The sequence below is a fragment of the Hypanus sabinus genome, chromosome 7 (assembly GCF_030144855.1).
Source record: "Hypanus sabinus isolate sHypSab1 chromosome 7, sHypSab1.hap1, whole genome shotgun sequence".
Classification (NCBI taxonomy): Eukaryota; Metazoa; Chordata; class Chondrichthyes; order Myliobatiformes; family Dasyatidae; genus Hypanus; species Hypanus sabinus.
Genome location: NC_082712.1, coordinates 95,429,900 through 95,574,078, shown reverse-complemented (window position 1 = coordinate 95,574,078; position 144,179 = coordinate 95,429,900). Strand labels below are relative to the sequence as shown.

Below are 144,179 nucleotides of genomic sequence, written 5' to 3'. Positions count from 1 at the left end.
GCATCCTTTCTATGGTTTCCACATCCTTCTTGTACTGAGGCAACCAGAATTGAGCACAGTACTCCAAGTGGGGTCTGACCAGGTCCTATATAGCTGCAAAGTTACCTCTCGGCTCTTAAACACAATCCCACAACGATGATGGCTAATGCTCCATATGCCTTCTCAACCACGGGCATCATGACCCAGAGAGTGAACCCAACCAGTCTCATACAGACAGGGGAGGTGACAATCACACACCTTGGTTACAGTTAGGGTGACCGACAAATACAGAAGCAAATAACCGTACAACCCAAACAAAAATGTAACAATAAATGAACTGGAATTTCCCACCATAATCCCACAAAAGCATTTTAACACAAGAAGAATAAAGAGTAAACACAAGGAAATCTGCAGATGCTGGAAATTCAAACAACACACACAAAATGCTGGTGGAACACAGCAGGCCAGGCAGCATCGATAGGGAGAAGCGCTGTCGACGTTTCGGGCCGAGACCCTTCGTCAGGACTAACCGAAAGAAAGATAGTAAGAAATTTGAAAGTAGTGGGGGGAGGGGGAAATGCGAAATGATAGGAGAAGACCAGAGGAGGTGGGATGAAGCTAAGAGCTGGAAAGGTGATTGGCGAAAGGGATACAGAGCTGGAGAAGGGAAAGGATCATGGGACGGGAGGCCTCAGGAGAAAGAAAGGAGGGGGGGAGCACCAGAGGGAGATGGAGAACAGGCAAACAACTAAATATGTCAGGGATGGGGTAAGAAGGGGAGGAGGGGCATTAACAGAAGTTAGAGAAGTCAATGTTCATGCCATCAGGTTGGAGGCTATCCAGCTGGTATATAAGGTGTTGTTCCTCCAACCTGAGTTTGGATTCATTTTGACAATAGAGGAGGCCATGGATAGACATATCAGAATGGGAATGGGACGTGGAATTAAAATGTGTGGCCACTGGGAGACCCTGCTTTTTCTGGCGGACCGAGCATAGGTGTTCAGCGAAACGGTGTCCCAGTCTGCGTCGGGTCTCACCAATATATAAAAGGCCACACCGGGAGCACCGGACGCAGTATACCACACCAGCCAACTCACAGGTGAAGTGTCACCTCACCTGGAAGGACTGTCTGGGGCCCTGAATGGTGGTGAGGGAGGAAGTGTAAGGGCAGGTGTAGCACTTGTTCCGTTTACAAGGGTAAGTGCCAGGAGGAAGATCGATGGGAAGGGATGGGGGGGACGAGTGGACAAGGGAGTCATGTAGGGAGTGATCCCTGTGAAAAGCAGAAAGGGGGGAAAGGAAAAATGTGCTTGGTAGTGGGATCCCATTGGAGGTGGCGGAAGTTACGGAGAATTATACGTTGGACCTGGAGGTTGTTGGGGTCGTAGGTAAGGACAAGGGGAACCCTATCCCGAGGGGGGTGGCGGGAGGATGGGGTGAGGGCAGATGTGCGGGAAATGGGAGAGATGCGTTTGAGAGCAGAGTTGATGGTGGACGAAGGGAAGCCCCTTTGTTTTAAAAAGGAAGACATTCCAATCCTGGAATGAAAAGCCTCATCCTGAGAGCAGATGCGGCGGAGACGGAGGAATTGTGAGAAGGGGATAGCCTTTTTGCAAGGGACAGGGTGGGAAGAGGAATAGTCCAGGTAGCTGTGAGAGTCTGTAGGCTTATAGCAGATATCAGTAGATAGGCCGTCTCCAGAGATGGAGACAGAAAGATCAAGAAAGGGGAGGAAGGTGTCGGAAATGGACCAGGTAAATTTGAGGGCAGGGTGAAAGTTGGAGGCAAAGTTAATGAAGCCAACGAGCTCAGCATGCGTGCAAGAGGCAGCGCCAATGCAGTTGTCGATGTAGCGAAGGAAAAGGGGGGATGGATACCGGTATAGACTTGGAACATGGACTGTTCCACACAGCCAACAAACAGGCAGGCATAACTGGGACCCATACGGGTGCCCATGGCTACACCCTTGGTTTGGAGGAAGTGGGAGGAGCCAAAGGAGAAATTATTGAGGGTAAGAACTAATTCCGCTAGACAGAGGACAGTGGTGGTAGAGGGGAATTGGTTAGGTCTGGAATCCAAAAAAAAAGCGAAGAGCTTCGAGACCATTTCGGAGGGGGATGGAGGTATATAGGGATTGGATGTCCAGAATAAAGAGTACTGGTCATTAGAAATGCAGGGGTGGGCTGTCGGCCATGCCCTCTCCCCCCCAGAGCATCACACTGCCCCCCGCCAGAGGGGTCATCCATCCCCAGCAACCCCAGAATCCATAACAAAGTCCAATAACAAATCCAAAAGCTCTGGTGGGTGTGGACACTGATGCCTGTTTGTGTGAGGCAAGAGGCAGGGTATCCATGAGTCACTTCCTTCCTTCAGCCTCACTGGGTTAGTGATGGCCAAGAGCTGACAAGGTGCCAGCCGCTCCTGGTGTAGCACGACTGCCTTCCACCACTCAGGCAACCGCATCAGAGATGAGGTTGAGCACCTCTCCCTTCCAGTGCTTCCAAGCCTGGGAGATAGTCCCTCCTTCCATTAGATTAGATACAACTTTTTTATCATTATGCCAAGTACAGATACAAAGCCAAATGAAATGCAGTTAGCATCTAACAAGAAAGCAAAGAATGGTGTTATTTACAAAATTACTGTGAATAAAAAGTAACTGCTACAGCACACAAATATAAAAGTACTGAGACAGTACAATATGGGTGCAATACTGCTTAGCGCTGTGATGTGAGGTTCAGCAGGGTCACAGCCTCAGGGAAGAAGCTCTTCCTGTGCCTGCTGGTGTGGGAGCGGAGGCTCCTGTAGCGCCCACCGGATGGGAGGAGAGTAAAAAGTCCATGGTTAGGGTGAGATGTATCCTTGATAATGAATGGCAGTGCTGCATACCAGGCAGCGGCCCAACGCAACACAGCTGAACCAGGGGGCAAGCGACGGTGACGGCCCTTCAGGTGACAGCCAGTGACCACCTCCCCACCATGGACCAGCAACTGCACAGCGAACAGGTGAGTGATCCCGGGCTGGCCCGGGTGAGGGAATGGCAGTATACCCATACTGGGGCCGCCACCATGTACTGCTGCGTTGGCACCCTAGGCTGGCGGCCTGGCCCCTTCTGGGACGTGCAAGCGTCGCAACAGTGCACGGACAGCTCCATGTCCTGCCTGCACCCAGGCCAGTGGAAATATGCACGCAGCTTGCCCAATGTCTTTGCAACTCTGAAACGGCCGGCCCCCACCTGTCCGTGCACCAACCACAGTACTGTGGCTTGAAGCCCCTGAAGGACCACTAGCTGTAAGAGATGTCTGCCATCATCGGACAACTGCCAAGGCCAGAACGCCAAGCCATCACGCACCACCAGCAATCCCTACTGAGAGTATAGGGCAAACACGAGGAAATCTGCAGATGCTGGAAATTCAAACAACAACACACACAAAATGCTGGTGGAACACAGCAGGCCAGGCAGCATCGATAAGGAGAAGCGCTGTCGACATTTCAGGCCGAGACCCTTCGTCAGGACGTTGAGAGTATAGGGCTTTGGTCTCTGGGACCAGGGTGGAGACTTAAGCACAATGCTGGCTGTCGTCCCACACTCAGCCATTCCCCCACCCGGGCCAGCACAGGATCGCTCACCTGTTCGCTGCACAGTGGTCGCTGGCTGTCACCTGAAGCCCAGTCACACTCACTTGTCCTTGGTTCAGCTGGGTTGAGTTGGGCTGCTGTCTGGTTTGCTGCACTGCCGCTGTGAAACCAGTGGAGGTTGTTGCCCCTGCTGGGTCCACTTCCTGGACCTGCCCTGCTGAAGAGCCATGGCTTTGGCACCGAGGTGTAGTGTTGCCCCTGACACATCCACACAGGCCCTCCAGCTGGACAGCAGGTCCAGGCCGAAAGTGCAGGACTCTCGGATGTTGGCGAGCCACGCCTCATGGTCCACTGAGTTTTTCCTCACTGCAGTGTGAGGGGCTGCACATCACTGCACAGTCACCTGCGACCATAGCCAGCTGGACCACTGTCGTTGTCCATTGAGGTGGGGATGGCTGGTCCATGTTGGGTAATAGTGATGGTTGACCCTGTGTCCACCAATGCATGGCAGCTGATGCCCTCTACTACGCATTCCTCTATGCTCTTCACCCAGTCGGCCCACCCGGAGGGGCAGCAATAGAGGGACTCTGCTGGAAGATTCGGACAGCACTCCCCACAAGGCATTTCCCAATGGCTGCTCTGAGCTATGGCGTGGTACTGATGCGGGGCAGTCCCGAGCCAAATGACCTGCCTCACTGCACTGGCAGCGGAGATCGTTTCATTGCCTGTGGCAGGGTTGGCGCAGAGCTGCTTGGACCTGCCTCACCCTCAGTGACACAAGCCTGGGCTCGCTGCATGTGGGGCAATGCTGGATCACTTTGGGGAGCTAAAATTGCTTATGCCCTCTCCAGCTTGTCCAGCAATGATGGCAACATTAGCTGAACATCCTGCCAAGGGTGCTACGACATCATCGCCTTTACAAAGGCGTGGAGGGCAAGCTCTTCCTGGGCTGCAAGAGGGAACTCAGAGTAGCCATGACAAGCACAGTAGTGGAGATCTGCTGCAGGTATCCCCAGGTTTTCTGCCATACGGCGCTGTTTGCTGCACAGCTCTTCCCTCATTGCTTCAGCCAACGGCCTCTGCTTGAAATGCCGCTCAAGCACCACTATGAGAGCCCTGTAGTCACACTGCTTCACTGGCGTTAGGTTGAGGAGGGCCCGCAGGGCATCTTCCTGCAGTAACAAGGCAAGGTGTATTGCCATCTCAGTGGGGTTTGGCATTGTGCCAAGTGACAAGTTTGACGTGCCAGGAAAAGCTCCAGGCAGTTGGTGCCATTGTATCTGGGGAGCTTCAGGGTAGAAATCATCAAGGCCCTTTGATCCTCCTCTTGCTCCACTGTCGTCAGCCATGGTGCCTATCCTCCCATGTCTACAGTGTTCTCTGGTTCTCTGGTGTGGTTTGCTATGGAAGGGAGTGATGCGCTCCGCTCTATCCCTCGGGTTGGGGTGCCTGGGTATGCTTGTTCCATCAAGGCTCCCTGGGAAGGCACAATGCTCAGTTCCCAGGTTCTCCCTCCAAGTCTCATCTTCATGAACCCTGCCCATGGGTGTGGGGGAGGCATACTGCTCAGTCCCTCGTTTTATTCCCTGGGCCTTCAAGTAGTCTATCCAACGTCATAGTTCTTCAATCTCATCGTCAATCTCGCATCCCACTCCTGACACCAAAGTGGCGAACATTTAGTCCATAATGACAGACAAGGATGCTCTTTAATTCAACAACCGTTTTTTTTTTGTGAGTGTAGTTTAATGTGGATAAATGTGAGGTTATCCACCTTGGTGACAAGAACAGGAAGGCAGATTACTATCTGAATGGTGTCAAGTCAGGAAAAGGGGAAGTACAACGAGATCTAGGTGTTCTTGTACATCAGTCACTGAAAGTAAGCATGCAGGTACAGCAGGCACTGAAGAAAGCTAATGGGCATGTTGGCCTTCATAACAAGGGGAGTTGAGTATAGGAGCAAAGAAGTCCTTCTGCAGTTGTACAGGGCCCTGGTGAGACCACACCTGGAGTATTGTGTTCAGTTTTGGTCTCCAAATTTGAGGAAGGCATTCTTGCTACTGAGGGAGTGCAGCGTAGGTTCACAAGGTTAATTCCTGGGATGACGAGACTGTCATATGTTGAAAGATTGGAGCGACTGGGCTTGTATACACTGGAATTTAGAAGGAGAGGGGATCTGATTGAAGCGTAAGATTATTAAGGGATTGGACACGCTAGAGGCAGGAAACATGTTCCCGATGTTGGGGGAGTCCAGAACCAAAGGCCACAGTTTAAGAATAAGGAGTAGGCCATTTAGAACGGAGTTCAGCAAAAACTTTTTCACCCAGAGAGTTGTGGATCTAAGGAATACTGAGGCAGAAGGCAGTGGAGACCAATTCTCCGCATGCTTTCAAGAAAAGAGTTAGATGGAGCTCTTAAAGATAGCGGAGTCAAGGGATATGGGGAGAAGGCAGAAATAGGGTAGTGATTGTGATCAGCCATGATCACATTGATTATTGTTGCTGGCTTAAAGGGCCAAATAGCCTACTCCTGCACCTATTGTCTATTATTTTATCTGACCCCTTTCCTAACAAAGAGGAGTGAATGTTTGTCATGAGACTTCCGTTATTCAGTAACAAGAGTAAAGAAGATGAACGAATATCGGGGATTCCTGATCTCCTATTTAATGTCAAGTAGGCGCCAGTCCAAAATGACAATTTAAGGGCAGACACAGATCAGGTCTAGTTCCTGTTATGTGCCTTTTCTATCTCAGTGCTCTTGATCTAGTTTCAAGGTACCCTTCTTTGCTCATCTGTAATTCTTCTCAATGCTTCTCTTCGCCCTTTACATTTTTGTCTGCCTTTCACATTGCAACTCATCCTGCTGACTGAAATTTTTCCCTATCAACAGCCTCTCCTCACTACACATTGCCTCTGTTTGTAAACCATCTACCTTTTATTCAGCTCTATTATCCAACTTTCCTCCATGCTGCATTAACAAACTTTCCTGCTAGGTTATCAGTCCCCCTCCAGTTCAGGTGCAAACCGTTCCTTCCGAAAAGGTCCCTCCTTCCTTGGAAGAGAGCCCAATGATCCAAAAATCTTACGTCCTCTCTCCTACACCCTCTCCTTTGCCACGTATTAAACTGTAGTTCTAGTTTCACTAGCATGTAGCATGGGTAGCAATCCAGAGATCACAACCCTGGAGGTCCTGCCCTTTAACTTAGCACCTGACTCCCTGAACTGCCTATGCAGAAACTTTTCATTCATTCTACCCATGTCATTGGTACCACACTCTTTCATTCTTGAATGTAAAGCCTCATCCTGAGAGCAGATGCAGCGGAGACAATGGAAATGAGAGAAAGGGATGGCATTTTTACAAGTAATGGTGGGAAGAGGTAATATCCAGGTAGCTGTGAGAGTCTGTGGGTTTATAATAAACATCAGTAGATAAGATGTCCCGAGAGACAGAGACAGTGAGTTCGAGAAAGGAGTGGTAGGTGTCAGAAATGGACTAGGTAAATTTGAGGGCTGGGTAGAAGTTGGAGGCAAAGTTGATGAAGCAATGAGTAGCACCAATGCAGTGGTCAATGTAGCATAGGAAAAGTGGGAGATGGAGACCAGTGTAGGCTTGGAATATAGACAGTTTCATACAGCCAACAAAAAGGCAAGCATAGCTGGGACCCACATGAGTGCCAGTGGGACAGCAGTATTTTCCGCCAAGGGGGCAGTTATGTAGCAGTCAGTAAACTAATGCTTGATATTGTAGCTGATTTTAATTTGACACAAATAGTTAGACATCCTACTAGAGGAAGTAACAGACTGGACTTATGCTTTGTGTCAAATCCAGCTTTAATTGTAAATCACCATGTCACCGCAGGGATTAGCGATCATGATGTTGTTGTGAATGCAAAGTTTACTGTGAAATTAATTAACCCCCCCCCCCAAAAGGAAAATATTTTTGTGCAGGAAAGCAGATTTTAATGGAATTGCAGAACTTGTTAGTGATTTTGTCCAATCACTAGTTAAGGGATATCTAACTTCCAAGAGGTCCGACGTAGCGCCTGAGGAACAGGGCGTGAGGTCTACTGTTTGGGGAGCAGTGTCACTGTTTGTACCTGGATTGGGTTCTTGTTTCTGCAGGAAGAGTTGGCTAGTTATTTAGCAGTCATGAGGACGTGACTTTTGTTGGTGGGGGAAGAGTGTAAGGGACTTCTTCTTTATGTTACTGCGTATGTTAATCAAAATGGCTTCTTTGTTTTGTTAAAAGTAAGAATGCTTCTTTGTTATGATAACTGGAGAGAGAATGCTTTCCCTTGCAGCTTGTTTGGGTTAAAATTACTGATAATGGGTATTGTATTCCTCTGTTGACCAACTGGGATAGATGTTATTTTCTCTTCTGGGTCTGTAAGTTATTGTTGGCGGGCTTTTGGGGAGTCAGCGCGAGGGGGTGAGAAAGAGAGAATGCGATGCTGTAAGCTGGGTGATGGAACGGACCCCGAGCGGGGGTCCGAGGCCAGGGTTTTCGGCAAGGGGAGGAGACGATGACAGGCGTGCCAGGGGTGCTTGGTTGATCACTTCAGGTGGTCCTGAGTTATGAGTCGAGGAGGTCTGAGGGGATCGAATGGTAGCCAGAAGACTTTGTTAATTGAGCTCCAACGGTTGTGCACAAAGTGGTTTGGACTTTGATAAGTTTGACGCCTTTTACCTTTCCTTTTATATTGTATCTCTGTAAAGTGAACTCATTTAATCACATGTGGTGTACTGTCTGTTATTTGACGTGGCAGGGACATCATATAGCATCTACACAAGCTGATTACCCAGTTTGGCAGGGCCAAAGGCTGCTCCCCCTAGATGGAAGTGAGTTGAGTGAGCCTGAGGCTTACCGGGGGTTACAATTATGCTATGCATGTCAGTCACAAAGTTAAATCAATCAACACGACACATAACTTGAAAGGAAAGATTCTTGAACCAGTCACCCACCACCCATATCTTGGTGTTGAAATCAACAAGGATCTTAACTGGGCATGCCACATCAGATTACAGCCAAGGCAAACAAAATGCTGGGTATCCTGTGAAGAAACCTCCACTCATGTAGTAAATCCATCAAGATCGTGGCATACAAGACACTCATCTGTCCAAAGCTTGAGTATTGTACGGCCATAAGGGATCCCCATCAAGCTAACAGTAAGAAGTCCATCGAAAAAATCCAATGCCATGCTGCTCATTTTGTGCTAAACAATTACAGCAGGAAATCCAGTGTCACCAACATACTCTCTAACCTTCAATGGGAACCACTTGAAAACTGATGTACTAAGCTACAGTTAATCTCCATTTTCAGAGAAGTTCACAACATCATTCCATTAAACATCCAAATTTGTCACAGGGTCAGTTCAACTTGACAGCAAACTGGACCTTACATACTGGGAACCCCTTCGGTCAGCAAGATTTGCTACCAGTACTCCCTCTACCCAAGATCAACAAGAGAGTGGAATCTTCTGCCACCAGACCTGCGCAGTATTTCTGACATTAATATTTTTAAAGATAGACTCAATCAAATCACTTAGGGGATCTAGTCAAAAAAGCTCACTTTACAATTTAACACTCACGTTGTTCACACCAACTGCGTGTTATAACAGCCGTCCAGCAGTACCAAGCAGAAGCCCATGCCTTCCCCTTTCATTTGAAGGAAGTGAGAGGAGCAAAAAGAAAAATTATTAAGAGTGAGGACAAGATTCACTAGACAGAGGAGAGTGGTGTGGAGGGTAACTGGTTGGGTCTGGTATCGAGAAAGAAATTAATTGCTTTGAGGACTTCTTGGTGGGGGATGGACGTGTTTAGGAACTGGACATCCATAGTGAAAATAATATGATAGAGGCCAGGGAATTTGAAATTACTGAAAGAATCCAGAGTGTGTGAAGTGTCATGGATGTAGGTAGGAAGGGACTAAACTATGGGAGATAAGACAGAGTTGTGGTATGCAGATATGAGATCAGTGGGGCAGGAACAAACTGAAAATATGGGTCTACTGGACAAGTGATTTGTGGATCTTAGGTAGGAGGTAGAACCAGGAGGTGTGGGGTACGGGAATTTTGAGGTTGGTGGCAGTGCATAGGAGATCCCCAGAGCTAATAAGGTCAGTGATTATGTAGAAGACAGTAGCCTAGTGTTCTTTCAATCAGGTCACGGTTTATTTTTTTTAATCATGGTGTCACTTTTTAAACTACATGGATAATGTATCTTCTTGAATTAACACCATATGTCAAAAGAACCAGCCAATAATATAACATCAGACAAATATTAAAGGTATCTCCTCTAACCATTGTATTGCAACTAATTTATTTTGCTCTTCTTCTTCTCCTCCAGCCATTTCTTTCTTGCCTCAGTCAATTTCTTCATACTGTTTAATCCAAACTGGGAGAGTCGGTAACAATCTGGAAACAATCTTTCAATTAACCAATGCTGGAGAAACAGATGGGAGAAAAAGATTTGTCAAAATAATTCAGCACCTAATTCATTTTAACTATTGCATGTACTCTCAATGGCTACTTTATTAGGTACACCTGTACACCTGCTTGTTAATAGAAATAACTAATCAGCCACTCATGTGGCAGCAATTCAGTGCTTAAAAGCACATAGACATAGTCAAGAGGTTCGGCTGTTGTTCAGACCAAACATGAAAATATTGGTCTAAGTGACTTTGACTGTGGAATGATTGGACAGAGTGATTGGGTACCTCAGAAACTGCTGATCTGGAATTTCCATTGTCGAGAGTTTATATAGAATGGTGCAATATAGAATGGAGTGGATGGGCTACAACAGAAGACCATACTGGGCTCCACTCCTGTACCTCATAAAATGCCCCCGAGTGCATTACTCTGACCAGCAGCAAATCTTCTCCGCCAAACAACACAGACTGTTGTTCTTAATGTGCTCTTGCCTGTGGCTTTAGCTTTCTTTAAACTTGCTTATGTTTGTATACTTAACTGTTTTGTGAAGTTTTATTAACATTTGGTCTTATAGTTCTGCAGTTTCTTTGCAAAGTTGAAGTGTGATACAGTCAATGAGAATTCAGAAGGATGAGGAGGTAATTTCACTGAAACCTACAAAATAGTTTCAGGGCTAGATAGAATTTTGAAAGGTCTAGTCACTTTTAAGGAAGACAAATGCAATTTTGGGAGGACTAGAATGTAATGCTCAGGCTTTATAAGGCATTGGTCAGAGTGCACTCGGAGTGCCCTCTTGATCTCTTTATCCAAGAAAGGATGTGCTGGCATTGGAAAAGGCCAGAGAAATTCATGAGAATGATCCCAGGAATGAGAGGGTTAACATGAGCAGTGTTTGATGGCTCTGGGACTGTACTTGGTGAAGTTTAGAAGAATGAGAGGGATCTCATTGAAACCTATAGAATATTAAAGGTGAGCGGAATAGGTTCAAAGAGGATGTAAGGGGTAAGTTTTTTTTAAACTCAAAGGGTGGTTGATGCCTACAATGTGCTTCCTGGTATGGTGGTAGAGGCAAATACATTAGCAGCTTTTAAAAGACATTTCAATATGCATATGAATAATAACATAGAGACATTGAAACATTAAAAAAAAACCACAGCACAATACAGGCCCTTCGTCTCACAATGCTGTGCCAAACATTTATTTACTTTAAAAATTACCTACAGTTACCCATAGCCCTCTATTTTTCTAAGCTCCATATACCTATCCAAGAGTCTGTTAAAATACCCTATCATATCCACCTCCACTGCCATTGCTGCAAGCCCTTTCCACACACTCACCACTCTCTGCGTAATGAACTTACCCCTGACATCTCCCCTGTACCTACTTCCAAGCACCTTAAAACTGTGCCCTCTCGTGCTAGCCACTTCAGCCCTGGGGAAATGCCTCTGACTATCCACATGCCTCTCATCATCTTATACACCTCTATCAGATCACCTCTCATTCTCCGTTGAGTTCACTCAACCTATTCTCATAAGGCATGCTCCCCAATCAAGGCAACATCCTTGTAAATCTCCTCTACACCCTTTCTATAGTTTCCACATCCTTCCTGTAGTGAGGTGACTAGAACTGAGCACAGTACTCCAAGTGGGGTCTGACCAGGGTCATATATAGTTGTAACATTACCTCTGAGCTCTTAAACTCAATCCCAGGGTTGATGAAGGCCAGTATACTGTATACCTTCTTAAACACACAGTCAACCTGCATAGCAGCTTTGAGTTTCCTATGGACTCAGATCCCAAGATCCTTCTGATCCTCTACATTGCCAGGAGTCTTACCATTAATACTATATTATGCCATCAGTTTTGCATCCTATTGATGTCCCATTGTAAACGCTGACAATCCTCACTATCCACAACACCCCCAACCTTTGTGTCATTGGCAAATTTACTAACCCATCCCTCCACTTCCTCATCCAGGCCATTTATAAAAATCATGAAGAGAAGAGGTCCCAGAATAGATCCCTGAAACACACCACTGGTCACCGACCTCCATGCAGAATATGTCCGGACTACAACCACTCTTTGCCTTCTGTGGTCAAGCCAATTCTGGATACAGAATGCAAAGTCCCCTTGGATTCCGTGCCTCCTTACTTTCTCAATAAGTCTTGCATGGGGTACCTTATCAGATGCCTTGCTGAAATCCATATACACTACATCGACTATTCTACCTTCATCAGTGTGTTTAGTCACATCCTCAAAAAATTCAATCAGGCTTGTAAGGCACAACCTGCCTTTGACAAAGCCATGCTGACTATTCCTAATCATATAATGCCTCTCCAAATGTTCATAAATCCTGCATCTCAGGATCTTCCCTATTCCCTCAGCCACTCATTCATCTGTACTATCATCCTATTCCTGCCTTAACTAGCATGTGGTACTGGGAGTAAACCACAGATTACTACCTTGAGGGTCCTGCTCTACAGCTTCTTCCTCAGCTTCCTATACTCATTGTGCACAGTACCATGGTGAATTGTGTCTGTGCATGGATGGCTGGGAGGGAGGAAGGGGGCTTGTTCTATTGTTGTTATTGTTGTTGCTTGTGGTGTTCTGCAGAACATTGTGGGTATGCTGTGTTGGCACTGGAATGTCTGGTAACACATTTCGTGCTAACACAAACAACACATTTCACTGAATGTTCTGTTATATGTGATAAATAAGTGAATGTAAATATGAATCTCAACACAGTGAAGTATAATCACAAACAAGAGAAAATCTGCAAATGCTGGAAATCCAAGCTGCTTCTTCTTCTTCTTCTTCATGTGCCTTGCGTGTTACACGCTTGGGCGACCCTGGTTCTCCACATCAAACGATCCCTTGCAGCATCAATCATATCTCGCACATTTAGATCTGTTAGTTCTCTCACAGTGTCCATATATTTTCTTCTTTGCCTTCCTCTTCCACGTTTCCCAGGGATACAGCCTTGTACTGTAAGGCATTCTATTTCTCCCTTTCTGATGACTTGGCCCAGGAAATTAAGTTTCCTCTCATTTAATGTTCTCATTAAAAATCTTTCTGTATGGGCACGTTGGGAATACTGTCTCATTAGTTACCCTATCTCTATATGGTATTTTCAGCATTCTTCTAAGAAACCACATTTCTGTTGCTTCCAAGTTTCCTTGTTCTGGTGTTACAGTCCATGTTTCGGAAGCATACAGCAAGATTGACCAGATGTAACATTTTAGGATCCTGAGCCTTGTTGTCATAGAAATATGTCTATCGGTTAAAATGGGTATCATTTTTTAGAAGTTGGTTTTGTCAATGGCAATTCTTCTTTTTACTTCTACTTCTAGCATCTTGTGATATAAAGCTACCATAGTAATTAAAGCTAGTCTTTTGTTCAATCCCATGGTTACCGATGTACAATTGGTAGTTGGGCGTATCCTGCTGTTTTGATGTTACCATACATTTCGTATTTTTTACAGTTGATGCTCAGACCAAAATCTGCACTTGTTTGTACTACTTTGTCTAGGAGGATTTATAGGTCTTCTACAGCCTTGCTATTAGGGTGGTATCGTCTGCATATCTTACATTATTAATGTTAACACCTCCAATTTTTATCCCATCTAGGTCTTCTATTTCTCTAAGAATCATTTCACTATACATATTAAATAATTCCAGTGAGGCAACGCATCCCTGTCTCCTCTTGGAATTTTAGTCCAAATACTTATATTATCATCAATTTTTACCGCTGCCGTTTCACTCCAATACAAATTTTGAAGCAGTTGTTGGTCCCTTCCGTCAATGTTTAGTTTAGCAAGAATTTAAAATAATTTTTCATGGTGCACTTTGTCGAATGCTTTAGTGAAATCAATAGAACATAAAAACACATCATTTTTGACATTCAATTGCCCTTTCTCAAGGCATTCGTAGTATGGAACTTGCCTTATTAGTTCCTCTATCCTCAATAAACTCATAATGCAGTTTAGAAGTTAGAAATCCAAGCAACACACGCAAAATGCTGGAGGAACTCAGCAGGCCAGGTGGCATCTATGGAAAAGAGTAAACAGACGATGTTTCAGGCCGAGAAGGGACTCTGCCTGGCCTTCTGAGTTCCTCCAGCTTTGTGTGTGCATTACAGTGAAGTACATGTGACTACAGTTTACGTGACCCAAGTCTAATCCTTTATTCACTGGGTGTTCACCTTTCACATGAAGTGTCCAAACGTAGGCTGAAAAGATGTGTGTTGTGTTCATTCCCCACATAGAGTTTGCACACTCAACTGGGGGTGAAGGGTTGTGAGGGTGGTCACTGAGCACCTTAACAATTATTCCAGTTAATACAGAAGATAGTTCATTTGCCACGTTCAGCTTGACCCCAAGCCATAGTAATGGTGCAGCATTCCACCACACTCTTTGACCACTTACCTGAAGTGCATGGGAAATGCATCCTCTTGTCTGCTCTGTTATTCCAACAGTGTTCAATGCTTCTCGGACGTAGTCATCTGCCCGCTTCACCAGCAGACCAGTATCCACGTTGTTTGTTAAATTGGTGGAAACAAGTAGAGGCATTACACACTGGAAAACAAAATTTATTTCAGTGGTGGTGCATGATTTTTAAATTGCTAATGTATGTTTCTTATATAGTTGAAACTAACAATAGATTAACATTATTTGTCACATGTACATTGAAACTTACAGTAAAATGCATCACTTGTGTCAAATCAAATTGTTGAGTGGTATGCTGCAGTTGTCACCCTGCTTCACAATGTTACTAACCTGAACCTGGAAGTGTTTTAGAATATGGATGGAAAGTGGAGCACCTGGATATTAAGTATATCAGAGAACATATGGTCTAATGTTCTTGGTCACGGGCAAGGAAGAACAAATAACTTCTGGAGAGTAGTCCTTGTTGAATGACAATAGATGAGCCAAGTCCCACAATACAGCCCGTTAATCTGCTTCCCATATGGAGATTTCAAATACTGAAAGACCTAGATAGAGTTCAAGGTTCAAAGCAAAGTACTCAAATCTCACCCTATACAACACTGTGTTTGATTTTCTTGCAGGCATACACAGGAGGTCAGAGAAACAGAATAGAATCAATAAAAGACTGCACCCAACAGGATGGACAAACAACCAGTCTAAAAAAGGAAACAAACTGTGCAAATATAAAAGAAAAATATGATAATAATAATAATAATAATAATAATAATAATAATAATAATAATAATAATAATAATAATAATAATAAAAAATAAAAAAGGAATCAATACTGAGAACATGAGATGAAGAATCCTTCAAAGTGAGCCCATAGGTTGTGGGAACAGTTCAGTGATGGGCAAGTGAAGTCATCCCCTCCGTTCAAGAGCCTGATGATTGAGGGGTAATAACTATTGCTGTACCTGGTGGTATGAGGCCTGAGTCTCCTGTACCTTCTTCCTAATGGTAGCAGGGAGAAGAGAGCATGGCCTGGGTGGTGGGGGCCCCTGATGATGGATGATGTCTTCCTGTGACAATGCTCCGTGTAGATGCACTCAATAGTGGGGAGGGCTATAACCGTGATGTACTGGGCCGTATCCATTATTGTCTGTGCAAGGCCATTGGTGTTCCACACCAGACCATGATGCAGCCAGTCAATATACTCTCCACTGCACATCTACAGATGTTTATCAAAGATTTAAATGACGTGCTGAATCTTCACAAACTTCTAGTAATGCAGAGGTACTGCCGAGCTTACATGTAATGGCACTTAAATTCTGGAGCCAGGACAGAACCTCTGAAATGATAACACTGAGGAATTTCAAGTTGCTGACCCTCTCCACCTCTAATCCCCCAATAAGAAATGGCTCATGGCCCTCCGGTTTCCTCTTTCTGAAGTCAATTATCAACTCCTTGGTCTGGCTGACATTGAGTGATAGGTTATTATCGTGGTACTACGCAGTCAGATTTTCAGCCAGGTGATTCATCACCACCTTTGATTCAGCCGGTGACAGTGATGTCATCAGCAAAGTTAAAAATGGCATTGGAGCTGTGCTTAGTCACTCAGTCATAAATAGAAAGCAAACAGAGCAGGGGCTAAGCACACAGACGTGTGGTACACCTGAGCTCATGGAAATTGTGGAGGAGATGTTTTTGCCAATCCAAACTGACTGGGGTTTTCAAGTGAGGAAATCAAGTTTTCAGTTGCACAAAGTTATTGAGGCCAAGGTCTTGAAGCTTTTTGATTAGTTTTGAGAGGATGATACTATTGAATGCTGAGCTCTAATCAATGACAAGCATCTTTGTTATCCAGGTATTCCAGGGTTGAATGAAGAGCCGATGAAATGAGTGGACATGGAAGGTACGTTTCCAATAGTGGGGGAGTCCAAGACCAGAGGACATGGCTCAGAATTGAAGAACATCCCTTTAGAGCAGAGGTGATGAGGGTTTTCTATAGCTAGAGGGTGGTAAATCTGTGGGACTCATTGCCACATACGGCTGTGAGGGCCAAGTCATTGGGTATATTTAAAGTGGAGGTTGATAGGTTCTTGATATTGTAAGGATGTCAAAAGTAATAGGGAGAATGCAGGAAAATTGGTTTGAGAAGGATTATAAATCAGCATGATGAAATAGTACAACAGATTCGATGGGATGAATGGCCTAATTCTACTCTTATGTCTTATGATCTCATGGTCTTTCCAAAAATCAAAGAGGAACAGCTATAAGAAATCTGAAATAAAAACAGAAGAACTGGAAATACTGAGCTGGTCAACCAGAAACAGTCTGCCCAGCGGTGAAAATTGCTCTAAAGCAGGGGTTCCAAATCTTTTTTATGCCATGAACCCCTATCATTAACCAAGGGCTCCATGGACCCCAGGTTGGAACCCCTGCTTTAAAGTTTCATTGGTAAGATGGCACCAATCAGGGTATGGCATGGGGATTGAAAGCCACAAACTAACCTAACACTTCAATATTACAAAGATGTTGATGGGATTTATGGACCTGAGTTATAGGGTGGGGTTGAATAGGAGTGAGGGGAGATTTGGTAGAGGTGTACAAAAATACAAGGAGTATAAATACGGCAAATATCATGGGAAGTGTGAAAAATTTGTTTTGCTTTATGTCTTGTGAGATCGAATTAGAACGAATTTGGGTTGAGTTCAAAAGCAGGAAACAGCACAATGACTTGGTAAGAGTGATTTATAAGAACATTAATAATAGTTGGAAGTGTATAGTGTGAACAATTCCAGTCCCAGGAATGATCTTCCTTTGTCTAGGCCACTGATAGGAAGTTCAACAACACTCCTTAAACTCTGGGAATCATGGTAATAAACATTCCTGCCCCAGTTTTGCAGCTCTACTGGCTGATGAAAGTCGGGGGGGGGGGGGGTTATGCTTATATACTCTTCCTTCCCTAGCACCTCATCATGAATGTATTGCTGAGTTTCTTCCAAAACTCTGGAATGTAAATCCTATACCTAATAAAGTGGCTAATGTTTGTGGTCTTCTGCTACTGTAGCCCATCCACTTCAAGGTCCATTCAGAGATGTCTTCTGCACGCCAGAATTACTCTTGCCTTCCTGTCAACATGAACCAGTCTGGCCATTTACCTCTGACCTCTTTCATTAACAAGCTGTTTATGCCCACAGATTGGCCACTTATTAGATGATTTTTGTTCTTTGCACCATTCTCTGTAAACTCTAGAGACTTGTGCATGAAAATCCCATGAGATCAGCAATTTCTGAGATACTCAAACTACCCTATCTGGCACCAACAACCATTAAAGATTGTCACTTAGATCACATTTCTTCCCCATTCTGATGTTTTGGTCCAAACAACAACTGAACCTCTTGACCATGTCTGCATGCTTTTATGCACCAAGTTTCTGCCACATGATTGGCTGATTAGATATCTGCATTAACAAACTGGTGTACATTAACAAAGTGGTTCCTGAGTTTAAATAAAAATAATATATGTACTTAAGAAAGAAGGAACAATGTTATTCATTTGTTTTTCCATACCTGTGTGATAATTCCCTGTGATTTGTACTCCACATTCAGTGCTCGGGAGAAGAAGTCAATGAAGACCTGTGAAAGGTAAAGATCCTTAATTGAAGAACACTAACAACATTCAAAAAGTTCAAACTCATTCACTGGTTGATACCCAAGCCCCAGTTTGGAGTCATCAAGTATTAGGAATGAGTCATTGCAGGTATGCGATAGTGAGACGGGTTACAGTTGGTGAGGGCAGGGATGAAAGATCAGTGTGCTGAGGGGTCAGAATATGTGATGTGGGGTGCTGAAGACAAGACCAGTTATTTGCAGCTGGGCGGAGTTTGTTGAGTACATGTGTAAGGAGTTGGGATTTATCATTATTCAACCATCCACATGTATACAGATAAATGAAACAATATTCCACTGGGACATAGGTGGAATAAGCAGAACATGCATCAGATGAAGCACATAAAATAATACTAACACAATAATATGAACAGGTAAGTTTTTTAAAAATTGTAGCTGTACAACCAGCTAAGGGTGAGAGCATTGGGCTTGATATGTTCAAAGTTCAAAGTAAATTTATTATCGAAGTACATATATATCACCTGACACAACTCTGACATTCATTTTCTTGTGGACCCATGATTGCCCGTGTCATGCGGCATCGCACATTAATATTATGATGATACTCAATAAATTGATAATTGGGTAATAACCATAACAGAATCAATGAAAACCACACCAGTGTGCAAAGGGCAACAAATTGTGCAAATGCAAAGAGAAAAAAATAATATTAATAAATAAATAAGCAATAAATATCAAGAACATGAGAAGAAGAGTCCATTGGTTGTGGGAACATTTCAGTGAAGGGGCAAGTGAAATTGAGTGAAGTTATTCCCTTTGGTTCAACAGCCTGATGGTTGAGGAGAAATAACTGTTCCTGAACCTGGTGGTGTGAGTCCTGAGGCTCCTTTAGGTCCTTTCAATGGCAGTAAGAGAAGAAAGTGTGACCTGAGTGATGGGGATGCTTGATCATGGATGCTGCTTTCCTGTGACAGTGTTTTATGTACATGTGCTCAGTGGTGGGGAGGGTTTTGCCCATGATGGACTGGACCACAATTATGTAATATGGTACAGCTTCATCTGCAGACCTTTGGATTGCTTTGTAAATCTCAGTATCGAGCAGATAACAAAGAAATCCATTAGAATGATATTGGTGATGATGGACTGCAGGAATCTGAAGGAGTCGGGGTTTCTGTGCCTTGTACAGAGAACGGCATCCTGAATACTCCTATTTAATATATGAGTATTCAAAAACTGTCCAAAATAAGATGTGCCCTTTTAAGAAATCAGTGAGGCAAAAGAAAGTTCTCTCCAGAAATCAAGTGTTGGAAATCTCTTCCTCAAAGGACAGTGTAAACAAATACAATGGGAAAGCATGTGTGAGAGGATGGCGACAGATTACCATGCCTAGGAAGGAAAGACGAGTTGCAGGTACAGGTAGCTTGGCCACGATCTTCTTGGATGATGGAACAGATGATTGGTGGCATAATGCTTTACACTGCCAGTGATGGATTCAATCCCTGCCTATGTCTGTAAGGAGTTTCTACATTCACCCTGTAACTGTATCGGTTTTCTCCAGGTGCTCCAGTTTCCTCCCTTATCGTAAAGACATACAGGTTAAGGTCTGTAAGCTGTGAGCGTGCTATGTTGGCATTGGAAGGAAGCATGGTAATGCCTCTGCACATCCCCCAGCACACCCTCAGACTGTGTTGGTTGTTGATGCAAACTACTCATTTCACTGTATATTTTGATGAACGTAACAAATAAAGCTAATCTTCCTAAATCTTTCAGACTTGTGCAGCTGAATGTCCTGCTCCTTATTCATGTCTTCATATAATTAGTGGTTTATCTTAATGAAGGCATTTTTCAGGTGTAAGGATGGGGTAGCCATAACTGTTCTTCCCATTCCACAGAAGAAATGAAAGCTCCACAGCTCGTACCACCAGGCTCAAGAACAGTTTTTACCTCCCTGTTATTAAACGACTGAATGGTCTCCTAGTACCATAAGACTAGGATTTAAGACTCTTGATCTCACAGTCTACCTTGTTAAGTCTTATTGTCTGTCTCTAGTGCACTTTTCTCTGTAACTGTAACACATTATTCTATATAGTTTAACCTTGTACTGCCTCAATGATCTATTTATTCACTGTATATATTCAGATACCGGATACAATAGGCCCTTCTAGCCCTTTGAGCCACACCACCCAGCAAACACCAAATTTAACACTAGCCTGATCACGAGACAATTTACAATGACCAATTAACCTACTAACCAGTATGTTTTTGGACTGTAGGAGGAAACCCATGCACTCATGGGAAAATGTACAAAGGCCTTACAAGAAACGGCAGAAAATGAACCCAGGTTACCTGTACTGTAAAGGATTGTGCTGACTACGATGCTACCATGCTACCCAATGTATATGGATGGCATTCAAAACGAAGCCTTTCACTGCACCTCAGTGTATATGGCAGTGGTAAATCAACTTACCGGCTCATGAAGTTATTGGCCAAAGAAGAACTAATAGTTATGCTCTGGAATGCTCTGCCTGAAAGAGTGCGGAACATACAATCATGGTTTTCAGAAGGGAACTGGATGCAGGAGAGAATACTACAAGACTGTTGGAACATGCAAGAGGGATTATTTGAAAGCAATCTTAGGACTGGAAAAGGTGAGCTGAAAGAGCAGGAATCAATCCTCAAACTGTATATTAAGGATCAGTGATGTAGGACTTAGGAACCAAGGATCAGACAGGGCTCTTCATAGTAACAGGGGAACCAGGAAGGAGCTGACGTTTAAATTCTGGAGAGACAGAAGAGGACATAAAACTTTGCTTCGGAATTCAGCAGTGAATTCTTAACAACCTTGACGTTTGTGGTTGCCTCATTATAGGAAGGTGACATGAGCCTATGGGCCAGGTTGTGCACCTGTATTTGATCATTGTTGCTGAACCCTTGTACTTTCTGCTTTCTCTTATAGAGTTTATTTTGACTAGCTCAGGTTTTATGCGTACTGTTCATTTAACTTCTGATTGGTGTTTTTCACAGTGTCCTTGTGTTTTGAGAATGATTTATCTCGCAGTGTCACTTGGCTGAGCCACCAATGTTCTGTTAATGAATTAATTCCTATGAATGAACTGTTTTTGTCTCTACGTGGGAGTCTAGTGTTCCACCACACCAGGGATCAATCATTTGTTAACGCACACTGTGACAGACAGGATGTACCATCAAATGTTTAGAGAAGGTGCAGAGATTTACCAGGATACTGCCTGGGTGAGGGAGCACACCTCATGAGGGCAGATGAGCAGGCTTTCTGGTAGAGCGAAGGAGGATGAGTGGTGACTGGATAGGGATCTACAAGGTAATAAGAGGCATAGATCAAGTAGATAGTCAGTGACTTTTTCCCCAGCTGGAAATACCTAATACCAGGGGCATAATTTTTAGGCAACTGGAGGAATGTACAAGTGGGGGATGTCAGAGGTAGTTTTTTATGTGCGCAGAGAGTGCTGGGTGTGTGGATCACCCTGCCAGGGGTGCTGGTAGAGGCAGGTACATTAGGGACTTTGAAGAGACTCTTAGATTGTCACAAGGGCAATGGAAATATGGAGGGTAATATGGGAGGGAAGGGATAGATTGATCATACAATAGGTTCAAAGCTGCCTGTAGTGTGTTGCAGTGTTCAATGCTTTATGTTCTTTCATACTATAACAAGGGTTCCCATCTTTTTTATGCCATGAGCCAATACCATTAAGCAAGCAGTCTGTGAACCCCAGGTTGGGAACACCTGCACTGTGATGTTGTGTCAAAGCTTCAGAGGTGAGAGCACTACTTATACAGTCAGCTAGCCTATGATAAGTGCTTACCTTAGTCGCTGAATACATGGCAAGCATTGGGTGTGGAAAAGTTCCAGCTTCTGAAGACATGTTGATAATGACACCTTTCTTCCTGGCAAGTTTCAAAACAAAACACCAAACATCAGAACAGGGAGAATTACTGTGATCATTTTACTTCCAAGGCAGAGATCACCAAGAAAGTAAAGATTTGGGGAAAAACAGCTCAAGGTAAAATATGATTTAGGACACAGATGTGAGTTTAACATGTAATGGTGATATTTTTGATGTGTGCTGTTCTGCTATAACTAGTCAAAACATATACAGTGAAATGAGTCATCTTTCATCAAATCAAATCGAGGAGGTGCTGTAGCTGTGGTAAGTATCACCACACTTCCTGCGCCGATGTAACACGCCCACAATTTACTAATCCTAATCCCTACATGTTTGGAATGTGGTAGGAAACCAGAGCACTTAGAAGAAACCCACATAATCGTGGGGAGAGTGTACAAACTCCTTCCAGACAGTGGCAGGAACCGAACCCTGATCATACATCCAGCGCTGTAAAGCAATTTCGCTAAGCGCTATGTAATAATAAGACGTCAAATAAAATCTCTTTTACCATCTCAACCTCTGCCACTCCTGCTCTCTCCAAAGTTACACTTGATTATAATTAACTCAAACCTCCCAAATTACAAGCTGCGACAGTACCTGTCAACCATTTGCGGCAGGACAACAGCAGTCATCTATCAAAGAGGAAAGAGGGACGTGTTAGGCACAATACATTTACTAAAGGGAAAATATTTCTGGACCATATGGGGTCGATTGTGAGAACGTGATGGTCATGAATGTGGCTGTTTGAACATGCAGTTAATTGATTAAACCTCTTAAGTGTGGAGAGCTCTCTCTTTTCACGCGTGCTTTTGAGTGCAAATGTTTCTACATCTCAGCAGGTCTGGTTCATAACTACCACACTGCAGGTTTCCCAGTGTGTACCAGTGCTCAGGCTGCCCAGTGTGTACAATTACTCTGGCTGCCCAGTGTGTACCAGTGTTCAGGCTGCCCAGAGTGTACAGTTACTCTGGCTGCCCAGAGTGTACAATTACTCTGGCTGCCCAGAGTGTACAATCACTCAGGCTGCCCAGAGTGTACAATCACTCAGGCTGCCCAGAGTGTACAATTACTCAGGCTGCCCAGAGTGTACAATCACTCAGGCTGCCCAGAGTGTACAATTACTCAGGCTGCCCAGAGTGTACAATTACTCAGGCTGCCCAGAGAGTACAATTACTCAGGCTGCCCTGTGTGTATAGATGTCTCATTGCCTGTTTCATAGCTCCCACACTGTAGGTTGCCCAGTGTATAACAATACTAACATGACACAGTAAAATGTTTAATCATCTGCTTCCTTGTCATTCTTGTCGCACAGAAACATAACTCATATCACCTACTTCACAGATTCATTTGATGAACTTTCCAGACTGAAACAATTGAAAGGATTTCCAACCTCATCTGGCAACACAGCAAGTGAATTCATACAAACGAATGTAAATACAACGCTAGTTTTCATTTGCAGAAATGTGATGCTGATGCTTTATAAAGCATTTGTCAGACCACTGACTAACGTGAGCAGCTTTGCCCCATATCGAAGAAAAAGATGTGCTGACATCGGACAGGGTTCAGTGTTAGTTCGCGAGAATTATCCCAGGAATGGAAGGGTTAATATATGAGGAGCCTTCGGGCCTGTACTCACTAGAGTTTAGACGAATGAGTGGGATTCTCACTGAAAACTTCTGAATATGGAACAGCCTATATACAGTCCTTATAAAAATTATGCACCCTTCTTGGAAGTCTTCATGTTTTATTGTTTTACAATGTTGAATTACTGTGGTCTAAATTTATTACATTTATTAAATACCAATTAATTAATTGATTGCAGAATTACTCACCCTCTTCAAGTCAGTATTTAGTCGATGCACCTTTGGCATCAATTACAGCTTTGATTCTGCGTGGTTAGGTCTCTATCAGCTTTCTACATCTGGACACTGCAATTTTTCCCCATTCTTCTTGACAAAACTGCTCAAATTCTGTCAGATTGCATGGGGATTGTGAATAAACAGACCTTTTCAAGTCCAGCCACAGGTTCTCAATTGAATTGAGGTCTGGACTCTGACTTGGCCACTCCAAGGCATTAACGTTGTTGTTTTTAAGCCTTTCCTGTGTAGCTTTGGCTTTATGCTTAGGGTCATTGTCTTGCTGGAAAACAAATTGTCTCCAAGTCACAGTTCTCTTGCATCAGGATGTCCCTTTATTTTGTTGCATTCAATTTACTTTCTATCTTCATAAGCCTTCCAGGGCCTGCTGCAGTGAAGCATCCCCACAGCGTGATGCAGCCACCACCATGTTTCATGGTATGGATGGTATGTTTTTGATCATCTCCAGTGTTTAGCTTATGGCAAACACAGCATTTAGTCTGATGGGCAAAAAGCTCAATTTTGGTTTCAGTAGACTATAGAACCTCCTTTCAGCTGACTTATGACTAAACTGAGCTGAGATTTTATGTGAGTTTTTTTCCAACAGTGGCTTTCTCTTTGCCACTCTCCCATAAAGCTGTGACCGGTGAAGCACCCGGGCAACAGCTGTTGCAAGTGCAGTCTCTCCCATCTCAGCCGAGGCTTGTAACTCCTCCAGAGTGGTCATAGGTCTCTTGGTGGCCTCCCTCACAGGTCCCCTTCTTGCACAGTCACTCAGTTTTTGAGGACAGCCTGCTCCAGGCAGATTTACAGCTGTGCCATATTCTTTCCATTTCTTCATGATTGACTTAACTGTGATATTCAGTGACTTGGAAACTTTCTTGTATCCATTGCCTGACTTTAACTTTTTTACAGAACTGCTTGGAGTATTCTTTTGTCTTCATGGTGTAGCTTTTGCCAGTATACTGACTCATCAGTAGTTGGACCTTCCAGATACAGGGGTATTTTACTTCAGTTGAAACATCTTGACTGCTCATAGGTCTCCAAAATCAGATCTCTATTTGAATAATTATGTAATTTGTAAAACCAATTGACTGCACCAGTGATGATTTGGTATGTTGTATTAAAGGGAGAGAATACTTCTGCAGTCGATTATGTTGTATTTTATATTTGTAATTAATTTAGATCACTTTGTAGAAATCTGTTTTCACTTGGACACAAAAGAGTCCTTTTCTGTTAATCAGTAGCAAAAAAAGCCAAAGTAAATCCACTGAGATTCAATGCTGTAAAACAATAAAACATGAAAACTTATTGGGGGGGGGGAGTTAGTGAATACTTTTTACAGGCACTGTAGAATGGATGTGTAGAGAATGTTTCTTTCAGTGACAAAGTTTAGCACCATTGCCTCAGAATAGAAGGACATCTCTTTAGAACAGAGGCAAGGAGGAATTTCTTTAGCCAGAGTATGGTGACTCTATGGAATTCATTGCCACATTTAGCTACATCTTGGGTATTTCTGAGGTGGAGCCTGATGGGTTCTCAATTACAGTCGGACCTCCTTATTCGTGAATTCCGCATCCGCAAATTCAACCAACCGTGAATCACGAAAACCCGGAAGTGCTCTTCCAGCACTTTTTGTTCCAACATGGACTGACTTCTTGTCATTATTCCCTAAACAACGCAGTATAACAACTATTTTACATAGCATTTACATTGTATTAGCTGTTATAAGTAATCTAGAGATGATTTAAAGTATACGGGAGGATATGCGTGGGTTATTGTGGATTGGGATCGAAAAAATCGGAAGTAAGTAAGTCGGAACAGGTACATCCGGTATTATTTAGCGTCACTTAGTCAAACGTTTGCATTCGTATATAGTATATATCTTACCTTTGTATGCATATTAAACACTTAAGACCGTATGTTTCAGCGCCAGACTCAGGAAGTTCCCGAGTTCACTCTAGTGACAGATCGCTATCGAGCCGTGCCAGGTTGATGTGGAGGATCAAAAACCCAAAACCCCAAAACCCAATAATTATACCATTGCGTTACTTAGTAATAATCGTAGCTGTCATCGGGGCAGGGCCTTTGACATGCTCCTTTAAAATTGTTCCGATCATTGACCGACTGTAGCCTTATGTTTTTCCAATGACTGATGGCATTTCACCTCTTTCCGTTTGCTTTATTATTTCCACCTTATTTTCGATCGCAATCATGATTATTTTCGTGAACAGAAACACTGTGGATTCAGAGCTACGACGGGTCCTAATGCCCACCACTCTGAACATGTTAAATAAAGTTCGGGGTTCTGCTGGATCCTAAAAACCACCACACTGATTCAGGTTAAATAAGGGACTTGAGCATCCGTGATTTTTGGTATCCGCAGAGGTTCTCTGAACCAATCCCCTGCAGATAAGAAGGGCCAACTGTAGTAAGGGCACTGACAGTTACAGGGAGAAGGCAGGAGAATGGGGTTGAGAGGAATAATAAATCAGCCATGATGGAAAGACACAGCAGACTCGATTGGCCAGGTAAACTATATCTGCTCCTATGACTTATGGTCTAAGTACTTCGTAAAACCCTCTTTAATCAAATACATTGTTCTTCAGTATGGGGATACTCACCATTGACACAGAAAGGGCATTGCAGAAGACAATATCAGTAACTGCCTGAAATATTAAAAAATTCATTTTAGAAAATAGAACATCGAGCATTACAGCACAGTACAGGCCCTTCAGTCCATGATGTTGTGCCGACCTTTTAACCTACACCAAGATCAATCTAATCCTTCCCTCACACAGAGCTCTCCAATTTTCTTTCAAGCATGTGCCTGAGTAGAGTTTAATTCAAGATTCATTTTCTAATTTTTCCTCTCTCCACTCCGCCTTAAAGTCACCGACTCCTATTGGGGTGTTGTTAAATAAGGGTACTCTTCCCAGAGTACTTATTTTTCAGATTTCTCTTGAGACTAAGGTGTGAGCATTGGCAGTTCAATTCATGATCTTTCCATGTATTACATCCATCAGTATTTTCATAAGACACTGATCTGGGGTGGGAAACCTGGTCAATATCTAAAGACTAGCCCAGCCAAGTGAACGCAGACAGGATTTACCAGTGGCCACCCATTTTAGAATGGCATTTCAATTCCACCCCATTTCCATTCTGATGTCTGTTCATGGTCCTCCACTACTGCCACAATGAGGTCCTTTCCCTCCCCTCCACACCGTCTTCTTACTCTGGCTTCTGCCCCTTCCTTTCCAGTCTTGATGAAGAACTCAGCCTGAAATGTTGACTGTTTATTGTCCTCCATAGATGTTACCTGACCTGCTCAGTTCCTCCAGCATTTAGTGTGTGTTGCAGGGGTGTGAATTTGAAAGTCTCATGCATGGCAGGAACACCTGTTTAGTAGGCTGTACTATACTTGAACAATCTGACCCACTTTTCTCTTCTATAAGCCATGCTTTTAATATAAGCTTTCCATTTGACAGTGTAGTTCCCACCAGGAGCTCCAGTGTCCTCCTATATTCCACAGATATGTGGAATGTACTTATTTATTGAGATAACAGTGCAAATAGGCCCTTTCAGCCCTTCAAACGGAGCTACTCGGCAACCCACAATTTAACCCTTGCCTAATCATGGCACAGTTTACAATAGAACACATAGATCATAGAATGGTGCAGCACAGGAACAGCCATTTGGCCCACAATGTTATGCCAGGCCAGCTAAAAACCAAATTATAAAACACTAATCCCTCCTAACTACACAATGTCCATGTCCCTCCATCTTCCTCACATTCATGTGCCTATTATCCTACCAACCAGTACTTCTTTGGACGATGGGAGAAGACCCACATGGCCACAAAGAAAAGGTATAAACTGCTTGAAGGCAGCAGTGGGAGTTGAACCTGGGTCACTGGTACTGTAAAGCATTGTGCTAGCTGCTATGCTATCTTGCCACCTATTATCCATGCTCCAGTATAAGCTATTTTATGTACCTATATTTATTGTGTTCTTTATCTTACAGTGTTTTTTTATTGCCCTGTATTAGATCTGCAGTAACAATTATTTTGTTCTCCCTTATAATTGTGTGCTGGGAATGACATTAAACAATCTTGAATGTACTATACCTTTTTGACATCTGGCACATCCAGAAAGTAACATGGAAGTATATTATAGGTTTTCCCAACATTGTTCACTGAAAAAAGGAAGATTAGAATTAGAACTTCTGACAAATATAACGTTAATTGCCTTCTAAAAGTAGTACAGTGTAAAGTATTAAACAAATATCATGATTAATTTAAATAAATCAGATTCATAAATAATACACAAATAAACAATAAACAGATAAATTAAAAACAGATAAACAGATATTTTAATTTTTCAAAATATTTCCTATGTTTTTTTTCCACATTTCTTTATCTTGCTTTATCACACAATACGGACAAATCAGGAAAAGAGTTGTTCTGTGGTTTATTGCTGTGAGGATTGATTTTCTCTGCCATCTGTAGAAATGAAAAAGTTGGCTTAGAGTCTAGAGAATTACCAAGGACTCCAATGTTCATGCCATTCAGTACTTCCTGAATAGGCCCATAGATGTCAGTTCCAGCGGTGAAGTCAGCCTGAATAATCTTGGTCTTCTTGCCGTGTTTTTGTTCTGTAATTACCCACAAAAAAAGCAAGCATCAATCCAGAGTTCCACCCCATGCACTTCCATCTTCCTGTACAATCATACAATGTAGGGGGGGGACGTCACGTAATGACATAGGATCGAGACGTGGAAATCCAACTCTCCCGTAAAAAACCAGTAAAATAATGTTTAAGTGAAGAAAAGTTAGTAAATACTTTTTAAAAATTACTTATGATCTACTCAGGATTGTCTTAAGATATGTCTCCTAAACAGAAACAGAAGAAAACTACTACTTTGAAGACAACATAAGTTGGAAAAGAATCAAGGCCGGCCGCCACGAAAGGGCCACGGGCTCAAGTGCATTTTACCTCCGGTGATACAGAACAGGAAACTGCGGCAACATCAACTGTTTCCAAAATAAAAGAGCAACAGGAATTGCGCATGCATGAAGGAAGGGGCATGTGCAAACACGAGCAACCCAAACTACAAATCCCAGCTATGATTGGAACTGAAAGTGAAAGTGAATATGAAGTGGAAACAGATTCTCTGGATAAATCAGACAAAGATGAAGAGACAAACAAAGAAGAGCAACAGGAAGAGGTTGGAGGTGATATTGGAGACACAAAACAAGTCTTTGGTGCAAATAATGCATGAATTAAAAGCATTAAAAGTAATAAAAAAAGATATTAAAAATATGAAGATTATGTTTGATAAAATGATAAAAAGACAGGACAAAATGGACAAGAAAATTAAAAACTTAGAAGAAACAACAGGAGACACCATTAATAGAGTGAATAAAATGGAAGATAATATTTCTGCCTGGACATCAGAAAGAAAATGATTGTTGGAAAAAGTGGATGTACTTGAAAATTTTAGTCGACGAAATAATATTAAGATTGTTGGACTTAAAGAAGGTATCGAGGGAGAGGATCCAATAAATTTTTTTCAAAAATGGATTCTGGAAATTTTGGAATTGGAAGGAACCCAGTTAATTGAAATTGAAAGGGCTCACTGAGCCTTAAGATCAAGACCTCAAGTTGATTAAAACCCATGATCAATCTTGATAAAATGCTTAAGATATCAAGATAAAGAAAACATCCTGAAGGCAGCTGCCCAATGTGCCAGAAAGAGAAACGGGCCATTGATGATAGAAGGGAAAACAGTTCTTTTCTATCCTGATATAAGTGATGACCTTTTGAAGAGAAAGAAGGAATTTAACTCAGTGAAAAAAGTTTTATGGGAAAAGGGTTATAAATTTATATTGCGCCACTCGGCAACCCTGATAATTTTTTTGGATGACAGAAAAAGAAGATCTTTTACTGATTATTGGGATGCGGAAGAATTTGCACAAGAACTCCCAAGTATTCGCTAACCACAACCAAAGATTTAAAAGTGAAACGGATTAAAGATGAAGACAGGGACAGTGAATTGAGTTGATGGATGGTTAAGGACAGAAGAATATTTAAATATATTCTTAATTATATGATACAGGGGGAGAAAGGTAAAAATTTGAGAAATATTAATCAAGAGTAGTGATATTATTTTTTCTTATATATACTTTTTTATGTTACGGGGGAGCTGGGGGAACTTCAGATCAATTGCTATGGGATTCACGTGTGTAATCATGGCGATTCCATGACCCACACAACGGAGGGGAGTAATGTTGTGTTTTCTTTTTATTCACAACATTAGTAGGGGGTATTTTGTTATTTTTTTCTTTATAATCTACTTTTCTTTAATCTTTCTTTCTTTGCCTGGACAGTTGGGGGGGAGACACATAGCAACACAGAGAATTTTTAAAAGATTCCCCAAGGTACTACAAAAATTGAAAAGTTAGGTTTTACTATAGACTGGAATAACCCCATTAAAAATAATGACTAATTTACTGAATTTTTTAAGTTTTAATGTTAATGGGCTTAATGACTGTTGAAAAGAAAAATTTTAACATACATTAAGAAAATTAAAATAGATATAGCTTTTAGCTGCATTCCATTTGAAAAAATTATTTATAATTTAAGAGATAAATGTGAAATATTTCTGAAAATTTGGCACCCTTATTTACAAAAGATAGGATTAAATATATAGGTGCTCTGAAGATAATATTATTGGTTATTTGGGGAAAGAAATAAATATATATACTAAAGCTATTATGAACTCCATGGAGCATGTGGGGATCTTTCGATACCCAGGCATTCTTTCTTTCTTTTTTTTTCCTCTTTTTTTTCTCTTTCTACAGGGATATGTTAGGGGGGAGGAGTTAAGGGGAGTAGGGAAGGGTTGATAATTTTTTTCCCTTCTGTAACCATTTGAAAATTCAATAAAAAAATTTATTTAAAAAAAAATAATAAATTATACAACGTAGAAGGAGGTTGTTTTTTTCTACACAGCATCTTTGAAAGTGTAGTTCCGCCAGTTTAGTCTCACTCTTCTCATCTTCCCCTGAAAAGATGTCTCTTCAATCATTTATCCAACTCATTTCTGGTTTATTGCCTCCTTGGGGTAGAATCTACCCCATGGGTTCCCAAACTTGGGTCCACAGGCCCCTTGCTTAATGGCAATACTCCGCGGCATAAAAAACCCCAGGGTAGACTATCACTCATTATGTAAAATACATTCTGCTTATACTTACCTAGTTCTTTTGTTATTGCCTCTCATTATATTAATATTGATTAACATTATCTTTTCAGAACCCTTTACAATTCATTAAATCTGCCCTAATTTTCCCCTAGTCCATGGTGAACTTCCCTGGCTTATCTCACCTTGTAGCAAAGTCCACTTTTGGATCATAAGACATTTGAATTTGATTATTCAATCATACCTGATTTATTATCCCTGTCAACCCCATTCTCCTGTCTTCTACCATAATCATACTAATCAAGAGCCTATTAACCTCCAGTTTAGATATACCAAATGGCTTAGCCTCCAGAGCCATTTGTGGCATTGAATTCCATCAATGTACCATCCTCTGGTTAAAGCAAGGGTTCCCAACCTGGGGTCCATGGCAGGCTGGGAAAGGTTGGGAACCCCTGTGCTAAAGAAATTCCCCTTCATCTCTATTCTAGAGGGACCCACTTCTATTCTGAAGTTGTGCCTTCAGATCCGAGACTTTTTCACAACTGGAAACATTCTCTCTCCACATCTACTCTATCTAGGACTTTCTAAGCAACAGTCCCGGAAATTATTATTTTCTAAACTAAATATGTGGAGTGGATACATTGTCTTATAAAGCAGGATTATCCATTGGAGATTAGTAGAGTGAGGAGGGACTTCATCAGATTCTGGGGGTTCTTGTCAGAGTGGAAGTGGAGAGGATACCTCCTGTAGGGGAACCTGGAAACAGGGTCATTTCTAAATAAAAAGGGGGTGGTCTCAAGATGAGAGAGGACTTTTTTCTCTCAAAGAGGATCATGAGCATTTGGAATTCAATCAAGGGTGGTGGAAACAGGATGCTTGAATATTTTTAAGGCAGAGATAGATAGATGCTAGATAAAAAGGGATTAAAATATTACTACAGGAGTGGGGAATTTGTTGGTTGAAGGAAGTCATGTTCTCAGTATATTTTTATTCGCAGAATTTGATTTCTTCTGTACAGTGATGGTTTATCAGTCTTTGTTCATGTACATTTTCTGTAAATACAATTGTATTTCTTTATTTTTTCTCGGAAAGCCTGCAAGGAAATGAATCTCAAGGTAGTGTATGTTAACATATATGTACATTGATAATACATTTTGCTTTGACTTTGAGATGAGGATATAATCAGTTCAATCATGATATTAATGGTGCAGTAGGCTTAATTGACCTAGTTGCCTATTCACCCCCACCCCATACATATGTTTGTAAAAATCCTCTATTCCTCTGTAAATATCCTAAAGCACTGCACTCATAATTAGTCACAATCCCCCAGCAAAGGTTTATGCATCTATGTCATTTAGCCCAATTTATGAGGTATTTGGGGTATGTGGGGCATCTGGGGAGGGGTATAAGCAGCTTGTCATGTCCATTCTAGGACAGCTCACTCATATTTGGACCCCACTGGACTCTCAGCCCTAACCTGCAGCGCCAAGAAACTGCCTGCATACGACAGCGGTCACACCGATACACCACTTCATCAGGAAAGCTAAACCAGGTGAGGTAGGGACATGCCTGTTGTAGCATGTGAAGGAAGATGAGATCTATATTGAGATCCAGCAGCCAGGAAGGAAGTTCTGTAGCATACCATGGAGAGCAAAGGGCATGACAAGACACAGAGAACTTCATGGTCATCCACTGCAGCCAAGGTAGACCCCAGCTTGTGACACTCGTTCAAACCACTGGACCCACCCTCTGAGGTCCAGAGAGTGGAATAGCTCCAATGCAACAGCTTTTCCACTTTAAAAACTCTCCCTCACAGATTTCCTGTCATCATCAGACACGACGGACTAGCACTATCCCAACTTCTTACACCCCTCCCACTCACTCTGTCCAAACCTGTCATTCATAAAAACACACACTGGCACCAATCACTGAACACCCAGATACAATTTTCAACAGTGCACAAGGTACAGAAGACAAAAGAAAACTTCCGTTTTCCCTGTGTCAGTAAAGTGACCTGTGCTCATCAACACATAACTGTTGATTGCACTACTGTCTCTTGTGAAACAGGAGGAATAATTTCTAAAGACCATATTATGTTAAGTAGTGAGGCATGGATTACTGGCCCACTGCATCTTAAATTTTGATAGGTTTGATCCAGACAATTAGTTTTAAGGTTTAGAGTAAATTCATTATCAAAATACATACATGCCACCATATACAAACCTGAGATACATTCCACCGTGGGGATACTCAACAAATTTATGTAACAGTAACTATAACAGCATCAACGAAAGACCACCCAGAGACCACCCAGCTAGGGTGCTCAACTAGAGCGTAGAAAACAACAAACTCGGTAATTGCAAATGTAAGTAAATAGCAAAAATAACAAAAACATAAGATAAAAAGTCCTTGAAAGTGAGTTCATTGGTCATTGGAACTTTCCAGTGATTGGGGCAAGTGAAGTTGAGTGTAGTTATCCCCTTTTCAAGAGGCTGATGGTTGACGGGTAATGACTGTTCTTGAACCTAGTGATGAGAGTCCTGAGGCTGTTGAAAAGAGAGCATGACTGGGGCGGTGGGGACCCAGTTAATGGATGCTGCTTTAATATGACAGCATTTCATATATATGGGCTCAATGCTTCAGAGGTGAATGGACTGGACTGTATCCACTACTTTTTTTTAATAGGATTCTCTCTTCAAGGGCATTGGTGTTTCCATACCAGGCTGTGCTGCAGCCAGACAATATACTCTCTACTCACATCTATAGAGGTTTTTCCAAAGTTTTAGCTGTCATGCTGAATTTTAAGAGCAAATATCTATCACAGACATGAAGGGCCGAATGACCTACCTCTTTGGAAATCTTTTTCTTCCTTACCTATCTCTTCTGCTGTGGTTTTCAGCTTCTCCAGTGACCGGCTGATCAGCACAATATTAAGGCCTCTTCTTGCCAGCTGGTAATCAGGAAAAGAAAAAACTGTACTAATCCAATGTTGTGCTAAAGACCAAATGCCCAAGCCATTAATCACTGCTCTGAAAACATGCCAAAAAGTACGAGGAGCAATGTATTTAAATTGTTGGATTAGTATCCAGGAATCCAGTTGATTGACCAAGAGTCATGAATTGGAATCACAACAATAGCGACAAGCAGGAATTCAACTACCTAACTAGATAAACACAAGATTTCACCAACACTATAACACCACAAGATATAAGAGCAGAATTAAGCCATTTGGCCCTTTGAGTCTACTCCACCATCATGGCCCCCTCAACCTCATTCTCCTTCCTTCTCTGTAACCTTTGACACCCTTACTAATCAAGAACTAATCAACCTCTTCTTTAAATATACCCAATGAGTCATCAGTGGCACTGCATTCCACAGATTCACCACCATCTGGCTAAATAAATTCCTCCTTATCACTGTTCTAATGGGAAATTTTTCTATTTAGAGGCTGGTTCTAGACTCTTCCGCTATTGGAAACATCCACTCTACATTCACTGGGCCTTTCAATATTCAGTGGGCTTTATAAAAAGAATCCTCTTCATCCTTCTAAACTCCAGCATATGCTCTTGTGTTAACTTTTACATTCCCAGGATCTCCTCTGGACCTTCTCCAATGCTGCCACATCCTTTCTTAGATAAGGAGCCCAAAACTGCTCATGATACTCAAAGGCCTCAGCATCCTTAACAGAAAGCCATGAAACTAACTAACCTTAACATCATGAAAATGCATCTAATGCCCATAAAGGGGACAAAACCCTGGGATACATACATGATTCCAGACCCACTAATCCTAGGGATAGACCATAAATAATTGCTAAGGCCATCCACATCCCTTCAAACTCTAAACAGAGAAAAGAACTCAAAGATACTGGAGTAAAGTAAATAGACATTACAATACATTGAAGAATTAACATCACTGCATTTGCCAATGAATCAAAGACAGGCCATGCTAAATAGTATGTGGTACAACAAACATTTAATCAGAAAGTGAAGAGCAGAGCAGAGGAAGCAGAGACTTTAGCAACTTTTCTCATTAAAGACGGGACAATGTGTCTGGTAAAAAAGCACAGCAAAGAGAAAATAGTTATAGAACATAGAACATCACGGCTCACAATACAGCATAGTACAGGCTCATAGTGTTGTGATGACCCCTTAACCTACTCCAAGATCAATCTAACCCTTCCCTCCTATATAACCCTCTACTTTTCTACCTTCCATGTGTCTGCCTAAGAGTTTCTTAAATGCCTCTATGTATCTGCTTCTACCACCACCCTGGCAGGGTATTTCACCAGTATCTGTGTAGAGAACTTAAACTGACATCCCCCATATGCTTTCCTCAAAAATCACTTAAATCTCTGCCCCCTAAATATTATTAGCCATTTCTGCCCTGGGGAAAAGTCTCTGGCTGTCCACTCAATATATACCATCTATCATCTTGTACATCTCTATTAAGTCACCTCTTATCCTAGCCCTTTCCTCCCACGAAGCTTTCGATTTTTCTTTCATCCATGCCCCTATCTAAAGAATCTCTTAAATTTCCCCAAATTATACAGAACGTAAATTATACAAATCAAATACTTGCAGCAGCGTTTTAACAAATCTTGATTGGCAAGAAAGATACTTCAGTTTCTGATCATATTTTCCTGAGATGGACCAGCAGTAACCAACTCACTCTTCTGCTGCTTAACTGATCTCAGGACATTACTTGGGTCACCATCATTGTCTACTTGTGGGAAAGAAAGGGAGCTGAGCTTGGCTTTCCTCTTCCAGCCACAAGACTAGTATTTAAAGGTACAGCAGCTTTCTAAGTCAAAGTGATATGTGATTTGAAGGGGAAGCAGCAGGTATTAATCCCATGTCCTAACTGATAAGACCCAGATTTAAGGGGGTTACTGGTGAATATGGTGTGGGGATTTGTCTCTACCAAAGGAGGTGTAAGGTGCTCCTTCCTCCACTAGCGTGCACGTCATTCTTGGGTGAAGTGTAGTACCTCCTGACCCCCTCCCATCAGGGTCATGTGAAGCCAAGGGAGCAGGTGTGACACCAGGCAGTCAGTCTCTGGAGTGTTCATAATGGCTGGGGTCATTAGAAGAAGACAATGTCATGGTCCCTTCCTCAGGAATTGGGCCTTAATTACCTCATTTAGTTCCTATTCATTCCCAGGTTCCAATAACTACAAACACCTGATTTCCATCAGCCAATGCGGTATAAGAATCCTGTGACCACAACTAGAAGGTGCCAGTTCGTTGGTCGACTCGTGTGCAAGTAACCTCATTCCATGGTTTTTAGGACTATCAGTTCTAAGTTTAGCATCATTCCTGAATTCTGTACGAAGACCAAGACTCCAGGTAAAGACTCCCTTGGCACCAATTCTATGCTTGCTACGACCATAATGCCTCCCGACTCGGCCTCCATGCCCATGTTCAGCACATGGGTTCATTCCACTGCCACGTCCTTGCAACAGACAATGGGAAGCTACTTCTGTAGAAAAATTTGCCAAGAACAATCATGGCCACAGACCATCATATGACACAGTACATAATGAACTGATGAATTGTCATAGTGGACTTTGTAGTTGATGTATATTGTGACCATGGTATGGCCACGAAGGAGGAACAAAAATATGTACTGAAATTATAGGAAAAATAATTTAAGATGGGTCACCAAAAGCTGGGTAAAACAAGTATGTTTTAAGGACAAGCCTAAAGGAACAAGCCTAGAAATGCTTACAATTGGGTTCCAGACTAAAGGTTTGGTAAAACTGGAAAGGTGGTGGAATTCAGGGAGACATACAACAGTGTAGGTTACAGAAATACAATAGGTGAGGCTTGGAAGGATTTGAAAATAAGGATGAGAATCTTAAAATAGTTGTGTTGCCTAAGTGAGCCGGTACAAGTCTAAAAGTACAGGAGCAGTACTTGAAATGGATAGGATGCTTCCATCAAACACTGGGCTACTCTCTACAGTTATATGGTGAGCTAAAAGTGGCTAAGTCTCCAGGTCCTGACAGGATATTCCCTAGGACTTTGAGGGAAGTTAGTGTTGAAATAGCAGGGGTTCTGACAGAAATATTTCAAATGTCATTAGAAATGGGGATGGTGCCAGAGGATTGGCATATTGTTCATGTGGTTCCATTGTTTAAAAAGGGTTCTAAGAGTAAACCTAGTAATTATCGGCCTGTAAGTTTGACGTCAGTGGTGGGTAAATTAATGGAAAGTATTCTTAGAGATAGTATACATAATTATCTGGATAGACAGGGTCTGATTAGGAACAGACAACATGGATTTATGCATGGAAAGTCATGTTTGACAAATCTTATTGTATTTTATGAAGAGGTTACTAGGAAAGTTGACGCGGGTAAAGCAATGGATGTTGTCTATATGGACTTCAGTAAAGCCTTTGACAAGGTTTCACACGGAAAGTTAGTTAGGAGGGTTCAATCATTGGGTATTAATATTGAAGTAGTAAAATGGATTCAACAGTGGCTGGATGGGAGATGCCAGAGAGTAGTGGTGGATAATTGTTTGTCAGGTTGGAGGCCGGTGACTAGTGGTGTGCCTCAGGGATCTGTACTGGGTCCAATATTGTTTGTCATATACATTAATGATCTGGATGATGGGGTGGTAAATTGGATTAGTAAGTATGCAGATGATACTAAGATAAGTGGCGTTGTGGATAATGAAGTAGGTTTTCAAAGCTTGCAGAGAGATTTAGGCCAGTTAGAAGAGTGGGCTGTAAGATGGCAGATCAAATTTAGTGCTGATAAGTGTGAGATGCTACACTTTGGTAGGACTAATCAAAATATGACATGCGTGGTAAATGGCAGGGCATTGAGAAATGCAGTAGAACAGTGATCTAGGAATAATGGTGCTTAGTTCCCTGAAGGTGGAATTTCATGTGGATAGGGTGGTATACTGGCCTTTATAAATCAGAGCATTGAGTATAGGAGTTGGGATGTAATGTTAAAATTGTACAAGGCATTGGTGAGGCCAAATTTGGAGTATTGTGTACAGTTCTGGCCACCAAATTATGGGAAAAATGTCAACAAAATAGAGAGTACAGAGGAGATATACTAGAATGTTAAGTACTTGAGTTTCAGCACCTAAGTTACAGAGAAAGGTTGAACAAGTTAGGTCTTTATTCTTTGGAGCATAGAAGGTTGAGGGGGGACTTGATAGAGGTATTTAAAATTATGAGGGGGATAGATAGAGTTGACATAAATAGGCTTTTTCCATTGAGAGCAGGGGAGATTCAAACAAGAGGACATGAGTTGTGAGAGGGGCAAAAGTTTAAGGGCAACACAGGGGGGAACTTCTTTACTCCAAGTGGTAGCTGTGTGGAACGAGCTTCCAGTAGAAGTGGTAGAGGCAGGTTCAATTTTGTCATTTAAAAAAAAATTGGATAGGTATATGGACAGGAAAGGAGTGGAGGATTATGGGCTGAGTGCAGGTCAGTAGGACTAGGTGAGGGTAAGCGTTCGGCATGGTCTAGAAGGGCTGAGATGGCCTGTTTCTGTGCTGTAATTGTTATATGGTTATATAACCATGGCCTTTGGAGTTTGATAAAGTTGAATCAGAAGAAGAGAGAGTACTAGTCTGCAGTGAACAAAAGCACACATGTAAATATAGATCAAACCGCATTTCTGTAGTGGTTCAATTATAAGGAGTGCTATTGAGATTTGTTTGCTTGTTCTGCCAGAGATCTAAGATGGTCCCAAGAAAGTTGAAGCCACCTCCTTCGCAGAATCATTTTTTGAAGACAGAGTCGGAGATCGACATTACCTCGTGAGCATAGGCTTTCCCAATCCCATTGGTCGCACCTGTAACAACTAGGAAAAAAGATTTAAGATGTAGTTTACTGAAAACAGCACATTTTAAAAAATGCTTTTTCAAAGCACTCTGATAAAAACGAGATAAAAATAGAACATTGGAGATTACACCGCATGATGCACTTCTAAATAGCTGAGTTCTAAGTCACAGGCAGCTTTATCACAAAACCAGCAAAGACAAGCAACAAAGATGAAAGATTAGAAAAGCAATAAAAAAAACAATGAAAATCAAAACCAACTGCTGGATGAACTTGGCAGATCAAGCAGCTTCTGTAGAGGCAAAAGGATAGTCAACATTCTCAAGACTGCATCAGGACTGAGTGTTCAGAGAGAATATGGGCAATATAAGGAGGTGAGAGGGACGGGTCAGTAATCAGTGGATGCCTTCCCCATCATTTTGAGAAATTTCAACCAAGCCAGCTTGAAAACATCCCTAAATAACTATCGCCAACATATCACCTGTAGGACCAGAGCAGCCAACACACTGGACTACAGTCATACTACCATCAAGAATACTTACTGTACCTCTACTTCCTGAGTATAGGCAGAGACTGAAGACTGCTGCACTGGTAGACAGAACCAAGAAGGTAGGGACAAAGGAGGTGGAAGAACCGTTACAGGACTGCTTTGAGGCAGTATTCAGGGATTCATTTTGCAATGAATGAATAAGTCACACTTCATTCAAACCTGTATGGATGGCTGTATGCCCACAAGGATATACTGCACATATCCAAATCAAAATCCATAAGTGAACCAAGAGATCCATGGTCTCCTGAAACCTAGATCAGTGGCATTCAGTCTGATGATGCTGGACTTATGGAGGGGTATCTCAAGAGTAAAAGTACAATTCTGATTGAGGTTGGAGATGGAAGCAGATTCACGTCAACCCTGGCAGGCTTTGCTGGCCATTCCTTCCTACAAAGCAAAACCTAACATCATGAATGGCAGAGGTGATTCACTACCACATGAGCTCAATGCCTTCTATGTCCACTTTGAAAGGGAGAATAAAGCTGCAGCTATGAGGATCCCTTCAGCACCCAGTGACCCTGTGATCCCTGTCTCAGAGGCTGTCTTTCAAGAGGGTGAACCCCAACAAGGCGACAGTCTCCAATGGAATATCTGCTAAGGCTCTCAAAACCTGTGCTGACCAAATGGTGGACATGTTCAAAGATTTTTCCAATCTTTCATTGCCAAAGTTGGAAGCTCCCACCTGCTTCACATTACCAGAGCCCAAGAAAAGCAGGGTGAACTGTCTTAATGACTATCATCCAGTAACACTCACATCCATGGTGATGAAGATTCAGAGGATGATTATGACTGGAATCAGCTCCTGCCTAGGCAAGGACCTGGATCCACTTAAATTTACATGTGGCCACAAAAGGTCTACAGGGATTGTGATCTCATTGGCTCTTCACACAGCCTTCGATCACCTGGATAATTACTAATGCTCACGTCAGGGTGCTGTTTACTGATTTCAGCTCAGCGCTTAACACCATAATTCCTACAGTTCTAATCAAAAAGGTCCAAAACCCGAGCCTTTGTAACTGGATCTTTGGCTTCCTCACCAGAAGCCCATAGTCTGTGCGGATCGGAAATAACATCCCCACCTCGATGATAACCTCAGTGTGCTTAGCCCACTGTTCTGCTCCGTCTATAACGTCCTTGTCGCGCCTCTGGACCTTTAGAGTGGCACCTGGTTTGGATTTTTGCAGCAATCAGGGTCACTTTGTGTAGTTCACATTCTAACCTTCTTTTCAGGAGTACTGCTGCAGACTCGTACAATACTGCGATGGACAATCTCCATTCTAAGATTGGAGCTCTTCCACACCGTAGCCTCGTTTGAGTGCTTTGACTGTACATTCTTCCACCCAGTAAACTAAGTGTAGAGGCGTTCATTTGCTCCTGCACGTTGATCGTGTTACAATACAGTACAACTCTCTCGACCCAGTATATGACTCCCAGCCTTCATTAGTGCTATCAAATTCATCAACTTACCGACTGAAGACATCGGCACATTATTTTCACTTTAAATTCAGCACATCTTTCGCTGTATTCGTGTGTTTGTTAGCATCCGTGACAGGCTGTTTAACTCTTGCTGTTTTGTGCCTTAACTGTTGATGCAGTGGGTGATATTTTCTCACATTCAGGTTCGAACTCGTCACCAATTTGTTGTGTCTGTGCACAACTGCATTTCAATTAAATAAAAGCACGCACGTGGGAGATGGCTTTAACTGGTGTATTCACATTGCAGCAAGGGAGGGAGGACAATGTACTTGCATAGTGGAAGGGGGGTCATTGCTCTAAAAGAAATAGATTTATACGTTACATCAACATTTAATACCATCATTCCAAATAAACTGATTCCTAAGCTTGGACCCTGGGTCTTAGCACTCAGATTAGCAGCTGGATCTTCAATTTCCTCACAGACTGTAAAAATATGGGACAAACTCTCCTCTACAATCACTCTGAGCACCGGTGCCCCACAAGGCTGTGTACTCAGCTCCTTGCTGTACTCACTGTACACCCATGATTGTGTAGCCAAGTTTCCATCAAACTCAATATATCTTTGCTGATGACACCACAATTGTAGGCCGTATTTTGGGTAATGATGAGCTTGAGTACAGAGGGGAAATTAAGAACCTGGTGCAAAAACAATAACCTATCCCCAACATCAGCAAGATGAAGGAATTGGTTGTTGACTTCAGAAGGAGTAGCAGACAGCATGGCCCCATCTACATTGGTGGTGCGCAGGTGGAACTGGTCAAAAGCTTGAAGTTCCTCAGGGTGAATATCACAAATGACCTGACTTGGTCTAACCAAGCAGAGTCCACTGCCAAGAAGGCCCACCAGCATCTTTACTTCCTGAGAAAGCTGAAGAAATTTGTCCTGTCCACTGAAACCCTCACTAATTTTTATAGGTGCACCATAGAAAGCATTCTTCTAGGGTGCATCACAACCTGGTATGGAAGTTGTCCTATCCAAGACCGGAAGAAGCTGCAGAAGATCATGAACACAGCCCAGCACATCACACAAACCAATCTTCCGTACTTGGACTCACTTTACACCGCATGCTGTCAGAGCAGTGCTGCCAGAATAATCAAGGATATGACCCACCCAGCCAACACACTTTTTGTCCCTTTTCCCTCCGGGAGAAGGTTCAGGAGTGTGAAGACTCATACGACCAGATTTGGGAACAGCTTCTTTCCAACTGTGATAAGACTGTTGAGCAGATCCTAACCCGGATCTGGGCTGTACCTTCCAAATATCTGGACCTGACTTGTACTACCTTACTTTCCCTTTTCTTTTTCCTATTTTATGATTTATAATTTAAAGTTTTATTATATTTATTATCAATTTGTACTCCAGAGAGCAAGAAGCGCAGAATCTGATATTGCTGTGGTGATTGTACACTCTAGTATCAATTGTTTGGTGACAATAAAAAGCAATAAAACATCAAGGATCCATCCTGGGCTCAACATATCAATACAGTTACAAAGAGGCACGATGCAGCTATATTTCATTAAGACTCTGAGGACATGTGAACGTCATCAATGACACTTTCAAATTTCTACAGATGTAGTGTGGAGAGCATTTGGACTGGCTGCTTCGCTGTCAGGTATGGTGCAGGTTAGAGCTGCACAAGCTGCAGAAAGTTGTGGACTCTGCCAGCTCCACCATGGGCAGTCGCCTCCCCAGCATCTGGTGCAGGTACAAGGAGTGATGTCTCAGAAGAGTGGCATCCATCAGCAGCAACCCCCATCACCCAGGACATGCTCTCTTCTCTTTGCTGTCATCGATGAGGAGGAACAGGAGCCTGAAGCCACACACCCAACAATTCAGGAATAGCTCTAGACTTTGAACTTTGAACAGCTTCTTCCCCTCAGCCATCAGATTTCTGAATGGACATTGAACGTGACTTCACTTCTTTTTCTCTTTTTGCACTGCTTTCTTAAACCTTTTAATAAAATGAACAGTAGCTTAGTGGGTAGCACAACACTTTACGGTGCCGGTGACTCGGGTTCAGTTCCTCTGCTGCCTTATGCCTATACCCAATCATGGGAAAGCTTTGGGAGTAAACCCTGAGGAAAGATCCGGAGATGGAGCCACTAAGCAGTCCTACATTGAGTTCAACACTGACTGGCAACTCCTGCAATTCCGCTGGTGCCAAACTGTATCGGCCTCTGCCATTCCTTTGAGTTCATCAGATGCATGGAGAGGGGGACCTTGCTACAACCATGCTCGACCCCAATCAATGGAGGGCCATATTTAGCTCTTCTGACGTGCACTTTTCATGAACATTCCTCTGACCACTATGTGGAAATCAGACAGGATGGTGTACAAGCATATCAGTGTGATGAAATTAAAAGCTTTCAATAACTATGAGTAACAGCTGTGCAGAGCTGATCATATCTCATGTAACTGGTCGCCATACTCTTCATGAGAAAATCAGATTACTCGAGGTGCTAGTAGGCCATCAGAAGCTCTGGGTATAGCAAGGAGGCAGTAAATCGATAACACACACTTCTGGGGGTATGTTTTGTTTGTAAAAAGAAAAGCTCTGCAAAATATTGACATGAGTAAGCACAATTCAAAATTCCAACATTCAGTTTAGGTTCCAAATCTATCAATTTCCTTTTAAATAGAATCAATAAGATTCATTAGAATAACCTTTATTACACCAATTTCTCTAATTAATTAGATCTCCCTTTTTTGAAGATTTACAGACTAACCTTTCCTTAGTTAGAAAACCAGATGAATTCCTATTCTTAAGTATTATAGTTAGCTTCAGTTTTCAGTTCCAGCCAGTATGATTACAAATTCAAAAATCATATATATATATATATAGCTTAACTTCTTTCACAATTCTCCAACATTACAACTTTTAGACAAAGTAAATCTCGTTCAGTAACTTGTCAAAGTCTTTACAAAAATACTCAGTTCTTACAGAAAATCAAATTCAGATCTTTCGAATGAAAATCAACTTTTACATCCAACCATATTACTCTACGTCAATCACTCTATGTCATGACACATTTCATTCCTGGCTGGTTCTTCAATGTTGGGTGGCTCGCTATCTCATCTCTTAGTTCGTTGGATGAAGTAGTGGCTCATCCATGGAAAGTCGTTTCACAACATTTACACAGCAAAAACCTGTCCAGATCCCTTGCAAACACGATGAAGTCTGCAGATGCTGGAAATTCAAAAAACACACACAAAATGCTGGTGGAACGCAGCAGGTCTCGGCTTGAAACGTCGACGGTGCTTCTCCTTATAGATGCTGCCTGGCCTGCTGCATTCCACCAACATTTTCTTTTTCTTTCTTTCTTTTTTAAATTTTTTTATTAGTTTTAAACAAACATAAATGAAACATGAATACAAAATGTTTGAGAGTACATAATTAATAGTTTAAATAGACATTCAGATATGTAATAATAAAAATATATAACCTCTCAAACTCAGAACAATAATGAACAAAGAAGTAAAAAGAGAAAAAAAAAGAAAAGCCCCAAAAAAAAAGAGAGAGAAAAACAACAAAAAAAAAACACTAACCAACATGGGCCATTGAATAATATTAAGTACATATACAGTAGTGCCAATAACTCCGAACCTCCATCCAATTGATTAAGGATAATATAAGTAAGGTTTAGGAAAAGACAATTCAACTCATGTGAAAATGTTGAATAAAAGGTCTCCAAGTTTCTTCAAATTTAACTGAAGGTTCAAAAACCACACTTCTAATTTTTTCTAAACTCAAACAAGAAATAGTTTGAGAAAACCACTGAAATACAGTTGGAGGATTAATTTCTTTCCAATTCAATAAAATAGATCTTCTACCCATTAATGTAACAAATGCAATCATTCATTGAGATGAAGCAGATAAACGATTATTATCCGTCATTGGTAAACCGAAAATTGCAGTAAAAGGATGCGGTTGAAAATTAATATTTAAGACTTTTGAAATAATACTGAAGATATCTTTCCAATAATTTTGTAAAGAAGGACAAGACCAGAACATATGAGTCAATGAAGCAACATCAGAATGACATCTATCACAGGTTGAGTTAAGATGAGAATAAAATTAGACATATGAGCTCTATGTACAACCTTAAATTGTATTAGGGCATGTTTAGCACAAATAGAGGACGAATTTACCAATAATAAAATTTTTTCCCATTGCTCAGTAGATATAGGACAATGCAACTCTTCTTGCCATTCCTTCTTAATTTTTTCTGATACATCTAACTGTAAATTCATGATCATCTTATAAATGATGGCTACTAAACCCTTTTGATAAGGATTAAGAGCTAAAATTCTATCTGTAATGTCCAATGGACATTCTTTCAACAAAAACTGTAACTCATTATACAAAAAATTTCTAACTTGCAAATATCTAAAAAAATGGGTTTTAGGTAAATTATATTTATTAGATAGCTGTTCAAAGGACATAATGTTATCGTCCAGAAACAGATCACGAAAACATGTTATACATTTTGTTTTCCATAAAAGAAAAGCTTGATCCATAGATGAAGGCCGAAAAAAATAATTATATGTTATAGGACATGATAAAATAAATTTATTCAAACCAAAAAATTTACGAATTTGAAACCAAATTCGTAATGTATATCTGACTATAGGATTAGTTATCTGTTTATTCAATTTGAATAAAGAAAAAGGAAGTGAAGATCCTAAGATTGAAATCAATGAAAAATCTTGCACAGATTTACATTCCAAATTTACCCATTGTTGGCAAGTAGCTATAGTCCATTCTTGTGTCCAGAATATTAAATACCGTATATTGACTGCCCAATAGTAAAATCTTAAGTTTGGTAAAGCCAAGCCGCCCTCCTTCTTAGGCTTCTGTAAATATTTTTTACCCAATCTAGGATTTTTGTTCTGCCACAAATAAGAAGATATTTTAGAGTCAATAGTATCAAAAAAAGCTTTAGGAATAAAAATTGGTAATGCTTGAAATAAATATGAATTTAGGTAGTATCATCATCTTAATAGCATTAACTCTACCAACCAATGACAAAGATAGTGGAGACCACCTAATAGCAAGTTGCTTAATTTGATCAATTAAAGGTAAAAAGTTAACCTTAAATAGATCTTTATGTTTTTTAGTAATTTTAATACCTAGGTAAGTAAAATAATCTGTAACAATTTTATATGGTAAATGTTTATAAATTGGAACTTGCATATTTAATGGAAATAGTTCACTCTTGTTAAAATTCAATTTATAACCAGAAAAATTACTAAATTGAGCAAGCAAAGATGAAATAGCAGGGATAGATTTTTCAGGGTCAGATATATATATAATAACAAATCATCAGCGTACAATGATACTTTATACATCCTCTCCCCACGGGTAATACCCAGAATATTAGGTGATTCACGAATAGCTATAGCCAACAGTTCTAAAGCAATGTCAAATAGTAAAGGACTTAAAGGGCAACCTTGCCTTGTACCACAAAATAGCTGAAAAAAAGGGGATCTTTGATTATTGGTAAAATCTGAAGCTAAAGGTTTATGGTATATTAATTTAATCCATGATATAAATTTTGAACTAAAATTAAATTGTTGCATTGTAGTAAATAAATATGGCCATTCAACTCTGTCAAATGCTTTTTCAGCATCTAAAGAAATAACACATTCTGGTATTTTAGATGAAGAAGTATAAATAATATTAATTAATTTTCTAATGTTAAAAGATGAACAATGATTTTTAATAAATCCAGTCTGATCTTCAGAAATAATTCGAGGTAATATATTTTCTAATCTAATAACCAAAATTTTACTGAAAATCTTAAAATCCATATTTAATAAGGATATAGGTCGATAGGATGCACATTCAGTAGGGTCTTTATCTTTTTTAAGAATTAAAGAAATAGAAGCTTCATAAAAAGATTGTGGTAGTTTACCTACACTTAATACATCTTCAAAAATTTTACAAAGCCAAGGAGAACGTATAGAAGAGAAAGATTTAAAAAATTCTACAGGAAAACCATCTGGACCAGAAGCTTTACCAGAATTCATTAAAGAAATAGCCTTTTCTGTTTCAGATTCCGTAATAGGTGTATCTAAAATTACATTATCCTCAACAGTTACTTTTGGAATATTCAATTTCCTTAAAAATTCATTTATTATAGAAGAGTCCTTAGTGAATTCTGATTGATATAAGGAGTTATAAAAATCTTGAAAGGCTCTATTTATCTCTGTGATCGATTGTCAGAGTACCATCTTGTTTACAAATTCTAGTAATCTGTTGTTTATCCGAAACAATTTTCAATTGGTTAGCCAATAATTTACCAGACTTATCTCCATGCATATAGAATTGAGTTTTTGATTTAATTAACTGACTTTCAATCGAAGAGGATAATGATAATAATAAACTATGTTCCATTTGAAGTTCCACTCTTTCTTTATAAAGTTCTTTACTAGGAGTCATTGAATAAATTTTATCAATTGCTTTGATTTTATCAACTAATGTTAATATTTTAGAATTAGTTTGTTTCCTAACTCCAGCAGAGTATGAAATAATCTGTCCACGAATATATGCTTTAAAAGTATCCCACAAAATTCCACTAGAGAGCTCTACTGTAGAATTTGTTGCGAAAAACAAATCAATTTGTTGTTTAATAAAGTTAACAAAGTCTAAATCCTGCAATAAAATAGGATTAAACCTCCAAAATTTAGTATTGATATATGAATCTGTTATTTTAATAGATAACTTCAGAGGTGCATGATCAGATATGGTAATACAGTCATATTTACAATCAGTAACATCTGTGAGTAAGTGGTGATCAATGAAAAAGTAATCAATTCTTGAGTAATTATGATAAACATGGGAAAAGTATGACAACTCTTTGTCATTAGGGTGTAGAAAATGCCAAATTTCACAAATAGCTGAATCAATCATAAAAGAGTTAATAAGAGAAGCCGATTTATTCGGAAGAGTTTGGGTAGGCTTGGATCTATCCATCACAGGGTTTAAACAACAGTTAAAATCCCCACCCATTATCAGTCTATATTGATTCAGATTAGGAAAGGATGTAAATAAGCATTTAAAAAATTCAGGACAATCAGTATTTGGAACATAAACGTTAACTAAAACAACTTTTTGATTGAAAAGTAGACCAGTAATAATCAAAAATCTACATTGTGGATCTGAAATTGTTTCATGATGTATAAAAGAAGTTGATGAGTCTATAAAAATAGAAACACCTCTTACTTTGGCTTGCGAATTTGCGTGATACTGTTGGCCCTTCCAAAACCTAAAAAAACGTTGACTATCCACCTTCCTTACATCAGTCTCCTGCACAAAAATAACATTAGCATTCATTCTATGGAATACTTTGAATATTTTTTTCCGTTTGATCGGATGATTTAAACCATTAGTATTCCAAGAAACAAAATTAATAATCCTATCCATATTGACAATATTTATTGCAGTTAACACATAAGTTTTAAAAAAAGTGAACTCATGAACCCGGAAGAAGGAAGTGAGTTCAAGGAGAAACCGGAATTCACGGCACTGCAACCATTTTTGTAGTTTCATATAGGCCCATGAAATAAAACTATGCAAAAAGCAAGCAAAAAGAAAAAAAAGAAAAAGAAAAACCCCCCTCCCTCCACCCTCGAAACCCCAGGAAAAAAGCCAAAAAGAGGCAAGCAGGCAATCTAATACTAAAATTACCCCCGTGTCTCAAGACGGCAACTCAGACAAAAAAAATTGAAAAAATACAAACAACCCATATTATAAGAAAGGATTAATATAACAAAAGTTAAAATATAAAATTAGTATTATATATATAACAAAAGGGTTTAAAAAATTAAATTGATAAAACCCATAAATAAATACTACTAAATTAGTATTTAAATGAGAGTTTAAAACTTTCAAACTCATCAAAACGGATATGACGTTCCAAGCACTAAAGTCTGTCGAGACGAAGAAACGTCATTTTATTATTATTATTTTTAATCTTAATATTTAAATGTTAAAAATATAAAAAAGCTTATACAAACTTAAGAAAGGAACCCTAATCAGTTATTTTCAAGGTTAATAGATTAGTAAAATATAAAAAATAATAAAATCAGAATTTTACAATATATAAAAAATACATGTCAGCCATACCTAAAAAAAAACATTCTGTAAGAGATCGAAATTTATAGACTAATTATTACATTAGTCAATGCGATAAGTGTCATTGATCCAAAAAACTTTGAGCATCCGCTGGAGATTTAAACAGCCGAACATCCCCGTCTTCAGAAGTAACTCTCAAATGTGCTGGAAATAACAGCGCTTGCTTGTAGCCTTCCTGGTGAAATTTAGACATAACCGGTCTAAAGGCCATTCTTGCCCTTAAAACTTCAGGGCTATAATCTTCCAAAATACGAAATTTTAATTCTTGGAAGTTAATCATACCCTTTTTCCGAGCGGCTCGAATCAGTTGCTCTTTGATATGAGGGTAATGGATTCGGAGAATTACATGCCGTGGTTTGTCTGAATCAGAATGATAGCGAGAGACACGGTGAGCATGATCGATTATTGGAGGAGAGTCCAGAACTTCTGAACCGAAGACGTCCATTAGAAGTTTAGAAAAGACAGCGGTAAGATCACCGCTCTCAAACTTTTCCGGAATCCCAATTAGCCGAAGATTTTGTCTTCGAGAGCGATTTTCAAGATCAATAATTTTAAATTTATAACGATCCATCTGTTGAGAAGTCGAAGCTTGCTCTTGTTTCAAAGTTTCGATAATATGTTCTTTCTTCCGAGCGGCTTTTTCAAGTACCAAAATTCTTGCTTGTTGTTTTTGTAGTTCCAGTGAAAGCGTTTTAAGTTCTCCTTCGAATGATTTTAAACGCTCATCAAACGCAAAAAGCTGTTCGGTAATTTTTCTCTCCAGACCCGCAAATTTATCTTCTATAAGTTTTACAATAGTTTCTAAAGTTATCGGTTCTTTCGTCTGTTTCGATTCTTTTGCTTTAGACATTTCAGCGAGTTGAAAATAGATCGAATAGATCAAAACAAAAATTCTATATATTTAAACCCCTTAGAATAAGTACAAGAAAAGATCATTTAAGGGGTGTTTGTAGGTTAAAAACACGTAAAAGGTTTGGAGCAAAGCCAAAAGCGGTTTACTCCATAAGCGCCATCTTGAGACCTGCATTTTGTGATTTTGTGTGTGTTGCCAGATCCCTTGGATTCCCGGTGAGACGGTAGAGATCTTGGTAAACTTGTTGGAACAAGTGGAGCTTTCTAACATTACAGTTTTTAGGGTTAAATTAACCTGGGTTACATTTGGAATGGACAAATAACTGTAAATTAGATATGTATGCAAACATTGTAAAACAATTAAAAATGATTGTATCTACAAATTTGTGACTCGGGACAGAAATGGCATTCTCAATTGACTGCAACAGAACTTCGGCAAAAACAAAGCACAATCTTACCAGCCCATTCTCCAAAATATGTCAGGTCCACCTTCCAAAATTTGGAGAGAATATAAATCCTGATGCCAAACAGCAGTTTCCAACTGTACTTCACCAAATAATAGAGGCATGTCAATGCCCCGATCAGCGTCAAGGCTGAATTCCCAAAAGAGTTTGTAAAAAGAAACATTTTCAAAAATAACCTCTGGAATGTTTAACGCCTGCCTTCTCTGCACTCTCTCTGTAGTTTATTTACACAGTGAACAGTCTGCACATGCACAGTGAACTTAACCTTTTATCAGTTCTAATTAGGCATTTCTACGTGATTGGCAGTTTGGTCATGTAATCATTTGTTTGCTTTAACATAAATTAATTAGTGATCTTTTTACTATAACTGATCGGAACTCTGCAATCTGTTTACATTTGGATAATGTGCTTCTTTTTCACTTTGGGGCAAATATACTATTTTTTCATATCATACTCAATTTGCCAGATCATTGCCACTTATTTAAGTTCCTGTTGTAAGTTCCCATGTCTTCTGCACAGCAGACTTTCTGGGCTACCTTTGAGCTGTCAGCAAATTGAGCTGATATTGAGGGGAAACCACTGCTACCTTACTTCAAATATTTGTCAACAAGCTTTCTCTGATCTTTTTGACTGGACTTTGTACAGCATGGGACCTTCCTATCCTAAAGCATACAAAACCACTTGGACAGCTGGCAAAGCCACGCCCCCAGGCTTATTGGAAAAATAACCAACAATTTGAGCATGTGTGTCATTTTTCAGGCACAAACATGACAGTCTCAAAATTCCATATGCTTTTGAACGGAATCAGTATGAGGAAATATTAAGCATTTAAGATGCACTCTGGTGGTTAGAAAAGATCCCACAACCATGTAAAGAAGACAGATAATGTTCACCTTTCAATCAACATCATAATTTGGGACATGCTCTCTTTTCATTACTATCATCGGGGTTGCTGTACTGAAGACCCACACTCAGCAATTCAGAATAACTTCTTCCCCTCTGCCATCAGTTTTCTGAAACACCTTTGCACTTTGTTATTCCTTCTCTTTACGCAATGTATTTGCTTTGTAACTTGAAGTAATTTTATCATTTTGCATTGTATTGCTACTGCAAAACATCACATTTCATGTCAGTGATGACAAATCTGATTCTGATATCATTAAAAGGATTTATTTGATTTTCTCCTCTACTGGAACCACAATCTTCTTACCCTCGGTCAAACAAGGGGTTTGCTGTACAGATGGCTTCTCCTGCAAGCCTGCCACTTTACATAATAAATAGTTACCTGTCTGAGAATGGTATCAGGTTTAGCAAGTCATTAGCAGAATCTCCTTGTGTCCACTTACTGCTGCACTGATTAAATTCATCAAACAGTTCACAAAATGGCGGGTGCAAGGACAGTCTCAAAAAATGGCTGGTTCACTGTTTGTCATTCCTTCAGTCCAGCACTGTGAACCATTTACCAAGACAGATTTTGGCCACCTTTTCCTCAGTGCTCATCAGACAAAACACCAACTAAACCCTGGCTACTATCTGACCAGTTTTTCTGAAGCTGATACGTACATCCTGTGGGCAAGCATGTGCTGTTTATCGGGATGGTATTTGTTATGAAGGATGAACAGTTCTGATGGACAATGGGGTGCAGAGTTGCCCATTTTCCCCTCCCCTTTTAAGAATCACGTACCATTACTGTTGCTATGCTGCTCATGAGAGGGACAGATGAAAAGAAAACATGCAAGAACATCTGCTACAGATAAGAGAGGGGAGAGAGACTTGTTGATTTACCGTATTATGACTTCTGCAAGGGTTATTTGTCTTATACCATTCTGTTCATTAACATTCCTCAGTGGACAGCCGGAGTGGGCTGGTTTGATGGACACAGTCATTCAAAATTGATTGATAACTGAGACCCCGTGAGTAGGGATAAAAGTCAGGTCTGGAGAGACACCCTTCAAACACACCAGGAAACACACCAGTGGACACTGATTGACTGTTGGAACCCACGGGAAGGTGTGGGGCATCGGAGACTGAACCAGGAGGTCGGTCAGGAAAGCTCACAGTGTTATAGCAGGGCCGGTGGGGACTTGTGTGTGTGTCGACTCACACCAGAGTGACAAGTCCACCACAGAAGAACGGTCTAGCTGAAGGACAGAGGAGTCATAACTGAATGGCCACATTGATATGACGGATCAAGAACACAAAGTAAGGTTTGACTGCTGTAGTTGTTACTTCTCGCTCTCTCTCTCTCCGATTACAACACAACAACCAATATCTACCTCAGCATGCATGAACTGACCTGAACTTTATATTCTATGACAATTCATTTACTCCTAGACATCGATAGAGCTTGTTTATTATTGCTTATTATTATTCCTACACTTTTAGGTTTATTATTGCTAACTTGTGTTATCTATATATTTACATTATTGATATTGATTTGCTTATTTTATTAATAAGCACTTTTGAATATAGTACCACCAGACTCCAATGGATTCTTCTTTCTCTGCTGGTCAGACACCCAGTTACGGAGTACGTAACAAATTGAAAACCTCAAATCCCTGAATCAGGATCACATGCAAGCCCTGCATCATAGAAGGAGAGCAAGAAATCCCAAATTACGTACATCCCATCTACGAGAGAGTCTACATTTCCTGCATCGGCGTCATTAGCCACCCAAGAACTGTGTATGGAGGTGTATGTCGGGTCCTCACCTGGGGCAGAATATCCGGTTGCCACAGAATCTACCTCCCAAAATTTGCACGATCCTCCATACATCCTTGCTGTATGGAGGCAGCAAGGGCTATTTAAAATATAGGAAATTATTTTTATCCCATGACCGGTTCAGAAATTCAGTATTACTCTGCGCAACAGATAATTAGGTGACACAAGAATGCACCACTGACACAATTATTCTAAATACTGGTGCTTCACAAGGTGGCCTGAACTACCAGTCCTTCTGTCTGAACACTCCTGACTGCACTGCCAAATTCAATAGGCAAATTCAATTCTAATTCAATTGATGATGCCAAAGTAGTGGGCTGTACCTCATTTAACAATGACTCAGAGTACAGGAAGGAGATAGAAAGCTTAGCAACATGCCATCATGACAACAACCCTTTTCCTGAAATGTCAGCAGAACAAAAGGGGTGATCATTAATTTCAGTAAGAGGGGGGTGCGGTCTCATTAAGTAGACATTCTCCTGTCTACATCAACAGTGTTGAGATTGAGAGGGTTTAGAACTTCAAGTCCTTAAGCGTAAACATCACCAAGAACTTGTCCTGGTCCAACCAGCTTGACTCCACAGCCAAGAAAACTCACCAATGTTCTACTTCTTCAGGAATCTGAAGGATATTGGCATGGCCAAGAGCAATAATGGAATTTCCAATCCAGGACCACCTCATACTGAAATTAGTTTCTCTGTCCCCTGTCATTCACATCAAACCAGCACTGGGGGTTTTTAAGTAGAGAAGGCAACTATCTTTTTGCAAAATATGGTGTGCTTTAGATTACCTCATTAACTCTGGCATCTTTCAGTTCCACTTTCAAAGGTCACCCAAAAACTCTGGGGTCAAGTGGCAGCACACAGTAAATGCTTGCATCAGAGAGGAGAAACAAAAAGCATAGCAGAAGCTTTGGGTCAAGGATTTCCCAGTCTCAACATTTTCCAAACAAGATGAAAGGTCCTTGAACTGACATCTATTTCTGTCCAAACTGATACTGCTTCAGCTGGGTGCTTCCAATGTCTTCCATTTCTATACCAAAATACTTACTTCAGATACATGATCTGAGGATCTGAAAGAAATTTTCACTCGTAGGGTCTTCGCCTGGGGCAGAATCTCCGGTTGCCACAGAAGCTACCTCCCAAAATTTGCATGGTCCTCAGAGTACACCATAAGGAATAGGAGATTAAAAAAAAGTCTGCTGGAGAACTTAGTGGGTCAAGCAGTATATATAGAAATGAAAGGTGAATTTTCAGGTTGAGGCTGTGGTGAGGAAAGCAAATTCAACATTAGCATTCATTTCAAGAGGACTGAAATATAAAAGCAAGGATGTAATGTTGAGGCTTTGTAAGGCACTGGTGAGGCCTCACTTTGAGTATTGTGAGCAGTTTTGGGCCCCTTATGATGTGCTGACATTGGTGAGGATTCAAAGGAGGTATATGAAAATGATTTCAGGAATTATAGGCTTATTATATGAGGAGCATTTGGTGCATTTGCAGTCTTCAGTATTTATTTCTTTTGACTCCCTTACATTTTCTCTGGCTCCCTCTTCTCCTCAGCTCATTTCTGTGGTGCCTTCTGCAACTTTGCAAAGCATCAAACTTCTGTAATGAAGGAAAGAGGAAGATACAGAGGTTCCATCATAATCTCTCAAAAGGCAAATGTTTGTGAAGAATGTACAAAATAATCCGCCTCATTTCTCCACCTGAATGTGCAGGTATATCAAATTCCTGAGCACTAATGTATCATATAACATGCCCTGAGTCAAACATTAAAGATTTTAATCATTAATACAAGAGATTCTGTAGATGCAAGGAATCTTGAACTATACACACACACAAAGTGCTGGAGGAAGTCAGCAGATCAGGCAGATTCTAATGGAGCAGAATATATAGGTGACATTTTGGGCTAAGACACTTCATCAGAACTGGAAAGGTTGTGAGAAGAAATCGGAATAAGAAGGTGAACGGAGGGTGAGGAGTTTAAGCTGACAGGTGATAGGTGGGGAAGAGATGAAGTAAGAAGCTGGGAGGAGATAGGTGGAATAAGTAAAGGGCTGAAGAAGAAGGATTCCAATAGCAGAGGATAGTGGACCATGGAAGAAAGGGAAGGAGGAGGGGAACTTCTCCACACTGCTCCCCCAAAACTTTTCTTTTTCTATTTCGTATTTTGGTTCCCCCCTTTACCTTTTCTCCTCTCCTTACCTGCCCATTACCTCCCTCTGGTGCCCCTCTTCCTTCCTATGATCCATTGAACTGTTCTATCAGATCCTTCCTTCCTCAGCAAAAGAGGACCAGAGGAGGTTTAAACGAATTATCTTGGGAATGAAAGGGTTAACCTGTGAAAAGTGTTTAGTGGTTCTGGGCCTGTACTTGCTTGAGTCTGGAAGAATGAGGGATCTCATTGAAAACTACTGAACATTGAATGGCCTAGATACATCGGATGTGGAGAGGATATTTCCATTTGTGGGTGAGTACAGGACCAGAGAGCACAGCTTCAGAATAGAAGGTTTAGAAGAGAGATGAGGAGGAATTTCCTTACCAGAGGATAGTGAATCTATGGAATTCATTTCCACAGATGGCTGTGCAGGCTATATCATGCAGAGGTTGATAAATCAAAGATTACAGGGAGAAGGCAGCAGAATAGATTTGAGAGAGAAATTAAATCAGAATGGCAGAGAAGACTCAATCAGCTAGATGTATTGCAACAATGTGGCTGGAGACAAACCCAAGTGCAGGACACAGGCACAGAAACAAGGTCATGAGCCATTAGCACAGTCGCGAACAAGAAACGGTATCCAGGAGAGTCTTTACACGGAGACAAGGTTTATATACAATATCCAGGAAACGGTGCGGAGCTCAGAATTGACAGTCCTAAGGAATCAGTAAATGAGGTTTACACACACTAGAATTGACCGATGAACTGGCAGCCCATTGCTGTGACGCCAGGATTCTTATCGTGCTTTCACTGATGGAAACCAGGTGTGCGGTAATAGTGTAACTGGGAACAATCGGAAATCAGACGAGGGGATTAAGGCCCAATCAAGGAGGTAATAGAAAGATGGGGGGTTACCAGACCGTATTTCCATGTGAAGGAGTAGACTGGTGACGAAATCTAAGCTACGACCAGGGACAGGTAGGGGATGAAGTAATCCAGCAGGTGGCTGGTGGGAGGCTTTTCCATGGGCACGTACGGAACATGCAGAGAGATACGAATGGTATCCGCCTCCATGGAAGTCCACCAAAAGTTAGGAGATTGAGTCCATGGTGAAAGAGGCCCAACAGCATGACCCTGACCCCAGCAACAGAATCGCTGATTGACATTTTGTGCCTGATCCTGTCAGGTCTCAGGTTCTCCAGTGGGGGCACGCATCTCAGTTCGCCTGCCACTCCGGGAGTGATTGGACGCTGTCTCTCTTGAAAAGACACTTTTGGTGGCCTTCCACGGAGGCATGGAGACAGGGTCGTGGGGCGCTAGCACACTCACAAATATGGAACAGGTATCCAGGAGAGTCTTTACACAGAGACAAGTTCTACATAATAGCAAGATGGGGAATTGCCAGCGGGACCATGACAAAATGACCTAATTCTGCTCCTATGTCTCATCAATCCAAAGAATGAATTTAAGATCTCCCCCAGCTCCATGCATACCTGACCATGCTGATCTTCAAGAGAATCGAGTTTTGTTCTTTGCTATTTTTTTTCTCTTACTACAGCTATAAAAGCCCTAGGTGATTTTCCTTCACTTTGTCTACCAGATGAATCTCAGGTCCTCCTTTAGCCCCTCTGATTTCTCACGTAAGCATTTTCCTGCATTTTTTATACTCAAGTACTTCATTTGATCCAGCTGCCTATATCTGATACTGTATGTGTTTCCTTTCCTTCTTCTCTACCAGAGCCTTAATATCCCTCAATTACCAAGGTTCCATAAACCTGTTAGCCTTACCTTTCATTCCAGTGGAAACATACAAACCCTGTACTGTTTCACTTTTGAAGGTCACCCACTTACCAAACATTTATTTGCCAGAAAACAACCTATTCCAATCCACAAAGACTCAGGGCTCCAGGTCTTCTGGCCGTCTGTTGTTTCAGTTGGGCTTAATCACAGGCATCTGATTCTCATATTGGGCTGGAATGTAAGTGGCCCTGGGTTCAAGTGTGGTTGCTGGGCATTGGGGGGAGGCTGGATAACTGAGATTTGGTGAGGTTGCAAGTTGGACTTTGGACGGCGGTTGGCTAAACAACTAGATTGTGAATGGATGGAGGATGGGAGGAGGAAATGATGATTTGGGAAGTGAGTTAGAGATGGAGGTTGGCAGGAAAGTGGAATAGAGTGGAAAAAGCAAGAAAACAGAAGTATGAGATGTCAAACTCTGAGGAGTCAGGGGATGACTGAAGTAGGATAGCAAAACAATAGAAAGAAGATGAGATTAAAGCAATTACAAAACTGAGTGAAGATGGGGTGTCTTTTGGTGATTGGAACCCGATTCATTTGACGAAGGTAATCAACAAACTTATAGGTGAGGTCAAAAGAGCAGAGGTATTATGAAATGGATAGCTATTAGTGATTTGTCGGGATCCTGCTCAGCAAGGCAAAGTGATGAGATTAAATAAAATAGCTGGAAGAAAAGTACAATGTTCAATACCCAACAATAGAAAGTGGACTAGAGGAGTTATTTTGGGAATACCAACAAAAGTTACTATGGATGAGATTAAACAGAACATAAAAGGAGCAAAAATTATTGAGGCCAAATGTTTGAAAGTTACAAGAAATGGAAAAAGATGTGATAGTGTATCGGTTATGATTAACTTTGATAAAGAAAGATTGCCAACTAAAGTTTATTTACGGTATATGTGTTATGAGGTCAGAATATACATACTACCACTTTAAATGACAGAAATTTGGACATTGCGGCAGTCTGCAGAGGGAAACAAAGATGTGGGAGATGTGCTGGAGAATATGGGAAATGTGATGCGGGAGCTAGGCTGAAATGCTGCAATTGTGACGAGGAACACAGTGCAGCTTATCGAGGGGGCATTAATAGCAAGAAGCAGCTGAGTTACAATATCTTACGGTAACTCACGGGGTTAGATACGCAGAGGCAGTAAAAGGCATCGCTGAAAAGGAGAAGGCTATTAAGCGAACAAATATAGGAAATAATAAATCGGTGAACTGTGAGGGCTGCAATAAGATAAATAAGGATACACTAATAATGAGCAGAAAGGATTTCGTACTGTTTATGGTAGATGCAATTAACTGTTCAGCACAAACAGACAAGAGAACCGAGAAAATTAAAATTATAGTCAAGTCTGCAGAAAAATATCTTGGTATTAAAGAGCTTAGGTGGGAATTAATTAAAGATATATTGAATGGAGGATCAAACAGTTCACAGGCAGGGGAGGTGGGATCTTAATGGCAGTTTTAATTGATCTTAATTTTTGTGTGTGTTGTTGTTTGAATTTCCAGCATCTGCAGATTTCCTCGTGTTTGCTCTTAATGGCAGTATATATTTTACAACGGAATGCAAGGAGTCCTATCGCAAATGGTCAAGAATTTAAGAAATATGTATCAGAACTTAAGGAAAAACCTCAGATTTTATTTATACAGGAAACATGGTTGAAACCAAACTTAGACTTTGTTTTACAAGAATATACAGCGATTAGGAAGGATATTGATTAGGAAGGATAAATGATGGCAATGGTGGAGGAGTAGCAATATTTATAACCAGTGGGATGAGGTATAATATAATCAACATAGGCCAAAAATATGAATCAATAACAATCAAAATTTCGATAGGCAGAGAAAGTTTAGTAATAATAAATTACTATAATCCATGTAAGCAGAGATACATTAAACACAGTGGGTGGTGGGATGAAAGGGAAAATAATATGGTGTGGGGATTTCAATGGACACAGTACACTATGGGGATGTAAAAATACTGATAAAAATGGATTAGTGAAATAAGAATTTATAAATGACGAAAAACTGGTATGTATAAATAATGGAGAAGGTACAAGATATAACATTTCCCAAAACACAGAATCCGCAATAGACTCTACATTTGTAAGTAGAGAATTAGCAGGGATCAGTACTTGGAACATATTAAAACAAACTACAGTAGGAAGTGATCGCTATCCCATACTCACAAAGATTCAGATTCAAATAGAACAAAATAAAGGACCTAGAGTGTCAAGGTGAAAACTAATTGAGACAGATTGGGAGATATTTCAAAGGAGAAGTGAAGCAAGATGCATAAAGATTTTAGGGGAAGATATATTGGATATAGAAGAAATGAATGATAAATTAGTCACAGCAATTTTAAATTCGGCAGAAGAAACAATTCCGAAAAGTAATGGTGGAGGAGAGAGGAAAAGTATTTCATGGTGGAATTGTGAATGTAGTAGAAGTTTAAAAGTAAGAAATAAAGCATTTAAATTGTTAAAAAGACAATTTAGAAAAATTAATACAATATAAAAGAGCACAGGCAGTAGTTCGGAAAATAATCAGACAGGCAAAGCAAGCATACTGGAGACAATATTGTAACAAAATTGGAAGAGAAACTCAACTGTCTGAAATATGGGGCACGATAAGGAAAATGAATGGTATAAGAAGTAGCAAAGAGATTCCTGTGCTCAAAAGCAAGGACATAATGGCAATCAACAATGTAGAAAAAGCAGAAATATTGGCAAAAACTTTTGTTAACATACATAGCTCGGAAAATTTGACAGTTGAGGCTAGACGGCAAAGGGAGGAGAGGCTGAAGCAAAATCCAGGAATTACGGACAAAAGAGCAACATCAGAAGAAGTGCTGGATACTCCTATTAGTATAACAGAAATAGAAAGGGCCATTATGAATGTGTGGCCAACTTCTCCTGGGAAGGACCAAGTATGGAGTAGAATGCTGAAGCACTTATCAGGAAGTGCCCTTCTAGTTCTGCAGAGACTGTTTAATGATATATGGGAAAGAGGTAAAATACCATCTGCATGGAAACATTTTGTTATTGTTCCAATATTAAAACCTGGTAAAGACACATAAGACCCAACAAATTATAGACCAATTGCATTAACTTCACAGCTAGGTAAAATTATGGAACGAATAATAAATGATGGGCTTACATACTTTCTAGAAAAAAGAAGTCTTATTTCTCCCTACCAAAGTGGTTTTTGTAAAGGAAGAACTACAGTAGTTTCAATACTTAGCTTGGAATCTGAAATTAGGAAGGCTCAAACCAACAAAGAAATGGTCCTGGCGGTATTCTTTGACATAGAAAAGGCATATGATATGCTCTGGAAAGAGGGAATGTCAATTAAATTAAAAGAATTAGGGGTGGAAGGAAAATTATATAACTGGGTTCTAGACTTCCTTTTTGATCGAACAATTCAAGTCAAGGTGGAAGAAGAGTACTCCAGGACATATTCGGTTGAAAACGGAACACCACGAGGTAGTGTCTGCAGTCCATTACTATTTATCATAATGATAAATGACATATTTGAGCAAGTTGAACATAGTGTGGGGAAATCCTTATATGCAGATGATGGGGCTTTATGGGTGAGGGGAAGAAATCTAATTTATATACAAAGGAAGATGCAATTAATAAAGTGAAGGAGTGGACAAGTAAATGGGGTTTCAAATTGTCCATAAGTAAGTCGCATATGTTATGTTTCTCAAGAAATCATAAACCAGTTTCCGTGAAATTATATGAACAAAAATTAGAGCAGGTAAAGGTAATTCAGTTCCTCGGTTTGTTATTTGATGAGAAACTTAAATGGAAAAAGCAAATTGAGAAAGTTACAAACAAATGTAAAAAAAATAAACAACTTATTGAGGTGTCTTGCTGGACAGGATTGGGGTGCAAGCAGGTTATCGCTATTAAGTATTTATCAAGCTCTAATGAGGGCTACCTTGGATTATGGATGTGTAGCATACATGTCAGCTGCAGAAAGTAATTTAAAAATGGATGTTGAACAAGCTCAGGCCCTCAGGATATGTAGTGGTGCATTCAGAACATTACCTGTATCAGCTCTTCAAGTCGAAACAGGGGAAATGTCATTAAGACTTAGAAGAATAAAGTTAATGCTACCTTACTGGGATAACATCATGGTGCATAACAATTCACATCCAGCTAAAGCTATGCTAAAAGACTGCTGGGAACATCATAATTCAAATTATAATAGGTTTGGATGGATCGGGGATGCAGTAGCACAAAAATATGGTCTACACAAGCTGGAATATAGCCCTACAGTTCTATTATCTGATGTCCCTCCATGGCTCTTTACAATACATACAGTGGATATAAACCTGCAACAACTTTTAAAGTCTAAATGCGGAATCAAATTGATAGTACGAGAATATATAGACCTGCATTTTAGAAACAAATTAGTAATATTTACGTATGGATCAAAAAACCCCAAGTCTGGCCACACAGGTATTGCAGTCTACGTTCCTCAGTGCAAAACTAGCATTAGGAAAAGAACTTCAAACTATTTATCAGTGTATACAACAGAATGAATGGCAATACTGAGTGCACGATCTTGGATAGAAGAAAATAATGTCAAAAAGGCTGTAATTTGTTCAGACAGTTTGTCTGCATTAATCTCTAACAAATCAAGAAAATCAGAAAGTAGACAGGATATTTTATTGGAGATTCTATGCAAGTTGTAGATACTGACCGACAATGGGGTAGAAGTAAGCTTCCTTTGGGTTCCTGCTCATTGTGGTGTGGAGGGTAATGAAAAAGTGAACATTATAGCTAAACAATCACTCAAATAGTCTATAATAGAGGTCCAGATCCCTCTAAGCAAAGTGGAAGTCAAAAGCATTATAAAAACACGTATTGAGGAGACAAGGCAGAAGCATTGGGATGAGAGTGAAACAGGGAGACAACTGTACAAAATACAAAGGCAAGTCAGATACCAAAGAATATCAAGTGGACATAGAAAGATAAAAGTGATCATCAGACGTTTAAGAATTGGACACACAAGTCTTAATTCCACATTATATAAAATAGGGAAACATTCAACTGGGTTGTGTGAATACTGTAATCAACTAGAAACAGTTAAACATGTATTGATAAAATATAAGAAGTACCAAAGGGAAAGAGTGAAGATGATAGGAGTGCTTAAGATAAACAAAAAAAACTGCTGCGGGTAGACAAGACATTTTAAGTGGGATTTCAAGAGAAATACAGATATATATCCTGAAATATCTGAAAGACTCTGGTTTATTATATAGTATTTAGGGAATGAAATTCTTATCCTTCCTCCAGTCTAGTAGGTGGCGGTAATGCACCTTAAAGCTGGTTTTCCAACCGCCATAAAACAACACAAGAAGAAGAATTCAGACAGTGTGTTGGAAAGATATTATAAATAGAAGGGAAACTATTGATTCCAATGAAGGTTGCTGCTTTTGGGTATTTCATCGATTCAGTTACCAGGGCCCCAATAAACACTTGGGGCTCTCCTTCTCACAGTTTTCAGTTAGTGGCCCCCTTCAAATATGCCTGGGCCCCCATTGAGAGTGGCTGATTTAGAACGTAGAACAGTACGTCAGGAACAGCTCTTCAGCCCACAATGTTGTGCCAAACCAATTAAATTAGTAATCAAATGATTAACTTATCCTTTCTGCCTACACAATGACCACGTTCTTCAATTTTCCTCACATTCCTCACACACCGTCGATCCCAGGAGACTGTGGGTTTGCACCTCTGGTGGACTGTGTCCTCTCCAGGGGGCAAGCCTGGCCAGCTGCTCCTCATGGTCCCAACCTATAGCTACCACTCTTTTCCTTCGCTACATCAACGACTGCATTGGCATGCCTCTTGCACGTTGACTTCATTAACTTTGCCTCCAACTTTCACCCTGCCCTCAAATTTACCTGATCCATTTCCGACACCTCCCTCCCCTTTCTTGATCTTTCTGTCTCCATCTCTGGAGACGGCCTATCTACTGATATCTACTATAAGCCTACAGACTCTCACAGCTACCTGGACTATTCCTCTTCCCACCCTGCCTCTTGCAAAAAGGCTAATCCCTTCTCACAATTCCTCTGTCTCCGCCGCATCTGCTCTCAGGATGAGGCTTTTCATTCAAGGACGAAGGAGATGTCTTCCTTTTTTAAACAAAGGGGCTTCCCTTCATCCACCATCAAATCTGCCCTCAAATGCATCTCTCCCATTTCCCGCACGTCTGCCCTCAGCCCATCCACCCACCACCCCACTCGGGATAGGGTTCCCCTTGTCCTTACCTACCACCCCACCAGCCTCCAGGTCCAACATAGAATTCTCTGTAACTTCCGCCACCTCCAACGGGATCCCACTACCAAACACATTGTTCCCTCCCCCCCCTTTCTGCTTTTCACAGGGATCGCTCCCTACGCGACTCCCTTGTCCACTCGTCCCCCCCATCCCTTCCCACCAATCTCCCTCCTGGCATTTATCCTTGTAAACGGAACAAGTGCTACACCTGCCCTTACACTTCCTCCCTCACCACCATTCAGGGCCCCAGACAGTCCTTCCAGGTGAGGTGACACTTCACCTGTGAGTCGGCTGGTGTGGTATACTGCGTCCGGTGCTCCCGGTGTGGCCTTTTATATATTGGTGAGACCCGACGCAGACTGGGACACCGTTTCACTGAACACCTATGCTCGGTCCGCCAGAAAAAGCAGGGTCTCCCAGTGGCCACACATTTTAATTCCACGTCCCATTCCCATTCTGATATGTCTATCCATGGCCTCCTCTACTATCAAGATGAAGCCACACACAGGTTGGAGGAACAACACCTTATATACCAGCTGGGTAACCTCCAACCTGATGGCATGAACATTGACTTCTCTAACTTCCATTAATGCCCCTCCTCTCCTTCTTACCCCATCCCTGACATATTTAGTTGTTTGCCTGTTCTCCATCTCCCTCTGGTGCTCCCCCCCTCCTTTCTTTCTCCTGAGGCCTGATTTCTGTCTTTGCTTGTAGGCTTGATATCTACTAACCCCACAATCAGTCTACTTGCTGACCTCCCACACTGTTTCCTACCCCCTGCAACTCTAGTTTAAACTTTGCACTAGCAAAGAGAAGAAGGCATGTCCAGGGTGATGGGGGCCCTTAATGATGGATCCTGTCTTTTTGAAGCATCACTCCTTGAAGATGTCTCCTCAGATGTCTGAGGAGGCTAACGCCCATGATGAAGCTGAATTTACAGCTTTCTCCAACTTATTCCGATCCTGTGCAATGGCATGCCTCTCATTCCAGCCAGTTGGAATACTCTCCACAGTACATCTGTAGAAATTTGCGAGTATCTTTGATGACATACCAACTCTCTTCAAACTCCTAAAAATATAGCCACTGCCATGCCTTGTCTGCAACTGCATCGATATGTTGGGCCCAAGATAGATCCTTAGAGCCTTTGGTACCCGGGCACTTGAAACTACTCACCTTTTCCATTTCTGATCCCTCAATGAGAACTGGTGTATATTCCCTCCTGTTAGCCTTTCTGAAGTCCACAATCAATTCTCAGATCAGAATCGGGTTTAATATCACTAGCATATGTTGTGAAATATGTCTTTGTTCTTACTGAAGTTGAGTGCAAAGTTGTTGCTGTAACACCACTCAAGCAACTGATCTATCTTGTTCCTCAATGTCTTCTCATCACTATCTGAAATCTGAACAGCAAATTTATAGATGGCATTTGAGCCATACAGTCATGGATGTGGAGAGAGTACAGCAGTGGGCTCAGTACACATCCCTGAGGTGCGCCGGTGTTGATTATCATTGAGATGGACACGTTATTTCCAACCTGCCAATGGTCTTCCAGTGAGGAAGCCAGGGATCCAGGTGCACAGGGAGACACAGAGGCTCAGGTGTTGGAGATCTTTAATCAAAACTGAATGAACAATGTGTTAAAAGCTGACTTGCAGTCAATAAACAGCAGCCTGACGTAAATATTAGTGTTGTCTGGGTGATTCAAGGCTGCGTGAAGAGCCAATGAGATTGCATCCGCTGTAGACATATCGGCAAATGGCAGGTGTCAAAAGTTATGGGGAGAAGACAGGAGAATGGGGTTGAGAGGGAAAATAAATCAGCCATGTTGGAAAGACACAGCAGACTTGATTGGCTGAATAACCTAAATCTTCTCCTGTGTCTTGTGGTTTAAGAACCTCTTTAATTAAATACAGTGTTCTTCAGTATGTGAATACTCACCATTGGCACAGAAAGCCATTGCAGAACATGATTATCAGTAACTGTCTGAAATGCTAAAAATTTAATTTAGAAAATAGAACATCAAACATCACAGCACAGTACAGGCCCTTCAGTCCATGATGTTCCGAGCTTTTAACCTACACCAAGATCAATTTAATCCTTCTCTCCCACATAGATCTCCATTTTTGTTTCATCTATGTGTCTAAATAGAGATTTATTCAAACTTTTCTAACTTTTCCTCTCTCCACTCCCCCTTAAAGACACCAACTTCAATTGGTGCAGTTTAAAGAGTCGTAGTTCTTCAGATTTCTCTCAAGACAAATGTGCGAGCATCCACAGTTCAATTCACTATTTAGCATCGCTTTTCAGATCTTCACACATATAACTTGCATCAGAGGCTCACAAGCAGAGGAAAAGGCAGCGTAATCGACTCTAGTATAAAGAATCAACCATGATGGAATGATGGAGCAGTCTCAATGGACTGAATGGACTATATTCTGTTCCTATGTCTTATGGTCTACTTACATCCTGCAACTTAGGTGTTCCCACCTATTGATTAACCCCTCAGTCTCCTAGGTCATTCAGTTCCAGTTCCAGTTCCCTAACGTGGTCTCTAAGGAACTACAGTTAGATGCACTTCTCATAGGTCTAGTCATCAGAACCATTGGTGGACTCTCTGACTTCCCACATCCTGCTGGAGGAATAGCTGCAAATCCACTGTACTAACTACAATAAGAGCTATAATTACCAGACCTTCACCTTCCTCTCATTTTCTCTGCCGCCCTCTCTCCAAAGCCTCAGGAACCCACTCTTAACTGAGCCATTCCTAAACTGGCCATTCCACTTGAGCTTACCTTCTTCTTATTGGTAGCTGCTGCCAAATTAGCCAATTAGCTAATCATTAGCTAATCATCCTTAAAGCCCTTCTCAGTCTTGCTCTTGCTCCTATGAAGTGAACCTCACCAGCAATGTGACTACTGCATCTTGAAATCTTTCTGATGTGCAGTAAATAACTTGCCTTGCATACCATCCACAGTGGTTCAATACTGGGGCTTATTACTATTATTGTCACATGTACCAAGGTATAGTGAAGAACTTGTCTTCCATACTGTCAGTACAGATCAATTCAATACAACGTTGCATTGAGTAGTACCAAGTAAAATCATTAACAGAATGTAGAATAAAGAGTTACAATTACAGAGTAAGTGTAGTGCAGGTAGATAATGTGCAAGGCCATACAAGGTAAACGGTGAGGTCAAGAGTGCAGTTTATTATACTAAGGGACTGTTCAAAAGTCTTGTAACAGCAAGCGACTGTCCTTGAACCTGGTGTACATGCTATCAGGTGTTTGTTGTAAGGGTGTCTGAGATCTCTGATTATGTTCATGGAGTACAGGCTGGTTTCTGTGATGTGCTGAGTTGTGCCACATCTCCCTACAGTTTCCTCTGGTCATGGCCAGTTGCCATACCAAGTTGTAATTTCAAAGTTCAAAGTAAATTTATTATCAAGCTTCTAAGTACAGACACTGTTATGCCTTCTTTATGACACCAACATGCAGATATTCTGACATGTTCACACAAAATGTTTTAAACTACTGACCTCCTCCAAATCCATTCATCTAATGAGACCTGGCTCATGGACCTCCAGTTCTTCCTCCTGTGGTTAATAATCATCTATTTCCAGCTACAATTAATCTCCTGATCCTTATATCAAATATGGTTCATAAACCACTTGCCTTGAAGTATCTGACTACAATATAGATACCAGGTGGGGCATTGCAGTTTGTAACAACAATGACATCCTGGCCAAATTGAATATACACTTTCCCAACCAGTGGCTGCTGTGACCCATTCTCACCCAAGTTCCAGGGAGGTAACTTTCCAAGTTTGCTTTGATGGACCTGCCCCACTCCCATTGCAAACGTAACAGAATCAGGTCAAGCAAGAGTTTGGTTTTTGATTTAGACCATAAGACATAGGAGCAGAATTAGGCCATTTGTCCTATTGAGTCTGTTTTGCCATTTCGTTACAGCTGATCCATTGCCCTCTCAGCCCCAATCTCCTGGCTTCTTCCCATAACCCTTCATGTCTTAACTAATTAACCATCTATCTACCTCTGCCTTAAATATACCCAATGACTTAGCCTCCACAGCCACCTGCAGCAACAAATTCCACAAATTCACCATTATCTCGATGGAGAAATTCCTCCACATCTCCATACTAAATGGATGACCCTCTATTCTGAGGCTGTACTCTCTGGTCTTAGACTCACCTACCATAGGAAACATTCACTCTACTGAGGATTTCAACATTTGATAGATTTCATTGAGATCCCCCTCATTCTTCTGAGTTCTAGTGAGTACAGGCCCAGAGCTTTCAAACGCTCCTTATATAAGACCAAAAGACCTTAAGACAGATAGAGTGGAAGTAGGCCATTTGTCCCATTGAGTCTGCTCCACCATTCAATCCAGTCCTCCCAATTCCCTGCCATCTCCCCATACACTTCGATGCCCTGGCTAATCAAGAACCTATCTATCTCTGCCTGAAATGCACCCAATGACTTGGCCTCCACAGTCACTCTTGGCAACAAATTCCACTGATTTACCATCCTCTGAATAAAGAAATTTCTTTGTTTCCCTCACACACAACATGCTAAGTAGCTTACTATTCTGTCAAGTTTATCAAGTACTCTGCTACACCCACTCTTCTGGGTTCAAGAATAGTTGAACATCAATTTCCGGTAAATTACCCACCCCCTTCACCATTCCCCATTCCCATTTACCTCTCTCACATTATCCCCTTACCTGCCCATCACCTCCCTCTGGTGTTCCTCCCCCTTTATTCCATGCTCTTCTACCCTCTCCTATCAGATTCCCCCTTCTTCAGCCCTTTTTCTCTTCCGCCAAACAACTTCCCAGCTCTTTACTTCACCCTACCCCCTCTCCCAGTATCACCTACCATACTGTACTTCTTCCTGCCCTCCCCTACCATCTTATTCTCACTTCTCTTTTTTTCTCGATGAAGGATCTTGGTTCAAAATATCAACGGTTTTACTCTTTTCCGTAGGTGCTGCCTGGCTTGCTCAGTTCTTCCAGCATTTTGTGAGGGTTTCAAGAAGAGTTAATTCCCTTCAAAGACTTGGTTTTTGGACCAACTGGCACAACATGAATCATTACACTTTAATCATTCTGCAATAAATGGAACTTCTTTGTTCTCATTATGTTCTTTCCTTCTAAAAATTGTGCATAATTTATGTTCAACTTCTGTTTTGTCTTCCAGCTGCTGCTTATCTGATGCTGATGCTGCTGCTGCAAGTTAAGTTTTTTGTTGAGTCTGTGCACGTCTTTGTGCAAATGACAGTAAACCATACTTCAACTTGCAGTCATGGCTTTTGAACCTACTCCTTTGTACTGAGACTGGGATTTAATTAGCTGTTTCCAATGTAACACTTTACAGTGGCACTGATCATGGTTCAAGTGCTGCCACAGTCTATAAGAGCTTTGTATATTCTCCCCATGAAACTCAGCGCTCTGGTTTCTTTCCCCATTCCAAACATATACAGGTTAGGGTTAGTAAATTGCTGGCATGCAATTTTGGTGCCAGCAGTGCGGGAACACTTGCAGGCAACATAGCACATCCTTGGACTCAACGAGGAAATCTGCAGATGCTGGAAATTCAAACAACAATGGAATGTGTAGTTTGTTGATGCAAATTACTATTTCATTGTATGTTTTGATATACGTGACAAAAATCCTAATCCTTATTCTCTTTAACAACTTACGTACTTGAAATCTGATCGATACCACAACTCCACAGATTTCCTCTCCAACCATAAACTGCTCTCCCAGCATGGCTAGGATGATGTTTTCCCAAAATCTGGATGCCAGGCCTTTGCGCAAGCGTATTATCCATTTGCCGCCATTCTTGTTGGCTTCATCCTGCAATGAGATAAACTAATTAGTTTTTGTTGAACATCTTCGGTGTTGAGTGAATACACAGTCTCTGGAACATAAAAGCTAAAACCTCAGCAGGACTGCAGTACCAGAGGGATGCCGGGTCTGCACTGCACTCTGCTTCACAGGGACATGGCTCACCCCCAGTACAACAGACAAAGAACTCCACCCCAAGGGTTTCACTATCCACCTCATGGACCAGATGGTGGCATTAGGTAAGCCGGAGGTGATGGCATTTGCATCACAGGGCGTGGATGAGGTGGTTCTGTCTCATTCCTGTTCCCCCAATCTGAATTTATTTAAATATTACATCCATTCCTCAACGTGAGGGAGTAAAAACTTTAGCGTCTAAATGTACAGACATGAGAATTAATAAGTCTAGTGGCATGTAGAAAGGAGCTGTCCCGTAGCCTGTTGGTCCTGGCTTTAATGCTGTGGTACTGTTTGCCAGACGGAAGCAGCTGGAACAGTTTATGGTTGGGGTGACTGGTGTCCCCAGTAATCTTCCAGACCTTCTTTCTGCACCTGCTGTTATAAATGTACAATATCCAGCCAGTCATCATGCTCTCAATGGTCCCCCTGTAGAAGATTGTGAGGATTTGGGAGCTCATGCTGAACTACTTCAGTCGCCTGAGGTGGAACAGATGCTGTTGTGCTTTTTGTTGCCACACAATCCTTAATAATATCACAATTTGGTGTTTACAATCCAGGTGAGATCTTCAGTGATGTGTGTACCGAAGAACTGCAGTTCCATTGATGTTGATCGGGGTGAGCCTGTCTCTGTTCCTCCTGTAATCCACGATCAGTTCTTTTGTTTTTTGGACATTAAGGAAGAGGTTGTTATCTTGGCACCGTTGTGTCAGGGTGTTAACCTACAGTGGAGAGGTTGTCTCGTCACTGCTAGAAATAAGGCCAATCAATGTTGTGTCATCTGCAAATTTGATCAGCACATTGGAGCTGTGTGTGGCAGTACAGTTGTGGGTGTAAAAGGAGTAGAGGGGACTCAGGACACGACCTTGGGGGAGGGGCTCATGTGTTGAGGGTCAGAGGGACAGAGGTGAGAAGAGCCAATACTTACCACCTGTCAGCGATCTGATAGGAAGCCTAGGATCCATCTGCACAAGGTGGGGTGGAGGCCGAGGTCTCTGAGCTTCCTGTCAAGTCTGGAGGGAATTACGCTGTTGAATGCTGAACTGTAGCACAGGAACAGCATGCTAACTTATGCATCCCTCTTCTCCAGGTGAGTGAGGACGCTGTGTAGTGCTGTAGCTATGGCATAAGTAGACCGCTTCCATTGGTAGGCAAGTTGTAGGAAGTCCAGTGTGAGTGGTAGCATGCTGCATATGTAGTCTTTAACCATCCTCTCAAAGTATTTGCTTATAACTGAGGTGAGTGCAACAGGGCGCCAATCATTCAGGCATGCTACCTTGGTTTTCTTAGATACGGGGACAATGATGGATCATTTGAAACAGGAGGGCACTACATACTGGGAGAGGGAGAGATTAAAAATGTCTGTAAATATGTGCTGTAGGTTTTCTGTGTTTCTATGTGAACACACCCGCCAGCTGTTCAGCACACACGTTGAGGACCCGCCCTGGGATGTTGTCCATCCACACTACCTTGTGGCTGTTGACGTGTTGGAATCTTCTATGTACCTCAGCCTCGGAGTTGACCAAAAAGCAGGTCTCGTCAGCGGTTCTCCTTGGAGGTTCAACATCAAATCGAGCATAAAAATCACTTAGCTCATCCAAGAGAGAGGTGGCAATGTTGGCTGTACTGCTGCGGTTCCTCTTGAAGTCCACAATGGTGTGCAGTCCTTGCCTTACGCTGCATGTGTCATTGTCACAGAGCTGTGACTGGATTTTGTCCTTGTGTTGCCGTTTGGCTACCTTGATGGCTTTACAAAATCATAGTGGCATCTCTTATGCTCCTGTTGGTCTCCAGAGGCAAAGGCTCTGGAGCAACATCCCTTGCACTGTGAGCAACATACACTGAACTATTTATCCAAGGCCTCTGGTTTGGGTAGCCCCAGACTGATTTTTCGTGAACAATGTGTTTAATACACTTCCAAATGAAGCTTGTGACCACTTCCATGTATTCAGAAATCTTGTCCGCTCGAAATACCTCCCAGGAGACACTATTGAAGCAGTCTTGTAACACTGAGTCCGATTGGTTGGACCAGCAGTTGACAGTTCTCACTATGGTCATTTCCTGTTTCAGTTTCTGCCTAGTGGGCAGAAGCAAGATGGAGGAATGGTCAGACTTTTCAAACGGAAAGTGAAGAGGTGCTTTGTCAGCGTTGTGGAAGGGAGAGTAGCAGTGGTCAGGTATGCTTCCTTCCCGTGTGTCACCTCGATGTGTTGGTAGAACTTCAGGTAAGCTCCGGTCAGCAACGCTTGGTTAAAGTCTCCAGCGGTGATGAAAGCCGCCATTGGGTGGGTGGTTTCATGGATATTGATGGCTTTGCATAGTTCATTGAGAGCCAGGTTGGTATCGGCCTGTGGTAGGATGTAATGATAAGACGTGAATTCTGTTGGCTTCCAGAAAGGTTGACGTAGCAACATAAGGTATTCCGTACCCAGGGTGAAAATGATTTGAGGGTGTGCGGCCACCTGAGTCTCAACAACCATTGTTCACCATGAAACATACGCTCCTACCTTTACATTTCCCAGAGAGGTTTTTAGACCTATCTGCTTAGAACACAGAACCCGATGGGTTCGATAGGTTGGTCTGGTATATCCTCCGACAATCACTTTTGCTAAAGCATAAGATGGCAGTCAAATGCCAAGGGAGTTCTCCACCATCATCCTGGTTGCAGTGTACATTCCATTCCTGACAGATGTCAAGCAGGCACTGGAAGAGCTGAGCACCAGATTTACCATCCTCTGACTAAAATGATTTTTCTACTTCTCTGTTCGAAATGGACGTCCTTCAATCCTGAAGTCATGCCCTTTTGTTCTAGACTCCCCTACCATGGAAAACAAGTTTGCCATACCTAATCTGTTCAGGCCTTTTAACATTTGGAATGTTTCCATGAGATTCCTCATTCTCCTGAACTCCAGGAAATACAGCCCAAGGCCTGCCAGATGTTCCTCATACAGTAACCTTTTCATTCTGGAATCACTCTCATGAATCTTCTCTGAACCCTCTCCAATGTCAGTACAGGTATATCCTTTCTAAAATAAGGAGCCAAAAACTGCACTCAATACTCCAAGTGTGGTCTCATGAGTGCCTTATAAAGCCTCAACATCACATCCCTGCACTTATATTCTGTACCTCTAGAAATGAATACCAAAATTTTGAATTCCCTCCCCATCTAAATAATAGTCTGCCCATGAAAGTAAGTCTTTCAATCCCGCAGTCATTTTCATGTATCTCCTTTGAACCCTCACCTAACTTTGCCAGCATCACCTATGCAAATATATAAAATAGGTCTGGCCAAGTATCAAATAATGAGTGCAAATCTTCAGTCTTGGGTGGGATACCTATAGTCACTAGACTAGAGATCCTCAAAGCTCAAGAGCCATTATGGCCCACCTACCATTGACATGGTTGTCAGAGGCTGACAATCTCTTGTTTCTTTGGAATTCCATTGACAAATCACCAAAGTCAAGAACTTGTCTTGTTCTACTTTCTTTTCTTTCTGGTGCTTTGTCCTTCCTCTCATCTTCTAGCTAAAAATAGCTACAAATTCTGTGTGCAGTCTCAATCCACAGCGTAAGCAAGAGAGGCACATTTAAGAGACCTGGGCCTGCTGGAGTTCTTTCTTCCCACTTCCCTCTACTTATCCTTATATGGTATGCCACATTCAACATCTGGTCTCAAGCCGCTGTTCTCTGGGGCATGTGTTGTAGAACAGATCAGAGTTGCTTTGGACAAGACTTAAAAAAGAAAACCTCACTGAAGAACACAGCAAAAGACCATCATCTGGGAGAAATGTTACAGTTGTTTATTGTGACAAGAATTATATGAAAATTTTTTGGGGAACAGACATTGAGATTATTTGTTAGAACCAAAGGCCTGATTTGATAATGTTCAAACTTATGTACACTGTTTAAAATATAACATCAATGTATTTTTAAACATGTTTGCACGTCTGTAAGACCAGGATGTTTAATACATTAAGTCTTCCTGCAAATACTATCTACCTGGTGCAGTTTCATGCATTTTAAAATATTTGTCTCAAAAGCTGTATGCAATTCTGTTTACTCTTTCATAGTGAAGGAAATTAAAACAGGTGGTACGTTCTATCCTGAAACAAGGCTTAAGTCCATTTAGTCCTTGAGGCAAGTCATAAGGTCAGTATCTGGCAATGAGCACACAGCAACAAAGACAAATGCAGTCAGATTCTGGGAAAAGTTGTTGCCCTCGGGCTGTACCTTCTGTCGTATGTGGCTGACCAGAAACACATTTAAGTTTCTACTTTAAACAAGGAGGTTAAATGTTCAACAAAGGAATTTTTTTTAAATGCTGAAATAAAATGACTTCTGTTTGGATAAATAAATAACACCAAAGTGAGAGTGTCCAACACCACTCCATTTTTTCTGGTGTTCTGGGGCTCCTCCGCTTGCCACATCTGGTCTTGCTGTACTGAGGAACGTGCTCTGTGGAATTCGGCGTCACACTGCAATCTTTGTGTTGCGGAAGCTTGAATTGTCCCTGAAATGAAAAATGAAAGCAAGACTCAAAGGCTGGCTGAAAGACAAAACTGAGTGATGACTGACTTTGAAGTGCGATGGCAGGAGTGATAGCAATGACGAGAGCAGATGAAAGGGCAGAGAGTGATCAAAGTACAGGTGTGCGCCGCTTAACGTCCATTCCGACATCGTCCGATCGCATATACGTCCGTAGTCCCGATCGGAGAACGTGACTTAGCGGACGTAACCAATCTCTTGTATCGCGTGTCTCTTGAGTGTACTAGCGTTATCGCTCTGTTTAATTTTCTTTCAAAAATATTTCTGTAAAGTGCATCATGGCTTCCAAATGCAGTAAAACCACTCCTAGTGAGAGCAGCAGTTTAAAAAGAGAAAAAAGTTAAAAAGTTTAAAATGAAATAAAAAATTATAGTGCATGTATGTATTATAGTATAGAGTATAGGGTTGTAGTGTAAGTTCTTGGCTATTTAGTCAATACAGGTACATTACAGTATTCCATATAGGTTTGCTAAGTATATAATATGGTGTTCGCACAACATCCAAATCATATAACATCCGATTTCATAGAACGTATTGTAGACGTTAAGCAACGCATACCTGTACACCAACATGGGTAGACAGCACCAACTTACACAATGATGAATCAGTGGCAAGTGATTGGGCAAGGTATTGGATAAATTTGTCTAACAAAGATCGTGAAGCTGGCACCAGAGAAAATTAAATTGAAAACGCGCATTGAGTGGCTGATGAGTTTGGAACACCAATTGTGCAGCATTAAGTAGGCAAAATTAATCAAATATGAAATAATTAAAAGGTGCACCTCCCCGATAGAATGTGGGCTTCATTCTGGTGTAGGTGCAAACTGTTCCTCTTGTATAGATTTCACCCTCTTCAAAATAAGTTCCAATGATCCAAAAACCCCCTTCAGCCACACATTCTCTAACCCATTTCCTTTTCCTACACTCATTAGTTTCGGGCACTGAGGTTTTGCTCTTCAAACAGCAAAGTAGTTCCCTAGGCTCAGGATCTCATTCTCTGTCTTACCTACTTCGTTGTTACTAATGTCATCCAGCGGTGAAATAATCACTGACAAAGGCAAGCAGATGGAACTCTGGGTAGAACACTACTCTGAGCTGAACTCGAGGAAAAATGTTGTTAGTTCAGCCATTGATGCCACCAATTGTCTACCAGTCATGGAAAAACTCAATTCCATACCAACCATTGAGGACCTCAGCAAGGCAATTGACAGTCTGCCCCAGGGAAAGCTCCTTGCAATGATGGGATTCCTCCAGACCTGATCAAACACTACAAAAGCTCAATCCTCCAACCTTCACACAAGGTCCTCCGTCAGTGCTGGAAGGAAGGAGCCGTACCACAGGATATGCACAACTCCAAAGTCGTCACTTTGCACAAGAACAAGAGTAATAGGAGCGACTGCAACAACTACAGGGGTATCTCCCGAGTATTGTTGGCAAAGCCTTTGCTCATGTAGCTCTGGCATGTCTACAAACTTTGGCAGGACAAGTCTACCCTGAGTCCCAATGTGGTTTTTGCGCAAGGAGGTCAACTGTTGACACAATTTTCTCACTCCGTCAACTCCAGGAGAAGTGCAGGGAACAAAGAAACCCCTCTATGTCACTTTCATCAACTTGACCAAGGCATTCAACCTTGTCAGTAGGGATGGGCTCTTTCAGATTCTCCTCAAGATCGGCTGTCCCCCGAAACTCCAAAGTATCATCAAGTCATTCCATGATGACGAGGGCTACTGTTCAGTACAATGGCAGCTCATCAGAACCCTTCACTATGCGTAGTGGAGTCAAACAAGGATGAGTGTTGGCCCCAACATGATTCGGCATCTTCTTCTCTATGCTATTGAAGCATGCATTTGGGACGTCAACAGAAGGCAGCTACATGCACACCAGGTCTGATGGGTGGCTGTTCAACCTTGCGCACCTGAGAGCAAGAACAAAGGTACGAGAGATCTTAATTGAAACATAGAAACATAGAAAATAGGTGCAGGAGTAGGCCATTTGGCCCTTCGAGCCTGCACTGCCATTCAGTATGATCATGGCTGATCATCCAACTCAGAACCCTATACCTGCTTTCTCTCTAAACCCCCGATCCCTTTAGCCACAAGGGCCATATCTAACTTCCTCTTAAATATAGCCAATGAACCGGCCTCAACTGTTTCCTGTGGCAGAGAATTCCACAGATTCACCACTCTCTGTGTGAAGAAGTTTTTCCTCATCTCGGTCCTAAAAAGCTTCCACTTTATCCTTAAACTGTGACCCCTCGTTCTGGACTTCCCCAACATCGGAAGCAATCTTCCTGCATCTAGCCTGTCCAATCCCTTTATAATTTTATACGTTTCAATAAGATCCCCCCCTCAATCTTCTAAATTCCAGTGAGTATAAGCCTAGTCGATCCAGTCTTTCTTCATATGAAAGTCCTGCCATTCCAGGAATCAATCTGGTGAACCTGCTCTGTACTCCCTCTATGGCAAGAATGTCTTTCCTCAGATTAGGGGACCAAAACTGCACACAATATTCTAGGTGCGGTCTCACCAAGGCCTTGTACAACTGCAGTAGAACCTCCCTGCTCCTGTACTCAAATCCTTTTGAATGCCAACATACCATTTGCCTTTTTCACCGCCTGCTGTACCTGCATGCCCACCTTCAATGACTGGTGTACAATGACACCCAGGTCTCATTGCATCTCCCCTTTTCCTAATCAGCCACCGTTCAGATAATAATGTTTTCCTGTTCTTGCAACCAAAGTGGATAACCTCACATTTATCCACATTAAATTGCATCTGCCATGAATTTGCCCACTCACCGAACCTATCCAAGTCACTCTGCATGCTCTTAGCATCCTCCTCACAGCTAACACCACCACCCAGCTTCGTGTCATCCGCAAACTTGGAGATGCTGCATTTAATTCCCTCATCTAAATCATTAATATATATTGTAAACAACTGGGGTCCCAACACTGAGCCTTGCGGTACCCCACTAGTCACTGCCATACATGATATGCTCTTTGCCGACGACGCTGCTATAACCTCGCACACCAAACAGCAACTACAAACTCTCATGGATCGCTTCTCTAAGGCATGCAAGGACTTTGGGCTTGTCATCAGCCTAAAGAAAACAAATGTCCTTTCCCAGAGCATAGTGGAGACACCAGTTATTACCACCAACAATTGCGATCTAGAAGTAGTCCATGAGTTCACGTACTTGGGGTCGACCATTAGCGACACTCTCTCCCTCGATGCTGAAATCAATAGGCACATCAGCAAAGCAGCATTGATCCTTGCTCGACTCTCCCCGAGGGTCTGGGAGAATCTGAAACTTGCTACAAAGACCAAGACTGCCTTGAACAATGCATGCATTATTAGCACCCTCCTGTATGGTAACGAGACTTGGACCATCTACTCCAAACAGGAGAGGAAACCTGTTTTCACCTGTGCAGCCTTCGCCGCATCCTCGGCATCACCTGGAGAGACAAAGTCCCAAACTCTGAGGTCCTCTCCTGTGCTGGACTTCCCACAATGTTCACGCTTTTAAGACAACGTAGGCTGCACTGGCTGGGCCACATCCATAGTATGAAGGATGGTAGACTGCCAAAGGTCATCCTCTACAGAGAACTAGCAACAGACAAGAGGAACATTGGTAGACCCCAGCTTCGCTGCAAAGACCTCTGCAAGCACAACATGAAAGCCATAAAAATCAACGCAGAGTGCTGGGAGGATATAGCAAATGACTGCAACAAATGGCGAGGTACTCTTCAGCAACACCTAGAGCAAGGCGAAAGTGTGATCCTGAGTCAGTTTGAGGAGCGGAGAGCTAAAGGAAGAGCACAGTGGACAGCGGACAACAATTCCATGACACCCTACACATGCAACGACTGTGGCAGAGCCTACCTTTCCAGGATCGGCCTCAGTAGCCACAGTCAACGCTGTTCAACAAACCAGTGACTACCAGAGGAACAGTACCCACGGTCAACCACAACCGACGGAGGCCACACAAAGTTCCCTAGGCTCGGGATCTTACTCTCTGTCTCACCTACTTCATTGTTACTAATGTGAACCACAACTTCTGACTGGTCATCTTTCCTTCTCAGTATGCAATGCAGCCAGACCAAGTCATCTTTGACACTAGTACAATACCACCTTTCAATTCTCAGTGAGAAAGTACCATGAACCAGCCTTACTTGATGCTGTCTGTATGTGTCTTGTACTCCATAATGGTGCTGGGTGGTAAGTTCAACACACGACGCAATGTGTCTCGTATCCGAGCAGTGGTTGCTTGATCACTAGCAGTTTTGTTCCACACTGAAATTATATCCTCCTGCAAGGGAATGTTAAAACAGAAAAACTTTTTAAGCAATTCTCAACCCAGAATGACATGTAAACAATATAAAGTTAAAATAAATTTGGTGCTTCCAGGAGCCAATTAATTACTTTGTGCAACATTATCACCACTGTAATGCAGGAAGCACATAGCAAGATCACAGGGTTAGCAATGTCAGTGACCAGCAAACCTTGATTTTTAGGCAGCATTGGTTGGAGAAAAATTTATAGCATTGAACCCTGACTGAACACATCCACTCTTCTTTGGCTTGATTCTTTCACATCCATCAGAACAGACTGGCAAGACAAGTAGACATGCTACTCCTGTGCTTCTGATTATGTGTACTTGGAAGTAGGTCTGGATTTCCTCTATTCCCCATTCTGGCTTTTATCTCGTCACCTGTCTATCATTTTCCCCTGAATCCGCTCCTCCTTCCCTTTCTCCTATGGTCAACTTCCCTCTCCTCTCAGATTCCATCCTATCTAGCCCTTTACCTTTCCCACCCACCTATCACCTTCCAGCTAGACCTTCCACTCCCTCCACGTTTTTATTCTGGCATATTCCCCTTCCTTCTCAGTCCAAAAGAAGGGTCTCAGCCCGAAACGTCAACTGTCTATTCGTTTCCATAGATGCTGCTTAACCTGCTGAGTTCCTCCATCATTTTGTGGGTGTTGCTTTGGATTTCTGTCCCAATGTTAAAGCACAGCATAAAAGCAAAGTGGATAAAGTTTACCTGCTTATTTTGTATGCCATACAAGTTGGACTTTATATTTGGCACACCCTGCTGCTTGAGGGTGTACCAATTTATCTCCTCATGATAACCTAACAAACAGGTTTTTAGTGAAATTGGTAATCAAAACTTGACAAAAGCATTGTGTTTCTTTTTCCATTGATAATTCTTGGCTTACGGGCTCACTTGAACTTCACCCACAGACAAGATGCAATTATCTTTCTGAACGATGAAATATTTGCCCAAAACTCAACTGACCTGGACCATTCAACACAGTTTGCTGATCCACAAAGATTAACTGTCAATCTGAAACCACTGGGTTCTGGTCCCTCCAGTGATGTAGATCCATTGAACTCCAAGGTGATTTGGTTGTGGTCATCTTTGAATTCCCTCTGCTTCATCATCAGTAGACTTGCTATCTAAATATCCTCTCAGTCCCTTTGTTTCCCCCACACACAACAACATACTAGGTAGCTTACTATTCTGTGAAGTTTATCAAGTACTCTGCTACTCCCACTCTTCCCGGTTCAAGAATAGTTGAACATCAATTTCCGGTAAATACCCACCCCCTTCACCATTCCCCATTCCCGTTTACCTCTCACACATTATTTCCTTACCTGCCCATAACCTCCCTCTGGTGTTCCTCCCCCTTTATTCCATGCTCTTCTACCCTCTCCTATCAGATTCCCCCTTCTTCAGCCCTTTTTCTCTTCCGCCAAACAACTTCCCAGCTCTTTACTTCACCCTACCCCCTCTCCCAGTATCACCTACCATACTGTACTTCTTCCTCCCCTCCCCTACCATCTTATTCTCACTTCTCTTTTTTTCTCCAGTCTCGATGAAGGGTCTTGATTCAAAATATCAAAATACTCTTTTCCATAAATGCTGCCTGGCTTGCTCAGTTCTTCCAGCATTTTGTGAGTGTTTCAAGAAGAGTTAATTCCCTTCAATGACTTAGTTTTTGAACCAACTGGCACAACACTAATCATTACACTTTAATTATTCTGCAATAAATGGAACTTTTTTGTTCTCATTGTGTTCTTTCCTTCTAAAAATTGTGCATAATTTATGTTCAATTTCTGTTTTGTCTTCCAGCTGCTGCTTATCTGATGCTCTGTGCCTGTGCTGCTGCTGCAAGTTAAGTTTTTTGTTGAGTCTGTGCACGTCTTTGTGCAAATGACAGTAAACCATACTTCAACTTGCAGTCATGGCTTTTGAACCTACTCCTTTGTACTGAGACTGGGATTTAATTAGCTGTTTCCAATGTAACACTTTACAGTGGTACTGATCGTGGTTCAAGTGCTGCCACAGTCTATAAGAGCTTTGTATATTCTCCCCATGAAACTCAGCGCTCTGGTTTCTTTCCCCATTCTAAACATATACAGGTTAGGGTTAGTAAATTGCTGGCATGCAATTTTGGTGCCAGCAGTGCGGGAACATTTGCAGGCAACATAGCACATCCTTGGACTCAACGAGGAAATCTGCAGATGCTGGAAATTCAAACAACAATGGAATGTGTAGTTTGTTGATGCAAATTACTATTTCATTGTATGTTTTGATATACGTGACAAAAATCCTAATCCTTATTCTCTTTAACAACTTACGTACTTGAAATCTGATCGATACCACAACTCCACAGATTTCCTCTCCAACCATAAACTGCTCTCCCAGCATGGCTAGGATGATGTTTTCCCAAAATCTGGATGCCAGGCCTTTGCGCAAGCGTATTATCCATTTGCCGCCATTCTTGTTGGCTTCATCCTGCAATGAGATAAACTAATTAGTTTTTGTTGAACATCTTCGGTGTTGAGTGAATACACAGTCTCTGGAACATAAAAGCTAAAACCTCAGCAGGACTGCAGTACCAGAGGGATGCCGGGTCTGCACTGCACTCTGCTTCACAGGGACATGGCTCACCCCCAGTACAACAGACAAAGAACTCCACCCCAAGGGTTTCACTATCCACCTCATGGACCAGATGGTGGCATTAGGTAAGCCGGAAGTGATGGCATTTGCATCACAGGGCGTGGATGAGGTGGTTCTGTCTCATTCCTGTTCCCCCAATCTGAATTTATTTAAATATTACATCCATTCCTCAACGTGAGGGAGTAAAAACTTTAGCGTCTAAATGTACAGACATGAGAATTAATAAGTCTAGTGGCATGTAGAAAGGAGCTGTCCCGTAGCCTGTTGGTCCTGGCTTTAATGCTGTGGTACTGTTTGCCAGACAGAAGCAGCTGGAACAGTTTATGGTTGGGGTGACTGGTGTCCCCAGTAATCTTCCAGACCTTCTTTCTGCACCTGCTGTTATAAATGTACAATATCCAGCCAGTCAACATGCTCTCAATGGTCCCCCTGTAGAAGATCGTGAGGATTTGGGAGCTCATGCTGAACTACTTCAGTCGCCTGAGGTGGAACAGATGCTGTTGTGCTTTTTGTTGCCACACAATCCTTAATAATAACACAATTTGGTGTTTACAATCCAGGTGAGATCTTCAGTGATGTGTGTACCGAAGAACTGCAGTTCCATTGATGTTGATCGGGGTGAGCCTGTCTCTGTTCCTCCTGTAATCCACGATCAGTTCTTTTGTTTTTTGGACATTAAGGAAGAGGTTGTTATCTTGGCACTGTTGTGTCAGGGTGTTAACCTACAGTGGAGAGGTTGTCTCGTCACTGCTAGAAATAAGGCCAATCAATGTTGTGTCATCTGCAAATTTGATCAGCACATTGGAGCTGTGTGTGGCAGTACAGTTGTGGGTGTAAAAGGAGTAGAGGGGACTCAGGACACGACCTTGGGGGAGGGACTCATGTGTTGAGGGTCAGAGGGACAGAGGTGAGAAGAGCCCATACTTACCACCTGTCAGCGATCTGATAGGAAGCCTAGGATCCATCTGCACAAGGTGGGGTGGAGGCTGAGGTCTCTGAGCTTCCTGTCAAGTCTGGAGGGAATTACGCTGTTGAATGCTGAACTGTAACACAGGAACAGCATGCTAACATATGCATCCCTCTTCTCCAGGTGAGTGAGGACGCTGTGTAGTGCTGTAGCTATGGCATTAGAAGTAGACCGCTTCCATTGGTAGGCAAGTTGTAGGAAGTCCAGTGTGAGTGGTAGCATGCTGCAGATGTAGTCTTTAACCATCCTCTCAAAGTATTTGCTTATAACTGAGGTGAGTGCAACAGGGCGCCAATCATTCAGGCATGCTACCTTGGTTTTCTCAGATACGGGGACAATGATGGATCATTTGAAACAGGAGGGCACTACATACTGGGAGAGGGAGAAATTAAAAATGTCTGTAAATATGTGCTGTAGGTTTTCTGTGTTTCTATGTGAACACACCCGCCAGCTGTTCAGCACACACGTTGAGGACCCGCCCTGGGATGTTGTCCATCCACAGTACCTTGTGGCTGTTGATGTGTTGGAATCTTCTATGTACCTCAGCCTCGGAGTTGACCAAAAAGCAGGTCTCGTCAGCGGTTCTCCTCGGGGATTCAACATCAAATCGAGCATAAAAATCACTTAGCTCATCCAAGAGAGAGGTGGCAATGTTGACTGTACTGCTGCGGTTCCTCTTGAAGTCCACAATGGTGTGCAGTCCTTGCCTTACGCTGCGTGTGTCATTGTCACAGAGCTGTGACTGGATTTTGTCCTTGTGTTGCCGTTTGGCTACCTTGATGGCTTTACAAAATCATAGTGGCATCTCTTATGCTCTTGTTGGTCTCCAGAGGCAAAGGCTCTGGAGCAACATCCCTTGCACTGTGAGCAACATACACTGAACTATTTATCCAAGGCCTCTGGTTTGGGTAGCCCCAGACTGATTTTTGAACAATGTCTTCAATACATTTCCAAATGAAGCTTGCGACCTCTTCCATGCATTCAGAAATGTTCTCAGCTCGAAATGCCTCCCATGAAATGCTATTGAAGCAGTCTTGTAACACTGAGACTGACTGGTTGGACCAGCAGTGGACAGTTTTTACTTTGGGCAGAAGCAAGATGGAGGAATGGTCAGACTTTTCAAACGGAAAGTGAAGAAGTGTTTTATAAGCATTGTGGAAGGGAGAGTAGCAGTGGTCAGGTATGCTTCCTTCCCGTGTGTCACCTCGATGTGTTGGTAGAACTTCAGGTAAGCTCCGGTCAGCAACGCTTGGTTAAAGTCTCCAGCGGTGATGAAAGCCGCCATTGGGTGGGTGTTTTCATGACATTGATGGTATTGCATAGTTCATTGAGAGCCAGTTTGGTATTGGCCTGTGGTGGGATTTAATAATAACAGATGTGAATTCTCTAGACAGCCTGAAAGGTCGACATAGCAACATAAGGTATTCCATATCCAGGGTGAAAATGATTTGAGGGTGTGCGGCCACCTGAGTCTCACCAACCATTGTTCACCATGAAACATACTCTCCTACCTTTACATTTCCAGAGGGGTCTTTAAACCTATCTGCTTAGAACACAGAACCCAATGGGTTCGATAGGTTGGTCTGGTATATCCTCCGACAACCACTTTTACTAAAGCATAAGACGGCAGTCAAGTGCCAAGGGAGTTCTCCATCATCATCCTGGTTGCAGTGTACGTTCCATTCCTGACAAATGTCAAGCAGGCACTGGGAGAGCTGAGCACCGAGATCAACAGTCACAAACATGCACATTCTAATGCCTCCCGATCATTGCGGAGGACTTCAACTAGGCCAACTTGAAGAAGTTTCTAACCACCAATACGTCATCTGTAACACCATTATCAAGAAAGATTACCATGCCATCCCATGCCCACACTTTGGCAAGTCTGATCATGTAGCTCTACATTCTACATGTAGCACATATGGCAGAGAATAAAGACTGCAGCACCAGTGGTGAGGACCATGAAGGTATGGTCAATGGAGGCCTGGGAGCTTTGATTTGGTAGATTGGACCCATATCCAGGGATTCATCTTTGAATCTGAATTAATATACTAAGGCTTTCACTGATTTAATCAAAAGCTGCATGTACGAATTGTGATTTCGAAAACATCACAAAATTTCCCAAACCGGATGCCCTGGACGAATCAGGGCATTCTGCTGGGTGTTGTTCTATGGTGTTTAAGACCGACAATCCAGAATCACACAATAGTCCAAGTATGACCTACATAAAACAATCATGAGTGAAAAGGTAATTCCGTGTGAAGTTAAAGATTCAACTGAAAGCACACCACATCTTCCTGTATTTTCCAGTAAAATGGCAACACCTTCAGACACAGCGACTTCTACAGTATAAACCAAAAGGTATTATTGTCTTTTTTAAACATTTTTTACGATCGCAAGACTCTGCTGGACTTAAGAACTTGAAGTACTGCAGCTCTACCCCATTAGTGAGTTGTTCATTGGCAGAGAAACTTAAAGAGCTGGTCAGTGCAGACTGTGATGCTGCCTGCGATAGAGAAGCATCAGTATGCAGAGATGTACAGTCTAATAGCAAGAGATCACCTTAGTTGTTTTTCTCGCGATTGCAAGGGCTCATTGGATACTGGAGTTGTGGAATGCTGGAAGTCCAAATCATTTGATTATTGGCAAACAGCAGGAGTAGATGGTGGGCTAGCTGCATGGCCTTGATCGTAGTGAGGACTAGACCTCAAGCCCAGGTTTGCAGTCCCCAGAGGGAGGCATCGGAATTGAGTGCTCCATCGGGGTGTCAGAAGCAACATGGTGCGGCGTCCATGCTAGAGTTGGTGCTGCCCCCAGTGTACACTCAGCAGAAGACAAGCTGTATTGTGTTCAACTGCAGATTTCTGCAACATTCAGGGAGTCAGGGAATTAGACTATTTTATTTTGTGTGACTTATTTTACTGCTATCTTATATGTGCTTTGTATTACTGTTGGTACTGTCTGCACCCTGGCCCCGGAGTAATGTTGTTTCGTTTGGCTGAATTCATGTCTGGCTGAATGACAATTAAACTTGAACTTGAACCTGTCAACTCCTCACACCATCAAGTGTCCCTGTGATCTCTGTCTCACAGACAGATGTCAGAACATCCTTCAAGAGAGTGAATCCTCACAAGGTGTCGGGCCCTGGCAGTTTACCTGGACAGTACTAAAAACACTGAGCTGACCAACTGGCAGGAGTCGTCAAGGACATGTTCAACCTCTTACTGCTACAGCCCAAGTTCCTCATAGGCTTCTTAAGGGCAGCAATCATATTGGGCCTGGGACTCAGTACCTCACTCTTTAAATGGACTCTCGACTTCCTTAGCAGGCACTCACAGTCAATAAGGATCAGTGATAAAATCTGCTTCTCATTGACAATCAAGACAAGCCCACCTTTAAGTATGAGTGTTTCGATAACTGCTCTATTCTCTCTACATTCACAACTGTGTGGCTAAGCACAGCTCAAATTCCATCTAGAAATTCACAGATGACACCAACGTAGTTGATAAGTTCTTAAATGACAATGAGGAGGTGTCCAAGAGAGACACAGATCAGTGGTGTTGCACTTGCACTCAGTGTCAGCAAGAAAAAGGATTTGATTCTGAACTTCAAGAAGAATAAGTCAGGAGAACAAATACCAATCTCATTGAGAGATCAGATCAGCAGTGAAAAAGGTGAGCAACTTCAAGCTCCTGGGGACAACATCTCCAGCCCCACACATTGATGCCGGAACAACTGTAATGTCATGGTTCTCTATACTATTATGCTGTAGGTATTTCATTTAGCAGGTTTGTAAGAGCAGTCTGTTCTGCTTTCAGTCTGTTTGGATTACTGTTGAAGATAAGGGATGCTTTGGAACGTGTGTCATCCAATTGGGATGGTGGAAAGGGGAGAAGTTTCCAGAGAACGCTGAGGGGAGAGGTTTTGTGAGGGACAGAAAAGTAGGTCTTGGTCTTTGTTCAGCGAGAGATGAAGAGAGAAGACGCTGGAGAAAGTGGTCAGACAATTCGATCCAGTGGATAAACACAATTCATTGGAGCCCAGGCAGAAGGTCTACCAAGGATCAGTGAATCAGAATCGGGTTTATTATCACCAGCATGTGACGTGAAATTTGTAAACTTAGCAGTAGCAGTTCAATGCAATACATAATCTAGCAGAGAGAGAAAAAATAATAATAAAAACATAACAATAAACAAGTAAATCAATTACATATATTGAATAGATCTAAAAGATTGTGCAAAAACAGAAATACTGTATATTTTTTAAAAAGTGAGGTAGTGTCCAAAGCTTCAATGTCCATTTAGGAATCCGATGGCAGAGGGGAAGAAGCTGTTCCTGAATCACTGAGTGTGTGCCTTCAAGCTTCTGTATCTCCTACCTGATGGTAACAGTGAGAAAAGGGCATGCCCTGAGTGCTGGAGGTCCTTAATAGTGGACGCTGCCTTTCTCAGACACCGCTCCCTAAAGATGTTCTGGGTACTTTGTAGGCTAGTGCCCAAGATGGAGCTGACTAGATTTACAACATTCTGCAGCTTCTTTTGGTCCTATGCAGTAGCCCTTCCACACCAGACAGTGATGCAGCCTGGCAGAATGCTCTCCACAGTACAAATATAGATGTGTTTGAGTGTGTTTGTTGACATGCCAAATATGGCTGTTGGAAAATCCTTGAGCTCCAATCTGTGCACATTTGACTGTTTCATTATAATGGGCCCTTCTTGTTTTTCTCTTTCTTTTCTTTACTCACTCTTTGATTAAGTTAACATTCACAAATATATTTAATATTGTATGCAGTGTGTGATCTATTATTTTATGCCAACGGGCTACGGCATAGCAGTAAATCACATGGCATTCACACAAACTGGGATTTGGGTGGGTGAGACATCCCAACTCCATGGATTTGGTGGGACCAAAGACATATACACCCCAGATGTACAAAGCCTGAGAAAGGTGGGTACTCGTCGCAGAATCCAGTGGCGAGAGGCAAATGAGCCACATTTCCAGAGATGCCCAGCTAAAGGAGGTTTCATAAAAAAGACACACCTGTGGCTACACTTCATTAGGAGTTGGAGGAGAGTTCATGTTACCAAAGATGGAGAGCATTCTGATGGGTCATATCACTGTCTGGTACGGAGGCTCCAATGCACGGGATTGCAAGAGGCTCCAGGGGTTGTAGACGCAGCCAGTTCCATCATGGGCACAATCCTCCCTCCCATTGAGGACATCTTCAAAATGTGGCAACTCAAGAAGACAGCTTCCATCATTAAGGACTCTCACCATCCAGGACATGCCCTCTTCTCATTACTACTTCTGTGAGGAGGTACAGGAGCCTGAAGACCCACAATCAACATTTTAGGAACAGCACCTTCATTAGATTTCTAAACAGTCTATGAATCCAAGAACACCACCTTGTTGTTCTTTTTTAATTTGCAGAATTTTTTTTGTTAACTTATTTTTTATTGAAGTTCATCAAACAAACATTTCCATAAGATGTATTTCAGACATTGTACATATATATATATATCATATATATCACAAATCTCCACAAAATATTTATCTGAGGTATACACTTATAGAAAAGAGTGGAAAGAAAAAACAAGCAAAAGGAAAGAACTATGTACAAGTAGGGAGTGATCTTTTTTTTACAACAGATTCATTGATTTGAGAATAAAATCAGGCCTATGAGGCATTATGTAGTTAAACCATTTTCCCAGTATGAATCAAATTGTTCCAGCTTATAGTTAACAAATACTGTTACCTTCTCCATTTTGTAAATGTCCATTGTAATTTCCATCCATGTATTTAAAGTTGGGCTCTCCTGTGATAACCATTTCCTAGTAAGAGTCTTTTTACCAGCCACCAACAGTTTATTCATTAAATGTTTATCTCTTTCAACCACTCTTGAGGTATATATCCAAAATATATGGTCTTACTCTCTAAGGGTATTTCACATTCAAAGATGTAGGGCATTGTGTATCCCCCCCCCAATAGTTTTTGACAACAGGGCAGTCCCAAAAAATATGATAATGATTTGCATTTTGATTTCCACAATTTCTCCAGCAAACAGGGAGGTTACTATCATAATTGGATTTCTGAGAGGCTGTAATAAAATATCTTATCAAGTTTTTCCATCCAAACTCCCTCCACTTCTGTGAACTGGTACACTTCCATTGATATTTCCATATTGTTGTCCATTCTTTCTCAGATATAATTATCTCCCCTTCCTTCTCCCATTTTGTTTTAATATATGAAGTCGAATGTGTTTTAAGATTTGACAACCCCTTATACATGCTTGAATGATTCTACTACCATTATTTAAATTATATGCTTTTCTAAAGAGCTCTATCAATACATTTTTAAGCGTCCTATTAACATATTGTCACATCTGTAAATACCGACAAAAATCTTGTTTTTCTAATAAGTGTTCCTCTTTAAGCATTTCAAAACTGAACAGTGTTCCTTCTTACATTATGTTGCAAAGAATTGTTATTCCTTTAGCTGTCCAGTCTTTAAATCTAGCATCCAGTTTATTTGGTGTAAAATCAGAGTCATATGCACACCATTTAAGAATTGCAATATCTCCCTCTAGATAATATTCTTTTATAGTAGTTCTCCATATTTTAAGAGTCAATTTCACCCATGGGTTATCAATAGTATTTATGTACCTTTGCGGGTTGTTATCAGCCAAAATTGCTTGTATGGAGATGGGAAGTACCCGCTCCTCAATGTTTTTCCATTGAGCGTCATATGGTGGGTTACACCAACATATCACAGCTCTCAACTGTGCTGCAAAATAATAATCTCTAAGAGAAGGTAGGCCCCATCCCCCTTTTCCTTTGCTAATTGCAAAGTTTTGAGCCTTTTACCCTGCCAAATATACCTTGATAGCATCTTGTTCCATTCATTGAATTGATTTTGATTAATCTCTATTGGTAGGGTCTGAAAGAGATATAACAGTCTGGGCAGTATATTCATTTTAATAGACTCAATCCTTGAACTGAGACTGAAAAAAAGGAATCAGGTTCCATCTTGCCACATCGTCCTTAATTTTTTTAGATGAAGGCTGATAATTACATTCTGATCATTTTGCCAAATCTTTTGGCATAATGATGCCCAAGTATCTGAAAGGCTCTGTGTGCCATGCCCAAGGGTATCGACTTTCAATTTCCCTTGGTGGGCTATAGTAATATGAAAGTAATTGGGTTTTATCTATGTTGATCTTGTATTCTGATAATTGACCATATTGTTCAAAGGATTGCATCAATTTAGGTAAAGAGTATGTTGGTTGCCCTAGATAGATCAAAATGTCATCCGCATAACAAGCCAATTTATGCTCTGTCCCTTTAATAGTAATTCCCCTGATATCTTCATTTTGTCTGATGTATTGAGCTAATGGTTCCAGATATAGCGCGAAGAGTAGTCGTGACTATGCACAACCCTGTCTCGTGCCCCTTTCTAGGGTAAGACTATTTCATAAATATCCATTGATTTTAATCCTAGCAGTAAGATTGTCATATAGTGTTTGTATAGTTTTAATAATTGTTTCTTGGAAATCAAATCTATGTAAAACTCTGCAAAGAAAATTCCAATTAACCAAATCAAATGCTTTTTCAGCGTCCACGTTTATCACTATTGCTTCGATTTTATTTTTTTGTATATGATCCATAATGTGGTGTCCTTCGTATATTGTCTTGAGTCTGGTGTTGTCCTATAAAACCTGTCTGATCGTTACATATCAATATGGGTAGAAACTCCTCTAATTGTTTGGCCATGATGGAGGTAAGTAACCTATAATCTACATTAAGAATGGTTATTGGTCTAAATGACCCACATTCTATTTTATCCTTGCCTTCTTTCGGTATAGCTGAGATTATCACTTCCTTCCAACTGGGTGGCATTTGTGCCTTTTTTAGAGCCCAGTTCAGTGTGGGGAGTAAAACAGGAATTAACTCATTTTTAAATCCTTTGTACCACTCTGCCATATACCCATCTGATCCTGGTGACTTGCTTAATTTAAGCCTATTAATTGAAGCTTTTAATTCAACTTCAGTTATGTCAGCAGTCATCCTTCTATTTTGTTCTTCGCTTAAAGTGGGTAACTCTAGAGAATTCAAGAAGGTGTCAATTTGGGTTATGCTTCCCCCTGGAACTTTGGAATATAGAGTTTTGTAAAACACTTCGAAAGCTTCTTGAATTTCACTTAGCTTATTTTTTATAATTTTCGTTCTTGGGTTCCTAATTCTATGAATTGTATTTTCTGCTATATTTTTTTTTTCAGTTTCCACGCCAGTATTTTCATAGATTTCGATCCACTTTCATAATGTCTCTGTTTCAGAAACATTAAGTTTTTCCTGATTTCTTGCGTAGCCAAATTATTTATTTCATTCCCAATTCTTTTAATTTCCCCTAATGTATCCTGTGCCAAAATCAATGTGTTTTTTTTCTAGTTCCTTCAGCCTATTTTGTAATTCTCCTAACGTTTTATTCCTTATTTTTAAATTATATGAAGATATCGCTATAATTTTCTCTCTTAAGACTGCCATCAGAGTATCCCATAAAAAGGGAGATGAAACCTCTCCATTATCATTAAATTCTAAGTAGACACCGATTTCTTTTCTAATTTGTTCCTTAAAGTACAGATCATTGAGTAGACTTGAATTTAGTTTCCAAATAGTATTCTTTGGTTGTAGGTCAAAATCAACAGATAAATATATAGGTGCATGGTCACTTACATCTATTGTCCCAATTCCACAGGTGTTTATTTTGTCTTTGTTCTTTCCAAATGTTATGAAATAGTCTATTCTTGTATATACAGAATGGGGAGCAGAATAATAAGTGTAATCCCTTCTGTCAGGGAAAAGATCCCTCCATATATCAATTTAACCAACATCCTCAAAAAGTGTATTGACTTTCTTATGTAAAGATTTTGTTTAATAGGTTTTTCTATTGGAAGAGTCTAAGTTTTGTTGTAATTGTAAATTTAAGTCTCCCCCACATATCAGGAGACCTTCTGTTTCTGTTACCATAATATCAGTAATTTTCTGAAAGAAACCAATATCACTTCCCAAGGGTGCGTATATATTCAATAGAGTAACTGAATTGCCGTCTATATTCCCCCTTACCAAAACATATCTGCCCTCCTTATCTCCCATTTCGAATACTTTTTCAAAAGTTAGCTTACTTGAGATAAGAATAGTAACTCCTCTCCTATGTCCTGATTTATATGAGAAGAAAAACAGATTGGTGAATCCCATTCTCTTTAATTTTTTATGCTCATTATCACTTAAATGAGTTTCTTGTAAATATACTACATGGGCTTGTTCTTTTTTCATCCTAGATAAAATTCTCTTACATTTGATTGGAGTTAATAGCCCATTTACATTAAAAGAAATGAATTTTACCTTGTCCTTAGCCATCTGTATTTATCATGTATTTACCATGTATTTACCATGTATCATTGAAATTAGAATAAAACTTAATCGAACTACTCCCTGAACAAATAAGAACCAAGAAACAAAAATAATAATAAAAATAGCAACGAACGTGTGATTCCAAGGCTGAGATGACCAAGTCTCTAGTAGATGACCCTGCGTTGAGCTAGAGGAAATGTCTAGCTGTGGGGGATAACCCCTCCTACTTGTGAATTGAGGGCCCCCATTGCAGTATTCATAAAAGTCAGTGAACAAATCCATTACACAGAAAAGATTTGTACTCCTCCTATAGGTATATACATATACACACACACACATATATACAACATACACACACACACACACACACACACACACACACACACACACACACACACACACACACATTACACACCAATATTCTCATTTTGGTGGGGAAAAAGGAGTAAGTGAGCGAATGAAGAATAACAACTAAGTAATATAAAATCCACATTATAATAAGTATTTCTCGAGACAGGTGTATCACCGTGTACTTCTGCTTCCGTTTAGTTTCTCAACATTTTTGAAGTTAGCCAAACCTTATGGCTCTTCTGAAGTGGGTGAGGACTGTCTTTGGTAAACTCCCAGTCTCTTCCTGATATATTTCTCCCGGCCTCCTCCCATCTCCTGCCTTCTCGATTCTCGCATTATTTCCCAAGCGGAGCAGGATAATTCTTCAGTCAGGCTTTCCCTCATTTTGGTCATGCTGATGGACAACCCTCTGGCCTTCATGCCTGTAGTCGCCTTTTCCACTGTCTGGTACAACCGCGTCTTGTTGTCATAAAACACTCAAAGTTTAGCAGGATACGGGATTTGAAATCTAATCTTATTTTGCTTTAGTACTCGCTCTACTTCAGAGTATTCCTTGCGTTTCTGGAGGACCGTGGGGGGGTAATCTTGGTCGAAATATATCAAGTTATCCTCTAAAAACACTCTCTTCTTACCCCAGGCCCTTCGTAGAATCTCCGCCTTGGTACTGTACCAAAGGAACTTAATTATTATTGAACGTGGCTTTCTATCCTGGGTAGGTTTTGGGACTAACGCGTGATGAGCTCTTTCAACTTCCAGCTTCATAGCCGGGGGAAGTCTGGTGCGTCCCGCAGTAGCTTTCCGACAAACTCCGTCATAGACAAGCCCTCCACTCCTTTGGGAATGTTGTAGATTCTGATATTTTTCCACCGTGATCTTCCCTCCAGATCAAGCAGTTTACCTTCTTGGTGATGTATAATTTTTATTGTCTTGCTCAGTATCCATTCCACGTTTTGAACGCGATCTTCCACCTTCTCAATTCAAGTCTCTGCCACCGCTAGTTTTTGATTAACGCTGGCAAGCTCTGCCTTAATATCATGGAGCTGCTGCTCTATTTCTTTCTGAACTCCCTTATCTCTTTCAGGATTTCAAAAATATTCACCGCTTCGACTGAGCGTGGCCCAGCAGCTGCCTCGCTAGCACATTGTCGGGTCGGAGAGCCACTCGTTGCATTCCTCTTGGACGCAGTCTCCGCAGTGTCACTTTTTTTATTTCCATTTCCTTTCCCCATTCTTGCCCCTTTTCAATTCAAATATTTTTCAAAAAATATTATATTTGATGGGTTAACGGGGCTTAATACACGTTTTTCCAGAGGAGCTAGACTTAAGCTGCCATTGTCGATGATGACATCACCGGAAACTGCAAAATTTATTTATTTATAATTTATGTAATTTATAGTAATTATGACTTTGAACTGTACTGCTGTCACAAATTTCACATCATAGAATTCAGTAATAATAAACCTGATTCTGATTCTAATACATATACTAGTACCCAAAGACAAAACAAACATTTAGCCCACTACTCACCTCCCACATAGGTTTGATACCTTCCTTGAAGAGGTGGAAATCGCTATGACCTGTCAAGTCACCTGGTCGCACCAAATGGCTGTAGAACCTCCAGAACTGCTCCACCTGGTAGAGGAAGACAGAAGCCTGCAATCAACAGCAACCTAATTATATGAATCACGTTACCACACCAGCACCTCCAGCTGATTTTGATCAACAGAGTAATATTTAATAATATAACATCTTTAAGATGATAAAACGTTGAGGCATGTCGGTGAAGTGCCAGCAAATAAATTTGAGACTTAAGATGATTTCATTTTTTGCAAAGATTTAGGTTTCAGAGAACATCACAAATAATGATAGAGATAAGAGAGAGGGAGAAGAGGAGAGGGAAAGGGAGAACAGAGATGGAAAGGGAGAAGAGAGCAGAGCAAAAGGAGACTAAAAGGATTAGGAGAAAATTCTGTAGTTTACGGGTTAGATACCTGAAGGCATGCTTGCCATTATGGACATAGCGCAGTCAGAATGGAAACACATGCACATCAGCAGATATAATACTTTTCATCAGCTGCTTTCATCAATAATGCTGTTAGTGCTCTATCTGCAAAAGGTGGGATTTCCCAGTGGCTGTCTATTTTAATACCATTTCCCATTCCCATTCCAACACGGACTCCTCTACTGCTACTGGCTCCTGTCTCACCCATTCTCTTCTGCCTGGATCCCTTGTGCACAAACTGTACATCTCCACAGAAAACACGAGAAATTCTGCTGGTGCTGAAAATCCAAAGCAACACACACAAGATGCAGGAGGAACTCAGTAGGCCAAGTAAGCCCCGTAGTGCCCTGTTTTGAAGTTTGACACACATGATCATAATTGTTAAAATAACATCATAAATTTACATTTCTATTTAGTGTTACGTACCCCGTAACTGGGTGTCTTACCAGCAAAGATAGAAGTGTCTGTTGGAGTCTGGTACTATTTTCAAAACAGTGTTTATTAGTAAAATATACAAATCAATATCAACAATGCAAATATACAGATAATACATGTTAGCAATACTAAACCTAAAAGTGTGGGTATAATAATAATCAATAATAAACAAGCTCTATCGATGTCTAGGGGATAAGGAATTATCATGGGAAAGTATAAAATTCAGTTCAGTTCATGTAGGCTGAGGTAGTTGTTGGTTCTTTTGTTGTAACCGTTGGAGGGAGGGAGAGAGAGAGAGAGAGAGAGAGAGAGAGAGGGCGAGCAAACAGTGACAGCTACAGTCATTCACACCTTCCTCTACTTTTCTTGATCCGTCGATATGTTGTTGTGTCCATTCAGGTATGACTCCTCTGTCCTTTAGCTAGACCGTTCTTCTATGGTGGACTCGTCACCCAGGCAAGGGTGGACACACACACAAGCCCCCACCGGCCTCACTATAAACACTGTGAGTTAAAATTGACATATCCTTCGTTTGGTCTCCGATGCCCCACACTTTTCTCGTGGTTTCCAACACTTAAACAGTGCTCACTAGTGTGTCTCCTGGTGTATCTGAGGGGTGTCTCCCCAGACCTCACTCTTATCCCTACTCACGGGGTCTCAGGTGTCAATCAGTTTTGAATGGCTTAGCCCATCAAACCAGCCCACTCCGGCTGTCCACTGAGGAATTTTAATGAACAGAATAGTACCAAGTAAACAGCCCTCTCCAAAAGACATAACAGTAAATCAGTGGCTCCTCTCCTCTCTCTTATCAGCAGCAGATGTTCCAATTTGTTTTCCTCTTATCTGTGTCTCTCTCTCATTCTCTCTCATGAGCAGAGTGGTAACAGTAACAGTTTGTGATTCTCCCGGGGGGGGGGGGGGGGGGGGGGGAACATGGGCAACTCTGTACCCTTCTGCCCATCAGAGTTGTTCATCCTTAGTAACAACCCCATCCTTCTAGGAATTTTCACCCAAAAAGGGGAAAATTAACTAGTACAGGGTTTTACAGGGTTACAGAGTTTAGCAAAAAAATACATGTGTTCGTAACTATAAAACAATACAGATATACCTTCAACCCAGCATCCAGACAAACAGTCAGCGATTACATTGTCACTTCCTTTAATATGGTGTATTTTAATATCTTAATATCTTGTATCTTAATAAATTCCTGTAGCATCAGACTCCAATTGAATAACCACCTATTTTATTCCTTTTCATCAGCAAAAAAAAACTAAAGGGTTGTAATCTTAGCTTAAATGTATATTACAAAATGTGAACTAATACATGTGTGATCATACTGTGGTACATTACAGAAGTTTGTGCAAATACTAATTTCTATTTTACTTTTGAACTTAACAATCAATCTTCCATGGTGTTGTCTTTATTATTTACATGCTGTGTCAAATTCCCTCAAAACCAGATCCTGTGGCATTTGTCAACCTTTGTCCCTTTTCCACTTAACTCTCACATGGTTAGCTTGCTCACCAGTGTGGAATAGGCTTTCACATACTCCTTTCATAGGAGTTATCTTATCATCAATGTTTTCCAAACTTAGCCCATTTTCTGAACTTCCACACAATTCTTTATTTTTGAGCAAGTCATTAATTTTATCTTCAGGACCCTTCATTCTATTAGTTTTCAGTTTAACATCTGCAACTGATCCCTCTTTGTCTAAACAACATTTCTGGTTCTGTTTCTCCAAATCACCTCCTTTAATAACATCAGAGTTGTTTATCTTTACATTCCAAATCAAACTGTAATTGCTTCACAGGCACCTTGTTAACAAGCCATTGTTCCTTCAGCATGGTTACCGCTTCTAAAACCAATTCAGACTTTAAATTTTCTTTATTCAATTTAGGAACAACACTTTTCCCTTCTCCTTCAATAATATTCACATCACCACTTTTCATCTCCTCACTAACCTCCAATGCACCCTCCAACACAAACAACTGAGAACTCTCACTCTCCACTAGTACCAAGGTTAACCCTTTCTTCACTGAACCAAGTCCATCTGACCTAAAAGGACTGCATTCCTTTTCAACTAAATCAGATACCTCAGACGTTTCCTGAGTTTCAATACTAGGTTCAGTACCATGTGCATCCACATCTTGAACACACTCAAACGGGACATCTACCTCTTCCAGGCTTTCCATACCAGTCCCTTTTTCAAATTCTAAGTTCCCCTGATCCTCCTAGTTGCTCTCTGGGCAACTCCCATCCGGAGTAAACTCAACCCTTCGGGTTAAAACAACTTCATCTGCTAACCCAGCAGACTCCTTCAAGGTAATGGCATCCTTTTCATCTAGGACTGCCCTTATATCGTTATCGGGAACACATTTAAATTTTTCAAAATCAAACTGCTCTGTCAAGCCAGACAGATCATCCATGTCCAACCCTGGACCTTCTAACTGCCTTATCTGTTTCTCATCTTTATTCTGTGCCTCTATAAATTCCCTCTTGGCTAAGAGTAGGTCTACCTCCTCTCCTTTACTCTCTTCCACCTCCCTATTCTCCGCTTCGCCATCCCCTAACCCCTCTTGGTACAGGGTCGGTAAAAACGTCTCAGCCAAATCAACACTGGACTCATTTAAACTGTCCTCTTTCTCAGCTGCCTTTCTTGACATGCTGCGAGTGATTGCGCATGCGGGATAGATCTTAGAATCCAGGGGCGTGTCCTCAGCATTCACAGGCTTGCTCGTTAATTTCACTGCTGAACACACGTCACCACCTGCTAAATCATTACCAAGAAGGACGTCCACGCTGTTTCTCAGTAATTCTGACCGCACCCATACTTCGACTGGTCCAGATACCAGGTCATATTTTAAAATGATCCCATGCAAAGGCACAGCTTCTGTCCCTTTTCCTATACTCTTAAAACTACCTCTCCAGTCTCAGGACCAAAATCTAGCACCTTACTTAGGATCAATGACTTTTTTTTTAGCATTTTCTTTTTGTATTATTTATTGATTTATTTATTTATTTATTTATTTTTAGAAAATTACAAAGAATAAATGTAATGAAAAATTAGTAAGAAAAAGAAAAATAATATTAATCCTCCCCCCTCCCCTTAACCCTCTCCCCTTAACCCTTATCTAAAGAAAGAAAAAAAAAGAAAGAAATAAGAAAAAGATTGCCTGAATATCGGAGGATCCCCACATGCTCCATGGAGTTCAAAATAATTTTAATACTTATTTTTACTTTCCCCAATTACTTTATAATTTTATCTTCAAAGGACCTATATATTTAATCCCATCTTTTGTAGGTATGGGAGCCAAATTTTCAAAAATATATCATATTCATTTCTTAGATTATATGTAATTTTTTCAAGTGGAATACAACTATATATTTCATTATTCCAACGATCCATAGTTAAATACAAATCAGATTTCCAAGTAACTGCGATAACTTTTTTAGCTACTGCCAATTCAATTTTTATAAATTTTTCGGATACTTATTCAATTTAAGTTTCTGTATTGTCCCTTCAATATCTCCTAATAAAAATAATATTGGACTATGTGGGAGTTGTACTCCAGTAATTTGTTCCAATAAAAGTCTTAGATTTATCCAAAATGGTTGAATTTTAAAACAAGACCAAGTAGAATGTAAAAAAGTACCAATTTCTTAATTACATCGAAAACATTGGTCAGACATGTTTGAATTTAATCTATTTGTTTTCTGTGGTGTTATATATAATTGATGTAAAAAATTATATTGTATAATCTAAGTCGAACATTTATTGTATTTATCATACTATCAGAACATAATCTTGACCAACTTTTTCCATCAATTTTAACATACAAGTCAAGATTCCCATTTTTGTCTTGATTTATGAATTCCAGATTCAATTGTCTGTTTTTGAATCAAATTGCAAGATGTAAATTTTTTAATTTTTCCTTTTTGAATTAATATTTCTATTTCACTCAGTTTTGGCATCAACATTGTTTGACCCAGCTTTTCTCGTAAATAAGCCTTTAATTTAAAATAATAGAAAAGAGTGTTGTTTGATATTTTATATTTATTTTTTAATTGATCAAACAACATCAATATACCTCTTTCAAAACAATCACCTATATATTTAATCCCCTTTTGGAAGCAATTATGTAAAAGTTTATTATCCATTGTAAAAGGAATAAGCCTATTTTGAATTAAAGTTCTTTTTGCTAATAAAGATTTATCTCATCATCCACATTTACCTTATTCCATAAATCAATCAAGTGTCTTAATATAGGAGATTCTTTTTTTTCCCGTATCCACTTGGATTCCCACTTATATATAAAATCTTCTGGTATGTTTTCTCCTATCTTATCTAATTCTATTCTAATCCATGCCAGGTTTTTTCATCAAAAAAAGATGTGATAAATCTAAGTTGATTTGCTTTATAATAATTCTTAAAATTTGGAAGTTGTAACCCTCCTAAATCAAATTTACATGTCAATTTTTCCAATGATATTCTTGACATCTTTCCTTTCCAAAGAAATTTCCTTACATATTTATTCAGTTCTTGAAAAAACTTCTGAGGTAATTGTATTGGTAAAGTTTGAAATAAATATTGCAATCTAGGAAATATATTCATTTTTACAGCATTAACTCTACCTATTAATGTTATTGGTAACATCATCCATTTATCAAGATCCTCTTTTTTTTAATAATGGCAAATAATTTTGTTTATATAAATTTTTTACATCATTATCAACTCTAATACCTAAATATTTTATCCCATTTATTGACCATCGAAATTGAGTTACTAATCGACATTGATTATAATTTCCTTTGGTAAGGGGTGAAATTTCACTTTTATCCCAATTTACTTTATACCCTGATACTTTCCCATATTCTTCCAATCTAAAAGATAATCTTTGCAAAGATTACAATGGGTTTGTTAAATAAATCAAAACATCATCATCAAATAAATTAATCATTAACTCTAAAGCACCCAATGTCTGAATCTGTTCTAATTAATTCAGCTAATGCTTCTATTGCCAATACAAATAAAGCAGGTGATAATGGGCAGCCTTGTCTAGTTGACCTCATTAAGCAAAATGGTGTTGAAATCTGACCATTTGTAACTACTTTAGCTTGAGGATTAGTATTTAAGGTTTTCATCCATTGGATAATAGATTTTCCTAACTCATATTTTTCCAATACCTTAAATAAAGAATCTCATTCCAATCTATCAAATGCTTTTTCTGCATCCAAAGCAACTGCCACACTCATTTCCTCTCTTTTTTGTGCCAAATGAATTCTACTAAGTAACCAGGTTATATTATCCATCGATTGTCTGTTTTTAATAAAACCTGTTTGATCCATATGTATTAATTTTGGTAAATATTTAGATATTCTATTAGATAAGATTTTTGCTATTATTTTATAATCTGTATTCAACAAAGAAATAGGTCTATATGATGTTGGTTTTAAAGGATCTCTATCTTTTTTTGGCAATACAGTTATGATTGCTGTTAAAAAAGATTGTGGGAGTTTATGTATTCTTTCCACTTGATATATTAATTCCATAAAAGGAGGAATTAATAAATCTTTAAATTTTTTATAAAATTCAGGAGGAAAACCATCTTCTCCTGGGGATTTATTACTCTGAAGTGATCCTAAAGCTTCTTCAACCTCTTTTAATGTAAAGGGCATATCTAATCCTTTCTGTTCTTCCAAATTTAATTTTGGAAGAGTTATTTGTGATAAAAATTTATCTATCTCAGCAATCTTATTTTGTGATTCTGATTGATATAATTCAGTATAAAATTTGTTTAAAGTTTCATTAATTTTTAAACGTTTATAAGTAACCTTATTTACACTTGTTCTAATTGCATTTATTGTTTTAGAAGCCTGTTCTGTTTTCAACTGCCAAGCAAGAATCTTATGTGATCTTTCACCTAATTCGTAATATTTCTGTTTAGTTCTCATAATTACTTTTTCTGTACAATATGTCTGGAGTGTATTATATTGTAATTTTTTATTAACAAGTTGTCTTCGTTTTTCTTCTGTCATATATCTTTGAGATTCTTTTTCTAACTTTATGATATCTTTTTCCAATTGATCTATTTCTGCCATGTATTCCTTCTTAATTTTAGATGTATAACTTATAATCTGACCCCTTTAAATATGCTTTAATTGCTTCCCATAATACAATTTTATCTTCAACTGAATGTAAATTTGTATCCAAAAAAAATTGAATCTGTTTTTTCATAAAATCACAAAAATCTTGACGTTTTAATAAAATTGAATTAAATCTCTATCTATAGATCGATTCCTCCTTATCCATCATTATCATTGCATTATCAAGGGGGAATGATCTAACAGTATTCTTGCTTTATATTCCACACTTTTCACTCTATCCTGAATATTTTTTGATAATAAAAAAAAATCAATCCTTGAATAAGTTTTATGTCTATTTGAATAAAATGAGTAATCTCTTTCTCTTGGATTAATTTTTCTCCATATATCAATCAGATTTAAATCTTTTATTAATGATAAAGTTAGTTTTATTACTTTTGATTTTGTAGCAACTTTAGTTGACCTATCCAAAACTGGATCTAAACAAAAATTAAAATCTCCACCTATTAATATTTTATCATGTGCATCAGCCAAGTTCAAAAAAACTTCTTGTATGAATTTTGCATCATTTTCATTTGGTGCATAAATATTCATAAAAGTCCATAATTCTGAAAAAATTTGACAATGTATAATCACATATCTCCCCACAGAATCAATTACTACATTTTGTATTTTAATTGGTAAAGTTTTATTAACCAAAATTGCAACTTCTCTCGATTTTGAATTAAATGAAGCTGCAATAACATTTCCAACCCAATCTCTCTTTAATTTCTTATGTTCTGTTTCTGTTAAATGTGTTTCTTGTAAAAAAAGCTATATCTCCTTTCATTTTCTTAATATATGTTAAAACTCTTTTTCTTTTCACAGGTCCATTAAGTCCATTAACACTAAAATTTAAAAAATTAAGTAAATTAATCATTCATAACACCTTGGGAACTCTTTGAAATTCTCCATGTTGCTATGAGTCTCTCCCCAACCATCCAGGCAAAAAAGAAGAAAAGTAGAAAAAAAGTAACTAATATAGAAGAAAAAAAAACAAAATACCCCCCCCCACTAATGTTGCGAATAAAAAGAACACAACATTACCCCCCCCCCCATTTTACGGGTCATGGCAATCGCCATGATTGTACACGTGAAACTCGCAGCCATCGATCAGGAGCTCCTCCAGCTCCCCCGCAAAAAAAAAGAAAATATATTAGTGAAGAAAAAAAGAAAATAATTAATGTCTCTACTCCCAATTAATACTCCTCAACTATTTTTGTTTTCCTTATAAACGTCCGTCAAGTCCAACCTTATTTCAGTCTTCATCGTTAGTCCACTTCATTTCTATAATTCTTTACTCCTCTTCGTGGACATCAGGTAATTTGTGTACAAATTTCTCCGCTTTCCAGTAGTCAACGAAAAATCTTCTTTCTTCGTTATCCAAGAAAATTATCAATTTTGCTGGATAGCTCAATAAAAATTTATAGCCCTTTTCCCATAAAGATTTTTTCACTGGATTAAATTCCTTCCACCTCTTCAGAAGATCATAACTTGTGTCTGGATAAAAAAAAACTCTTTTCCCTTCTATTATCAATGGCCCGTTTCTCTTTTTAGCACCTTGAGTCGCTGCCTTCAAGATCATTTCTTTATCTTGATACCTTAAGCATTTTATCAAAATTGATCTTGGATTTTGATCTTGTTGAGGTCTTGGTCTTAAAGCTCTGTGTGCTGTTTCAATTTCAATTACTTGGCTTCCTTCTTTCATTTCCAAAATTTTCGGAATTCATTCTTGAAAGAATTTTATTGGATTTTCTCCCTCTGTACCTTCCATAAGACCAACAATTTTAATATTATTTCCTCTACTAGAGTTTTCAAGCGCATCTATTTTTTCCAACATCCGTTTTCTTTCTATTGTCCAGGCAAGATTATTGACTCCTATCTTATCTATTCTTTCAGTGTTTTTTTCCATTTTTACTTCCATCTCTTTAACTTTATTATCCATCTTCTTTTGTTTTTCCACCACATTATCGAGTGTATTCTGCATCTTTCTTATATCTGTTCTTACAGCTTTTAATTCATTCATCATATATATCAGGATATCTCTTATGTCTCCTTTAATCTCTTCCTTCTTTTCCTCTTCTTCATCCTCTGTATTTCCCCAAGAGTCTGATTCCACTTCCGATTCACTTCCAGCCGTAGTTGGGATTTGTAGTTTTGTTAATATCTGTTCATGCATACTTGTTTCTTCGTGCATGCATTGTTCTTGCCATTTCTTCTTAGAGACCGCCGACATTGCTGCCACTTCCTGTCCCGCATCATCGAAGTGCCATGCACTTCGCCGGGAGGAGGTCCAACTTGAGTCCAAGGCTTCGCCGAGACGGTTAGGCCTTTTTCCCCGCCGACTTGCGCAGTCTTCAAAGTAGCTTTCTTCTGTTTCGGTTTAGGAGCCATATCCAAAAATAATCCTGAGTTACTTATAAACAGTTTCTAGTAGGTATTTACTAATTCTTCTTCATTTAAACTCTATTTCATTACTTTTTATAAGGGAGCTGGATTCCCAACGTCTCGACCTTACGTCATCACATGACGTACCCCTTAGTATCAATGACTGATCAGCCCCAGTATCTCTCCAGATTCTCAATGGAACTGGGATCTCTCCTTCTTTCACAGACACCGTCCCTTCTGAAATAAATTTCTCACGCCCCTCTCGTACTCTATCTACCTTTGCCTTCCTCGTCGATTTACTGATCGACTCAATACACCCTGTAGGGACTGCCGTTTTCCCTTTTCCTGTCTCCGTCTTCGGAGCAAAGCACTTAGATGCAATATGACTAACCATTCCACAATTATAACAGGTCAAGCCAGGAACCTTCCTGCCAGCCTTTTCCACTAGCTCCCGGCCTACTCTCTACCTTAGCCGGTGGACTTTCTCTACCGTCCCTACTGCCTTTCTGATAACTCTTATTTGAGAAAAACCTTGACTTGTGGGTTAGGGCATATTCAGCTGCGAACCTGGCAAATTCCGATTATTCGGCTTCTCATTCAGATACATCCTGATATTATCTGAAACACAACCTTTAAATTCCTCAATCAGAATTAACTCTCTGAAACGATGGAAATCCTCCTCCACCTTTTCTGCAGCACACCAACGATCCAAGAGCACACCCTTTTCATAGGCAAATCCTGCATACGCCTGATTCCACAGTTTCTTTAAATCTCTGAACTTTTGTCTATATGCCTCAGGTACCAACTCATAGGCCTGAAGGATACCCTCTTTTATTTCCTCATAATCCGCAGACTCGTCCATGGACAATGCCGCATATGCCCGTTGAGCCTTACTTTTTAATGCACTTTGTAACAATGCCACTCACTGATCTCTGGGCCACTTCTGATTCACTGCCACCTTTTCAAAATGCAAGAAGTAACTATCAACATCTGTCTCCTCGAACGGAGGTACTAACCTAAACTCTCTACTAACATTAAACTTCTCCTCTCTTGAGCCTTCCTCTTGGTCTTTTCCCTGTTGCTTTACCCTCTCTATTTCCAGCTCATGTTGCCTCTCTTTCTCCCTTTCCTTCATCTGCCTTTCAGCTTTCTTTTCTTACTCCTCTGCTTCCAACTGTTTTAACCTAAGTTCATGCTCCCTCTGATTCTCTAACTCAGCTTTTTCCTTCTCCCATGCAGCTCTTTCCTGCTCCCTTTTTGCCTCTAACTCCTTTAGCTGGAGCTCCTACTCCCTTTTCTTCTGTTCCGCATCCAACCTTAATTTTTCCAACTCTAACTGAACTACCCCAACAACTGGTTTCTTTTCAGGGAACAGATTCAATGCATCAGGTGTGAACACATCCTTGGATATATAATACTGGGCTATGGCCCTCTGTATCTCCCACTTTTTCATTGACGACTTCACCTCTGTGAGATTTAATTGTTTCGCAATATTCATCAAGACCGTCTTTGTGGCATCCTCTAGCGCCTTCAAAGTCGGGCTTTCTAAAAATTTGTCTATATCCATCTTTGCCGGTTTCCCGTCTGGTTACCCACGCAACCAGATTAAATAACGGACTTATAGCCCGATTCACTGGCCCCCCAATTTGGTATCAAATCTTGAGACGAGGCCCCAGTTTGTTACGTACCCCGTAACTGGGTGTCTTACCAGCAAAGATAGAAGTGTCCGTTGGAGTCTGGTACTATTTTCAAAACAGTGTTTATTAGTAAAATATACAAATCAATATCAGCAATGCAAATATACAGATAATACACGTTAACAATACTAAACCTAAAAGTGTGGGTATAATAATAATCAATAATAAACAAGCTCTATCGATGTCTAGGGGATAAGGAATTATCATGGGAAAGTATAAAGTTCAGTTCAGTTCATGTAGGCTGAGGTAGTTGTTGGTTCTTTTGTTGTAACCGTTGGAGGGAGGGAGAGAGAGAGAGAGAGAGAGAGAGAGAGAGAGAGAGAGGGCGAGCAAACAGTGACAGCTACAGTCATTCAAACCTTCCTTTATTTTCTTGATCCGTCGATATGTTGTTGTGTCCATTCAGGTATGACTCCTCTGTCCTTTAGCTAGACCGTTCTTCTATGGTGGACTCGTCACCCAGGCAAGGGTGGACACACACACAAGCCCCCACCGGCCTTGCTATAAACACTGTGAGTTAAAATTGACCGATCCTTCGTTTGGTCTCCGATGCCCCACACTTTTCTCGTGGTTTCCAACACTTAAACAGTGCTCACTAGTGTGTCTCTTGGTGCGTCTGAGGGGTGTCTCCCCAGACCTCACTTTATCCCTACTCACGGGGTCTCAGGTGTCAATCAGTTTTGAATGGCTTAGCCCATCAAACCAGCCCACTCTGGCTGTGCACTGAGGAATTTTAATGAACAGAGTAGTACCAAGTAAACAGCCCTCTCCAAAAGACATAACAGTAAATCAGTGGCTCCTCTCCTCTCTCTTATCAGCAGCAGATGTTCCAATTTGTTTTCCTCTTATCTGTGTCTCTCTCTCATTCTCTCTCATGAGCAGAGTGGTAACAGTAACAGTTTGTGATTCTCCCGGGGGGGGGGAACATGGGCAACTCTGTACCCTTCTGCCCATCAGAGTTGTTCATCCTTTGTAACATTAGTGATACAGCACGGTATCACAGCCTTCCTGTCTAATGACCCTATGCTGTCCAATTACACCCATGTGACCAAGTAACCTACTAACCATGTCTTTCAAATGTGGAGGGGAACTGGAGTGCCAGGTGGAAACTGAAGCCGTCCTGGCAAAAATGTACAAACTCCTTATAGACAGCCCAGGAATTGAATCTGGGACACAAGCACTGTAATAACTTCTCATGTATTTAAATACTTTAATTAAAATTCCCCTGATGCTGTGTTAGAATTTGAACCCATTTATCAGGATCAAGGATCAGAACTCTGATTGCTACTCCACCGCCTTAACCATTGTGCTATCATATCTCCCAAATTTAACCCGATACAACCTGATTAGGCCCAGCTTTTGTGACAAAATTCAGTAATAGTTAATATTGTCCACTAGAAATGCTCCATCTTCTTCGCATAAAAATAAAAATTTATGACTGTCTTACTGAGGCAACTGTTCCAATCTGTTTAATGTTCTGCTCATAGCTCTGGGTGTTAGCTGGTCTGCTTGGTGTACGCCTGGAGTACCAGAAGGTGTAGTTATATTGTAGAGGGTGCTCACCGGCTCCAGGTGTCACTGCCTGTGTAAACAAAAACATAAAACAATCAACTATTCCATTCTTCATTACCTTAACTGGCCTTGTTTATATTTGGCTTTTTGGGTGTTCATTACATGACTTCATTAGATTATTCACAGTGTAATTTCCGTAAATCTTCAGCTGCAGGTATTCACAGATTTTCTTCTTTGTAATTGGAACTTATCTATCAAAGACCTTAAAAATGGATCAGAGAAGGAAAGAAAATTACCAGAAACATACCTTCACCTCCGTTTCTCCTAAGCCTCTTTAACAAAAACCTCAAGCTCTAACAATGTCCCACCCCAACAATGGCCGCTCCAGTTAAACTTAAGTTTTTCTTATAGGTCAAGTAACTAGTAAACTGTGATATCTCAAGCTTGCCAAAAGTTTCCAGAAGACCCTGCTCGCATTTTAAATCTCACGCTCAGCTCACTCGCCCAATCAGATTGCCTGAATGGAACAAGGGAAGCTCACTGACATCGACATGCAGTACTACAGTGGTGCTAGAAAGTTTGTGAACCCTGTAGAATTTCCTCTATTTCTGCATAAACATGACCTAAAATGTAATCAGATCTTCATGCAAGTCCTAAAACTAGATAAAGAGAACCCAATTAAATAAATAATACAAAAACATTTATTTGTTCATTTATTTATTGGCATGTCCACATCAACACTTAACAATTTTTATTAACATAGTAAACATTCTATCTGGATGCAACACAGCTTGGTATGGCCACTGTTCTAGAAATAGCACAAGGTGTGGACATAGGTCAGCTCATCAAAGGAATAAGCTTCCCCTCATGGAATCTGTCTATGCTTCTCAATACCTCAGTTAAAGCAGCCAGCATAATCAAAGACCATTCCCCCCCAGACATTCTCTCTTCCCCCCTCTCCTATCAAGCAGAAGATACAAAAGTCTTAAAGCACATACCACCAGGCTCAGTGACAGCTTATCGGACTCTTGAACAGACCTCTTGAATGATAAGATGGACCCCTTGCCCCAAAATCTACCTTATTATGATCTTGCATTTTTATCGTTTACTCTCAGTAGCTTTTACACTTTATTCTGCAATGTTATTGTTTTAATGCACTCAGTGCAATGACTTGACCTGTATGAACAGTATGCAAGGCAATCTTTTCACTGTGTCTTGGTACATGTGATATTAGTAAACCAAAACTAACTGTTTGGCGTTAATTGAATGGGTTTTCAACCATACATTGATCTCAAGTAAAATCTTTCATTAACTTGAGTTATTGCGCTTCACTAGTCTGAAATCTCTCTGGAAATCCTCAAGATGGTGCTTTGGTCACCTGCCACTGGCTGCAGAATTAAATGTGACCATGTGGCGACCCACTTTCTACGCAGGCGAACTGGCTCAAAAAATGGCGCACACATTGGAAGAGAGGCCAGCCCCAAAATGGCACTGGGCCTTTTTCGTCACCATCAAGGGGAGAAAGCCCGCACGTGGGAAGAGACTTTTGTAATGCACCTCTGATATCATTTCCACCCGGTGAAGGCGGGAACGGAAATGCGTAAAAGCCAGTGCCAAGAAGTTTGAATAAACTAGTCTCGAGTGCAACCTACAGACTGCATGTCGTTATTTCTAGCTCTGTGTGTAGCACATTGCTACATTGGTGACCCCAACGGTCCAAACAGGATTTGGACCAAAGATGATCGACTCTTCATCTGTTCACGCACTTCCGCTAAAACTGCCAACTTTCTGGATGCTGCAACCACCCACGTGGTTTGACCAAGCAGAAGCCCAGTTCCAGATTCGGCAGATATCTTCTGATTCCACGCATTACTATTACGTCGTGAGCTCCCTTGACCAGAAGACAGCTGCCCAGGTTGAGGATTTCATACAGTCATCCCCGGAAGAAGGCAAATATGCAGCATTCAAAGCACTGCTCATAGGAACCTTTAGCCTCACAGCATGAGCGAGGTGCCAGCTTGCAGCACCTGGACTGTTTGGGAGACAGGCCGCCATCAGCATTAATGAACGAGGTGCTGGCCCTGGCTGAAGGACACAAGCCCTGCCTCAACTTTGAGCAGGCGTTCCTAGAGCAACTACCCGAGGACATACAACTGCTACTGGCCAACGCAGATTTCAGTGACCTATGGAAGGTGGCGGCCCGGGCAGACATGCTGTGGAAAGCCAAGAGGAAGAGCTTTTGTCTGTCGGACAAATTACCAAGCCACGCGCCTAACAGCAGACCAGACCAAGCCCGGTAGGGGGGACGCACACAACACAGAGGCAGGAGTGAGGAGGCCAATGAACAGTGGTGTTTCTACCACCAGCGGTGGGGCACAGAAGCCCACTGTTGTCGCCCACCCTGCAAGGGCCAGGGCCAGCCACCACTAATGGCTACAGCGGCTGGACACCAGGACAGCCTCTTGTACGTCTGGAACAAACAGTTGGGACGCCGCTTCTTGGTCAACACCAGAGCAGTAATCAGCATCTTACCCCTGCCGGGGTACGACACCCACAACAGGAAGACAGGACCCACCCTGAGGGCTGCAAACAACAGCACAATACAGACCTACGGCACCCGCACAATGCAGCTGCAGTTCGGCGCCAGCCGGTTCACGTGGGACTTCACACTGGCCGCCATGGCCCAACCACTCCTGGGGGCGGACTTCTTCTGAGCTCACAGCCTGCTGGTCGACTTGCAAGGGAAAAGACTGGTCCATGCCAAGACTTTCCAGACGCTCTCCCTGGGTGAAGCCAGGTTGCCGGCCCCACACCTGGACTCCCTCACGCTGTCTGACAATGAATTCACCAGAATCCTGGCAGACTTTCCATCAATTTTGGCACCACAGTTCACTGCAGCCATGCCCAGACACAGGGACCACCCCTCCACGTCCATGCACGAAGGCTCCCCCCTGGACGAGCTCCGCCTGGCGAAGGAGTTCAAGAGGATGAAGGAATTGGGGATCGTACAGTGGTCTGACAGCCCATGGGCCTCCCAACAGCACATGGTGCCCAAAGCAGCCAGGGGCTGGAGACAATGCGGCGACTACCGCAGACTGAATGAGGCTACAACTCCAGACCGCTACCCCATGCTGCACATACAGAACTTTGCCGCAAACCTGCATGGGGTAAGCATCTTTTCCAAAGTAGATCTCGTCCGGGGATACCATCAAATCCTGGTACACCCTGAAGACATCATTCATCATCACCCCATTCAGCCTGTTCGAATTCCTCCGAATGCCATTCGGCCTGAAGAATGCCGCACAGACGTTCCAGCGGCTAATGGATGTGGTGGGACGCAACCTGGACTTTGCGTTCATCTATTTGGACGACATCTTCATAGCCAGCAGTAGCTGTCAGAAGCACCTGTCCCACCTCCGCCAGCTCTACTCCTGTCTGAGTGATTTCGGCCTCATGATCAACCTGGCCAAATGCCAGTTCGGACTCGACACCATCGACTTCCTGGGCCAAAAGATTGCCAAAGACAGGGCAACACCTCTGCCCGCCAAGGTAGACACAATCTGCCACTTCGCCCGGTCCAACACAGTCGAAGGCCTGCAGGAGTTTGTTGGTATGGTGAACTTCTACCACTGCTTCCTCCCCTCAGCAACCTGTATCATGTGCCCTTTGTACACCCTGATGTCGGGTAAAGGCAAGGACATTACTTGGGACGAAGAGGCCGCGGCCGCTTTCATTAAAGCCAAGGAAGCCTTGGCAGATGCTGCAATGCTGGTGCACCCCAGAACGGATGTTCCAACCACCCTCACGGTGGACATTCAACACAGCAGTCAGTCGGGTGCTGGAGCAACTCATTGAGGGGCGCTGGCAACCCCGGCGTTCTTCAACAGGCACCTACGGCCACCCGAACTCAAGTACAGTGCCTTTGACCGGGAGCTGCTGGCAATATATCTGGCAATCCGGCATTTCAGGTACTTCTTAGAAGGCAGGCCATTCACCGCGTTCACAGACCACAAACCGTCGACCTTCGCATTCACAAAGGTGTCCGATCCCTGGTCAGCCCGCCAGCAGCGACATCTGTCCTACATCTCTGAGTACACAACGGACATCCAGCATGTTTCGGGAAAGGACAACGTTGTGGCGGATGCACTCTCCAGACCAGCTGTCCAAGCCCTGTCCCTAGGGGTGGACTATGCAGCACTGGCGGAGGCGCAGCAGGCAGATGACGAGATGCCCAGCTACAGGTCTGCAGTCTCGGGTTTGCAGCTGCAAGACTTCCTCGTAGGCCCAGATGAAAGGACCCTACTGTGCGACATGGCTACCAGCCAACCTCGCCCCATCATCCCGGCAGCCTGGGGGCAGCAAGTTTTCTACTCCATACACAGCTTGGAGCACCCATCTATCAGGACAACCATCCGGCTGGTCTCCAGCAAGTTCGTGTGGCATGGACTTCGCAAACAGGTCAGCGAATGGGCCAGAACGTGCAGCCAAGGTGCAGCGGCACACTAAAGCCCCGCCGCAGCAGTTCGAACCCACCTATTGTTCAACCACCTGCCAGTGTCACGAGGAGCACGGTTCCTCCTAACTACGGTAGACCAGTTCACGAGATGGCCAGAGACGGTCCCGCTCACCAACACCACCGCCAATTCCTGTGCCCGAACGCTGACTGCAGCCTGGGTAGCACGCTTCGGGGTACCGGCCCACATTACCTTCGATAGAGGCGCCCAGTTCACCTCCAGCCTGTGGTTGGCTGTGGCCAGCCTGTTGGGAACACAGCTACACCACACAACTGCCTACCACCCACAGTCAAACAGACTAGTGGAACGCTTCCACCATCACCTGAAGTCGACTCTCATGGCCCACCAGAAAGGGTCTAACTGGGTGGACGAGCTTTGCTGGGTCCTGCTTGGAATCCGCACAGCGCCCAAAGAGGATCTGCACACCTCGTTGGCCGAGTTGGTGTACGGCGCACCCCGGTCGTCCAAGGAGAGTTCATACCAGTACCAAGGGGGCAAGAGGAAGAACCCACAGCAGTCCTGGGCAGACTACACGAAAGGCTTAGCAACCTGGCCCCCATACTGACTTCACAGCATGGACAGATGCCGACCTGCGTACCCAAAGATCTGCAGAACTGTAAGTTTGTATTTGTACGAAGGGGCGCACATCGGGCACTGCTACAGCGGCCGTAAGAGGGGCTGCTGATCAGGTGATCAAGGTGATCAGGAACAATGGGTTCATGTACGTTCTGGACATTGGGGTGAAAGAGGAGGTTTTCACGGTGGACCGACTCAAACCGGCCCATGTGGACTTGGCGCAGCGGCACAGAGGCAAAGAACAGTCATGCCTGGTATGGAGGGGTCATAGTCCGTGGCCACAACAGGACAAGAGGACACCGGAAGGGTGTGTGTGTGTGTGTCTGTCTGTCTGTCTGTCTCTCTCTCTCTCTTTCTCCTCCCCCCCCCACACCAGCAACTACCTCGACTAAACTGAACTTAACTGAACTCTTCACCATCGTAAGACTATCCATTTACCCCTAGACTTTGAAAGAGCTTGGATTTGATTCCTATTTCCACACTTCTGTATATATCATTGCTAACCAATTTTATATATATTTGCATTTTATAGTACTGTATTACTTAGTTTACTAATCAACACTATTGGTTACAGTAATACCAGACTCCAACGTATTATTCCATTTCTGCTGGTTTGGTAACCCGGTCACAGGGTATGTGACAAATTGGGGCCTCGTCTGGGATTTTGAACGTCAAATTGGGGGCTGTTTGAATTGATTGGGGTAAATTCCCTTATTTAATTTAGAGTGGAAATACAGCAGAAATGGAGTTTGAGGTTAATAGGTTTGTGGTGGATCCAACCCCTGAGGGGCTGGATGAGGCTAAGAGGGATGTACTGATGGGAATTGCTCGGAAGTTAAAGATTAGGATGACCACTCGCATGAAGAAGGCTCAGGTACAGCTGTTAATAGCACATCATTACATAGCCGAGGGCACATTCGAGGAGGAGGTGCTGGGGACTTTGCTGAAGCACTTACTGAGGCTGAGGTTCAGCTTCAGGCAGAGAAAATGAAGTATGAATATGAGTTCCGAGTAAAACAACTGGAGGTACAAAGGCAGATAGAAGAAGCCGCAAAGCAAGGAGAGAGGGAGAAAGAGGAAAAGTGAGCGGGAAGAAGGGAAAAAGAGAGGCAGTTTGAGCTGGATAGGATACGAGCGTTGCAGGCAAGGGGACACATGATAGACCCAGTCAGGGGGTTCAGGGTGAGTCAGGAGATTAAGTTGGTACCCCCGTTTGAGGAAGCCGATGTCGATAAGTATTTCTTACATTTTGAGAAAGTTGCTATGAATCAAGATTGGCCGGAGGAGAAGTGGGCTGTTCTGTTGCAGAGTGTTCTTAAGGGGAAGGCTCAGCAAGCCTATTCGGCATTGTCCGCAGATGAGGCAAAGTGTTATGATGAAGTAAAACAGGCTATACTTAGGGCTTACGAGTTGGTGCCCGAGGCATATAGACAAAAGTTCAGGGACTCAAGGAAGCAGTGGAATCAAACGTTTAAGGAGTTTGCATACGAGAAGTGTGTGTACTTTGATCACTGGTGCGCTGCAGAAAGGGTGTTGGAAGATTTTGACCACCTCAGGGAGTTGATCCTAATTGAAGAATTTAAAAGTTGTGTTCCAGATAATATCCGGACATACCCGAATGTGAAGAAGATTATGACCCTATCAGAAACTGCTAAGTTAGCCGATGAATACACTTTAACTCACAAGTAAAATTTTCTCCAAGTAAGAGCTACCAGAGGGGTAGTAGGGATGGTAGAGAGAGCCCTCCGGCTAAGTCAGAGAGTAAGCCGGGGACTAGCGGAAAGGGTAAAGAGGATGAGAAGCAGTCTGGAAGGAAGTTTCCCAGTTTTACATGCTATAATTGTGGGAAAGCTGGTCACATAGCATGTCAGAACTTCGCTCCCAAAAGAGATACAGGAAAAGGAAAGGCGATGATCCCGACTGCCTGTATTAAGCCAGCTGAAATGCCGCTGAAGGAGGGGAAGACAAACCGAGTTCAGGAAGGATGTAAGAAATTTCTTTCGACTAGGTTGGTATCTGTGAAGAAGTAGTCAACCCCAGTGCCAGTGAGAATCTGAAGGGACACTGGGGCTTTTCAGTACTTAATCCTAAGCAGTGTGTTGGAATTCAGTGCTGAGACAGAGATTGGTGACGTGGTGATAAAAGGGATTGGAAAAGGGACTGAGGCAGTACCGTGGCATAAAATATTTTTGAGATGTGACTTAGTATCCAGACCAGTCACGATAGGGGTGCGGTCTGCACTCCCGATACGTGATGTGGATGTCTTACTCGGGAATGACCTGGCGGGGGGGATGTGTTCCCAACAGTTCAGCTTACGAGTAAGCCTGTAAGGGCTGAGGACCCACCCATAGATTCTGAAGTTTATCCCGCCTGTGCAGTAACCAGAAGCATGGTGAAAAAGGCTGCTGAGAGAGTCAGCAGGAGACGCTCATGGAGTGAGCATTGTTTCAGATTCGCTCCATAACCTTTACTTTTTTTAACCTATGATCACCCTTATTTAACTTACTTTTACCTACACCAAAAGATTCTTGCTACTTTTTTGGACTTATCTTTAAGAGTTGATTGTGAATTCTGAAGAAATGAATACAGAAATGGCTCTTAGATCTAAAGGGCAAGAACCTGGAAAAGATTCTAACGGGAACAGGAAGAAGAAAAAGTCCGACCCTAAGCGCACTGAATTAACTTATGAAATGTTATTGGAGGTTTTAAATGAAAAATTGAAGAACAATGACAAATTTTCAAACAAGGTATAAAGGCTTTTCAAGATTATATGGATAAGACGGATTCAGTAGTTTACCAGCAGCAAGTTCTAATCGCAACTTTGCAAGAGGACGCTCGGAAGTGAGACTTGATAATCGAAAAACTGGAGCAGAAATTACTTTCGACGATTAAACAGGTGGAAACACTTAAAGCCAAGAGTTTCAACTTTGAGAATCGGTCCAGAAGACAGAACTTACGCATACTTGGTCTCCCGGAAGGTATTGAACAAGGGGACCCCTCGAAGTACTTTGCTCAACTTTTAAAGGATGCGTTCCCTTCTGTATTCCCAGACAGTCCTCCGTTACTCAATCGCACTCACAGAATTATGCGTCGATCACCAAGTGCTTCAGCGAAACCACCAGTTGTAATTGTCCAATTTCATTATGTGCATGCTAAAGATCAACTTATTCATGTGGCTCGGCGTGTAGGGATGATCAAATTTCAAGAATTCAATTTTCGATTAGTGGAGGATTTTAGTCCAGAAGGAATGAAGGCAAGGCTTCTTTTTAAACCTCTGATGTCCGAATGTTATGAGAAAAATCTAAAACCTGCGCTCTTATACCCTGCGAAGCTCAGAATATCGCCTCCCAATGCATCACGGCGTGTTTTCTTTTCTACATCTGAAGCGAGAAGCTTTCTGAATGAGAACTTCCCTACTGCTGCGGATTCTCATCTCTAATAAATGAGTGATTTTGATCATTGCAAGATGGTTTTTGTTTCCAAAACCAGATTTTGTTTCTGGCTATTGGTGTAAGTTTACTCTCTATTTTATACTCTAGTTAAAGTTTTTTTTTGATGTACTAATCTTTTTGTTTTACTTACTTCAATCACTGTACTTTATCTTTGGTCATTATTATTAATCCTTCGAAGGTGAATTTTTTTATTAAGATGGCTGTTTCTTCTCTAAAATATTTTTGTCTTTTTTTTTGATTTCGCCTTTTTTTTGTCTCGTCTTCTTCCTATAATGCATTTCTTTTCACAGTTTAAATTTTTTTTTGGCTTGTTTGGGTTCTAACCTGATTTATAAGTTACCAATTATATTCTTTTTGTTTTTTTTACTAGCAATTATATTAAGAAGTTTGGTTTTAGTATCGTGATTATTATTTCTTTAGAGTTTGGGTGGATCTTTTTTATCCTTTATATACGGAGTTGCCTTCTGCTGATATGGGGGTAGATTTAGTTTCATTTCTCTTTTTTCCCAGCCTGAGTTCATAATTTGGTTAACCCTTTATATACCAAAGGGTTGATATCAGAAATATGGCTCAGACCATTAATTTTGTCTCTTGGAATACTAATGGCTTAAACCATCCGATTAAACGGAAAAAGATTTTCAAAGTATTCCAAAGACTCAATGCACATATTATTTTTGCACAAGAAACTCATGTGAGGAAAGAGGAGAATTATCGCTTTTTTAGGTTTTGGAGGGGTAAACCATTCGAATTCGAATGCTAAAGTAAAGGGAGTTTCAATTTTTATTGACTCCTCTATTGCATTTGTCCAACACGATATCTTTTCGGATCTGAAAAGTAGAATTTTGTTAATTACTGGCTTACTTTTTAACAAAAAGGTTGCTATGGTTAATGTTTATGCTCCAAATGTGGATTATCCCGATTTTTTAAGTCCTTATTTACTTCTCTACCTAATCCAAATGAATATAAGTTAATAATGGGTGGTGACTTTAATTGTTGTTTAAATCCTTTGTTGGACAGATCTATATCTACTCAGGCTTTACCTAATAAGTCGGCCACTTATATTAACTCTTTTTTGACTGATAATGGAATTTTTGATATTTGGAGATTTCGGCATTCTAAGGACAAAGAGTTTTCATTTTTCTCACAGGTTTATCATTCCTACTCCAGAATTGATTATTTTTTTATTGACTCTTGTTTTATTCCATCGGTAATTGGTTGTAATTATGATATTATAGCCATCTCTGACCATGCTCCATTAAAACTTTCTATTAAATTTACGGATACAGCTTCTAGTGCTAGACAATGGCGATTTGATTCTACCTTACTGCAAGATCTGGATTTTATTAAATTTATGAAGGAACAGATCAATTTCTTATTTTCAACTAATTCCACTGATGATATTTCTTGCAGAACACTTTGGGACACTTTTAAAACATATATATACATGGACAGATTATCTCCTACTCCGTTGGTCTGAGAAAACGCATTAAGAAGGAAACTCTTTTATTGGTTGATAAAATTAAAGAGATTGACAAGAAATATTCGACTACACCTTAGTAAAGAGCTTTACAAACAAAGGGTTGAACTACAAATGGAACATAGTTTATTACTTACGTCTTCGATTGAAAATCAATTAATGAAAACCAGATCTGATTTTTATATACATAGTGATAAATCTGGTAAACTGTTAGCTAGTCAATTGAAGAATGCTTTGGTTAAACGTCAAATTACTAAGATTCGTCAGCAGAATGGGGATCTGACAGTTAACCATGATGAGATAAACAAATCATATCAAGATTTTTATACCTCCCTATATCATTCTGAATTCCCTCATGATTATAATACCAAGTGTGATTTTCTTGGGAAATTGAATTTTCCAAAATTATCATCAGATGATCTTTCAATATTAGAAACTCCTATTACGGATGCAGAAATTAAAGGGGTTATTTCCTCTATGAATTCTGGGAAAGCACCAGGTCCAGATGGGTATACAGTAGAATTTTTTAGATGTTTTTCCACTACTCTGTCTCCTTGGTTATGCAGGATTTTTGAAGAAGCAATTAGATTGGGTAATCTGCCACAATCTTTTTATAGAGCTTCCATTTCTTTAATATTGAAGAAAGATAAAGACCCTACTGACTGTGCATCTTATAGACCAATATCTTTATTGAATGTAGATTCCAAGATCTTTTCCAAGTCACTGGCATCCAGGCTGGAGAAGGTATTACCCCAAATTATTTTGGAAGATCAAACTGGTTTTTATTAAAAATCTCTATTCTTTTTTCAATGTTAGATTATTGAATATTGTTTATACTCCTTCACATAGCACTTCAGAATGTGTCATTTCACTCGATGCGGAGAAAGCACTTGATAGAGTTGAATGGCCATACTTATTTACTGTGCTTGAGAAGTTTAATTTTAGTCCGACATTCATTTCCTGGATTAAACTCATATATCATACTCCAGTAGCCTCAGTGCTTACTAACAATCAAAGATCTCCCTTTTTTCGTTTGTTTCAGGGTACTAGACAAGGCTGTCCTCTTAGTCCATTATTATTTGATATTGCTTTAGAACCCTTGGCAATTGCTATCAGAGAATCACAGAACATTTTTGGCATTAATCGTGGGACGGATATACATAAGCTATCATTATATGCAGATGATTTATTATTATTTATTTCTGATCCTGAGAAATCCATTCCTGCAGTTATATCATTGTTGGCTCAATTTAGTAATTTTTCCGGGTATAAATTAAATCTTAATGAGAGTGAATTGTTTCCTTTAAATAGACAGGTTCCAATTTATGGAAATTTACCTTTTAAATTAGTTAATGACTCTTTTATTTACTTAGGGATTAAAATCACAAAAAACTATAAGGGCTTATTTAAGGTTAATTTTTTACCCCTAATCGATTAGATTAAATGTTTGTTTACTAAATGGTCACCAGTATCTTTATCTCTGATAGGTCGGATTAATGCTATTAAGATGGTTATTTTACCCAAGTTTTTATATATATTTCAAGCGGTACCAATTTTTATTCCAAAACCTTTTTTTGCTAAAGTTGATTAAAAAATTTCCTCATATATATGGCAGAATAAAAATCCTAGATTAGGTAAAAAAATATTTACAGAAAGCAAGGAAGGAAGGTGGATTGGCATTGCCTAATTTTAGATTTTATTATTGGGCAGTTAATATCTGATATTTGATATGTTGGTTAAAGGATTGAGACCTGGAAATTAAATCTGTACAAGGATTTTCATTGGGTTCTATTTTAGGGTCTTCTCTTCCCTTTGCTCTTTCTAAATTGCCGAAACGAATTGACAATCCGATAGTTAAACATACTTTATGTATATGGTTTCAATTTCAGAAATTTTTTGGGCTGACTCAGTTTGTTTTAAATATTCCTATTGTATTCAATTGCTTTTTTTATCCTTCTATTATAGACCAAGCTTATTCAGCTTGGAAAACTAAAGGATTACTACGATTTTCCGATTTATTTTTGGATAATTGTTTTATGTCTTTTGAACAATTATCTAATAAATATAATTTGCCTAGATTTCATTTTTTTAGATATTTACAGATTAGGAATTTCTTAAATACTGTACTTCCTACTTTTCCAAATTTTGTGTCTTCAGGTATTTTGGAGAATTTGTTTGAACTAAATCCTTCTCAGAAAGGGCTAATATCAAAACTTTACAATATAATTATGAAGATACATTCAGAGCCCTTCTATAAGATTAAAAATGATTGGGAAAGATAACTTAACCTTACTATCCCTATTTAGAATTGGGATAAAATTCTTTAATTAGTTAATACATCATCTATATGTGCTAAACATTCATTAATACAGTTTAAGGTTGTGCATAGGGCTCATATGTCCAAGGATAAATTGGCTCATTTTTATTCCTATATAAATCCTATTTGTGACAGATGTCATTCTGAGGTAGCGTCTTTAACTCATATGTTCTGGTCGAGTCCGCTCTTGAAAAAATATTGGAAAGTCATTTTTGATATTATTTCTACGATATTGAACATTGATTTACAACCTCATCCTATTACTGCAATTTTTGGTTTACCAATGATGGACTCACTCCATTTATCCTCTTCTGCTTGTCGAATGATTGCATTTTTTACATTAATGGCTAGAAGATCTATTTTGTTGAATTGGAAAGAAATTAATCCTCCTACCGTATTTCATTGGTTTTCTCAAACTATGTTACGTCTAAATTTTGAAAAAATTAGAAGTGTTGTATTTGATACTTCTATTTAATTTGAAAAGATATGGAGACCATTTATTCAATATTTTCATATGATGTAATATGACCCTGTTCCAAGCCTATTTGTTTTTCCAGTTTCGATTTTATATATGTTGAGAGGATCGGAGTTGACGACACTGATGATTTTGTATTTTTGTTAGATATTATAAACAGCCCTTTTTTTCATTTTTTTCTTTTTTTTCATTTTTCTCCTTATTGGTTATTAGATTATTAGATTAGTTTTTTTGCATATTTTTTTTCTTTTTCTTTTTTCTGTTTTTTTTAATATATATTATGATATACCTAGGTTTGCCTTGTTTATTTGTTACTTGTATCATCCATGATTTGGGAATACTCATTTATACTGTAACTATTGCTTATGTATTCTTTCATGTTCAGTTGAAATGTATATGATTGTAATCCCATTATCTATGTATCAATTTTATTTTGTTGATATTAATAATAATAAAAAGATTGAAAGGAAAAAGGCTGCTGAGACAAACACTAATTTAGCTGAAACGAACCTTGATTTAGCTGTTATGAGTGATGAACAGACCTGATGGAAATGGGGTGCAGAGTTAACCATTCCCCAACCCCCCCCCCCCCCGAGAACTATGAACCATTGCTGTTGCTATGCTGCTACTGAGAGAGAGATGACGCCCAGGCAAGAACATCTGCTGCAGATAAGGGGGCGAGAGAGACTGTTGATTTATTGTATTTTGACCCTTCCTGGATTATTTACCTTTCACTACAAGGACTTTACTTTGCTTGTTATCATTCCTCAGGAGACAGCAGGAGTGGCCTGATTTGATGGACACAGTCATTCAGAGTTGATGGATAGCTGAGACCCTGTTATTAGGGATAAAAGACAGGTGTGGGGAGACACCCTTCAGACACACCATTGGACACTGACTGAGTGTTGTGAACCCACAAGAAAGGTGGGGGCTTCGGAGACCGATTCAGGAGATCGGTCAATAAAGCTCACAGTGTGACATTAGGGCCGGTGGGGACTTGTGTGTGTGTCCACTCATGCCAGAGTGATGAGTCCACCACAGAAGAACGGTCTAACTGAAGGACGGAGGGGTCATAGCTGGAAGACCATCACAATGACATGACGTGTTAAGAAAGCCACAGTAGGTTTGCCTGCTGCAGCTGCCTAATCTCTCGCTCTCTCACCAACGATTACAACACAACAACCATAACTACCTCAGCACGCATGAATTGAACTGAACTTTATACTCTTCTATGACAATTCATTTACCCCTAGACATCGATAGAGCTTGTTTATTATTGCTTATTATTATTCCTACACTTTTAGGTTTATTACTGCTAACTTTTTTTATATGTATATTTTCATTTTTGATACTGTATTGTGTAGTTTACTAATAAACATCTTTAGTTTTGGTACCACCACACTCCAACAGATACTTTTTTCTCTGTTGGTCTGACACCCAGTTATAGTGTACGTAACAAATTGGGGCTTCATCTCCGGGATTTGATTACCAAATTGGGGGGCCAGTGAATCGGGATAGAAGTCCCTTATCTGAGCTGGTTGTGCGGATAACCAGACGGGAAACCAGCAGAGATGGAAATTGACAAATTTTTAAATGACCCGACTTCGGGGGCATTAGAGGATGCCAGGAAGACGGAATTGGTGAGTGTTGTGAAATAATTAAATCTCTCGGCGGTGAAATCAACAATGAGAAAGTTGGATATACAGAGAGCAATAGCTGTGCATTATGTATCCGATTATGTATGCATGCATTATGTGTGTTCCCATCGGATATATTGGACCTGTTCCCTGAGAGGAAACCGAGGGTGAGCTTCAGTTACAGATAGAAAAATTAAGGTTGGCTGAGGAAAAAGGGTGCATGAGCTCAGGATAAGCCTCCGGATGGAGGCTGAAAGGCAGAGGGAGGAAGCTGAAAGGGAGAAGAAAGAAGCTGAAAGGCAGAGAGAAGAAGCTGATAAGCAGAGGGAGGAAAGAGAGAAAGAGAGGCAGCATGAGCTGGAAATGGAGAAGTTAAAGGCATCGCAGGGAAGAGACCGGGCAGCAAACCCAAATGAGGGGTTCAAGATTGGTCAGGAGATCCAGTTGGTACCTCCATTCGAGGAGATGGATGTCGATAAGTTCTTCCTCCATTTTGAGAAAGTGGCTGTGAATCAGAACTGCCCTGAGGGGAAATGGGCTGTTCTGTTACAGAGCGTACTTAGGGGGAAGGCTCAGCAAGCATATTCAGCATTGTCCATGGATAAGTCTAAGAATTATGATGAAGTAAAAAGGGCTGTATTGAGGAGTTACGAGTTGGTGCCAGAGGCATACCGGCAGAAGTTCTGGAACTTGAGAAAGCCATGGAACCACACGTATTTAGAGTTTGCCCGTGAGATGCAAATGTATTGTGAGTGTTGGTGCGCCTCAAAAGGGGTCGTTGGAGATTATGATAAACTTTTATAGTTAATACTGATGGAGCAGTTCAAAGGTTGTATCCCTGAAGGAATGAAGAAGTACTTGGACAAGAAGGAGACAGAGACTCTGTCTGTGACTGGCAAGTTAGCAGACGAGTATGCCTTAACCCACAAGACAAAGTTTTCCTCAAATAAGAGCTACCAGAGAGGCAGTAGGGATGGCAGAGAAAGCCCACCGGCTAAGGCAGAGAATAGGCCGGGAACTAGTGGAAAAGGCCGGGAGGAGGAAAAGCAGGCTGGCAGGAGGTTCCCAACTTTACGCGTTATAATTGTGGGAAAGCAGGCCACATAGCATCTAAGTGCTTTGCTCCGAAGAAGGAGACAGGAAAAGGGAAAACAGCAATCCCGATTGGTTGCATTGAGCCGGTCAACAGATCGATGAAGAAGACTAAGTTAGATAGAGCCTGAGAGGAGCGTGAGAAGTTTATCTCGGAAGGGACGGTGTCTGTGAAGGAGGGTGAAACCCCAGTTCCAGTGCGGATCTGGAGAGATACTGGGGCTGGACAGTCATTCATTTTAAGGAAGGTGTTAAGACTTCGGTCCTGAGACTGAGACTGGGGAGGTTGTGTTAAGAGGTATCGGAAAAGCGACTGAGGCCGTACCTTTGCACAAGATATTTCTGAAATGTAACCTGATATCTGAACCAGTCGAAATAGGGTTGTGGTCAAAACTACTGATGGACGCCGTGGACGTCCTACTTGGTAACGATCTGGCAGATGGTGACATGTATTCAGCAGTGAAACTGACAAGTAAGCCAGTAAGTGCTGAGGACCGGCCCATAGATTCCAAGATTTATCTTGCATGCGCAATCACTCGCAGCATGTCTAGAAAGGCGGCTGAGACAGGAACCCATATAAATGAGTCCAGTGTTGATTTAGCGGAGACATTTTTACCGACCTTGTATAAAAAGGAGTTACTGGATGAGAAGGAAAAGGATAGTGGGGTGAAGGAGAGTAAAGGAGAGGAGGTGGCTCTACCATTAGCAAGGAGGGAATTTATAAAGGAGCAGAAATGTGATGAGGAGCTTGTGGCATTGAGAGAGTCAGCCCTTTCTGATGTAGAAATTGATAAGGAACCAGAGGGCTACTACAGCATCACCAAGTTGTTTATCCTTAAATTCCAAAACAAACTGTAATTGGCTCACAGGCACCTTGTTAACAAGCCATTGTTCCTTTAGCATGGTCAAGGCTTCTAAAATCAATCCAGACTTTAAATTTACTTTATTCAAAAGTTTAGTAACACTTTCCCCCTCAATATCTTCAATAACATCCATCTCACCAGTTTTCATCTTATCATTAACTTTTACCACAAGTGATTGAGAATTCTCACTTTCTACCAAGGTTAACCCTTTTCTCCACTGAACCAAGTCTATCTGACCCAAAAGAATTCTCAGATGGCTCCGTAGCTGATTACTTACTTTTGCTCCAAGGACACTTTTGCCTCCTTGTAAGATTCTTGCTGAGACAGCAAGGCAGGACCAGGTGATGGACGGCTGGTGTCCTGCAAGTGATGATAAAAAGCAGGTCTGCGAAGATACAAGCAGACACACCACAGGATACTGAAAGAGCATTGTGCACCCCCGTGAAGGTGGGGGTTTGGAGGATCAATTTGGGGGAATCGATCAGAGGCTCACAGTGTGTGAAGGCAAACCAGTGGGGGCTTGTGTGTGCGTCCACCCTTGCCTGGGTGACAGGCTTACCACTGAAGAACAGTCGTGCCTGGTACGGGGTCACAATCAGTGACCGGAACAGGACAGGAAGACAATGGAAGGTTTGACTGCAACTGCATCACCTCTCTCTCTCTCTCTCTCTCTCTCTCTCTCTCTCTCTCTCTCTCTCTCTCTCTCTCTCTCCATTACACCAACAACTACCTCGACTAAACTAAACTGAACTGAACTCTTCACCATCGTAAGACTATCCATTTACCCCTAGACTTTGAAAGAGCTTGGATTTGATTCCTATTTCCACACTTCTGTATATATCATTGCTAACCAATTTTATATATATTTGCATTTTATAGTACCGTATTACTTAGTTTACTAATAAACACTATTGGTTACAGTAATATCAGACTCCAATGTATTATTCAATTTCTGCTGGTTTGGTAACCCGGTCATGGGGTACATGAGAAGTCACTGTATCAGTAATATTTGAGTAATAACAGTAAATACGTTGTGTGATTAGGCATTCTTTTTTGTTTACATAATTTATTATGGTTATATGTACAGTACAAAATTGCATACGTCATGACACTACATGATATGTGCTCACTTTGCTTAAAGTAAAATATATAAGACCATAAAACTTAGGAGCAAATTAAGCCATTCAGTCCATCGAGTCTGCTCTGTCATTCTATCATGGCTAATTCCACTCAACCCCATATACCTGCCTATTCACCATATTCTTTGATACCCTGACCGATCAGGAAAACGATCAACTTCTCCCTTAAATATATGCACGGACTTGTCCTCCACCACGGTATTCCACAGATTCACTACTCTCTGGCTAAAATATTCCTCCTTTGTTCTAAAGGGTCGCCCTTCAATTTTGGGGCTGTGCCCTCAAGTTCTGGATACCCCCACCATAGGAAACATCCACTCCACATCCATCCTATCTAGTCTTTTCAACATTCAGTACGTTTCAATGAGATCCACACATATTCTAAATTCCAATGAGTGCATTGCCAAACGCTCCTCATATGTTAACCCCTTCATTCCCAGAATCATCATCGTGAACCTCCTCTGGACTCTCTCCAATGACAACACTTCCTTTCTGAGATATGGGGCCCAAAGCTTACAAAGTTAGACTTACGTTCCAGCTTTGTGTTCTGGCTTTTAATTAGTTTTAAGATTTGGAGTTACTAAACATAACAGTAGTGACAGGGTATTTTTAAAATAAACCCAAGACGACTACCTACCTGTGGAAGCATAGTGTGACGTTCAAGTTAAAAATACAGCGCAGCACGTGTTCTTCAGAAGGGAAGACACAATCAAGTTTTTTTTAAAAGGGCAGAAAATGGAAGAATTCACAGGTTCATAAAAAGTGAATACTCGTTCATAATAATCATTTAAAAAAAGAGTAGAAAGGGCTGGTTACATTGGAAAGATAGATGCAGTCAATAGCTCAAGTGGTAACTAGCTCGTGTATACTGAGCAAATTGAACAGCATTTTGAAGCAAATAAAATAGCCAATGAGAAATGAGTACCAAGTGCATTGGGTTTAAAGGCATACTGTTTGCTTTGAAGTTTAACTGTTCCAACCAAACCAGCTGACATGAGCTTTGCTGATATTGTGACGGTATTGCAGGAACACCAAAACAGTCTTTTTTTTTATCTTTTTCTCTTCCCTGTGTAGTCCATTTATGTCCAACATGCTCTTCATTTCGCCTTTAAATCTGCATTGGTCTGGTGTATGTGAGTCCTTGCTACAGCGGTAATACAATTTGTTGACCAGACAGACTTCCGTCTAGACGCTGCCATTTTGGTCACATTCACTTTCATTCCTGACTGCAAGTCAATTGTGTCTCAGTCTGCCATTTCCATTGATACAGCTATTTCAGCTGTACTTTAAAATGTGAGTTGTGCTTCAATTAGGAGCCATTTTTGAATGCTTCTTGTGAGATCCCACAAAATAACCAATTTCTCAGTATATCGTTAAGCCCATTATCAAACTGACAATGTTTAGACAACCCCTTCAATTCAGCCACATATGCTGATAAGAATCCTCCTTCCTTAATGTGTACTTATGAAACCTAAAGCATTCTGCTATCAACAAAGGTTTCGGTTCTACAACAGGCTCTTGATGTCTGCATTGGATGCCTTGGAATTCTCTTTAAACCTACTTGCCAAGAACTTTACATGACCCCTCCTGGCTCTCTTCATGCCCTTCTTGAGTTCTTTTCTCATGGCTTTAAGGAAATGTTAATTCATACCTTTCTTTTAGCAGTGCTTTGTGTCTTTTCCTGTTCACATAATTCTGCTTCTTTCTCCTTTAGTGACTCATTCTCTTCATTGTGTTCATGGTCCCCACTGTCATCATCTTTCAGGCTACAAAAAATGATATTTTTTAAACTTTAAAACATGCTTACCTGAACACTATTTCTCCAAGAGGCACATTTTAGTGCACAATTTTTGTGTTTGTGATTGGGGAAATTTTTAATATGAGGAAAGAATAAGGCCAACCACTGGAAAAAATCTCTTGCAACACACAGAGTGCTGGAGGGACTCAGCAGGCCAGGTAGCATCTATGGAAAAGGGTAAACAGTCGACGCTTTGGGCCGAGACACTTCATCAGGACTGGCAGAAAAGATGAGAAGTTACAGCAAGAAGGTGGGGGCAGTGGAGGAAGAAGTACAAGGTAGTAAGTGATAGGTTAAACTGGGAGTGAGAGGGGATGAAGTCAAGAGCTTGGAAGTTGATTGACGAAAGAGATAAAGGGTTGGAGAAGGGGGAATCTGATAGGAGATGACCAAAGGCATGGAAGAAACGGAAGGGGGAGGTGGTGAGCAGATAAGGAGATAATGTGAGAGGGGGAAACAAAGACAAACTCTCACACACACAAAATTATTACAGCATCATATACAGGCCTTACAGTCTACAATGCTGTGCCGACCTTCTAGCTTACTCCAAGATCAAGCTAACCCTTCCCTCCTAACATAACCCTCTATTTTTCTATCATTCATGTGCTAAGAGCATCGTAAATGCCCCTAATATATCTGCCTCCACCACCATCCTAGCAGGGTGTTCCATACTCCCACCACTATCTGTGTAAAGGAACTTAATATACTTTCCTCAAAAAAATCTTAAAATTCTGCCCCTTCATATTAGCCATTTCTGCCCTGGGGGAAAAGTTTCTGGCTGTTCCCTCAATATTTATCATTTATCATCTTGTACACCTCTATCAAATCACCTCTCATCCTCCTTCTCTCCAAAGAGAAAAACATTAACTCACTCAGCTTATCTCCATAAGACATGCTCTCTAGTCCAGGCAGCATTCTGGTGAAATCTTCTCTGCACTCTCTCTAAAGATTCCACATCCTTCCTAAATAATGAGGCAACCAGAACTGACCAAAAATATTCCAAGTTTAGTTTAACCAAGATACCTTGGCTAAGAGTAGTTGGGATTAGACAGGTAATTACAGGCCGGTGAGTTTTATTTCTCTCAGGTTCAAAGTTCAAAGTAAATTTATTATCAAAATACATGTATGTCACCACGTAAAATCCCCAGATTCATTTTCTTGTGGGCACTCACAGTAAGTACAAAGAAACAGCAAAAACGGAAGCAAAATAATAAGAAGAAATAATTTAGCAATAAATATTGAGAATAAGAGATAACCCCGGTCAATCCCACCACTGCCTGTAAGGGAGTTTGAACACTCTCCCCTTGAATGCATAGGTTTCCTCCTCCACATTCCAAAGACGTACCAGTGAGTGGGTTCATTGGGCCAGAAGGGCCTGTTACTGTGCAGCATCTTTAAATAAAAAGCACATTTGAGGCAGGCACATCAGCAACCATCTAGTTAAGGAGAGGTTTAGACAGCTATGGGCCAGATGGGACCAGCTCACAGGGCCACACAGAGGCCGGTGACGAGTTAGGTCAAACAGCCTGTGTGGAATGGTTTTGAGAGGTTGGTAGTGAAATATTATCAACTCCTGCCTCAGAAGCAACTTGGGTCCACTCTAATCTGCTGACTGCCACAACAGGTCTACAACAGATGCCAACTCATTGACTCATCACTCAACCCTGGAACATCTAGATTTCAAAAATGAATATATCAGGATGTTCTTTATTGATTATAGCTCGACATATAGGAAGAGTGAATGAAAATCTGAGGTCAACAACTTTAAATTCCTCAGTGTCACACACAAGTAAAATTATAAAACAGAGAAGAACCTCTAATTCCTTAGGAGTTTGCAAAGATTCAACACTTAAAACTTTGACAAACTTCTATAGGTATGTGATGGACAGTATATTAACTGGTGTTTCCTGGAATACAGCCCAGTCCATCACAGTAAAGACCTCCCCACCATTGAGCACATCTACATGAGGCGTTGTTACAGGAAAGCAGCATCCATCATCAGTGACCCCCACCGCACATGACATGCTCCCTTCTCACTGCTGTCACTGGGAAGAAGGTACAGGAGCCTCAGGACTCACACAGCCAGATTTAGGAACAGTTACTACCCCTCAACCATCAGGCTCTTGAACCAAAGGGAATAACACTCAATTTCACTTGCCCCTTCACTGAACTGTTCCCACAACCTGTAGACTCACATTCAAGGACTCTTCATTTCATATTCCTGATAGTTATTGCTGATTTATTTCTTATTATTGTTTTTTCCTTTTGCATTTGCACAGTTTGTTGTCTTCTGCACTTGGTTGAACATCTTAGTGTGATCTTTCATTGATTCTTTTATGGTTGATATTCTGTTACGGATTTGTTGAGTACGTCCTAGGGGAAAATGAATCTCAGGGCTGCACATGGTGACATATGTCTACTTTGATAATAAATTTACTTTTGACGTTTTGAACTTTGAATATTAAAATCTGGAGGATAGGGGTAGAGCAAAAGCTGACATATGATAAGTGCATCCAGATGAGGGGTTGGGCAACAGATAGGATGGGTGGAAAGAGAGTGGAAATCATGTATGATGATAGGTGGAAGGAACTGAAGATGATGGGCTGGTTGGAGAGAAAGGTGATGCATGGAATGAATGGATTGAGATGGGGAGGGGAATCAGTGTGTAGATGATGGATAGATGGGGAAGGTAGAGGAAAGGAAAGAAATAAGATGATGGGAGGCAATTCAAGATGAGAGAGAGAAGTAACAAGGAGAAAAAGGACAGAGAGCACTGGATAACAGAAGTTAAAGAATTCGATGTTCATGCCGCTAGGTTGGAGAACATGATGTGCTGTTCTTCATATGTACCTAACCTTGACCTGGTAGTGGAGGAGATTGTGGACAGGTATGTCACTGCCAGTGTGAGAAAGGGAAATAAGATTAAAACACCTGCCCACTAGGAGGTCCCAGCTGGCACGGGGGATGGGGCAATGGTGGTGCTCAGCAGTGGTCACTCAATCTGCGCCCAGTCTCACCGTCACAGAGGAGGCCGCAACAGGAGCACCAGGTGCAATAAATAACACACTAGAATTCGAGTCAGCTGGAGACGCTCATGGAGTGAGTATTGTTTTGGATTCGCTCCATAACCTTTACTTTTTTTAACCTTTGATCACCCTTATTCAGCTTATTTTTACCTATACCGAAAGTTTCTTTGTTAATTTTTTTTTGGATTTACTGCCAAGAGTTTGTTGTGAATTTTTGAAGATATGCAAACAGAAATGTCTCTCAGGTCTAAGGGACGGGATCCCGGACGCAATCCAAACGGTAATGGAAAAAAGCAGGCTCCGCCACAACAAACTCAATTAACTTTTGAATTGTTTATGGAGGTTTTGGATAAAAAAAATTGAACTACAACAATTTTTTAAAGAAGATATAAAGGCTTTTCAAGAGTACATGGTTAAGACGGATTTAGAAATTAAACAGCAACAAGATCTTATTGCTTCTCTGCAAGAAGATGCTCGGAAGCGAGATTTGACTATTGAAAAACTGCAACAGGATTTAATTTCGACTATTAAGCTGATGGAAGCCCTTAAAGCCAAGAGTGACGATTTTGAGAATCGGTCCAGAAGACAGAAATTACGTATACTTGGTCTTCCAGACGGCATTGAAAAAGATGACCCTTCGAAATATTTTGCTCAACTTTTAAAAGAAGCGTTTCCGACGATTTTCCCGAATAACCCCCCTTTATTGGATCGGGCACATAGAATTCGGCGTCGATCACCAAGTGTTACAGACAAACCTTCAGTGGTAATTGTCCGGTTCCATTATGTACATGACAAAGAACAACTTATAAGAGCAGCTCGTCGAGCAGGAATGATTAAATTCAAAGAATTTTGCTTCCGCTTGGTCGAAGACTTTAGTCCTGACCTTTTAAAAAGAAGGCTTCTTTTTAAACCGTTGATGGCTGAATGTTATGAGAAAAATCTGAAACCTGCGCTTCTATACCCTGCGAAGCTCCAAATATCTCCGTCGAATGCTCCACGACAAGTTTTCCTTTCAACTTCAGAAGTGAGAAAATATCTGGAGGAGAACTTCCCTACTGCTACAGACACCAGTCTCTAATAAATGAACAATTCTGATCGTGTAAGATGGTTCTTGATCTCTTAAACCAGAATTAAAATCTGGTTATTGGTGTAGGTTCATCCTATACTTTATACTTAAGTTAAAGTGTGTTTGCGTCATATTAATTGTTTTGCCTTATACACTTTAATCATTTAACTACATACTTGTCCATTAACTTTGTTCCTTCGAAGGTATATTTTTAATTCTTTGAAGGTGAATTTTTCTTTGATTAAGATGGCGTTATGTTTTTATTTTTTTCGCAACTTCCCTACAATGCATCGCTTATCATAGCTTAAATATTTTTTGTTTTGTCTGGGCTAGAGCCCAATTTATAATTGTTTTTAGTGATTATATTTTTATTCTTTTTACAACTAACTATACTTAGAAATATGGTTTTTATTATAGCGATTTTAATTTTTAAAGTTGGGGTGATTCTTTTATATATATCCTTTATATATGGAGTGTTCTTCAGCTGACATGGGGGTAGGATTAGTCTTACTTTTTCCCTTTTTAAGCCATATTTTGGCTTTTTCTCTTTTTCTTGGGGGGTGGGGGATGGTCTGTTTTCTAATTCTATTTTTTCTGTACCAGTTTGTGTTAGTTTTTTTAGTTGGTCTGTTTTTGAACTTCAAATATGTCTGTGTTGTCGTCACTTCCGGGTTTTCTCACTACTTTTGTTCCTCTTCCGGGTGCATGAGTTTATAAGTTGGTTAACCCTTTCTATACCAAAGGGTTGATTATAGAATTATGGCTCAGACGATTAATTTTGTGTCTTGGAATACTAATGGTTTAAATTATCCAATTAAACGAAAGAAGATTTTCGAAGTATTCCAAAGACTTAATGCTCATATCATTTTTGTACAAGAAACTCATGTGAGGAAGGAGGACAAATTTCATTTTTTTAGATTTTGGCGGGGTCAACAGTATCACGCAAATTCGAATGCTAAAGTAAAAGGAGTTTCAATTTTTATTGACTCCTCTATTTCATTTGTTCAACATGATATTTTTTCGGATCCGAATGGCAGATTTTTGTTAATTACGGGTTTACTTTGTAATAAAAAGGTTGCTTTGGTTAATGTTTATGCTCCAAATGTGGATTGTCCTGACTTTTTTAAGTCTCTATTTACTTCTTTACCCAATCTAAACGAATATAAGTTAATAATGGGTGGTGACTTTAATTGTTGTTTAAATCCTCTGATGGATAAATCTTTATCTATTCAGACTTTACCTAATAAGTCGGCCACTTGTATTAACTCTTTTTTGACTGACAATGGAGTTTTTGATATTTGGAGATTCCAGCATCCTAATGACAAAGAGTTTTCTTTTTTCTCACATGTTTATCACTCTTATTCGAGAATTGATTATTTTTTTGTAGACTCTTGTTTTATTCCATTGGTAATCAGTTGTAACTATGATATTATAGCTATCTCTGATCATGCTCCATTATTACTTTCTATGAAATTTACGGATACAGCTTCTAATGCTAGACAATGGCGATTTGACTCTACCTTGTTGCAAGACTCTGACTTTATAAAATTTATGGAGGAGCAGATCGACTTCTTCTTTTCAACTAATTCTACAGATGATATTTCCTGCGGAACACTTTGGGACACTTTTAAAGTGTATATACGTGGACAGATTATTTCTTATTCTGTTGGTTTGAAGAAACGTACTAAGATGGAAACTCTTTTATTGGTTGATAAAATTAAAGAGATTGATAAGAAATATTCGATTGCTCCTAGTAAGGAGCTTTACAAACAAAGGGTTGAACTTCAAATGGAACATAGTTTATTACTTACATCCTCGATTGAAAATCAATTAATGAAAACTAAATCTGATTTTTATATACATAGTGATAAATCTGGTAAACTGTTAGCTAGTCAATTGAAGAATGCTTTGGTTAAACGTCAAATCACTAAGATTGGTCAGCAGAATGGGAATCTGACAGTTAATCATGATGAGATAAATAAGGCATTTCTATACCTCCCTGTATCAATCTGAATTTCCTCAAGATCATAATACCATGTCTGATTTTCTTGGGAAATTAAATTTTCCAAGATTATCATCTGATGATCTTTTGATATTGGATACTCCTATTACGGATATAGAAATTAAGGGGGCTATTTCCTCAATGAATTCTGGGAAAGCACCGGGTCCAGATGGTTATACAGTTGAATTTTTAAAATTTTTTTCCGCTACTCTTTCCCCTTGGTTAGGTAAGGTTTTTGAGGAAGCCATTAGATTGGGGAATTTGCCACAATCTTTTTATAGAGCTTCCATTTCTCTAATATTGAAGAAAGATAAAGACCCTACTAACTGTGCTTCTTATAGACCTATATCTTTATTGAATGTAGACTCCAAGATTTTTTCCAAGTTACTGGCATTTAGATTGGAGAAGGTATTACCCAAAATTATTTCAGATGATCAAACTGGTTTTATTAAAAATCGTTATTCTTTTTTTTAACATTAGGAGATTTTTGAATATTGTTTATACTCCCTCACATGACACTTCAGAATGCGTGATTTCATTAGATGCGGAGAAAGCATTTGATAGAGTTGAATGGCCTTACTTATTTAATGTGTTGGAGAAGTTTAATTTTAGTCCGATATTTATATCATGGATCAAATTGATTTATCATACTCCAGTAGCCTCAGTGTTTACCAATAATCAAAGATCTCCCTTTTTTCGCCTATTTCAGGGCACTAGACAAGGATGTCCTCTTAGTCCATTACTATTTAACATTGCCTTAGAACCTTTGGCAATTGCCATCAGACAATCACAGGATATTTTGGGTATTAATCGTGGGACAGATATTCATAAGTTATCTTTGTATGCAGATGATTTATTACTATTCATTTCTAACCCGGAGAAATCCATCCCAGCAGTTTTATCATTATTGGCTCAATTAGTGAGTTTTCTGGGTATAAGTTAAATCTTAATAAAAGTGAATTGTTTCCGTTGAATAAACGGGTCCCAATTTATGGAAATTTACCTTTTAAATTAGTTAATGACTCTTTTACTTATTTAGGAATCAAAATCACAAAAAACCATAAAGATTTATTTAGATTTAATTTTTTACCCTTAATTGATCAGATTAAAGGTTTGTTTACTAAGTGGTCACCTTTATCTTTATCCCTAATAGGTAGGATTAATGCTATTAAGATGGTTATTTTACCTAAGTTTTTATATATTTTTCAAGCGATACCAATTTTTATCCCGAAATCTTTTTTTACTAATGTTGACTCTAAAATTTCTTCATATATATGGCAGAATAAAAATCCCAGGTTAGGTAAAACATATTTACAGAAGACAAAAAAGGAAGGCGGGTTAGCATTACCTAATTTCAGATTTTACTATTGGGCAGTTAATATTAGATATTTGTTATGTTGGTTGAAAGATGGGGGTGGATCTTTTGGCCCTTGTTGGGTGAGTTTAGAAACTAAATCGGTATCAGCTTATGCTCTGGGTTCTATTTTAGGGACTTCTCTCCCTTTTGCTCTTTCTAAATTGCCAAAACGAATTGACAACCCGATAGTTAAACATACTTTGCGTATATGGTCTCAATTTTGGAGATTTTTTGGGTTGACTCAATTCGTTTTAAATAGTCCTATTGTATCTAATTGTTTTTTTCACCCTTCCATTATAGATCAAGCTTATTCAGCTTGGAAAACTAAGGGATTACTAAGATTTTCTGATTTATTTTTAGACAATTGTTTTATGTCTTTTGAGCAATTATCCAACAAATATAACTTGCCTAGATTTCATTTTTTTAGATATTTACAGATTAGACATTTTTTAAGTTCTGTGCTCTCTACGTTTCTAAATTTTGTGCCTTCAGATATTTTGGAGAGTTTATTTGAATTAGACCCTTTTCAAAAAGGGCTTATTTCAAAACTTTATAATATAATTATGAAGATACGTTTAGAGCCTCTTTATAAGACTAAAAAGGATTGGGAAAGAGAGCTTAGTCTTAGTATTTCTAGTGAGAATTGGGATAGAATTCTTCAATTAGTTAATACATCATCGTTATGTGCCAAACATTCATTAATACAATTTAAGGTCGTACATAGGGCCCATATGTCCAAGGATAAATTAGCTCATTTTTACTCTCATATTAGTCATTCTGAAATTGCGTCTTTAACTCATGTTTTGGTCGTGTTCATTTTTGGAGAAATATTGGAAAGATATTTTTGATATTATTTCTGTGGTTTTGAATATCGATTTACAACCTCATCCTATTACCGCAATTTTTGGTTTACCAATGTTAGACTCACTGCATTTATCTTCTTCTGCCTGTCGAATGATTGCATTTCTAACTCTGATGGCTAGAAGATCTATATTGTTGAACTGGAAAGAAATTAATCCTCCCACTGTATTTAATTGGTTCTCTCAAACTATGTTATGTTTAAATTTAGAAAAAATTAGAAGTGGTACTTTTAAGACTTCTATTAAATTTGAAAAGTTATGGAGACCATTTATTCAACATTTTCATATGATGTAATATGACCCTGTGCCAAGTTTATTTGATTTCCCAGCTTTTAGCTTATGTATTTTGAGAGGACCGGAAGTGACGGCATTGATGAATACTTATTTTTGTGAGATATTATAAACAGCCCCCTTTTTTTTTCTCTCTTTTTTTTGCTTCTTTTTTCTTCTATATTACTTATTAGTTATTAGATTAGATTAGATTAGCTAGTTTTGCATTATATAAATTTTTTTTGCTTTTTTTCTTTCTTTTTTCTGTTTTCTTTATATCATACATTATGAAATATTTAGACTTACTATGTTCATACATATATTTTATGGCTTATGTCTTGGTAAACTCATTTATATTGTAACTATTATGTATGTTTTTTTTCATATGTAATGGAATTTGTATGTTGGTAATTTCTTTATCAATATATCATTTGTATTCTGTCCATATTACTAATATTAATAAAAAGATTTAGAAAGAAAAGAATTCATGTAAAATACTGCCTCGCCTGGAGGAGTTGATGAAGGGCCTACATAATGGTAAGGGAAGTGTAGGAGTGTTGCCCATGTGGAGTTTACATGGTTTCCTCCCACAGTAAAAGTATGCCAGTAAGCTCACTTGATACTGTAAATTGCCTCTTTGTGTACAAAAGGAGGAAGTGATAAGAAAGTCAAAGTTGAGTTTATTGTCACCTCCACAAGTAGAGGCATGCACAGTGCAACAAAAACTTGCTTGCAGCAGCACCTCATCATACAAGCTGCATTCACAAAAAGATACAAATTTAATGAATACTACACAATTTTTAGAAGTAAATAATACAATTAGAACCATTTTAGGATAAAGTGATCATAATGTTACTAAACTATAATAATCAAGGTCCTAAAGAAGGGTCTCAGCCCGAAATGACGACTGTTGATTCATCTACATAGATGCTGTCTGACCTGCTGAGTTCCTTAGTTGTGTATGTGTGAATTTCCAGTAGCTGCAGAATCTCTTGAGTTTATGATCAGGGCTTTGCCAGTATGCTCAAGAACCAAATAATTAAAAGGAAGTGATTCCATGAATGAAAGGGTTATCACATGAGGAACATTTGATGGCTCTGGGTCTGTACTCACTGGAATTCAGATGGATGGGGGGGGGGGGGGGGGGGAATCTCATTGAAACCTTTTGAATGTTGGAAGGCCTAGACAGAGTAGATGTGGAAAGGATGTTTCCCATGGTGGGAGAGTCTAGGACAAGAGGGCACAGACTTAGGATAGAGGGGTGCCCTTTCAAAACAGATGCAGACAAATTTCTTTAGCCAAAGGGTGGTGAACTTGTGGAACTTGTTGCCACATGCAGCTGTGGAAGCTACCCAGACGGAATATAAGGTGTTGTTCCTCCAACCTGAATGTGGCTTCATCTTGACAGTAGAAAGATGGAGGTCTGGGTACCCTCTAACCTGATGGCATGAACACTGATTTCTCTAACTTCTGTTAAAGCCCCTCCTCCCCTTCTTAATAAATAATGGCATGATTAACTTATTATTATTTAATTATGGTTTTATATTGCTATATTTCTTCACTATTCTTGGTTGATGCAGCAGTAACGAAACCCAGTTTCCCTCCGGATCAATAAAGTATGTCTGTCTGTCTTACCCCATCCCTGATGTATTATGCCCCCTCCCCTTTTTTTCCTCTCTCTGTCCATCACTCTTTGCCTGTTCTCCATCTCCCTCTGGTGCTCCCCTCCCCCTTTCTTTCTCTCTAAGCCTCCCATCCCATGATCCTCTCCCTTCTCCAGCTCTGCATCCCCTTTGCCAAACAACTTTCCAGCTCTTAGCTTCACCCCTCCCCCTCCGGTCTTCTATCATTTCAGATCTCCCCCTCCTACTTTCAAATCCCTTACTATCTCTTCTTTCAGTTAATCCTGACGACGGGTCTCGGCCCAAAACGTCGACTGTGCTTCTTCCTATAGATGCTGTCTGGCCTGCTGCGTTCCACCAGCACTTTGTGTGTGTTGTTTGAATTTCCAGCATCTGCAGATTTCTCTCTCTCTCTTTCCGTCTTGTTTTACTGCAGTTGGCACCCTGCTTAATGGTGCATTACCGCCACCTTCTGCTCCGGAGTATGCGATGGACTCACTTTCTAAATCCCTTCACCCAATCGCACACATACACATACCCTAACCTACACTTTATCCTCCCCATCCTAGTACCCTATTTCTGTTTATCCATCATATCCTATAAAAAACCCCTGTACCCCTTAAGAAAGCTACAAATACCCTGACCTGTGTTCTCTCACCCATGCCCAGCAACCCTTTTAATGTGAATTCCTGCACCCCCAATTCCCTTAGATTAATTCTCATCATCTCTCTCTGTATCCCAGACTTCCTGCAACTCAGAACTACATGTTCTACTGACTCCTCTTCCTGACATTCCTCACACAGTCCTGTCTGGTGTTTCCCTATCAATTTCAATGTTTGGTTTAGTGCACAGTGCCCCAGCCTTAACCTAGTCCACACAATTTCCTCTCTTCTGTATCTACTTCCTACCCTAGTACCTGCAACACTTTTGTATTTGATATAAATGCCTCCCTTTCCCCTCCCTGTCCCATTCTTCTTGCCACATTTGGTTAATTTTTTCCCAGATTACAGATAAGCTCTGCTTTACTGATACTAATGTGCATTTCTATATTTTCTTTCTTTATTGCCCTCTTTGCCAACTCATCCACCCTTTCATTGCCCTTCACCCCTACATGAGCTGGAACCCACAGAAATTTAACCTGACCTCCCTGATTTGCAACTCTTGTGACTGACTGAAGGACTTCATGAAGTACATCTTGCCGGCTGTTTGAGTGAGAAGACCTTAAACTTGCTAGTACTGAAGATGAATCTGAGCATATCAACGCTTTGACTAGTTTTCTCCACCCAACGCAACCAACACTGCCAACATCTCCACTGTATACACCACTAACTTATCAGATGTTCTTCTGCTGATTGCAATTGCTTTTGCTGGTATAGCCACCCCAAACCCTGTCACTCCTGTCTCAGGTTCCTTGGCACCATCTGTATAGACCTGAGTATAATCACTATACTCTTCCATCACTTGACAGTTAAATGCACTTAGCAAATCAGTTTTATACTTTCCTTTCCTTTTTACTTCTAACAACTGCCAGTCTACGTCAAGCCATACCAGCTTCCATGGAGCTACAACCAGATTAACTACTGAAGGACTTATCCTTAGATCAAACACATGATCTGGCAATATCATTCCCTACCCGACTAAAGTTTTCCCTCTGAAACCTCCCATTTTCCCAGGACTCCTGCAACCCTCCTTTAGCAGGGTGAGAATCATTGTGTCCCTGCAAATTAGCCCAGTAGTTTGCCATCAATTGCATCCTTCTTAATTCTAAAGGCATTATTCCCATTTCTACCTGCAGGGCTGATACTGGTGATGTTTTAAAAGCCCCACTGCACACTCTCAAAACCTGAGCCTGAATCACATCCAGTTTCCTTATAAGAGACCTGGCTGCTGATCCATATGCTACACTTCCATAGTCCAACACAGATCTTACTAAAGCCACATACATTCTCTTCAATGCTGAACAACTTGCTCCCCATTCCCTACCAAACATCTCATCACGTTTATTACTTTTTTACATTTCTCCTCAACTTTCCTAATATGGTCTATCCATGTTAATTGTGAATCAAATATAACTCCCAGAAATTTAAATGATCCAAACCTTTCTAATTCAATCCCATACATCCTTAACTTCTTCCCTACTTCAATTCTTTTCCTAGTGAAAAATACAGTTTGAGTTTTTTCCACTGAACATCTACATCTCCAATCATAACCCCACTCTACCACTTCATCAATTGCTCCTTGTAGTTTCCTGATTATATGCTCCGTGTTCCTGCCTCTTTTCCACAAGGCCCCATCATCCGCAAACAGTGACCTACTTATATCCACTGGTACCTTTGTAAAGACAACATTAATCATAATGATGAAAAGTAACAGGCTAATCACACTGCCCTGAGGTGTGCCATTTCCCACTGCGTATCGTTTTGATAATTCTGATCCAATCTAAACTTGAATTTTTCTACCAAACAAAAAATCTTTAATCCAATTAAAAACTCTCCCCCCAACCCTCATCTTGTGCAGTTTAATTAATAATCCTTCCTTCCACATCATATCATAGGCTTTTTCAATGTCAAAAAACATTGCAGCTACTGATTCTTTATTTGCCTGGGCCTTTCTTAGTTCAGTCTCTAACCTTATCACTGAGTCCACGGAATTCCTTCAATTCCTAAAACCACTCTGATAACTTCCCAGCATTCCTCTCTTCTCAAGATCATATGATAACCTTTCAGTTATCATCCTTTCCATTACCTTACATATATTTGATGTTAGTGCTATTGGCCTGTAGCTAGTGGGTTTTGACGGATCCTTGCCAGGTTTCCTTATTGGAATTACTACTGCTTCTTTCCATGCACTTGGTAATCTTCCCTCCTCCCACACTCTGTTATAAAAATGCAGTAACTTCAAGAGCGTTCCCTCTCCTAGATTTTTTAGCATAACATAGCATATTAGATCTTTCCCTGGGGAGGTTGGTCTCGATCTCTTTATTGCTGTCACCATTTCTGCCAAAGTAAATGGATCATCAATTATACCATCTGGTTTTTTTTCCTCCTGTTTAACACACCTGGGTATTGACTCATTGTTCTTTCCCTTCTTTAGACATTTTCTGAACTATGTATCTTTACAAATGACTTGGCCATGATCTCAGCCTTATCCCTGCTGGAGACTGCTGTTTCCTCCTCAGATATCATTACTGGATACTCCCAATCCCTTCTATCTCCCCCCATCCTCAATCATTCCCCATACCTCTCCCACAGGCATTGTTCGTCCTATTTTGTTGCAAAAACTCCTCCAACCTGCCCTTTTAGTTTGACGTATAGTTCTTCTCACCACCGCCTGTGCCTTTTTATATTGAATCAAATGCTGCATATTATGGGTTCTTTTAACTAGCCTGAATACTCTATTTCTGTTTTTTACAGCCTGACAACATTCCTCTGTCCACCACGGCACTAGTTTTCTATTCATCCTATTTTTACTCCGTCTGCTACCATAATAATTGCTGAAGTCACCTGACTGTTTAATTCATCTATGTCTCCAGAAATGTCAATCTTTGTCAATGCTTCTTCACTTAACTTTTTGAACTTACCCCAATCTGCTTTTCCAAACACTCACTTTGGGACTCCCCCACCTGGTCTTATTTCAACTCTTTCACCCACTGAACATAAAACTGGGTAGTGATCACTGCCTACTGTTGAAGCACTCCAAACTCCCCAGTTACTAATGCCAGCCAAGACATTAGACACTAACGTAATATCTAATACCAACTCAGTTCCTGTTGTTATGTTTATCCTTGTTCCTCTACCATCATTCATACATACCAAATCCCTTTCTTCCATCAAATCTTCGATTACCGTTCCATTTGAATCTGTAATCCATATTGTGCTGTGAGCATTGAAATCTGCACACCACACTACTTTATGGTTATTTTGTCTTTGTATCCTTAGTAGGCTGTCCAATTCCAACCTTTTACATGGATTGTAGCAGTTAATTATAATCACTCCCTCCCCTCTCTCCCATATTTCCACCACTATGTATTCCTGATAGTCTCCTTTTTCCAGTACTCTATACGGTATACCCTGCTTGACTAACATAGCACAACCTCCTCCTCCTCCCCCTAGATTTCTATCTTTCCTCATCATTGTATACCCATGTACCACAAAGTCTAAAGCTGGTTTCAACCAAGTTTCCTGAATACAAACTACTTCCAGTTTTACAACCATTTCCTTAATAAAGTCCTTAAATTCCTGGCCATTGGCCAGTAAACTCCTTGCATTCCATTGCAAAAGGATCACCATAATGAGTACTAACCAACCTATGACACTTCCTGGCTTGACTGATTAGTGAGGTTCTCCCTCACTTCTTCCCAGGTCAGTCCTACTAACCCTAAATAGTTTACTGCTGCTTTGACCACCAGCCGAATTTTGTCACTTTTTGACTTTACCTTTGCCGTACTATTAATAACACCTGCAATGAATGTTACTAGAGCTTTTTTTCCCCACATAAATCCTGTAATTTACTCTTCGCTGCATTTCTTGCAACCCTATTGCTCTCTGGTCATTAGGAGCATTATTCTGTTTTCTTGACATTCTTACAGCTTCTGCATAAGTAATCTTTCTTTTCACTCTTATTTCTTGAATTTTATTCTCCCATCTCATAACCTCACACCCACTATACACCACATTATGAGCTCCTCCACAATTACAGCATTTTGGTTGCACTCCTGTTCCGCACTTTCCATATTCATGATCATCCCCATGTCTAGCACATCTCCTCTGCCTTTTACAGTTTTTAGCTATGTATCCAAACCTTTGACAATTATAGCACCTCAATGGCTTTGGCACATATACCCTTACTGGGTAACTCATGAAACCCAGGAACACTTTCCTTGGAACTCTTTCTTCTTCAAATTCAATCAATACTGTTTCACTTTCCTTTTTCATTCCCTCCTTTGTTGTTTTCAGTCTTAGAACATTAATTACTTCCCCCCTTTGATATTCCTCTTCAACTCCTCCATATTTATACTCATTGGTACACCCGTGATCACTCCTTTACAACCACCATTTCGTGCTCCCACCCTTCCCTGTATATTCCACCTTGCATTTTCCTATCTCTTTTAGCTTGAGTGCTTTCTCAAGTTGTTCCTCATTCACACATCTTACCAATAGATTGCCATCATTAAGGACTTTTGCAAATACTATTTCCCCTATCTTATTTGCCAGTTGTTGTTAGCACTAACGGGTTAATTTTCTTCATGTGTCCTTGTGCCTTCTCATTAATCTTAATTATGACAACACCTCCTCTCTGAACTTGTTCATCTTCCTCACTTTCAGAACTCTCTCCACTGTCATTTCTTATTCTTTTATTCCCTTTGTCTCGGTTTTCATTCATCCATCTCCTCACTATCTCTTTATTCCCTTTACTTCTCCCTTCACAATAATCCATTTCTCCCCAGCTGCCTACCTCTGATCCCAAATCCCTATCCCGCTCCTTCTCCACTCGCTTTCCCTCAGGCCCTCCTCTCGCCTTGTCTGCCATTGCCAGACCCATGCAACCCCCTCCCAGCAATTCCCGCTCCTTCCCCACTCTTTCCCTCAACAAGTTCCAAACCACATTCACACATGCACCACCGCGTTCGCCCCCAGCCAGCCCCTCCATCAGCAGATTTCCTCGTGTTTGAGGGAATAAAATAGTTCTATTGAAATAACATGGCATACCCACAACCAATCAAGTAACCCGGTTCCCACACCGGTAACCAATCAAGTGGTTCCCAGGACCCCCAACAACGGCCAATCAAGTAGTCCCAGGACCCGCATCCAGACCAATCAAACAATTCTGGGTAGGACACGTCCCGCCCCTAATCAGGGACGCTACTCGGAGCGGGACTTCCACCCGGCTCGAGCTGTCAGCCACCTCAAGAAAGTTTTTTTTTGTTTAGGAAACAGATTGTCAAAATATCGATAACTTACGCTTGGAATTTGTTATTCATATCTTCAAGAATTCCGAGAGAAAATAACGAATATTAAGTAAAAGAACGTAATTATACAAAAATAGCTACTTTTAAAAAATACACGCCAGTCTCCCAACGAGGAGGCCGAATCTCCGGCGGCGATTATGCGCATGCGTTCCAGCCACGGCCACGGCAAATGGTTCAGGCCAAACTTCAGCGGAGCGAAAAGCTCGATTTCAAAACCTTCTCTGGTCATAATTTTGATTTTCCCAGTCTATTAATTGAGATAATGAATTTAGAAATGAGCACACACCCGTACTTATCTGCGACGATGTATTTAGATCTTATTTGTAAAACTGATTTTTAAAGTATAAGAGGTTAACAGTAAATGCAAAATTCTAATAAAACATAAACATAGAGAAATACATAAAAATGCTGAATTCAGCAGGTCAGGCAGCATCTATAGAGGGGAGAAAACAGCGTTTCTTTTCAGGACTAGAAAGAATGAGGGCAGAGACAAGAATAAAGGGTGGGGTGTGGAGCATGTGGGCGGGGTGAGCTGGCAAGTGATGGGTAAATCCAGAGGAGGGAAGGTGTGGTTGGAAGTGGGAATAATGTTAAAAGCTAGAAGTTTATAGGTGGAAGAGGCAAAGGGTTGAAGAAGACAGACTGGTGAGAGAGGACATGAGAGAATGGAATAAAGGGAAGGAGGTGGGGAAACAGACAGAAATGTGTGTGAAGGCAGGAAAGAGCAAAGAAAGGATGAAGGGATCAGAAGGATAAAGGAAAACAAAAGGCTGTTGGGGGGGTGAGGGAGATAGATGTTGATGCTGGAATGTTAGCCAGCCATATTAATTACAGTTCCCATTCCCACACTGACATGTTTGTCCACGGCCTCCTCTACTGCCAATTTGAGGCAAGACACAAATTAGAGAAACAACATCTCATATTTTGCCTTGGTCGTCTCCAACATGATGGCTTTGACATCGATATTACAACAGGAGATAGTAAAGGCAACGAGAGATGCACATTGTAGTCCTGGAGGACTTCAATATGCCTGTTAACTGCATCCCAAGAACAGGAATTTGCCAAAGGCTTTTCAGAGAAGCTTGTGGTTGAAACCACCAGGAAAAAGGCAATTCTGGATTTGGTGGTGTGTGTGCAATGAATCAGATTTAATTAGGGAGCTTAAAGTAAAGGAACACTTAGGAGGCATTGATCATAATAGGATAGAATTCACCTGTAGTTTGAGGGGAGAAACTAAAAGTGGATGTATTGGTATCACAGCAGAGTAAAGGTAACTACAAAGGCATGAGAGAAGAGATGGCCAGGATTGGTTGTAGGAGGACTCAAGCAGGGGTGACAGTAGAATAGCAATGGCAGGTCATTGCATCCAAAGAAGAAGAAACATTCAAAAGGGAAGATTGGGCAACCATGGCTGGCAAACACTGATCCCGCTAAGCTACGCGAGTGCATGGCCGCACAGAAACTCACTCCCACTCCAACATGTTTGTCTGCGGCCTTCTCTACTGCCAATTTGAGGCGAGACACAAATCAGAGAAACAACACTTCATATTGGCCTTGGTATGGTGGTTTTGTTGCTGTGCAGCTGGAATCTTCTGTTATATAATGTTTTATAGAAGTGCCGTGCAGTTTTTGGGCCGTGTGAAAAATTTCCTGCTCAGAGCAATGGTTAGTCCACACAGCTTTAAAAAAATCGGTGGGAGCATTGCTGACAAGGGAAGGCTCGCCATTGTAGAGGAGACTGCAAAAGGAGCTCCAGATGCAATAAATAGCACACCAGGACTCGTGTGAAATACTACCTCACCTCGAGGAGTTGATTCAGGGCCTAGATAATGGTGAGGGAAGTATTGGGCTATTATTTTTTCCAGATACAAAGAGCAAAAGAGAGGCAAGAGTGGGCATTAGATTGCCAGAAAATCATGCTGGAGCAGTGGCCTGGAGGCATACCTCTCCGGGATCATGCATTTGTTACACTGAAAAGGTAACAATGGAGAACAAAGAAGTGGTAACCAAACTGAATAAGGGGGCAGGAGTGAACATAGTTGTTATTACTAAAGATAAACTACTTATGAAGCTGAAAAAGTCTGAAGGTAGATAAATCCCCTGGACCTGATGGACAACACCCCAGGGTTCTGAAAAACATAGCTGAAAAGATTGTAGAGAGTTGTGTATTTGAGTGATATTGTTTGATTAAGCATTCTTTGCCATTTACATAATGTAGTGCGGATTATATGTAAAAGTACACTATCATCACGCCACCATGTCCTCGTGCCTCACTTAAAGTAAAAATGAATGTACACGAGTTATCTCCCAGCTCGCTTGCCTTCTTTTCAATTAGTTTTTATGTTCTGAGTTACAAAACATAACAGCAAAAGTATTACAGCACCAGGGACCACCCGAGTAAGAAATTTCTTCCTGTGAATGTGTGGGTTTCCTCCTGGTGCTCTGGTTTCCTTCCACATTCCAAAGACATGTGAGTGAGTAGGTTAATTGGCCACATGGGTGTGATATACCAGCATGGGCCCGTTGGGCCAAATGGGGCTGTAACCATGCTGTATCCCTAAATATAAATACAGAAATAAATAATCTGGAATTTATGATTAATAGGTATTATTCAGGAGGGAATTGGGTTCAATTATTAATTAAACCTCTTTGTTCTAGCATTCAGTGGAAAGAAAGCTGTAACGGTTTGTTATGAACTGTCTCAGTGGATCTGAAATTTTATAGTTGATTGTGAATTAATTTGCAGAATGAGTTTGCTCGTTACTTGCCATGTTGTTTGATGTGGGTGATCATGGTCTTATGACCATGGTTGTTCTTGGCAAATGTTTCCACAAAAAAATGGTTTGCCATTGCCTTCTTCTGGACAGTGTCTTTAAAAGATGGGTGACCCCAGCCAGTATCAATACTCTTCAGAGATTGTCTGCCTGGTGTCGGTGGTTGCAAAACCA

The 144,179-nt window shown here is 40.8% G+C and overlaps 2 protein-coding genes across 9 annotated transcripts; both read right to left on the bottom strand.

Annotated features, from left to right (window-relative positions):
• Positions 1–9,699: 9,699 nt before the first annotated feature.
• Positions 9,700–50,692, bottom strand: LOC132397015 (very-long-chain 3-oxoacyl-CoA reductase-like). Of its 7 annotated transcripts, none has more exons than XM_059975232.1 (13): positions 50,292–50,429; positions 48,070–48,153; positions 40,836–41,025; positions 38,794–38,840; positions 33,861–33,963; positions 28,356–28,466; positions 27,940–28,007; positions 26,438–26,482; positions 22,555–22,589; positions 21,877–21,958; positions 17,978–18,043; positions 14,403–14,552; positions 9,700–9,992 (listed from the first exon to the last, which is right to left on the bottom strand). In XM_059975232.1, the coding sequence occupies exons 3-13, from the start codon at positions 40,846–40,848 to the stop codon at positions 9,864–9,866; spliced, it is 849 nt and encodes a 282-aa protein (XP_059831215.1). In that variant the 5' UTR covers positions 40,849–41,025; positions 48,070–48,153; positions 50,292–50,429; the 3' UTR covers positions 9,700–9,863. The 7 variants fall into 7 exon arrangements, with proteins under 7 accessions (XP_059831215.1, XP_059831217.1, XP_059831216.1 ...); XM_059975234.1 differs by lacking the exon at positions 50,292–50,429 and adding an exon at positions 49,264–49,651; XM_059975233.1 differs by lacking the exon at positions 50,292–50,429 and adding an exon at positions 48,973–49,209.
• A 22,395-nt stretch (positions 50,693–73,087) lies between these two features.
• Positions 73,088–141,362, bottom strand: LOC132397014 (eukaryotic translation initiation factor 4E type 2-like). Of its 2 annotated transcripts, none has more exons than XM_059975228.1 (7): positions 141,224–141,362; positions 124,914–125,028; positions 105,656–105,790; positions 93,073–93,177; positions 80,504–80,656; positions 78,026–78,162; positions 73,088–73,820 (listed from the first exon to the last, which is right to left on the bottom strand). In XM_059975228.1, the coding sequence occupies exons 1-7, from the start codon at positions 141,241–141,243 to the stop codon at positions 73,781–73,783; spliced, it is 705 nt and encodes a 234-aa protein (XP_059831211.1). In that variant the 5' UTR covers positions 141,244–141,362; the 3' UTR covers positions 73,088–73,780. The 2 variants fall into 2 exon arrangements, with proteins under 2 accessions (XP_059831211.1, XP_059831210.1); XM_059975227.1 differs by lacking the exon at positions 73,088–73,820 and adding an exon at positions 73,827–75,769.
• Between the last annotated feature and the right edge of the window lie 2,817 nt (positions 141,363–144,179).

Excerpts from the sequence above, each read along its gene's own strand:
- LOC132397015 (XM_059975229.1), bottom strand. The coding sequence starts at position 50,460 with ATGTTTCTTTTTACAAACTCTTTTGGGAATTCAGCCTTGACGCTGATC. Across the intron at positions 28,467-33,860 it reads AGAAAAAGATTTCCAAAGAG|AACAAAAACACGGCAAGAAG; the intron begins GTAGGTCATTCG and ends GGGTAATTACAG. Across the intron at positions 14,553-17,977 it reads CACAGGGAATTATCACACAG|TGTGTAATGCCTCTACTTGT; the intron begins GTATGGAAAAAC and ends TTTGTTTTCCAG.
- LOC132397014 (XM_059975227.1), bottom strand. The coding sequence starts at position 141,243 with ATGAATAACAAATTCCAAGC. Across the intron at positions 125,029-141,223 it reads ATGAATAACAAATTCCAAGC|CCTGAAAGATGATGACAGTG; the intron begins GTAAGTTATCGA and ends CATTTTTTGTAG. Across the intron at positions 93,178-105,655 it reads AGATTGGAACAGTTGCCTCA|GTGGAGCAGTTCTGGAGGTT; the intron begins GTAAGACAGTCA and ends TTCCTCTACCAG.